The sequence below is a fragment of the Athene noctua genome, chromosome 1 (assembly GCF_965140245.1).
Source record: "Athene noctua chromosome 1, bAthNoc1.hap1.1, whole genome shotgun sequence".
Lineage (NCBI taxonomy): Eukaryota > Metazoa > Chordata > Aves > Strigiformes > Strigidae > Athene > Athene noctua.
In genome coordinates this window covers 17,020,505-17,164,683 of record NC_134037.1, presented here as the reverse complement: position 1 = coordinate 17,164,683, position 144,179 = coordinate 17,020,505, and the positions used below count along the sequence as shown (strand labels likewise).

The 144,179-nt window shown below is 38.5% G+C and overlaps 1 protein-coding gene across 1 annotated transcript; it reads left to right on the top strand.

Moving 5' to 3' along the window:
- The first annotated feature begins 50,957 nt into the window (after positions 1 to 50,957).
- GREB1 (growth regulating estrogen receptor binding 1) lies at positions 50,958 to 110,926 on the top strand. The gene is made up of 32 exons (XM_074922096.1): positions 50,958 to 51,114; positions 56,093 to 56,215; positions 56,961 to 57,137; positions 63,737 to 63,919; positions 64,235 to 64,378; positions 65,709 to 65,834; positions 67,732 to 67,854; positions 68,724 to 68,861; positions 69,045 to 69,230; positions 69,787 to 70,137; positions 70,847 to 70,975; positions 72,480 to 72,605; positions 73,059 to 73,256; positions 73,347 to 73,527; positions 75,344 to 75,536; positions 76,117 to 76,253; positions 77,579 to 77,918; positions 79,441 to 79,556; positions 80,251 to 80,450; positions 82,268 to 82,357; positions 84,397 to 85,013; positions 92,705 to 92,807; positions 94,516 to 94,674; positions 97,081 to 97,223; positions 97,992 to 98,153; positions 99,794 to 99,998; positions 101,163 to 101,337; positions 102,289 to 102,507; positions 104,799 to 104,934; positions 105,480 to 105,680; positions 107,306 to 107,444; positions 109,278 to 110,926. Exons 1-32 carry the CDS (start codon positions 50,958 to 50,960, stop codon positions 109,439 to 109,441), a joined length of 5,841 nt encoding a protein of 1,946 aa, XP_074778197.1. The 3' UTR covers positions 109,442 to 110,926.
- Positions 110,927 to 144,179: the final 33,253 nt, after the last annotated feature.

Sequence of the window (144,179 nt, the reverse complement as noted above, 5' to 3'; positions counted from 1 at the left end):
TCTAATGATCTTTTTCCAGGAATATTCAGACTGGCATGTTACCTAACTAAAACGCAGGCATGTGCTTTGAGTTTTGCTTACCTTTAGTCACATGCATGGGTATGCCTGTATTTTGGCCATGTAATAAGCATGTCATATGACTGAAAATGCTTTAAGGCATGTCAGTTTTCTTACTGTCACAGTGAAATAGTATGGTGATTATTGTTGCTGGGGTTTTTTGTTGTTTATTTATTTATTTATTTTTAGAAGTGATTGGATGAGTATCCATCCTGCACTAGAAATCATGTTTATGATGTACTATTCCAGATATGGACCAGACAATACTCTGTATCCTGGAAAGAGAGGGAAGAAAAGGCTATGGGCCATATTAATTGTTCTGGTAGGGTGTATCACACTGTAAACTGTATATTGAGTACCTGGGATACATATGATTAAAAGGAGTGATTTTGAAGAGGCAAGTTAAGAATTTCTTGCAACATCTAGACATAAAAACTGGACAGGATTTCTTTCCTCTGATATTGACTGGAATGTTTTAAATAGCTGTCAAGTGTCTTGCATGGTTTCTGTAAGGGTGTCAAAGATGGCTTAGTTCCTAGCATTTCAACATCAGCTGAGTTTTTCTGTAATTAGGAAAGTGGTGATTAAATGGTGCTTAACTTCATTGGTTACTAAAATCTGATGCTTAGTGTCATTTATAGTTTGTGAATATGTCCAGTGCTAACTTCAGAATACACCATGCAGATTTTAAAAATTTCCAATACATATTTAAATTACATGTAATTTGATGGTTTCCTCATTTGCATAGCTACTGAAATACCTCATTATTCACAGAAACCTATCCTGAAGCTACTCTATCTGTCAAGCATATATTGGATATTTAGTGATTTTCTTTTAAACGTTATTGCTTATATAATTTATATTACCTCAAGTAATGTTTGTAACATGAGTAGCAGAGAATTTTCTTGCTAGTTCATTAACAGTCTTGAGAAGACAGAAGGCCTGCTCAGATACAAATTAAAAAATAGGTGAATGGCACCTAAAATAATTACTTATGGTCACTAATGCAAAATAAATATTGACTTGTATTAGAAAGTGAATTCTTGAAAGCAGACTTGCCTTTTGTTTGAACATTTTAATCACATTGTTTATCTTAAACCTTTAGAAGAAGTTTTTATAGATTTTGCATAAAACAGGAGAAAACTGTGTTTTAGTGATTACAGCTGGATTGAAATCCTGTGCAAAAATTGATGCCTGAGCTGGAATGATCCAGTTCCGGGTTGGTGTTAGATGTATAAAGCAGTCACTTGCTCTGTTCACACAGAGAATAAGTCTTCTGGACTAGGTCAGAATTTCAGGTCTGCCATGACAACCTTTGGGCTGTTCCACAGAACAAGAAACGTGGGCTTCTGCCAAAAATGTGATTCTGCTGTTTAAGTTGGACAAGCAATCATTGACTTTTGCTTCTGGAGTTTATAGTGTAGCTGCTCTAATGAAGCCAAGAACCTGCTTTGGTGGTCTGTCATTGGATGTTGAGAGGAACAGTCAGCCTTGAGGGAAAACACCATTTATTTGCTAATGTAACTCCTTTGAGAACTTGGATACTTTTGGTGTAGCAGCACACCAATGCCATTTATGACATCTTTGCAGTGAGTGGTATATGATTTACAAATAGCCTATGAAGAAGCAACAGAGATTTTTAGAAGTGTCTGAGGTAGAAGACTTGTGCTAAATGCAGCAGATGAAAATGCACGGATATTTGAAGACTATGTTGAGACTACATCAGGGTATAATAAACAGAAACTCACTACATGATGGTGTCTTTAAATGTTATGTGATGTACTGTTTTAAAGCATTTAGTATTTTTATGAAAGTTGGTTTCCTCTACAGAATTACTGCATTGATATTTTATGTATGTGAAGATTTTTCATCTCACTTTGCTAAGAAAATCGCTAGAAATGTGTTTTATTAAAAGGACACAGAGGAGTACACAGAAAACTTTGCTTCCTAAGAATACGTGGTACCAAAGTATGTTTTTTATATTCTGTCCATGACAATGGACATTAGGAACATCCAGTTTCAGGAAGAGTTTAAGAAACAGAAGTGTAAAGTAGTGCCCTCTCTGGAGTATCCATTTGTAATAAACGGTTTGGAGAATTCCTGTCCTGCATATATCTTGCATCTGAGCTGCCCACTGATGAACCAAACTCCATGTGTTCACTGGATTAATTTTTGAACCCTTTGACAGTTTTGACTGCTGTTACATTCTGCAGCAGTGAGTTCTACAATTTAATTGTAAGTTGTTTGAAAAAACAAATTAATTTTGTTTCAGATATGCTCCCCCTAATCATGTTGTTGGGTGCTTTGTAATTGTGTATGAGAAATTGGAAGAACTTCTTTTCAGTTCACTTTTTTCCATATTATTCTCAACTTCGTAGGTCTTTATCAGCTCAGTTACCCATATTCCAGTTTGAAGACTCCTAGCCTATGTAAACTGTTTTGTGTGGCAGTTATCTAAAATCTGTTGTCACTCTTCTCTGTTTCTTTTCTGTTCTGCTATAGCCTTTTCAAATGTTGTTACATTTGAAAGGAAGAAAACTGTAATTTGAAAGGAAAAAAAAAAGAAAGAGAAAAAAGGAATTTTTTTCCCCCAACATGAGGATAGTAAAGCAGTGGAATAGACTGCCCAGAGAGGTTGTGTAGTCTCCATCCTTGGAGGTTTCCAAGACACAGCTGGATAAAGCCCTGAGCAACTTGGCCTCATCTCATGGCTGACTCTTTTTTGACTGAAAGATTGGGCTACACATCTCCTATGGCCTTTCAAACCTGAATTATTCTATGATCCCATGACCACATATGCAGGCAGTACACAAGAAATCCACAAGTGTAGACTTAATACAATGTCAAACTGATATTTTTTCTTTATTCTCTATTCTGCTAACACTGTGTGTGCCTTTTTGACAACTAGACACCACTGGGCTGATGTTTCCAGAAAACTGTCTACAGTGCTCAAAGACCTCTTTACTAAGTTGGTAAGAGTCCATCATTATGCATATACAGTTATCAGCTGCAGCAGGAGCAGAGAAAAAAGAGCATCACAACTTTGGAACTGTGGCTTTGGAAGCAACATTCCTCCATTCTCTCTGTGCTGAGTTACTTCCCTGAACTTGGAGAAAAGCAGGTAGAAAGGAGGAAGTATTTCTGGGATTCCCTGGTTCTGTGGCTGCTGCTGTTGGCTGAAGCACTGGCAAAAACATTTGAAAGTTGTTTGCTGTGAGGGGAAAGGATTACACTTTGTGCCACTAGCGTGTCCATTGCCCCTGGTATGCTCTTGCACGGGAGAGACTAAGCAGAGCTGCACCCAGATTTATTTCCCTTACTGGTGCTAGTGACTGCTGCCCTCTGTCTTAGCAGCCTCATACCATTCTTTCTTTGCCTGCTCTCTGGATAGGTAACTTCTGGACAACTGCTTTTGCTCTTCCACTGACCTCCGAATCTCTGTAGAGTATCTGTACTGTCAGCGTCTTGCTTCTGACTTCTTCCTGAGTGCCACTATGGCTTGCTAGAGCTACAAGGCAGATCTTTTATTGCACATCCATTGTTTTTCATTTACTAGTACTTAATTTAACCTGCCTTTTCAATTATCCACTACTATGAGATATGCCTGCCACATTTCACAGTCTATGTTTGGGTATCCTGAATAATTTTCCGTCATTTCACTGTTGGTGCTGTACAATGTATCAAGCTTTGTCACAGCAATGTTCACTTTCTCCAGATAGTTGGCAGATATATGAGAGACAGTCCATCAGTCAGTCATTGGTGTCCCGCTCATATATACCACTCTTCTGATACTGAGGCTGGTTTAAGCTATAGTTGACATGTCTCACCTTATAGCTAGTAGTTCAACAGCTTTGTATTTGGGCAAAAATCCTCTGGTCCTGGTGATATGTTATTTCCAAATAACCTGTCCATTCTAAAGCTTCCTTTGCTGACCATCAGGAAGAAGTTCTGACCTTTAGAAGTTGTGCTGACATGTGACATCTCTGGAGTGTTCTCAAAAAAGCATCTAGCTGGTTTTATAGAGATCTTTTAGCACCAAAATAGGTGAGAAATCTGATTCTCTTTTTTTTTTTTTAAGTTTACTTGTTAACATAAAAACTCATGCAAAGTATAAGCTCTGCCTTAGTCCTCATCAACTGCAACATGGACAGCATCAGTTTGAGCTAATTACTTGTACTTATCTGGAGATTGTTGCCATAATGATTGTAAGGATTGTTTCTGGTCTGAAAACTTTGTTGCACACACAAATTTCTGGGAGACTTCCTTCTACAATTTAGGAGTGGTACTCTTGTCCTTTTGGGCTGGTAAAGGCTATTGTAAAGTAGTGTGTATACTGAAGGTTGGTAGGAAATATTTCCATACATAGTGCAAGATGGCACTAGTTCTTAGAACACATATTGCAGCCCACAATTCAGGAAGGAAAGTCTTGATGTTGGCAGTCTGGCTAATTGTCAAAAGTTATCCGGACATTCAGGTCTTCACTTTGTCTTGATTTTTGAAAAAGCTCTGCACTGGTTTTGGGACATGAGATTAATTTGGTTATTTAAATTAGGTGAGACACACTGAGGTGTAAGAGTATGAAAATAGACAGCATGCCCTTTTGCTGCAGCACAATAATGTAGCTCATTTCTGAGTGTTGAATGTGTCAGATACGTTTGGTTAAGTTTAAACAATTTGCCAAGAGCTGCACTTGTTGTGCCTTCAAGAGGGAGAGGGGATAGGATACTGCTGTGATACAGGTCTTGCTGCAGACAAAAAGGTGGAAGAAGCTGCTTGATTGAATCACATGCTGAGCTCATAAGATCTGACAAGTTTGGATTATAATTTTTTTTTAAAGTGTCTATTTCTGGGCAAAATCATTGTGGTGGTTATGACAGAGTGACTAGACTAGTGCCTGAATTTCATTTCAGTCATTTAATTATACTTTTCAAATTGGATCAAATCTGTGTTGTTTGCACTAGTTACTGAGCTTGTCCTAGCACTGAATGAAGATAAAGACTGTGTTCTGATTCTTTCCAAATTGATCGAGAGTTTTACAAAGTTTGATCAATAGATTGTTTTGATATGGCAGATGTTGCTGTTGTGCTCAAAGAGTCTCCTTAGAAGATATCTTTCTTTCTTTTTTTTTTTTTTTTTTTTTTGTGAAATGTTCCAAGGAATGTGAGCAGCTGTTTTGCCGCCCTGTGAATCACCTTCTGCTGACCTGTATCATGCCTCCTAGTTGCCCTACGAGGCCACAAACAATGAAGAAACATGGGCTAAGATATCTAAAGTTTTAAGATAACTTGTAATTACTACACCTTCTCTGGCTTTGGCCTTGCAGTAGCTAACTTGCTGCTTATTTAGGCAGTCAGTAAAACATCTCATGAAGTAAGTGACTGATGTATCTTCATACATCACTGGAGAGAGTCAGGTGCCTCTCAAGGCCTCCAGAGGGAGATCCTGTCCACTTAACTTAAGTGTTTAACCTTAAACAGACAACATCTTTTGGAAGTCTTCAGCATCACTTACCTCTCCCCATAGTCTCTGTAACAAACATAAAACACTTTAGAAGGACTGGTTTATCACATATCTAAAATTAGGCCCTTAAGAACATGCTGGCTAGCTGTAATTATATGTGGTTTTTGGAAGCTGTGTACTGGTCACCTGAAGTTGCTTCTAGTCATCATAGCGGCTGAAAGTGAAAAAAGTCCACTTGAACACATTTATCATTATTGCTGAAAAGTCAGAGGACTTCTGCCTGTATTTTCCATGATCTTAAACGTGATTATTTCATAGCTCATAACTAAAAAATACCACTGGTTACTTTTTCACTTTCATTCACTATTGCATCAGCAGTTTGTACTGGTATTTAAGTCTGGCTTTGCAGGGGAAAAGTTTGGAAGCTTCTTTAAAAAAAGTTATTTAGGATAAGGATTGAGAAACAAAGAACATAATAAGTAAACTGGATTTGAGAGTTAACTAGCTATCCAGGGCACTTTTCTTTAATCTGCATGGATCTTTTAAACTAATCTCCAAGCGGCAGGCTTCGGCTACTGTGACTAGATTTCTTTCACACACTGATAAACCCCCAAAGTTTTCAGTTTCTCCGGAATATTTCCACTTGCCCTTCATATCCCTGGTCTTCCCTGTGCATCTTCTGGTTTATAACTCTTTTTCTCTTAGGGCTGCTGAAATTGTCTGCTCTTTAGACCCTAGAGCCAAATAAGGCATGTCTAGTTGGGAAGATACCATATTCCGTGGGAAGCAGGGGTGAGGATGCATGAGACTGGAGAGGGAAAGGCAGGGGGGGAAGGGTAAGGGGGCTGTATTCTTGACCTTAGGTAGCTGCTGCTGAGAGGTAGCGTGTATTGTGTTGAAGCTCAGGCAGAACTAGAGTTTGTGGATGGGAAGGAGGGGGCAAGGAGGAGGGAGGAGGAAGCTGGGACAGCGAGGGGGGAGGAGGAGAGAGCAGCATCTCTATCTTTCTTTGCAGACCACGCTGCTAAACAGCGAGGGGAGGCTCATGCTTCCCTAATATCCATCACTCCCTGCTTCCAACGTGGTCACAGACAGAGCAACAAAGAGGGTCTGAGAGGTAAGAAAGATCCTTGCAACTTGCAAAGCTGTAGCATCTGCCAAAGTAAGGAGAAGAAGCAGCAGCAACAATACAGAGAAAAGCTTATCAGCACCTGGGAATGCTCAGGGACGGCAGGGGCGTAATTGGACGCCCAGGTCCCCCGAAGGCTAAGAAGTGTTAGCAGCAGCAGCAGCAGCAGCACGAACGGAGTAAGAGGGGAGCAGATCGGGTCCGCGAGGATGAGGATACCAGCTAGCCATATTCAGCTGCGGGCACTTCGTGTCCCAACTGCCTGTGTAGAAAGAGGAGAGAATAGGGTAGAACTGTGAAAGCAAATGCTCTGATACCTGAAATACATGGCTAAATAAGGCTTAACAAAATATACGAATGGTTTATTTACCCAAAATGTAGTTTTGGAGTGAACAATTCATTAATTTGTGCATGTCAGAAGAAAAAAAAAATATAAATGAAAAGCGAAGCTAAAGTCTGCATATTGTTTTGACTTTTTTACATGAAAATTTGATTTTTCATTTTAGGACAATGTTTCAGTCCAGAAGTACATTTAATAACAACAAGGAGAAAAAAAGGCAAAACACCCAAATGGAATTTTTTTTTGAGTCAACAGAATGGGCTCTTTGACAATTATTGTAAGAAAATATTTGTGATACCAAGACAAGGTATGCTGTTTGATCTGAGAAATTTCATTTAAGAAAAAAACAATATAATTTTGTACTGGCCTGAAATGAAATCTATAATTATGTTTGATTCATTCACTCAGCCTAAAAAATCAGCAATTTGTTTAGGTGTATTTATAAAGGGAATTGTTTATTTTAGTTGCAGATACTGGAAGCTTAGATGAAGGAGACAGAAAATATAGCATCTGTACATTGGAGAAACTGATGCTTGCCTTTTCCTTTTGCTTTGTCTCATTTACTTTACTTTTTGAAGTATGAGCTACCTTGGTTTTGATCTAACACCTCATAGACCCATCTGAAAATTATCAACTAATAATGGCAGTAGTGTGAATGTTTGTTGTTAAATATGTTGAACCAACTAGAAAGAAAATTAACAGTGGCTTGTATGTCTTATGAATAAGAGTCTTTAGGATTTAATGTCTTTTTTTTCACTATGAAACATAGAATCAGTCTCCAAAGATGGACATTCTGGAGTATTTGTGCTAATTGAAAGTTTCTGTGTTTTCATCTCCACATGAGGTAACTAAAATAGCTGTACTGAGTTGATTCGGTGTGTGAATGAGGAAGTTAGAACCACCATTCTCTGCTTCTTTGGGGAACTTGGAGATGGTGGACCTGATTTTGATTTGCTTTATCATCAGGGTAAATTTACTGGTACAAGTGTATATGGATTCGGCATCAGGTTCTGTACTGGTCTACTTCATCATTGCCCCATTGTTTTTATAAAGAGAGAAGAACCACATCACACCAATGGGACTTCTATTTGACCACTCTTTACAATAATGTTAATTACTGTTTCAGGGTTTACAGTTCTGTTATTATTTTCAAACAATAAATAAGGGTTTGATCAGCTTATCTGGTGTGGTAGTTGTCAGCTTTAGCTTTGAAATTGACTTCAGTCAGTAGAGAATAAGTTTTTTTATTGAAAAAGAAGAACCAAAATAACTTACTTTCCTGTCACACTACCCTTCTTGCTTACACAACTAGTTTTATTATTTTAATCTCTCTTTTGGTTTACTAACTGCAGGAATGCCTGATATATTTTTGAAACCTCTTGTTCTGTCTTGTCCTTAACGTACAGCTGTTTAAGAAAACCTTTAAAGTGATCTTTAATTTTTTAGAAAAGCTAATCTTGTTACATACAAAATTGCGCTTTTTTTTTTTTTTTTTTTGACTACAGTTTTGATTTTCTGTGGCTTCTGCTAAAGAAATGGAATGTTCTTACTTTGGAAAGGTTTAACTGTGTTATGTGAATAAGAAAACAAACCTAACACAAATCTACTACTGCAGGTAAATTTCATTTGAAGCTAGAATTCTTTTTTACTTAGACAATAGTTAGCCATTGTTCTCTTAAAACAACCTTCTATGAACTGTATTGTTCTTGAAGTTTATAAGGGCTGGATGCAAAGCTCCCTGAAATCAGGAAGAGACATTCCATTGACTTCAAATGGCTTTGGATCAGGCCTGTCACGTGAGATTAGCTTCTGACAGAAGATCTTATAAGCACAGGCGCAGAACAGAATGATTTAGGGATGGAATTTCACTTATGCTGTGATCATCTTTGCTTTGTGAATATCTGGTAGCCACAATGTTTTTGAAACAATGCTTCATTTATTTTGCGTTGAAAATGTCTGTATTCCTTGGTATTGTGAAGATACAGTTTTGCAAAAATTTTCTTCTAACTTAGGTCTTAAATCTATTGTCTATTTGTGTCTATATTTAAAGACTTTGTTAAGGGAGTCCGTCTTTGAATGTGATAGTTCAGAATCTCTTAGATGAGATTTTATAACCTCAATAATACTATGCATAATATGCACAAAATTAAGGAAAGAGGTTTCTAATGTGAAATAGCAAGTTAAAAACAATCATTCAAATTTTCTTTTACTTGTTAAACTAAAAGGGCATATTCTATATAAGAAACTAAGGGTTTCCATAGCTTCTCTTTTAAAAAAACAACACCTGCCCCCCAAAACCCAGAAGAGATTGCTTTATAAAATGTGAAAAGTGGCAAAGTCAGTTTGACATTTGCAGTTTTTCTGCGTATGAAACTTATGCAACTTACACAATGTCAAAACAGTATTGTTTTGTATAACAAAATAAACCAGGAACATTTTACAGCACGTATTATGTAAGGCCAAATTTGGATTAGGAAGTTGTAAACTTTCAAAGGTGATTCTTGTTAATAAATGAAAGCCTGTCAGACTCCTAAACACTGTAGTGATGCTGGGCATAATTATCTTTTGGGAAAAGTTCTTATTGATTGTGGCTCTTCTAATGCATACAAAGTCTGCACAATGAATGATAAGCGATCTGTCACTCCTTTTTTTCAGTCTCATACAAAATAAAGCATTTACTTACTCTTAGCTGAGATCAGGCACAACCAGGGGTTTATTTCATGTGAATAAAAGCGACATGAAGGGCCATAAAAGGCTAGTGTATTTAAACAACAACCAAAATCTACATACAAATATCCCTACTTACACAAAAACATGATTGCGTTTGCGTATGACACACACATGCACAGGGAAAGCATTGCATCTTTAACTACAGCTGAAAATTCTTTCATTTTTTCCACTTAGACTCTGGTTAATGATTCAGTCAGTCTGTAAATCTGACTAACTCTTCAAAACTTCTCTTCCACAGATTGTGGCAGGAGATACTTTTAAATTTCCTTAGTAAATTGGTGTCACTTGTGCTCATTTTGTAGACATTTGTAGCTGTTCCTTTATAATGACACCTAAGGATTCCAAAGAACATTGGTTTGCTTTTCAGTTTGCCTTCATTTGCCATTATCCATGTTGCCTTTCATGCTTGAGTGTTTATGTGAAGAATAAAAGAAGTCTAAGAAGTAACAGCCAGTGGTGTATTTCTGAAGAAACAGTGAAAGAAAATTGCCATTTAGATGCCATGTATCTTGGATAAAAATGCTGTAAAATATAAATACTGATTGAGCATTACATGAAGAAAATATCCCTTTTCTCCAGCTACATAGTACAGCAGTACTTTATGTACTAAAAGCAACCTGTAATGATGTTGGAGGCATATTTTATGTAATTATGCAGTAGATAGAAATGAAAAATTATTTGTAGAAAGTATATTATCACAGTCATAAAAATAGGCAGTACTGACTGACAAAGAATTACCATCAAAGATGTACTTGAGAATTTATCCTGATACTTAGCTTATTTACTCTTTTAAGACTTTTTCTGTTGTTTTACGTGGTTGCCTGCAAAATGAATGACTGTTTTTAACCTAGCTGTCTTAGTTTTTAGAGCTCCTTAGTAGGAAAGTGTGGAGCTAGGTCTTCTATTTTTATGAGGGAACAAATATATAAATTTTGTCTTGTGGGGCAGAAAATTTTTATTTCCACAATGTTTCCTATCCTTTTTCCAAAGATAAACATTTATTTAAAATAAAAATAATAATCTGATCCTCTCCTGTGAAGTTCTAGTGTCATTATACAGTGCTTTGAAATAATAAGCTAGGTTCTAATGATTATGACTGCATTTCTGTTATGATTTTATCATACAAGTCCTCATCTACAGGGTATATATATTGACTGCAAGAGGACTTGAATGTGTATACAGGCAGGTTGAAAAGCACTGGTTTTGCTTCTATCAACTAGAAGTTTAGTGCATTAAAAAAGTAAAGCATAGTCTTTTCTGATTTGGAACAACATTTTCACATGCTTTCAAAATCTCTGTACTGTCCTACTTTCTGTATGAACTAGAGATTGAAGTAGCAAAGTAATACCGTGTACACAAAGTGATCAAACCATATGCATAGAGTAGTGAATAAAAATGTAGATATCACTGGTGTAATAATTCAGGATGTTAATTAGAATAACAGTAGTGAAAATATTTTTGAACACAAGAATGATTTGAAGTTGCTAAAAAGTTGTAAAGATTGTTTCGTTCTAATCTGACATCTGTTTTCATTATTTTTACCCCAGAGGTAATGAAATGGTTGATTTATTTTGTAAATGCATTTGTTTTTAAAGAAAACATTGTGACTTGACTGCAATGGAAAGAATGCTTTAGTTAAGTGAGGGATCCGTATCTCAGTGGCATTTTTGTATAGATGGAATTATAAATGGTTTGGACCCTAACTGTTTAAAACCCATTCATGAATATGCTGTGGAGATATGCATAGACATACAGATGTAAATTGGCTTCAGTCATTCCTGACACCCGTGAAAAAGTCACTTATCACTCCCATTTGAGGAGGAAGTGCATCTAGATGCTGGCCAGTTCAGACTTGCTAGAATATATCTGATTTAGTAGTTTTTTGGTTTATAATTGTATTCACTTTAAAATCTTCTGTCAACAGGTGTATATGTTGCTATACACTTTACTATTTCCCCCCTTGTTCTGCTATATTCCCACATTTTTTGTCGTTTGTCATCTTTTGTGTAAATAAGAGGATAGTGTTCACATCAGTGGTAATTATGTCTGTGCTCAGAAGGGCCTTGACTCAAGAGAGCCATAAAAGAAAGGGGATAAGCCAAGCCTTGTTTTCTCAGCATGAGATAAACATTTGACCCAATATCCAGCCCCCAGCTATGATACAATCATCTTACACACTTACACCGCAGCATTGTAATATATCTCCTTCTTTGAAATTCATGTGAAGCTGGAAAAGAGAGAGAGAAATCTTGGTGATGTACTGTAATACTCTGCCTCACCATGGGGTCCCCATTTGAAAGACCATTTCGAAGGAGTATTTCCTGGGTAGCAGCATTAGACTAATCCCATGTGTGTGATACATGGCCCGGCATGGTGGGTGCCATGAGATACCCACCAGGCCTACTCGTGTGAGAGGGTGGTTGAGCAAAAAGCAATGTACAGTGCACATTCTATATTTAGAAGAGTTTGCAAAGACCTGGAAAAGTCCTCTTAAATTCTGTGAAGCAAATCCAGGTGCAGAATCAGAAAGATGGTGTTTGGAAAGCTCTGGTCTTTCCACTGATACTGCAGTCGAATCTCTAGGGGCAAATAGGCTTCCACAATATGAAATGAGGGTGCAGCTCCACAAGGACAACTTGTAGTTTTAATATTATTGATGGATTATTGTGGAATTTACTGTCTCTTATATAATCCAAGTGTATTAGAATGTGTTTCCTCTTGCAATTTAGAGGATTGTTTAGAAAGTTAATTTTGTCTTAGTTGAAAATTCATTTTTGTCTAGCGATGCTTGTCTAGGTATTGCTCAGATGAAAAAAAAAATCTAAGTATCCAGCTTTCAGGGTGGTGAGGTCAATTTTCTTATGTCCTAGACATGAGTCATAAAATCACCAAGGAAGTTTAATATTGTGGAGTTAGATATTGGTAAATCTTCTGTTTTAATTCTTACCACTGGGGAGGATGCTGTGTACTGTTGCTCCCGGTAGAAGAGCATGCCAACACACACTTCCTGACGGCTTTGAACAGCTGAATTCTGAACAACTGGTTAGATCCTTCTGATTTTTATTGAGTTTTGGTACCAGGCCTCAGAATCAATAAATACTGGGTGTTGCTCTGCAGCCATGTGTGGCAAGTTCAGATTAACTGTGGTAGATTCACAGACATTTATCTGTGATGTCAGGAAAAATTGATAACAGACTCTTTGAACGTCCATTTCTTTTTATGTAATACTTGTGGAGAGCCATCGTGCCGTATTCTTTCTTGCTTATGGAGCTCTTTAGAGGAAATCTGCATACAGTAAGGAAGCTGTACTATAGAATCATAGAATATGTCAAGTTGGAAGGAACCCATAAGGATCACTGAGTCCAACTCCCTTCTCCTTGCAGGAATTACCTAAAATTAACCATATGACTAAGCATCGTACAGACATTCCTTGAACTCTGACAGGGTTGGTGCCGTGACCACTTCCCTGGGGACCCTGTTCCAGTGACCAACCACCCTCTCAGTGGGGAACCTTTTCCTCATGTCCAATCTGAACTTCCCCTGGTGCAGCTTCATTCCATCTCATGTCCTGTCGCTGGTCACCAGAGAGAGGAGATCGGTACCTCCCCCTCTGCTGCCCCCCTTGAGGAGGATGTAGACTGAGATGAGGTCACCCCTCAGCCTGCTCTTCTCCAAGCTGAACAAGCCAAATGACCTCAGCTGCTGCTCCTAAGTCTTGCCCTTGAGACCTTGCACTGTCTTGGTCACCCTCCTCTGGACATACTCTAATAGTTTGATGTCCTTACACTGAGGTGCCAAAACTGCACACAGCATTCAAGGTGTGGCTGCACAGTGCCGTGTAGAGTGGGACAGTCACGTCCCCTGACCAGCTAGCTGTGCTGTGCTTGATGCACCCCAGGACATGGTTGGCCCTTTTGGCTTTCAGGGCACACTGTTCATTCATTCAACTTGCCATTAACCCAAACTCCCATATCTCTTTCCATGGGGCTGCTCTCCAGCCTCTCGTCTCCCAGTTTGTACATATAACCAGGATTACCACATCCGGCACTTGCTCTTAAACTTCATACAGTTGTCGACTGCCCAGCTCTCTAGTCTATCCAGATCTCTATAAGGCTTCTTGACCCTCAAGGGAGTCCACAGCTCCTCCTAGTTTAGTATCATCAGCAAACTTACTTTGTGTACATTTAATGCCTTTGTCCAGATCATTTATAAAAACATTAAAGAGCACTAACCCTAAAATTGATCCCTGGGGAATACCAGGTGACTGGCTGCCAGCCTGATGTAACCCTATTTACTATATATACTTGGAGCCCTTATCTTGTCACCTTGCCTTTGAGAAGTTTACCTTCAAAAGGACAGATTTGTTTCTACATGAAATAGAAGTTGTCCTATAATGTTCCTGTATCTTGACTACCTTTGAAAAGTCAGCTGTAAATTTTATAGTATTGTAACTTAGAATTTAAACTTAAACCAGCCTTTTTTTCTACATGCCTAAACCAGCAATAAAATTAACAGAAACAAATTAGTGAAATTACGACAACTTCCATTTATAGAGTATCTTCCATTTGCCTGCGCTAACCCACTGATGTACCAAAGGTCACACGCCCCCAGTTTGAACAACAGACTATTTCTTTTACAGATTGTACATGCATAAACAAGAGTTTACAGCCTAAACAGACAACATATGTTATGGATATATGTGTAATTTACCATGGCCTAGCGGCGTGCTTGATCAGCTGCTCTTGTCGTCGTTGCCCATGACTAAAAGCTTTTGTCTGTGAGAATTTAATAAGGAAATAAGAGACCTTAGGTTACTTTGCACCAAGACTTCACCACAGTCTTCATTTTACAAACTGTTTTCAACCTCATGCTCTACATTTCTTTGATTCTTCTGCCATTTCCTTCCTCTTCTATCAAATGCATTCATAATTTTTTTTTTTAATTTTTATTTTTTATTTTTTTAAAAAAGCTCCATATACTATAAGTATGTTTTGAAACAATTCTTGGTACAATTCTTGGTGGGCTGGGAGAGTTGAAAGGCAAACTATTAATTTCATCTACTCATCTACAAGCAACATTTACACTGACAATCCTACATTTTCCAATTCAACAGTCACATACAGAAGTTTAATACAAAAAGTAAAAGGTCTATTCAGAAAAATGATAGGAAGAAGAACTAGAAAAACAAGCAGTGTTGCTGTTTTCTGAGAAGATGTACTTAGAACTGATCACAGAATAGAAGGGAAGTACAGTCAGGTCTCTCTTCCTTGGGATTATTAAACTGGCAGTAGGTTTGCTGATGCAAAAACTGGTCTTATTCATACCAGTTCAGATAGCTATGTTAATAAGGCTCTTTAGTTAATGGACCTGCTAGTCTTTAATGGACCTATCTTTGGCTCCACCAGTGATCATTCTTTCTGTTATGGTCCTGCCATGTATTTTTATAGCTTAATTCATGTATGTTTTATATGATCTAGAATATTGCTTCATCTCATTAATTTTGTGCTCCCATCCATCTGAGTAATCAATCCGTAACATCACTATCCATATGGATGTTTTTTGTATGGATGCCGTATCTATCTAATGGGCCGCCTTCCCATGTGGGGAGGGCAATGATTCCATGTACCGTATATACCAAATTAGATACATGTTTTTATCTACAGTTTGGCTGGTTAGTTAAAGTGCATAGAAAATTATAGGATTCTCCAGCTATAATGTAAGTCTTCTACTGATTTTAACACTGCAATATTTTGTAGAAGAGATGTGCTTATTACAAAGCTAGATAATGACTTTATAATCCCTGAAAATGCAAATGCTTCATTATATCTATGCATTTTTACCATTTCATTATTACTGTGCTTTGAAGGATTCCTACAGTCTCAAAAGGTCAGTTTACCTCTTTCAATTTCACATGAATTAAAATATTAACATCTGTAAAATCTAAGGCAGTGACTTAGATTTTAGTGTGTAGTCTTCTGTAGGTGTTAGTATATGTCTTTTCTTGTGTATATCTTGCTTTCTTTTATACAGTGAAGTTTTCTGACGTATTCTGATGCTTATTTTAGTTCTTTTCTTTCTGTTATGCAGCCAGCATTTCATATGCACAAGAGAAAGCCAAAGGCAGCTGAGGGATACAACTGGGAGTATCAGTGTGTATGTAAAAGAGTGCAGCAAGCAGGGCAGGTGACTTGGCTTCTTAGTTCATTCCCAGGTTCTGGTCCTCTGATGATGTTCACTGTGTGAATGGTGTTCTCTCTTGGGTTCTCTTTTACAGTAATTCAATAATTTCCCTCCAAAACATAACTTAAGCATTGTTTTGGGGCTAATTTTCTTCAAAGACTGCTCCCACTAGGGCAAAATGAATGACACAATTACTTATGACTTAATCCCACACAATTTTCTCATATTTTTTAAGTAGGCCTCTTACCCTGTGTGTAATATGATGCAACATCCCGATTCATGTACCACATGCTAAAAAATGTCACTCTGATAAAAGCTGCAATACAGCCTGGATAATAATTGAATTAAACTGACTAGAGGAAAGACCACACACGAATAATTATGTCAGGGTCATGGAGGCCCAACAGAGGCCTAAAGACACTTTGGCCAAGCATCAAATAATGTGAACATGATCCTGCATATGAACGCAAGTGTTTCTCCATCCCTTGATGTAAAGGCCAGGCATCTCTTCCTGGGCCAGATGCTTTTAGCGGTAGAGGTGTGAGGTCATGTTGACAAGCCGATCTGGATATGAAGCAGTGCTGTGTATGATGACCGCAAGAAAGCAAAACTTTATGGATGGCACTATCCCCAGTTCAAATTGGCTATACTGCTTCACAGTCATTTCACTGCTAAGTGGCATTGCTTTTACACGTAATTTAGTTTCTTTGGCAATGTGTTCACTTTCTAAAGAAAAAAGGCTATCCTGGATTCAAGCTAAATCTTGATAAGTGTTGGAATGATTCCCTTAAATTTTGCAAATGAGATCTTAATCTACAGGGAAAGCTTCCCTGAGATTTGTTTCTTCCACTGCGTGCTTCTGTGGATCCAGGATGAAATACATTTTTTGTTTTTAAGGTGCATCTTTTGAACTATCCAATTAGAAATTGGTTACACAGTTGTGTTCGTTAGGTTATGTGATGAGAGTATGGCAGCTCCTAATGAAGTTGACACAATGGAGAAAGAACAGTCTGACAAATAGCAGGACTGCAAATGAATAATCTATTCAATTTTTTTATCTTCTACCTACATCAGAATTAAGTGTAACTGCAGCCATAGAGTTTGCTTACACTCAGGGCCATCTATAAAGCATGTACATGAAAATCTAGTGTATTTTACTAAGATTTATTCACACATCCTCTTCAGACTGCAGCTGTGCTGGCTAAGAAGGGTACTGCTCCAGTGCCTCCTAATTGCAGTTTTGTCAGAGGTTATCACAGGTGACTCTGCCAGCTGAGCAGCTCCCGTGCATGGCTCCTGGTCTGTTTTGCTTGAAATTGTATGGGGATGGTGAAGATCTATTATTTTAACAGCTTTAACTGTTTTTACTGAAAAGGGTTGGGTATTTCTTACAGGAGCAAAGTTGTGGGTAAAACTGTTAGGGGGAATAATTTCCAGCATCAGATCATTAATAAGCATTTATAAAAGTGATTGTAATATTTTCAGTGGACACTGCCAGAAATGAGATTTGTCAATGGCCTTATGGGCATGAGTTTACCCCACTGATTTTTTAGTCTTTGCATGTTTCTATATAGATATGACCTTTGTATATATGTTGCCTCTTTGGGTGTAGTTTATGTTATCCATGGCCAGGATTCAGTTAAATGAAAATATTTACAGACTTGTGGTTCAACATAGAGCCTTTTTTCACCCTGGTTTAACTTAATCTGTTTCACATTCATGCTGGAGGTGCTCTGAGGGCTCTGTACTGATTCAGAGTCAAGTCCCCTGTTCTGTCTAAAGACATGCAATTTATTTTTAAAAAACCAAGAGTAATCACTGAGCAAAAATGCTGAGGGTCTGGTTTAGTTCAAAACCTACCAAACCCAGTAAGACTAATTCTAACAGCCCTTGTATGGCTATCATCAGCATTTTGTCTGAGAACTTTAGCATTCTAAAACTTAAACCCCCCCTCTTTTTTCCCTCTTTTCTACTTTTTGTTGTTATATGCCTCATTTTTTATGGTAGTAAATTAATAGAGAGAAGAGAGTTTCTAAAGATGGCAAGATTCTTGGTTATTCTAATCACACTGTCCCTTTTGTGAATTCAGTTTCACTCTCTTCTGATAGATGTCTACATTAAAGTAAATAAACACTGGCTGAGCTGAATAGATAATATGAGGTGATTTAGAATTGGCTTTAAAACAACCATTATAAATCCAATGTTTGCATTATAAATTATGGAGTTTTATTTTTAAAATGTTGGCATGTATGCTTGCTTTATTGTGTTATCATTGATATCTCATTGACTTATAAATTAGGAGGAATAGTGTCAGGGTAGAAAAAAATTGCATCAATGCTAGTTTAAAAAAAAAAAATTGTTGCAAAACAGTTTACCACTTGGGCATGTGTTTTTAAATTAAAGTTAGTTTAGAAGAGTGTATATTGTGAAATCCATCAGATTTTGGACCAGTCTTTGTCCTCATTTCCAGCAACAGAAGTTCACAGCAGGATGATATTTTAGCAGAGTGTTACAAAAGTGATTTTCAAAGCACAAGAGACTGAATATAGACACTGCTTTGGCTGAACTCCAAATTTGTCCATACTTAGTGTTCATCAGTAAATTTGTCTTGCTAGAATTATTACTTACATATGATTTCATTTACGTATCTAGAGTGGGTTTTCAAGAGGATTCCGATAATAATGGAGGGGAGTATGGTGTTTCTGTAGGCCTGGCTGACCTTGTGCCAAAAATGTTTGAATACTGTAGGGAATGTATTGTGTTTTTAATGATGTTAGAGGATGGCCAGTGTCTTGGCTAGATGTGTACTATTTCTGTATGACCATTTTGTTCAGTTTTAATCCCTCAGAAAGGGGGAAAATGAAACTGCTTTGTTAAAAGTACCCATGGTCATCTCTGATAGTTTGATGGATAAATGTTTTCTCTAAATATTCTGGAAGACAATAGGAAAATGATCCAATTATCAATCACACCATGTGTAAGGAGGAAAACACTTTGAAAAATATTAAAATTGCATTTCTTTTTAAAATATGAACATATAGAAATTGATATCAGTCCTTAAACTACAGCATACACACCATTTAAAATGTGCAAATTTATTGAGTGAGATTACATTAGCAAGCAACATTTGCATGTTAAAATAGGAATTCTGTATGACACTGACTAGGTAGAAATACCTAGTCCATGTGCACAACATGGTATAATCACAAAGCTTTAGACAGAGTGGTTTGTGAAAGAAAGTAGATGTTTGAGAATGGTTTCAAAACCAGAAAATTGAAAGTTTTTTCTAATTGACACTTTGCCTTCCTCTCTTTTAAAGTCTTCTTGGTGTTCCCAGTGGTACATTAGGACACAAGACAATTATGAAAAGCAAAAGAAATCTTTATTTTATTGGCTAAATTTGGAAAGAATTTTTGACATAGCTGACCATCCTTCAAATAAGGATGTCAGAGTGCAGAGGTCAGGGTATAGAAGCCTTGGGATATCAAAAGGTGGTGAGAAGAATGGCTGGGATTTCCAGCAGCCTAAGAGTGCTCTTTTGTCTCTAGTGGTCAGTTGTCGAGGATGGTGCCTGTGGACATCAAAGAAATGTCTAAACAGTGTTATCTAGGCCTGTCCTTTGCCCCCTGCCATGTAATGGGCCTCTTTTCAGGAAAACATTGGGAAAGCTGAGAAAGCGAGTTGTTCTATGCTAGTGCTATTAATTCAGCAAGAAAGTGGATCAATAACATTTGCACTAACCAGTAAAACAATCTGTTAGTTTCTAAAAATGCAGATTAGTCAAGCCTATAAATTATACATTGCACATCCAAGAATCAATTTTAATGTTTCTTCATAATGTATATGTAATGAGACCTTACTCTTTAAAGAATTCGTTTTCTGCCTGCTCTGAAGTATTATGAAGAACTGTTCCAAGAAAAAAAACAAAACCTCCACCTTTCTTTTAACACTTGCAGAGAAGTTAGGCGTTTTTTTGTTCATGGGTTATATGTAGTGAGGTATTTTTTAAGTAAAGAAATGAGCTGATATTTGATGCAATTCATGCTTAAAATGTTATCTTTGGGAGAGTTATGCCATCATTTTCAAGATGGATTGCTTTCCTCATCAACAAATAAAAGTTACAGTACCAAAACAAAGACTGTACCTAATATAATTCAGCTCCTGTATTGCCTATTCACCCTTTTGTACACTGGTGAAGGCATAACCATTGCTAGCTGTTTCTGTGTGCTAAATGCAATAAAAAAATCTATTCTGAAAATGTTATGAGAAAATAGGTTTGAGTAGTTTCTATAATTGCCATGTGCAAAAGCAAAAAACAGTTTGCTCCTTGTAATTTTGGGTTTCCTTTTAGAGATCAGATATTGGAAGTTTTAGTGGTGAACAACCAGGGTAATAGTCTGGGGCCCCAGGCATATGGGAGGTCATTAAGCCGAAAATAGGTAGCAACGGAGAGGAAGTCAGACTAGAAATGGGCCTGTGCTTGTGATTCCTGTGACCTTAACTGGGGTTTTTGTTGATTCAGAACCAATGACAGTGCCTCTGTCATTATGCAGTACTGTTGTCATTCTTGAACTAAGTAGACACGATGTAAAAATTCTTTGCAGGACTGAGGACTAAGTAGAATTTCTGACTATGAATCAGTCTTTAGGAATATTTAATAAAAACAGCTCTTAATGTTTGTTGCTGCACACATTTTGCTAAGAGCTTATTATTAATTAGAATATACTTGAAATATTTACTAATAAATTAGGCCACATCAATATACATAATTGCATTATTGTCATGAAGCTATATAAATTCAATATCACATACTTAAGCCAAATGGTAATGTAAGTATTAAAAGTAAAAACCTGTGGTTGAATCAATGACACTTTCTTAAAAAGAGGAAATTGGAGCTTGGATTTGTCAGTACGTAGTTATGTGACATCTTTAAATATAGCTAAAAATGTAAGTGCAATGTGTTTTCAAAAGTCTGAAATTAAAATGTTTAAGGAGAATGTGTTTCTCTACCATATTTCATTTTATTGTAATTTAGGACTGAAGAGAAAACTTGGATATAAACATACAAATTAACTTTAACTAGAAGAACATGTATAATAGTATCACTGCTGCTACACTAAACTTAATAACAAGTAACAGATGTTCTGGGATAATTGTTATTTATTTGGACGGATATTGCACTTGAAAACTGCTATTCTGGGCTGCTGATGACTCACTATTACTTACCTTCCTGTGTCCTCATCTAGCAAAGAAGTTGAAGAGCTACAGATTTGCTAGCATGCCTGAGTGACCTTAGAGAGGCTAGATGATTGTATTCATTTTCATTGCTACACTGAGTCCCAAAGTAAATGCTTTTCACTTTCAGACTACGGATCTTGAACACTGACAATGCAGCTTATGTATTCTATAGTTTATATATTTTATAATATATAATATAATGTTACTTTTAGAAAAACATGGAGAACAAAATATTGCACCTATTTTATTTTTATATATTATATTTTATATTTTCCTATATTTTATCCTTTTTCTTACTACACCTGCATTTTTTCTTCTCATAGTTACATCTTGATTCTGCAAACATGTGTCCCTAGCTTTACACAAGGGAACATTTCCAATGAGTGAAGAAGGACAAACTCCACACAAAAAGGGTGTTTGCAGAAGTGAGATCCTGATCCTGTAGTTAAATTCTGATCCTGTGGCTAGATAGATAGATTGAATAGAATTTAAATTTTTAACAGAAATAATACACATCTACAGGTACTGTAGTTCAGCAGTGGCTTAGATAACAGACTTAGCTAATGAATAGGTCACTGCTCTTTGCCAGTTGAAAGCATATTCTGTTGTGTCACAGATGCATTATTTATAGGTAAGAATAAGAAGACAGAAGTCAAGGAAACAAGAGAAAAATGTAATTTCTCTCATAAAGGTCTCCAGACCATCTTTGAGGTTTATAGAATTGACTATTTATCTCTATGGGACACTCGTAGCAGAACTTTGTGCTATATGAATTTATGAACAGTATTTCTTTCCCCACTGCTATTTAAAAATGTATTTTAAAAAATATATTTGCTATATAATACTCCTAATGACTGTGGCCATTATCACTTAGGCAGTTGCTGCTGCTGGCCACTCATTCCCACAACAGTTGCACAGCTGCATAGGTAGCATATGCATTCATGTGGCTATATGGTGAAGTAGTTTAAGGGACTGATCTGGCTGAAAATCAGTTTAGGAAAAAAAGCAATAAATCATTTTTTCAGCTAGGTCATGCTCTAATCCCACTTAACATTTCCATATATGAATACCTGTGTCCACACAAAATAGGAGGCATGAAGGCTTGGGTTAGCCCAGAAGGGAGGGGTACTCTCTGCACAAACTGAAAAAAATACTGAAAAAATTGTTTAGAATTTGTGCTATGGGAGAATGGATCCCCTCTTCTGGCATCTGCTTGTACACATTCGTAAATGTTCACGTTTGAAGTAGGCAGTTAAAATTTGACATTCTTAGAAGCACAGAAATTACCTTTTTCAAGTTCAGATGGGCTGGCCTGTCTCGGATGTTTATGTGTATCTGCTGTATATCACTTGTCTGTCAAAATGTTTTTTTAAAAATCAATTTTTAAGTACTGGCCTTCATTCTACATCATTCAGTCTAGAGAAGCCTAATTAGAATTACAAGAGCTGCTGGAAAAGTCATTATAACTTTTGTAAAGGGAAGTCAGACATTACAGATTTCCATCCCTAATTCTACAGTAGAATTAATGACCTAGTAATTAAATGATAGCTAATGTCTAGTATTGTAAAAAAATAAAAACTAATATATATGGCAACTAAATGTCCATGCATAGTGTTGTGATCTGAATTAACTGTTCTCTCTCAAGAGACAGGCTTTACAGTTGTTAGATCGAAGCTCAGTGGCAGTTAGGCAAGTAAAACATTTATAATTATTAAGAGGAGAAAAAAGGAAAAAAAGGAAAGCAGTATTTTGCCTCTGTATTAACCTGCTGTCTACCCATAGCTTGAATAATGTGTACACTTCTGGTCTTAGAGTAGAGGCAGAGGAGTCCTGGAATGCAGACAAGGATGTCTGGAGGTATGGAGGAGTTTCTGTGGGAAAGACTGGACAGGAATGAATTCTTCAGCTTTGGGAAGCATAAGAAGAGAGAACAGAAATTCTAGGAGGTCTAGAAGGTAATGAAAGATAAGAAATTGTACTGGAAACACTTACTAAGGCATTTGACACAGTCTCGCACAGCATTCTTCTCTCTAAATTGGAGAGATATGGATTTGATGGGTAGGCTGTTCAGTGGATGAGAAATTGGTTGGATGGTCCCATCCAGAGGGTAGTGGTCAATGGCTCAATGTCCAGATGGAGATCGGTGACAAGTGGTAGCCCTCAGGGGTTTGTACTAGAACCAGTACTGTTTAATATCTTAATCAGTGACATAGACAGTGGGATTGAGTGCACCCTCAGGAAGTCTGAAGACAACACCAAGCTGAGTGGTTTGGTTGACACACCCAAGGGACAGGATGTCATCCAGAGGGACCTGGACAAGCTGGAGAAGTGGGCCCATGTCAACCTCATGATGTTCAAAAATGCCAAGTGCAAGGTCCTGCGCCTGGGTTGGGGCAACCCCTGGTATCAACACAGGCTGAGGGATGAAGGGATTGAAAGCAGCCTTGCTGAGAAGGACTTGGGGGTACTGGTGGATGAAAAGCTGGACATAACCCAGCAATGGGCACTTGCAGCCCAGAAAGCCAACCACATCCTGGGCTGCATCAAAAGAAGCACGGCCAGCAAGTTGAGGGAGGAGATTCTGCCCCTCTACTCCTCTGTCATGAGACCCCACATAGAGTACTGCGTCCAGCTCTGGAGTCCTCAGCACAGGACAGACATGGGTCTGTTGGAGCGGATCCAGAGGAGGCCACAAAAATGGTCAGAGGGATGGGGTACATCTCCTATGAAGGAAGGCTGAGTGTGAAAGGGGTTGTTCAGCGTGGAGAAGAGAAGGCTCCAGGGAGACCTTGCTGTGTTGTTTCAATACTTAAAGGGGGCTTATAAGAGAGATGGGGACACTTTTTAGCAGGGCCTGTTGCAATAGGACAAGGGGTAATGGTTTTAAACTAAAAGGAGGCAGATTTAGGTTAGATATAAGGAAGGAATTTTTTACAATGAGGGTGGTGAAACACTGGCACAGGTTGCCCGGAGGGGTGGTAGGTGCCCCATCCCTGGACACATTAAAGGCCAGGTTGGACGGGGCTCTGAGCAACCTGATCTAGTGGAAGGTGTCCCTGCCCATGGCAGGGGGTTGGATTAGATGACCAGTAAAGGTCCCTTCCAACCCAAACTATTCTACAATTCACTATTTCTCCTGATAAAAGTAGAGGAGACACTGGAATTATCATGCAACAGATCTAAAATGAAGAAATGGGTTGCTTATATTATTTCTTCTCTTCTGTTTTTTATGTTTGACTACCCATGCTTATCCATAGTACTTTGTCCTATTCATATGCTTGTTTTCATCATGAGAAAATGGTTTAAATTTCACTTCTGAATTACGTCACATATAAAAAATGGGTGCGTATGATACGGTGCAGTTAGATTGAACACTTAAACTTGAATTTTACAATAATTTATGAGACAACAGTCTCCTATGGTGTTTAGCAAGTTTTTGATGTAATCATCTTTCAGAAGAGAGTTTTGATTGTGGGTAACTAGAAATGTATTGATGTCCGAGGTCTTAAATTCTATCACAAATTTATCAGAAAGCATGAGATGGGGAACCTGTTATGTACCATGGGAGAGTGCACAGGAATTTGAGTAAACTGAAAAGGAGTGAAAAGTAAATACTGCTGGGTAATACAGGTTTCATGCGCAGAGAATTTGCATCGTAAATTCAGATGATGTTGCAGTGAACTGTATCAGCTCCCCTGCAAAAACAGGGTTCTTACTTTTAATTGCTGTATATTAAAATGAGGCTTGTTATTATTTAGCTGGTTAGATGCTTGATATCGTTTTAAGTTAAAATTAAATTAAAATAACTCTTTTACTATGCCTAGGAAAAGCATAAAATCTGGCTTAATGTAGTTTAGTGAGAGACTGCTCAGGCCATTTTGTCATCATATATTTTTTATTCTTATTAATGTATGCTGAATCTCTTGTCTGTCTTGCCTCAAAAAATGAAGAGCTAGCATTGTACAGTCATTGATACTGCATAATGATGGGACAGAGTAACAGAGATGAAGTGAAAGCAGTTTAATATATGCAAACTAATTAGAATATACATGAAAAGTGTGAACCTGTTTGTAAGGAGAATGGGCTAGCCTGAAGAATTTTGCTGCTGAGTGGTCTGAGCAGCATGTCACCCTCTGTGGTGTTCTGTGTACCCAAAGGCATGGAACAAAGACAAGACTTAAATCACAGGTTGGACAATCCACCCACAGAAAATTGGGAGTTGATGTAGAAGCTTTAATAATATGAAAAAGGCAGATACTCAACTTGCTCATGTATTTACTTAGTCTGTGTAGTTTAAAGGTAAAGAAAATGATCTTCTGATGGTTGCATGGGTATATGTGCAGCTGCAATACAACCAGTATGGTGCCTTTGGGTCTGCAACACAGTCTCAAAATGCAATTTTCTTTTTCATAACAATGATAATTTTAAAGCCTAACGGTGTGTGTCAGTATTAGTTGTTTTATTGCTGTACATTTCAATTCTTGGAATGGAGAAGAATTCTCCAGATGGAAGTGGAGTGTGTATATCATTTTGGGGAAAGGCATTTAGAGAGAACAGTTCTGAAAAGACAGTGAATAGAAAAGAAATCAGAGAAGGTAGGATGAAGAAGGGAAAACTGTGACCAGGATGCACATGGACTTGAACGCAGAATCTGCGCTTCTAAATAAAATGGCTTGTGGTGAGCCTGAGAACTGGAACTTGTGATTAAAGTGGTTCCTGGTAGAGTTTTGGCAGTTAATAGTCTTCCAGACCGTGCCTGGGCTGGGAATGGCATGCACCAGCGAATATTCCCAGTGTGCATGGACCTCACATACTGTCCCAGCAGGCTTTTTCCCACTAAAACATTTTCGCAGCCCTTCAGTTTCGTATTGTGAAAGCATCACTATATGACTTTCCACACAGCACTGTCACTGATTAAAATTCTGTCTCAAACCACACATAATGGTTATGTCCACAAAGCCACAGGGCACTACATGTATCCAAGAAAGCTAGCATGGACATGGCACAGAATGACCTGTGGCCTGGTTCTATTTAGCAATACAGAAATAGCAAATGAGTGACATTCCCTGTTTGGATGTAGCTGATAAATGGATGGGGTTGCTGTGAAACTGCAGCCTCACATGAATGGGAGTGCCTGCCTTATTGAGTAGCACTAATGACAGAGGCTTCATCTGTATGGGTCTTCTGATAAATTCCTTTCCTCAGAGTCAACCACTAAGGACTGTTGAATGTGACATATAGAGAAAAAGTGACTAATATGAGTAACTAAAACTTATGTTATTGTGTAAAGGACATCTTTTGACTTTGTCTTTTGTGCAAAATTCTTGTGAGGTCATGCAAGGAGAGCAATGAATGTCAACTGGTGGAGTAAACTACTGTGTAAACAAGTGTCATGTTATGCATTGATAATTGAACCTCAGTCTGAGGACAGATAAAACTCTATGTGTGTGTGTATACATGTTGATACATGTGTATGTACAGGTAGTACCCACCCACCTGATTTATCCATTACTGGGATATAGTTGTTGCTTAAAAAAACCTTCTTAATAGCATACTAGGACACTGTTGTCTGAAAAAAATTAAGAAGGTGATAAGCAGAATTTATTCGAAGGAAGCAAAGCTTCAAAATTTCTTATAAAGTAAAAACCTATTCAATAAGAAAACACTGTATAGAGCTCTAGCCTGGTAAAGAAAAAGGACCTTAATAGGAAGATGCTATTCATGTAGTATATAGACTGTTAACTGAATGCAGAAGATGATGAGGAAAAGATGATAATATACTATTTCTAAGTCAACGATGTCAAGCACTGAAAAAAGTTACCTGTCAGTGTTAGAAGTTGTTTGTAATTGTGTGAACCAGTTGTTTCTGGGTTTTCTTCTTTATAGTTTTGAGCCAGGAGACAATGAAGAAAAACAATAGTTCTAGCTGAAAGTGACCTGGGCTCCTTGTGGGTTTGACTCATACTCTTCTTTAGCCAGAGATCATGTTAGACAGCTTGTAGACAAGCCTAATGATTATTCCTCAGTATTTACAGAGATGTTTTCCTGCATAGGATAAGTTCATATATGGTTCATCCCATATTCTGTCGTAGAGCTATGTTTGGGTACCTTGAATACAATGTTTTCTTCATTCTTCAAAAGTTAGGTTCTAATGCAGTGCTGTTTCCTGAAAGTCATGTAATAGTGTTTACAAAATAGGCAGTACTTTGGGATCCAAAGCATTTCCAAGAGAAACTTTCACTATGTTTTCAGTAAGTAGAACCATCTCTCTTTTACAGTGAGAAAAAAAAAATATATATAGGTTTAGAAAAAAAAAGCTGAGATCATAACATTAATGTATTAAGATGTGTTATAACAAATTAAGATAATTTTAAGCCTCCCAAAACTAGAGATATGTGACAAAGTAGTGGGACCAGGGTGCCCTGTGGTGGGCAGGTGAAGTGACCTGCTTGGAATCAAATAAAGTTGTCTTTTTCAAAGTTTAATTATAAGTCTAAGCTTGTTACCTGCTGATCTTGTGCTAACATTTCTGAATGCATCTTCCTCATGCTTTCAAATTAGACCATGAAGCTAAGATACGTATTTTTCTGAAAGAGCCTTTATCAAGTGCCTGGGAAAAAGACTGTCTTTTATAAGAAACGTTTAGTGCTATTGAACAAGTGATATGTGTGTGTAAAATATACTGGATGAGTAATTACAGAGAAAATGGGTGCTGGCAGATGTGAAAGAGCCACCTCTTTAAGCAAAGAATTTTGCTTTTATACAAATTACAGGATAAATGGATGCTGGCAGAAGTGGAAGAGTCAGCCCTTTAAGGAAAGAATTTTGCTGTTATATAAAAGCTTGCTCCTAACATGTCAATCGGTACATTATGTCCAGTTGTGGTGTTTCAGACATACCATTTTGTACGGTTCATGCTGTCTGTTCAGAGTGCTATTCCTTTCTTCCCTCTAGTCACATGAACTCTGTTCTTTTAAATCTTTCTTGATCATGAGAGACTGTTCTCTGCTGCAGGGACAATATACAATGGATAACACTCAAATATGAGAGCAATGCCCAGCTTTTTTGAAAAATATGAACCACTATCAACGAACTAAAATAATGACATCAAAAATAATATATATTAGTGTCCTAATTTTTATACTTGAAGATACAGTGAACTATTGTGTTGCTGATTAAGCATACCAATTAAACTCAGACACCAGAGTGAAAAGAGTAGGCGTATTTTACTGATGATAACCAATGTAACAGTGTAACACAGAAACATGCAGTAAGAAAAGACAGAATAATACACAAAGCAAACAAATAGAAAATAGAGGGTAATGCATCAAATCATCACTACATGAGAGAGAATAGTGATTAAGACAGATCCATCACCACTCGCACACGTTACCATCACCCAGCCCCGCAGTGGCTGGGCAGCCCCGGTTACAGCGAGGGTTTGCAGAGCCTGTCCCGGCAAGGGGGAAATCGTACACGGTGCGTCCCCCATAGGTGAGGCTGCCAAAGTCGCTGTGAGCGGGTCCAGCCTTATATACCAGAGATTGACAAGCCAGAATAGCTGGCACCTTTGTTTTGAGCAGAAAATTTCTGGTTTCATTCTCCTGTTGGATTCCACCCAAAGACTGGCCAGGGCTCAGTTGGGGGGAGACCGAGGGAGTTTCTAACAAGGCCAAATATGTGGGTTCTCAGCCTTGAACAAAGCTAAACAAGGGGAGTTGGATACATTCTCTCAGCATTTCATCCTCCCTACTGATTATATTCTGTCTAAACTGCATCTTTCACTAGTGAGTTTACATACTTTGCTAATGATTACAGACTAAGTTAGCAGCTTCGGCTTGGGGCCTGTTGTTCAGGCTTCAGTACTTCAACACTTTTTACATCAACATAGGTGTTTTTTTATAACCGAGCACAGTGCCTACTAGCACAATGGTTTTCAGTTATGAAATATACAGGATTCATCTATAGGTCAACTCTGGCTTGGGCCGGTTGTCCAAGCCTTAGCACTTCAACTATCTGTCCTTATGCGCCCTTGATGTGCCAGTCATAACTTTGTAAACTTCTAGCATATGCCTCTAAGTCACCTCTTTTCTGTTCTAAAGAATCCCAGCCAACTGGGTAGTCCTGAAGCTTTTTAATCCTTTTGGTCTTCCTTGTCTTTCTCTGAACCTTTTCAAGTTCTCCTGTGTCCTTTTTGAGCACAGTGGACCCAAAGCACACACAGTGCTCTGCAGTATAAGCAGATTATGGATATATCCAGTGGCATAATCATGTTTTGTGTTTTGCTCTTGGCTCCTTTCATCTTAATTCTTAAAATTTGATTTGGTTTTCTGCTTACTATTGAAAAGAAAAAAAAAATTCAAATGTTAGAAGTTACTGAGAAGGTCAATTAATACACTGCTGAGATTGCTTTTCTCAACCAAGTCACTGAAGCCCTAGGACATTTTTTACTATAGGAGTATAAAATAATTTCAGGTACAAAGAAATAATTCTTAATAGCCCTTTTCTTTGATCACTATAATTACAAATATAAACACCATAATCATTAGGATTATAAAACATATATGTACTACAGAGAGAGAGTTATAATGTGATCGTCATTATGTAATATATAATTGCCATTGTGCTGTCGTAAGTTTTTTACGGTAAAAAAAAATTACTACTTGTAATTTGTATTCCTTTTTGTACAGATCTATTGTTCTGGATTGCCTCTTCTACTAATACTTTTTGTGTATGTGTGATAAAACATGCAATAATGATTTCAAACCAGAGCAAGACAAAATGTCAAACAGGGCAAAAGTGTCATAATGACAGTGTTCTTCCACTCCAGCTTCTTTTCTGTAATATGAGGTGGTGAAAAATGGTAGATTTTAACACTGCTTTCAGCATAACGTCAGAAATCACACATTTGTCAAATTGAGTTCTAATTTTGTTGAAGAATTTAATATCATTCTGGCAGACTTAAGTCCAGAATTGCTTTTTGATAAGTTCTGTGGATAGAAGAGGTAACATTATACTTAATCATGTTATTTTGTAATAAATGCTTGCTTTTTAAAATTTTGACTTCTTTTTCCAAAAGCCAACACCATCATATGTAGTTGCTATGCTATTTTCGCACCAAATTTTGCATACGTGGAGAATGTTAAGTTAAAATAGATTTTCTAGGATCCCTGCCTTTGCAATTTGGCATTCAGTATTCTGTTAAAAGCTAAGTTTTGAGGTCTTGGAAACTGCACTAAAATGTATATGATAATAGGATAATTAAAGTATTTTCATGTTGTTCAAACTGTTCACAACTGATAACTTTTATGTACTCAGTTGAAAAGCACAGTGTTGTTAATGTATGAGAAAAGGATGTAAAAATAATTCCTTTGATTTTTGCCTGAGGTTAATTGATAGGCAAAATTTGTTTAAATGCCTGTGCTGTTTTGAAATGGGTATAAGAAAACTTACAGTAATGATGAATTGATTCTCAAGACAGAGTGTGGCAAAAAAGACCCAACATTTGCAAAATAGTGTCCATAGCTCCTCCATATAACTGCCTCTTATTTTTGTGTAATGAAAAAACAGAGGCAGCTGGATTCCCAGCCTGCTAATACTGTTTTATGCTATTTTCAAATACTAGACCTGTTTTGAATTTTAAAAAAAGTCAGAAAAAATCTTCATGTACAAGCAATTGCACTGTCAGCTACAAAACTTTCCTAGGTAATGAGGTAGGTACTGTAAAACTGGTGCATGCAATGTGAAATCTAAAATAAATATGGAATCCTTTATACTCGTCTTCTGGTTCTTCCATTTTCAGCAAACAGTTACGTAAAATTGACCATGTCTGTGTCATCTGCTCTTGTCATATCTCTAGGGAAAGGGAAGAAGATATTTCAGCAGGGCTGGAGGAGGCATGCTGAGCTGAGTACTGCTTAACCTTCATTTTTACTATTATTAGCACCAACAGCTGGGTCTCCACCTGCTAGAATTTACTCTGCAAAGAGTTTTGTGTAAGCTATTTTTACAACCTTTCTGAACTCACATGTAAAGATATTTGCTTTTGGACTCGATTCTGGTGGCTGCTATTCTACTGTGCATTTACATGCCTTACCAAATGGCAGTTAGCGTTAGGATTGTTTACAAGCAGCCCTACAGATTGTGGATGCAGAGGGAGGGAGTCAGCATTTGTATTGTCAATTAGTATCCTGTTTCTTATGCTGGAACTTGTTCCCTAGCCTTCCAGATGCAAATGAAAGCAAATTTAGCTGCTTGCCCACCCTTCCTTGGATGAAAACAAGGATTTGTTTCTTAGTTGCTTGATACTAACACTTTTAATAGAGTCTTTGAGTAATTTTCAGAGGACTAGTATTCAAAAGAGTCTGTTGTTATCTTGTTTGTCTACTTGGGTACCTAAAACCTACTGTGAGCTCATGACTGCAGCATTTCAGCATCTTTGGATTATTGGCCTATTCATTTTTATTCCACAGGTAACTTCCCATTAAACAAAATAAGGTGGGGCTGGGATAGCTGGGTCATGAGAAATTAATATGGAGACTGCAGTGCAGTCTAACACAGTATATAGTATCAACTAGAATAGTTCTGTATTGACACTCAGTTCAGCAGGACCTGTCTGTACAACCCATAGTAGAGGAATAGACCTGAAGATTGTGGTTACATGGTCTATACTTAACCTGATAGATTGTATGAGATCTAAGTTGACTTTGTTTGGAGTCACACTGAGAGTCTCTGTAGCTCCGGCATAGCTAACACCCAGAGCAGGTAACATTTGAATGGATATTTGAGAGTTGTTAAACTTTTGACATTGTGTTTTGTAGATTTGAGTAATTTTCAGTGTAAAAATTTGTAGGATTTGTCCTGTTTTCTGGTGGAGCCATATGACTGGTAACTGGGAGAGCTTAGCAAACCAGAGGAGTAAGATGCTAGCTGTATAACTAACCAAATACATTAGAGAGGATAACCTTTTCTTACATTTCTGTAATACCTATAGAAAGTATGAGGCTGAATTTTCACTGGAACATACAATATTTTAATGAAGGGATATAATCAGAAATTCTGGTTAACATCCAAGATAATTCATGAAACAGTTGAAAAGAATGTTGGGTTTGACCCAAAGCCTGTTGATCTCACTGGGTTTTGATGTCTATTCTTATTGCAGATCAATTAAGAAACTGTAGAGGAAGATGACAGGAGACAGGAAAGCTGTATGCTCTATTTTTCCTTATCTATAGCTTACAATAATTTAGAAGTTACAGGGAATTTCTAGCACCATTTACCTAAATAAGGAAAAAGTCTACTTTTTATTGGAAAACTTACTTCAAAGGCTCTTTCTACTTGGCCGTATTGTTAGTCTTTTCAAGCAGAATTACAGAAATGGAAAGATTAACTCTTCCACACCCTCCAGACTCCACACATCTACCAGCATTTAAGCTACACAGGTAAATATTTAATAAGATGCTAGAACAGATGATGATCCAGTACAGAGAGGTATCCCAGGAAAGCTGCACTCAGATCTAAGCTTTTTCACAGTTCTTGTATGACTTTGTTTGAAATATTTGAACTCAGACTCTTAAAAGTATATAGATAACATTACTTGCCATGGATTTCAGTTGTAATTAGGGATTCAGATGCTCACAGAAGCTATGCTAATATCACTTCAGATTGTAATTTCCCATCAGTAAAATGAAGGAAGAACATAACCTTAATTCCAGGTAGTTCTCTGAGTGTGATATTATTAACCACTGAAGTGTTCAGGAATTATGACACATAACCCATGATTTGAGGAAGGAGAAACAGAAGATTCTGTTGCTTCTCAAAATTAAGAAGGCACAGTTTTTATTTGAGATTGAAAACTACGCTGTTGTGAGCATTCTCAATTAATGCATCTAGTATGGAGCGCTAAGTTCTTTAGTATCAATCAAGTGACCAGATGATAGAATTCTTATGAAAAATGTATATAAAACCAAAACTAACTAAGGAGATTAAAACTCTAATGATTCCTAGTAATTAAAGAGGTCCAATAGTTGTGTTGTAGTACAACAGTTATGTGTGTAGTTGTGCTGTGACATATTTGTTTTGCTTACAGAGATATGTATTTCTCTCTGATTCATTGAGTATGAAAAAAAGCCATCTATTAGTACACATGGACATGACTCCTTCCCAAGAGGGTATAGGGGTTGGGAACATATCTGTGACTCATTGGGAAATAGGTACAAAACATGGCAATGACAGAGGAAATTGTATAAGTATCTTTAATAGTTTGCAGAGGAATAACACCATCACTGTCTTTGAAGATAGGTGGGTAATAGGTTAACGCAGGCGTATCAAATCACACACACTGAGCACAAAATTTGTTCAATTAATTTCAGTTCACATTCACAACAGAATGTAATGTGTCTGTTCCCCAGGTAAAAGATGGTGCCACATCTTGTCTCCTGACCCAATGTACTGTACAGTGGCCTGCATCGCATGGCTTGGCATATGAGGTCTTGCACAATGAGAGAGAAGAAAGTTGAGAGTTCTTAAGAGCTGTTTTTCTAAGCACTCAAGTGGATGTTACTCAGCCTGGAGGTTTGGAGGGTTTTTTGCCAGTATGGCAATTACTAGAGATGAAGGAACACTCTTAAGGAAGTGTTTTGAACAGTTAGAGCTGTTAATAGCTACAGAAGTATCAGTCAGGCTGTAGCTTTTAAGTTTTTTAAAAATGGTCTTTGAACATTCATTTAAGATTTTTACACAGGTACAGCATGACTGAACAAGTAGTGGGTGCTTTTGTACAGTGCATGAATAAAAATGAAATGTGGGTGAGATATAAAAGCAGCAACAGTTTCGGTTACCGAGCGATGGAGAAGCAGTTGAGACATTCTGAAATGTTCCCATTGTGTACTGAGAAAATGAAGGCTTTTTCTGGCATAGGTTGTACCAGTTGTAAAACAATGTGTCTGATTAATAATGCATTCTCTTGAAAAGGAATTGGAGGTTTGCTTCAGTATGATTCATCATTGTCTGTTGCAGTAATTAAATCTGTTGCTTGCCTTAAGGTCAGCATGACCCTGTTTATTTTAATTTTTCAGTCTTGATGGTCTGTGCAGTTGATGTTTAAGGAGGAATTAGCAAGAGATAGCAATTTATTGGTTTCTCTAGTTTTTGGCAAGTGTGTATTTTTTTTTTTTTCTTCTCGTTCATTATTGAAGCACTTGGTTGCTTTATAAAACTTAATTGACCTTTTATTTTACTCTTTAATACTATTTTTTTTTCTCAGAGATTTTAAAAACGAATACTATCATGGTGGAGATCCTTGTCAATTCAGTGATATGAAAAACAAAATTACTTTAATGAATTTAAATACAAAGTATTATTTTAAAAAGTTGTTTTGTGCCTTTAACACAGTTTTACATGACAGAGAATCCTATTCCAACTATTCTGTTACTTCATAAACAGCAGTTCGCTACACTCCTTCAGTTTCCTTCACATTTGTTAGTATTTCACAGTAGATGTCTGCACGTTATTTTGGAAATGTCCTTTTTAAAACTCCTGTTTCTTTAATACCTACAAAAACTGAAGAGTAGTCCCCTGACATGTTTTTTCTGGCAGCATGATTGGAATAGCTTGCAATCTTGAGTATAACTGTTCTTTGCACCTTAGAGAAGTGATATTATCCCTCATTTACAGTCAAATAGTAGAAGGACATTGAGATTACAGAAAAAAACAAAACATGAAAGAAAAAGAAAAAAAAAAATCAAGCAAAGGACAGAGAAGAATTTACACAGAATGTCCCAGACTGAATGTACACAATGTACATTGTGTTTGTGGGACCTGTGCAGCTGCCTCAGGTACCCTGAAGCATATAAAATATCACTAAATTTCTATGTGTAAACAACTGAATTGGGCCCCAAGACTCCTAATTGTAGAGGTCTGCATGTGGACATCTACAGCTGCGGCTCCTGGTAGTCGGTGAGGATATAGCCAATGTGGTCAGTGGAGCCAGGTGAGCCATTCAGCTCATGTTGAGCTAAATAAACGCTAGCGGCTGGTCAGCTGAATCTCTCTCTCAGCTCCATTGATTTTATTGATTATAATGGAAATTTCTGCCTAGTGAACCAGTATATATCTGCAGTCTGATTTAGGTGCCTCATTTCATGTGAGATTCCTGGGTTTACCTGAGATACCCATAAAGGACTGGCAGATATGACAGAGGACTTGCCTCAGACCTCTGCTTCTTTGGAGCAGCAGCTAGAATCCAGACAGGATACCCCTCTCAAAGTTAAAAGATGCCTGTGGTTAGGCAGCTGTATCACAGACTATATTTCTAGATGATCTTAAAGGTTTCTTTTTGTACATGTCCAAAGTACAAGATTGAGCATATTTCTCATGGAGGGTACCATCTGGGCTCCATGTAAAGCTCCAGAAAAGCTAAACATGGTAGGTATTTTTAGCCTATATATATATATATATATATCACTTTTTATGTAAGATTTTATACACGTCAATATTTCTGCATAAACATAAAAGGCATGTGTGACTGAAACGATTTTTAAAACATTTTGAGAGGAAAAGTAGTTGTCTTGCAATTAAACTAGTCATTCTGCTCAACAGGACCCAGTTTTCGTTCTTTCATACACAACCTGCATGCAAAATGCTTCAAATACTAAGTTGTTAGGTGTTCTGGAGGGACAGTCTCCATTTTTCCCTGCTAAAGCTGCTGGAGAAATCAACCATTTGATCACAAATAACGTTTGCTCACCTTCTTGGGAAAAAAAAACCCCAATCATATCTTAGTTTTCCTTTCTAGTTGCACAGGGGACCAACTCTTTCCATGTTCTTCCTTATAAAAGAATGTCCTGGCAAAATATTTTCATGATGCTGTTTATGATTTTTGTCCTTGTGTCTTAGTCTGTGCTTTGAACTTCTGAAAATCTTGTTAATCTGAGGTTATAACCTCAGGTTATGTCTCGCTTCTATTCCAGTGTTCTCAAACATTGGGTAACATGCCCTGTAGATTCCTGTAAAAAAAGAAGATTCTTTTCTGTAAGTGCCTAGGGTACAAGGCATATATTTTACATACCTTTTGTTGAAATAAATACTTGGTCAGCTTTTCCCTAGCAACTGTTCTGTCAATTCAGCAGTTATATTACTGACTCATTTCACACGGATTCAGGAGCTCATTTCAGCAGGCAGACCAACTCCTTTCTGATGTGTGTTACATCAGCAGCTGCATGCTGACCAACTCCCACTGGTTCTGAATACAGGATCTCTTATATGTAACCTCCATGCTCATCACCCGTTCCTGACATTCCTGCTCTGGATGCTAATCAAACACAATAAGGCCCTCTGTGCTTGCTTGCCCTTTCTCCTCCTCTGGAACTTGGCTGCATGTCTGTATCCAAAGCAGGCAGGCCACTTTTACTTTCTGCATTCCATTAATGCACATTGGGTTCACATCTTCTTCTTTAACACCTACCTTATACTAATATTCTCTAAGAGTCATGTGGGATTTCCAAACCTAAAGCGAAGTCAGAGATAGGCACTGCAGCATCCTAGACTTCATTCTAGAGAGCGCCCTATGTGGAAATATTGTTCATGAATGCACTACAGTTATGGGGCAAGTATGTTTGGCTGGCATCCGTCAAGTTATACCTCTTTGAAATGTGAATTTTCTGGCTTGTGTTATTGTTGACCTGGTAAATTATTAAAAGTGACTCTCCCAAAAATCATGTGCTTTCACTCACATTCATGTATTTCTTGCAGTGTTTATTTTCCTTTTGGATTTCTCTAAACTTTGGCTGTCAATAGTCTTTTAAGTATCATCTTGTCAGGTTAATATGTTTAAGGTACACAGTTGTACAGTGCTGACTGATAGGAAAGCAGACAGTGATTTCTGCATCCTCTAGCTGAATGATTTTGTACCCTACTTGAAAATGACATGACTGAGGTCTCTTATATTTGGTGTTAAGTACAGAACATTTATAAAACTTCTAGTTCACTTCCATAGTAACAGAAAAACATACCAGTCACTCTCCTAGAATATTACTTACTACTTTCTGTACAGTTTCTTTTCCACATTCTTTCATACAGTGCTTGAATCTAAAATTTAGGTATAGAATAGAATATTTCAATTGGAAGTGACCTACAGTGATCATCTAGTCCAACTGTCTGACAGGGCTGACCAAAAGTTAAAGCATGTTGTTAGGGGCATTGTCCAAATGCCTCTTAAACTCAGTATATATAGAGTAAGTATTTTTAAAAATTACCAAATAGACAATGAAAAATTTCCGTTAATATGAAATTTTTTTTGAGTGAAAACACTAAATCACCTAAGTCTCCAAGGGATTCCTTAGCAGGATTTAAAATACAATTTCCCCCCCACCCCTGTGTTACAGAAGAAGGATCAGAAGGTTAGTTTTAAGATTTTAAAATGTTATTTAAAACATTTGCATACTCTGGAGAAAAAGATCCTACTCTCATCACCATCCCTAGCCACATGTGTTTCTGGTCCTTTTGTTCTGAATATATTAATGGCCATATACTGTATGCATAGCTAAATGAGGGATCTGATCTAGCTGAACATAACCCTACAAAATTTACTTGTTTTCAACCATATCAGCTCAGATCCATGCCACTGAACAACAGGGGGGAATATATAATCAAGAGTGAAAGACATTCCTTTTCAGCTGTAACTTGAGTTTAGAGCAGCTTGAGCCAGTCATGAAACCGTACCCTGAGAGTGAAGGGTGAAAATGAAGTTTCACAAGCTGTACTGAAAAATAATCTCTTTCATTGTTCAGTGTATCCTGCATGCAAAGGTTATACAGAACCTAAATTCAGAGAGAGAGCCTAGATAAATGCTTGATTTTACTAATTTAAGTGATACTTAACTGAGTTTAAAATTAAGCATGTATCTGAATGTTTCATGACTTGGAGCCATAGAGAAAAGAAAATTTAATTTTCAAAATAATTGCTTTAATCTTCTGAAGTGATGTACTGCAGTTTGTGACCTAAGGGAATGTTTGATAAACATACGTTTACCAGAAACAAACACTGTCTGTACATGTACTCTAGATGTATCTTGAAAAGTTGCAGTGTTTAAACATAATACTATTGCTCTTTCTTTGTATATGCAGCAGTATATTGAACATAATCTCTCAAATACTGTTTTGAAAAAAAATTTCAGAGAAAGAGCGGTCAGACAGTGGAATAAGCTGCCCAGGGAGGTGGTGGAGTCCCCATGCCTGGATGTGTTTAAGGGTCGTTTAGATGAGATGTTGGGGGATATGGTGTAGGGGAGAACTTTGTAGAGTAGGTCTGATAGTTGGACTCAGTGATCCCAAGGGTCTTTTCCAACCTGAATGATTCTGTGATTTCCTATCCTTTTATTCAGAAGATACAGACATAGTACCAACACAAAGATAATACTGCAGCAAAATTTCTGTTCTCTTGTTAATCTTTTCGTCTGTTATCAAAATGAAGCACCGATAGTATACACTTTATGCATTCTTTAGTGATTTTGTTATCCACACAATCCAAAAGGACATCCCCATTTCTTTAAAAAACCCTACCTTCAATCCTTCCAAAAACCTGCAACAAATTTTTTGATGGTAATAAAGCTTCAGACTGACAGATGGATGTGTGCCTGGCCAGGAGCACTGTGACCCAGCACAGCACTTCTGTATTAGTAAGACATAAAGTCAGACCATTTATCATTTAGTAAAGCCAGCACACAAATTAGAGAACAGCTTGCCAGGGTATATTGTGGTCTCATTACTTTGTTTTTGCCATAGTTGCAGAATAGATAGCTTTGAAACCTTCCTGTGCTTTACTGTGACAGGAGAGCGTTCATGTCATGGCGACCCGACTGAGTTGTTCAGTTGAGTACAGTGCTGACTCAGGAGCCTTAAGTGTCCTAACTAATTCGCCAAGCAGCAGACTCTTCTAAATCAAAAGAAGGAAAACTCCATAAAGATATAATCACTTGCAGTTACCACAGGTGTAAGTTGTTCAGCAGTGCAATTGGAATATGAAACTTTGGGAGTAATTTACTGGATGTCACTGAGGAGCATGTGGCTTCATTATGGTACAGTATATTTTTTATTACATAGCTAGTATGTCCTGAAAAATGTGCTGAAAAATACTGTTACTGCTTAATGAAAACATTAACATATCATAACATACTCACACTGCCTTATATTGGTTACTGTTCAAATATTGTAGTTGAGAGACATTTTACAGCCCATATTCATGTTTTAATTATATGCATTTGTCTGCATTTTGCATACCTCCTGCTTGTCAGTAATTGTCTCTCTTTAAAGTGGGTGATTTCCTCTCAGGAAAACGTTGAAAGATTGAAATGAAGATGACTTGAATTTTAAACCCTTAAAATAGACAGCTCAGATCTCATACTGCTAGCTCAGTTTCTTAAACAGATGAAATTTGAGATTTGCAGTAGTTCTTTAACTAAAGATGATTGTTTAACGCTTTTGGATTGCATATTTATGTTTGTGAATGTTCTTGATTTAATGTGTTTTCAACATATGCTACATGTGCAACTGATCTCCTTCCCCCAAGGCAGGGAAGGAGACCGGCCTGGCTAAACAGGGACCTTTGGCTGGATCTCATGAACAAAAGGAGAATCTATTGCCTTTGGAAGAGGGGCCAGGTCTCTCATGAAGACGATAAGGTTGTAGTGCAGTTATGCAGGGAGAACATTAGGAGAGCCAAAGCGCAGCCAGACCTCAACCTGGCTACAGCTGTTAAGGATAACAAAAATGTTTCTATAAATTTGTTAACAGCAAAAGGCAGATTTGGGAAAATCTCCCTCCTTTACTGGATGCAGAGGGAAACATGGTAACTAAGGAAAAGGCTGAGGTGCTCAGCACCTACTTTGCCTCAGTGTTTAGCAGTGGAACTGGCTGTTCCCTGGACACTCAGCTCATGAGCTGGGAGATGGGGAGGGGAAGCAGACTGAGGTCAGCACAGTTGAAGAGGAGGTGGTCAGAGACTGCTGCACCACTTGGATGCACACGAGTCTGTGGGACCAGATGGGTTACACCCAAGGGTGCTGAAAGAGTTGGCAGATGTGCTCGCCAAGCCACTGTCCATGATTTACCTGAAATCATGGCTAACTGGGGAGGGCCCATTGGACTGGAGGGTGGCAAATGTGACACCCATCTACAAGAGATGGAGAAAGGAGGATCCGGGAAACTATAGACCTGTCAGTGTGACCTCGGTGCCAGGGAAGGTCATGGAGCAGTTCATCTCGGGTGCCATTAAAAGTCATATAATGGACAACCAGGGGATCAGGCCCAGTCAGCATGGGTTCATGAAAGGCAGGTCCTGCCTGACAAACCTGATCCCCTTCTACAACAGGGTGACCTGCTTATTGGATGAGGGAAAGGCTGTGGATGTTGTTTACCTTGACTTTAGTAAGGCCTTTGACACCATTTCCCACAGCATTCTCCTGGCAAAACTGGCTGCTCGTGGCTTGGATGGGCACACGCTTCGCTGGATAAAAAACTGGCTGGATGGCCGGGCCCAAAGAGTTGTGGTGAGTGGAGTTAAATCCAGTTGGTGGTCGGTCACAAGTTGTGACCCCAGGACTTGGTTTTGGGGCCACTCCTGTTTAACATCTTTATTGATGATCTAGACGAGGGGATCAAGTGCACCCTCAGTCAGTTTGCAGATGACACCCAGTTGGGTGGGAGTGTTGATCTGCTCGAGGGCAGGGAGGCTCTGCAGAGAGACCTGGACAGGCTGGAGCCATGGGCTGAGGCCAACTGGAGGAGTTTCAATGAGGCCAAATGCCGGGGGCTGCCCTTGGGCCACAACAACCCCCAGCAGCGCTACAGGCTTGGGGAGGAGTGGCTGGAGAGCTGCCAGTCAGAGAGGGACCTGGGGGGGGTGACTGACAGCCGGCTGAACAGGAGCCAGCAGTGTGCCCAGGTGGCCAAGAAGGCCAATGGCATCCTGGCTTGTGTCAGCACTAGCGTGGCCAGCAGGGACAGGGAAGGGATCTGACCCCTGTACTCGGCACTTGTGAGGCCGCCCCTCGATTCCTGTGTTCAGTTTTGGGCCCCTCACTCCAAAAAGGACATTGAATGGCTCGAGCGTGTCCAGAGAAGGGCAACGGAGCTGGTGCAGGGTCTGGAGCACAGGTCGTACGGGGAGGGGCTGAAGGAACTGGGGGGGTTTAGTCTGGAGAAGAGGAGGCGGAGGGGAGACCTCATCGCCCTCTACAGCTCCCTGAAAGGAGGGTGCAGAGAGTTGGGGATGAGTCTCTTTAACCGAGGGTAGGCTTGGGGCAAGGAAAAACAAAAGTCTGGTTTTGAGGGTGTCTCAAAAGCTAACCTGTACAATCAGTGTAGGATTACTCTTTGTATATTCATATTGGATTCTGAAAAGATTCTCAGAAACAGTCTTTAGCACCAGTAACTGAAGAAAGAGTAATACACCCCATGTGCTGATTTCTTAGAATTTTGTTTGGAAAATGTGCATTTCAAGATAAACTCTCTTCTTCTGGCTTGCCAGTCTGCTTTGTACCACTCTATTCTAAGATCTTGAGTGCTGCTGTACTCAAAGGTACAGAAACAATTCATGGAATCATGGAATACCAGGTTGGAAAGGACCTCAAGGATCATCTAGTGAAACATTTTTGGCAAAAGCATGGTCTAGACAAGATGGCCCAGCACCTTGTCCAGCTGAATCTTAAAAGTGTCCAATGTTGGGGAATCCACCACTTCCCTGGGGAGATTATTCCAATGGTTGATTGTCCTCATTGTGAAAAATTTGTGCCCAGTCAGGAACTCCCGAGGAGTAACTTGTACCCATTACCCCTCATCTTTTCCATGTGACTCCTTGTAAAAAGGGAGTCTCCATTTTCTCTGTAGCCACCCTTTAAATACTGAACAGTATTTAACAGTTCCTGAAAAGAGAGTTGTATCTCTTTCCTGGGTAACAGTGAGAAAGTCTTTGCGCTCACGGAGTTGGGAAAGGGAAAGACCTAGACCTGTACAATTTAGGGAAAATTTTTTTACTAATTTTCCAGTTGCCACTTTGATCATTGCTTCCTACTGTTGATTTGTGGTGCCTCCTTCCCTCCCTTTCTCCTCCCTCTACTTGGCTTCTTCCTGCTGCTTAACAAGCTCAATTGGTTTTATGTATGTAATTCTTTTTTAAGAGAGTTTGAAGGTGGTCTCTCAAAGAATTGCTTTCATCCAAAGCCAGGAACTGATCAAAGCAACACACAAAAGCCGAATGGGAGCCAAGGCAGAGCTGCCTGACCAGCCATAGGGTCAGGGTTCTGTGCTAGAGACATAGTAAAGCATATCAGCTGAACTATGCTGGAAGCTGCTGATAAGGGATTTTCTCTCCAGTAACACCTGCAAAGTCTATGAGATCCTGCAGGAAAATCGAAAAATCTGCATCAGAATAAGTTATTTCCTGCAGAAAGGAAGGTGAAAGCATTTACGGGATGAAGTACCATTGCCTATATGTATTTATTGCTATATCATATATTAGGCTCCATCTGCACTATTATTACAACACTGGACTATCACCCAGCTCTACATTTACTTTTATTAATTGGCTCCTTAGCCCATATGCCAGGATATTAAGAATTGACATATATGATTGTCTACAAAAAGAAGATTCATGCTAAATCAAAAAAGCAAGTAAATGAAAATCAGTGTTATCATATCTGAAAATAGATTTGTAGTGAAAATTGTAATTAAGAAACAAGTTAATAATAGCTGTTCAGTCACCCGTAAAAAGTCTAATTAAGATTTCTTCCAAATTCTTTTTGCAGATAGATTTTTATCTGGCATCAGTCCCAATAGTGACTATGATTTTTTAAGAATTTGAGTAGTAATCCAGTGTATGACTTTTCACAAAGGACTTTCTACTATGACCAATTTGAACTTTGGCATTTTTTCATCTATATTAAGATAAGCTAAAATAAAGTGCCATTTTTAATCAAATAACTACTTTAAATGTCTCAGAAAAATTCAACTCTGATTTGAGAGTAGGCAGAAAAGTTTCTCGGGTGAAGGAAGTTTAAGTTTTCTCTAGCTGTAAAGGAAGACTAAAGTACGTCTTAAAACCAAAACAGCCTTTCATCCTTAAGTAATTAAAGGAATCTGGTTGCAATTGGAGTTTTCTGTTTCCCCAGAAAACTACAATGTAGGCTGTCACAGCTTAGATTCCTTGTCACTAAATTGCCAACATGCCTTAGTCTGGATCTCCAAGCATAGCTGTATATTTTAATGGGTTTATGACAAGTTAGATTGCTTTGTATTTAGCAAGCTTTTTTTTTTTTTTTTTTTTAATCCAAAGTAAAGTTGAATTTATATGAGAAGTTTAAAAATATTTTCTGTAGACATATCAGTAAATTATTTTTCCTTTTTCTGTAAAAAATATTAATTTGATTTTTTTTTGCTACCGTTCCCTGTATGAATTGTAGCATTTTCATTGAAAACTGAACACTCTGTCCTCAAAAGTAATGCTTGTTGGTTTGCAGTTGAAAAATTTCAGCAAAAATAAGAAAATACTTGTTTTAGCTGAAGTTCTTTTTCCAGTGGCCAAAATGGATGTGAAATAATTTCATGTTAAAAATGATCCATTAAACAGTTTGATTTATTATCTGCCTGAAGGAAAAAAGGAAAGCAACAGCTTTTTAATAGTGTATTTCTTGAGGTTGTTTTACATTGATTTGTCCAAGTCTGTTTTCATCTCTTTTCATATGAACCTGTGTGATTTTTTCCAAGGGCACACAGGGCAGTTAACAAATGGGCTTGATTTTTCAGTATATGGGGAAAATTGCATGTATCTGATTTCATTGCAAAGGTGTCTGTATTAATCTCTGCAGCAATCTGCTGAGAATAAAGCCATCTCCCTGTTATGAAGGGTCTCCTCTTCTGAAGTGAGAGAACTGATTTCAGTGATTAATAGAAGCAATTTGGTTTGGAAACTAAAGTTGCCAAAGAGCTCAGTGATGTCTTCCCACTTCCCACTTTCCCCGGTGCACTTGAAAGCTTGGCACCCTTCGATCTTTGCTCTTGTTCCAACATCCTGTTGCTTGGAAACATGAGTCAGTGGAGGAAATCATCTCACTGTTAATGCAGGAGAAATCCTGTGTCTGTTGTCAGCCTGATTTCCAAAATCAAAAGATATCAGATAAAAATTGAAAGCAAACACAAAAGAAAAAGAAGTGGTAAAGAGATCTGAGTAGTCTTCTTGCAGTATATTGTCTTTATGGAAATAGAATTCTTGGCAGTATAAAGATGGTAGGATTATGTTCTCTGTGACCTGTCATCAACCTTAATCAGAGTCTCTGTGTTTAATCATGAACTACTTTCCAAAGTGGCATTGCTAGGAAACCATTAAGTTTAATCTGGTCTGGCCTGTAGATAACATTTCTAACACAATTCCACAAGAGATATATGAGTTCTAAGATCTGTTAACAGAAAAGAAGCTGGAATTTCTGGCAAAGGTAACTGTAGTTTAAGTTACAGGTTTTATGTTGCCTTTAAAATGTAATGGCCAAATGAGGTCTACTAAGCTGCCATAACTTTATTCATAAATGAAACACAGAATGACTAGAGACTTTTTAATGATCTGACAGCTTTATTGTTGTGGAATAAATTGCTCCACTAAAGAAGTGGATTGCAATCAGCAGATCCATAAGTGACTACTGATTTTGATCTTATTAGTACTATAGAGTTGAGTTCAGCAGAAGATCATAATTTCATTTCTCAGCAACTTTTGAAGCTTCAAAATGTATCTTTCTGGGTAAGACACACAGCAGAAAATTGAACACTTTTTGAAGATTTTGATGAAAATCATAGGAATAGTAAAACATTGGTCTGGAAGTGATCTCAAACGAGAAAATGTATTTAAATGTTTCCCACACTCCAGTATTATAACATAACCATCAGTTTTCTGAGACCTTTTTTCCTTTCTCTTACTGCCAAGTCATTCTGGCAGAATATTGTGAGGAAACAGATTTGACTTCCAGAAACTAGTATTTTTTTTCAGAAAATGGCAAGAGTCCACCTATTTACTATGCCTGTAGGTGGCTTTATACCGACAAATAAAAAACTTTGTAAATTACTGCTACGAGTGGTAGAAGTACTGGGCCATCTTGTCTAGACTGTGCTTTTGCCAAGAAAGGTTGGACCAGATGATGCTTGAGGTCTGTTCCAGCCTGGTATTCTATGATTCTATGATACAAGTGGTAATTTTATGGTACATGAACAACAGGATTGCTTTCTGAAAGAGTAACTTTGACTTTGCCCATATGAGCTACAGCTGTATTAGTAAATTAACTAATACAGTTGTTTTCTGTTGTAATGTCTTGGCATGACTCTGATGCTAGCACTCGCTCTCTGCAGCAATTCCCAGGCACACTTCAGAAGTTGTGGTGGGCCAGTGGCCATTCCCAAAAGGCATTTTGAATGGAGTAACCTTGTTTTGAGGCTAGTAGTAAAGACATAAGCTGTAATACTATGCTGAGTCTGGTAGGGAGTGAATATCAATAAAAGTCTCTTTTAGGTCTCTGAGTCAAGAATTTTATATAACCTGTGGGAATAGATTTACCACACAGTATCACTTTTACATAAGAAAAATGTTAATATAGATTAAAAGTAATTTATACTTCCAAACACAAAATTAAAGAAAAAACTGTCTATAATTACAGATAGCTTAATGGAAATAAAAGAGTAAAACATAATTACAGTATCTTATGGCTGAACTGAATCTATGAGGAGGATCTTACAATTTGTATCACTACTGTTGAAGAGAATCAATTTCGTGCTGTCTCCAAATTTGCTTTAGTTCTTAGAGTCACATTTACATACAAGTCACTGTCCTAGAATTTCTTTCTTCTTAATCAGATTGTTGTTTTTAATACAGGTTTTAAAGAATTGCTAGAGACTTTACTGAACTTCAGAAATATTGACAGATTTTGGATGTTATGGGATGGATCTAACTCATGTTCAAAGAGCAAAAGGATCACACTAACAACTCTTCTGGTACTGATCTGTGAACAAATTGTTAACCTGCAGAAAAGGATGTTTTTTTCTCCCAGACAAATTTTAATAGATAGCCTTTTGGATACCTAAATTCATAGTTATCCAAACAAAACCCCTCGTTTTATGCAAGTGACTAACTGCCTCTTGCCATAGTGATAACAAATTATTTTTGAATAATAGCGAGCTTGGAAACATCTCATCATTCTCCTCTTAGAAATGATACAATGGAAATGATGGTGTTAGGCCATTTCAAAAGTATGAAAGCTGGTTGTTTAAACTAGGAAGGTGTATCCATTTCTATACTGTTTTGCTGGAAGGATTAATAAAATAGTAACATCAAAATGCAAAAGATTCACAACTTAATATGAACCTTTTCCTCCTTTAATAATTTGTAAGTCATATCTAAGACTGAATTTGTTAGTAATTAAACGTGTCTTCCTAATTTTCCACTTAGATCCCTTGGCTATTTTTTCAAGCCTTCTTAACATAGTCCACATGTATTCTTTGTTTTACTCAGTTTCACACTGAAGGCAGACTTTTCTCATTAGTCTGTTTCAAAAGCTCTGGATTAATTTCCATGCTTTAAAGTCCATAGCTTTCCTTAGGATACCCAGTCTATCCTAGGTATAGGATAAATTTTGTCTAGAATTGCTGTGCTAGATCTTCAGTCTTCACAAAATCTTAATAATCCTCACTGATCTTTATGATAGACAACTGTACCTAGAAAGTCACTAGTGGGTTACCCTCTTTGTTCCATTGTGCAGAAGATCTCCCTCTGAGATCTGTTGATGGGACTGCATGTCCTCCTGCTGCTAGCAATCGCTCTGTGTTATTGTGACCAGTCACTGTCATGGCTCTCGTGGTAGGGACAGCCCTCGTGGCTGAGAGAGAATTCCTTTTCTAAATCACAGAAGCTGGAGTACTGGGTCATAGCAGGATAAGTGCAGGTTTCCTTCAAAACCTGACTAGTTCAACTGCAATTGAACTTGAAGTTGACTCTGTATGTGGTAGACATTAACCCTTAAGAAGATCATTTTTTCCTAGTCCCATAATCCCTGTTTACCCCAGGAATCCTGCCAGTTCCTTGTTTGGAATTTGAGGGCTGTTCTCTTTTTAGTGATTAACACACTTCTACTCTCATTTTCAGATGCTTGGGCTTGGTACCTCTCCTTGGCAGCATTATCAATGGGTTTGTAAGACATTGGCCAGACCTGCTTCATTTTTATATGCAGTTGTTTCTTAGACTCCCAAGTTCCTCAGTGTGGGGTTTTTTTTGGTTTTGGTTTTTTTTTTTTTTAAGCAGCTCTTCCAGATCCAGATTTTTCCCTTTTTTTCTCCCCTTTGTATTGGCAAGTATTTTTCTCTGCATGCTCTCCATGGAAACTGAAAGTGTGATAGGGGGGTGCCCTTTGATTTATCAGTAGTTGGGGTCGAGGGCTATCCTTCTGTGTCAGTGTGTTGGGTTTTTTAATAGATCTGGTCACCATCTTTGTTCATATCTTGGAACTTCACAAGCATTTGGAAGTTTAGCTTGTGCCACCCACTTGTATCCAAGAAAGACATAAATCTGGGCTGGGAATGCTGAGTTCATTGAAGCAAGAAAACAGGACTCAAAGCCTTTGCTTCCTGGTGCCATGGAGTCAGCAAATGACAATTCAGGTACCATAGTCCGAGCCACTTTAAAGAAAAGAAGGGATGTCAGCAATTGTAGAGATAGTGGGAAACAGCTTTTCCCTTGCTTGCTTCCTAGAAGTAACTTCTCCTGCAACTGACAGTCACTCTGAATGGCAAATTTGGGCTGATGCTGGCAAAAAAACTCCTGCAATGCCCATTTTCTGGTTCCAGCGGTGTGTGTGCGTTTGACGATGAAAAATGGCTATGAAATACTTATCACACCTTCCAAAGTATGTTCCTGTACTTATGATTGTGTTCGGCACTGTAATTGTAAGATCCCACAGGTACGTGAGAGCTTACCATGTGTACAAGTCCAGAAAGCATATTTTTGTTTCATTTTACAAATGCATTCACATAATTAAATTAGCACCCCAGTGGAATAACAAACATGCTTACATTGTAAAGGATTCCAGGACCCACCCCTTGCACAAATAACTTCATCTTCATTGATTCCTTATCTGTGACATCATATTGATAAGATGCTGGCTTCTGCCTTTGTCAGGGTTAAATACAGGGTTTCTGTTTTGTCCACTAGTGGGCTCTATAAATCCTGAGAAGGTATGTAAATCCCTGTAAATGGTATATCTATTTCTGTTCCTAATAAACAGTACAGAATAATAGCTGACTATGTCTATGGAACAGAGTTTACAAACAGAAATGTGTTTTTTCAGTCATCATTAGATCCAGATAATGATCAGTAGAGCAAGTAAGTCTTCATTGCATAAGGCAATCTGCCTGCCTATTTGCCTGATAGTGCTTCCAAGTTGTCTCGGAATGTTTTGTCTCACTCTGGATGAATTAAAAAACTTCCTATTTATCATGTGCTTTAATTAAATTTTTCAAGAAGTACATAAGTTTGCAAAACATCCAGTCTGCTTTGCCTGGTCATGTTGAGTACAGGTAGAATCCAGCCCTTTGTAAGACAAACCTCTGCCACTGCAGTCAAACTTCTGGATATTCTCTTTGTGCTGTGTCAGTGATTTTTTTTTTTTTTTTTAAGTGCAAAAAGTCTTTTGGATGTTACATGAATTTTTCATGTTTTGGCTCTGTAGTTAAATAAAGCAGTCTGTGTAAGAAAGTGTGTGGAATGGATGATAGTTGAATGCTGTTTCCCTACCTGAAGGTGTAACTTTGAATGTTAACATGTTGAGAGCATGTTCATGAATTTTTATTTCTCTTTAGTCCAGACTTTCAAGACTGTGATGAACAGTCATGTAGAACCATATTGTACCTGCCCCTGAAAATGTAGAGATAGGTCCCTGAGCCCACAGATGCCTCCAACCTAACAAGAGAAAATATGAGTTCGTAATATAGGAAGGAATTTAAAAGAGCAAAAAATGAAATAGATATCTGTCAGGTATCTTGATAATTATTTGTCCTTGTTATCAAGGTACGTGACAGTAATACAATGGTTGAAAGATAGATTAGAATTAGAACTGAACATCTTCTAGTGCTTTTGAGTAGAAACAGCATTTAATATAATTCAGTTCAGTGCTTGACCTTGGGTTTCCTGCATACACCTCTGATAAAGCTTTTTAAGGGCAATACTGATGTCAGGCTTTTCTCATTGTCTTCAGCTGTGTTTGGTGTAGGTGAAGCAGTACTTAAAAGAAGAGGAGCCAGAGGGTTCCTATCAGTGCAGAAAGGGAACTGTAATCTGCTTTTTGTGTTGGAAGAGAAGATGCATTCTCACTTCCATATTAACACAGAACATCACTAACAGGCTTTGCAGCTTCCCATTTACCCTTCATCATCAGTACTACTCACTGCAACTTTTCTGTTTGTTTTCGTGTATATATATGAATATTTTGTCATTAGTGCCTGCTTTTAATCTAGATCATGTTCTTAATTAATACCTGCATTGTTTTATGTTATTGTGCTTCTATTAATATCATTTACATAATATCAATATGCTATATTATATAGTATTAACTATACTATATGTGTAGTGTTAACATGGTACAAGTATACAAAAATATGATTATATAATATAAAATATGCTTTACAAAGTCATAAAAAGATATCCAGGTTGTCAACTTTGTATATTGTTCCTTTCAAAGCCCTTTTCCATCAAGAGCAGTATGTGGTTTCACAGTAGTTTTTTCTTTTGCTTGACTGATTCCTCCAGGATGCTTCTCAACAGGCTCATTTCCCAGGCAGTACCCAGTGCTGAGGAGGGGCTGTTCAGTGTTTAGGAATTACTGCCACAAACAGGAAGCGTTTCATGCTTTCTATTCACAGTTACTTGAGGAGGTAAAGGACATGGGGCCCAGGGCAAGAGCTACTTTGTAATAGGAAAAGAAAGCTGACTTGGCTTTTGGTTATACCAGTTCATTGTATTCACTGTGGAAAGCATGCGGCAGTTAAGTATGTGAGAGATTCAGCTGGAATAGACTGACTCCTCAATGACAGAATTAATAAATTATGTTGTTTCACTAACAGTAAAGTCCTAATAATTAAATGCAAAATCAAATAGATAATTGATAATATCTCCTTCTTTTTTTTTAAAACAAACCCCAAAAACCAGAAAAAGCATATTTACAGGGAAAAATATTGTTTAAGGTGAGAAGGAAAAGCTGTTATATTTCACAATATCTCAGTTACAGCAGTGGTCCATTATTTACAAGGCAGCACCTCTAAAAGATATGTTGAACTGCTTTAGCCATGAGTTTTCAGCCATGATGGGCCATGCAGAGATAAATACGCAAAACTGTGCAAATTCCTCAGCTCCTTTAGTGTTTATTCTGTTCAAATAATATAAACCAGAAAGGCTGTTTAACAGATGACTGTTGAAAATGCATCTTCTCAATTGCTATATAAATCAAGGAATTACTCGAATCAGATTTCTAGCCACATCTTCAAGAAGGTGTCAAAGCTTGCTGCCTTTCTGCTGAATTACAGAAAGCTGTTACATTTAGATAACTTCCTGTAATTTACCAGCAGGATCTGCTTAGTGACTGCTGCAGTCAATGTTCTTTTCCTTTGCCTTTCTTTGTGGACAATGAAGCTTCTCTCTTTCATGAGAAATGTTGTAGTCTGACATCAACATGCACTGATTGAGTTCTGAGTGCCAAAATTGAAATATCTTTTTTCTTTTCTTCTTGTCTTTTTTTTTTTTTTTGAGAAGATGGGAAATTCTTACGCTGGTCAGCTCAAGACAACACGGTTTGAAGAAGTGTTGCATAATTCTATTGAGGCCTCTCTCCGCTCAAACAACCTGGTTCCCAGACCAATCTTTTCTCAGTTGTATTTGGAAGCTGAACAGCAACTGTCATCACTGGAAGGTAGGAAAGAGTGGAATTCATATTTCTACTTAAAGACAATTTTGCTGTTCGCTCTCCCAAGGCTCAGCACACACGTTTCAAATCAGAATACAGAAAACTAAAAGTATTTAAAGTTTTGCTTTGGATTTTTAATGATCTACAAACATATATATATGTATTAGAATTGGATTAAAAATACAAGCTATGTTGTCTTTTATTTTGACAAAATTAAGCCACTTGCTTGCTCAGATTTATCAATATACATAAATTGAAGTACTAGGAAATGTTCCATTAAATGTGTAGAGAAATCTTTGGAGATTTGGAACATAAATATGTTATCCTATAATTTATCATACACTGCTGAAAGTTATACAGTAAGTGATGGTAAACACATGATATGTTTCTAAAAGATATATGCTAAGAACTGATTTTCATTGTGAATAAATATAGCAGAAATATTTTTAGCTTTTAAGAAGGTTTATAATTAGTTTGGGCATAATATTTTTAGTTATTCTGTGGTGACAAAGGTAAAAATTTATGATGCGTTCTCTCATAAATGCTGCACAAGTTGTTATTAAACAAATGGGATTTCTCACTGAATTTTTGTGTTCGTTTAGAGAAGCCTGCTTTCTGACTTTCATTTGCTCAGTCTTTTCTTTTTCTTGAAAGTAGTATAGTTTAAATGAACTGTATAGATCTGAGAAGCAAACTAATGATACAATTTGGTGTTCTGGTGTGCTGTTATGTGTAGTGGTCTCACGGTTTTTGTTGAGTTTACTGGTGTGTGAAGAACACTGGCATGTTGGTGCAAAGTTACGTTTAATAATTTCATTATTTAGCCATTCCTGTCATCAGGATGGTGTTTTGTCTTTTGACCAGGTTTGCTTTCCCTGTCATACTTTGCTAAAGGTGGCTTAGATATATATGTAACGAAAACTGCATAATGGTTAATGATCTACAGTAACAGAAAAAAAAAAATCAGCCCAAATAGTAGTAGATAAAAGTATTTTGCAGAGATTAAACTCTTTATTATTACCTCATGGTAACAGCTGAGACATTTCTTAAAAAGTAAATCTGCTCACAGCTCACATATCGTTAGTCATGTCTTTTTTTTTTTCTAATGTAGGACATAATAATGAATATACATTCATTGTTTAAATATATATGCTACTTATTCCCTACATAAAGTGTGATCTATCACACCCTTCTATGAGGATTTCATAAACTTTTCCATGGCAACCAACTGTGATGTCACAAAATGGATTATGACATCAGTTGGGAAAGATGCTACAGAGGCAGATGCATTGTTCAGGAACAAAAGCACAATTTCACGCTTCTGTAACTTCTTTCTTTCAAGGCTTTCAAAGAACTTTCCAAACCTTGAAGGGCTGATTCTGTTTTCTTTGCAGTTAATGGAAACAGAATTGAACTGTAATTAAAAGTCTCACAACAGCCTGGCAGAGAACATTCCTTTCATGAAAGTTTCAGACAAGGGAATCTCTGAAGGGACCTATAATAGAGTTTTTCCTAGGTTGTTCCTCAGGTGGGAGAGGTCTGCAACCTGGCATCATGTACTCCAGCCTCATCATAAATTAAAATTTCCACTTCTACCTACATGAATTCCTGTGCTCTGAGGGCCAGGAGCCATCTGAAGCAGAGAGCCATCCTTGGGGTCTTGTATAAGCCCCCGTTCTCCCCCCTCATTGTTGTTTTTTGCCATCTTTTAGCCTATGCATTATGTCTGTGCCAAAGAGGTCTGAAGCTGATTTCAAAAGTTAATGACAAGCATTAATTTTCTGTTAGCATCCAAGTCCTATACCACCAATATCACTGGGACTTCAGTGGGTCAAGGGTAGGAAATGGCATGGCAAAACAATGCAGAGCAGCAGTGTGGAGTTGGCTTCACTGCAGTGAGATTGTTGAGTATTGTTGTATTCAACACCTGATAGAAGCACCATGTTCTGACGTGAACTTCGCAGCTCACTTGTGTCTGTGGTTAACTGGTTCCTTCCTTGATCTGTATTTAAGGAGGCTGTCCATGGATACAATATATTTTGTGCCTATTCATTTAAGCCCTGACACTGTTTGCAGATAATACCAGCCCTATGAATAGTCCCACTGAGAAAAAATTGTATGTATATTAAAATATTTCCAGAACTTAATTTATATTTATACCTTAAGGAGAGAAGAATTTTCCATGTGAAATTAAAGTCTTAATCACAACTGTATAACATAAAGGTTTAATAAATCCTTTGTGAGAACTGAAAAGAACTACTTAAAGAAAATAGCGGTGTTTATGGTATCTATGAATAAATTTAAGTTTAATAAAATATGGACAAAATCTTCACAGTATGTCTGTTGGTTTAATGGAGTTATATCAAGTTGCACCAGACAACTGCCTAGTTCTGTAACATACCATATCAGAACTATGGTACTGAGTCCACTTTTGTCACCATCTTGTCTCTGGTTTTGAATGTTTGGCTGTGTGTTCTGTTGGGATTGTTTAACAAGAGAAGGTGTGGAACAGACACAGGCAAATGTAGAGTTCTTTGAAAAGGCCCTGCTTTAAAATGGGAGCAGAAATTGTAGGGTTTTTTTAAAAACAAGCAGCAGAAACCCTAATGATGTCCTTTACAGGTGACAGGAGGTCATTCTTGTCTATTATAGGTACATATTTGCTCTTGTACTCTTTTCATTTTTGACCTGAGAGTGCTATAGCTGTCCTATTTCTTAGTGTCCACTTCCATTTTTTGTCTGTATCTTTTTTTTTTTTTAATGTGAAATTACCTGTATGGCTGAACAAACCTAACGGTTTACCACTGCCCAAAGGGGAAAATCCCACTCAATGCTCCCCCCACTCCTGTCATATCTTCCCATTTCTCCCTTTTTATCTATTCTGGCATTTTTTGGATCTTCCACTGAGCTACTTTAATACATAAACCCAGTTAAAAAAAAGTCACTTTTGTTTGCTTTGTTTTTTGCTGAGTTAGCAAGCTGGGATGGCTCAGCACAGGCTCCAGTAAGTGTCAGAGGTGGCACAAAGAGAAAGGAAGGAACTTCATGGCTGGAAGTGTGGAGAAAGAGAGGAGACCCTGATTCACTCCTTTTGCATTGCATTTGGATGTTAGTCAAGGTTAAGTCAGAACACATAACTCACCCTCAGACTTAAACAGCAAAGACTGAGAGCTTCACTTTTCCCTTTGTTCACTTTCAGCATTTTTGTCTTTAGACTACATCCTTAAAACGGTCATGTGTAATGTTCTACCCTTATCTGTGTGCACCAGGACTGAAGCTTGATGTTTAGATACTTAAAAGTAAATATACCCTTCAAATCCTCTTCTAGATTGGGGTGTCTTAATAACCTTTAGAGACAAGTCACCAAACTCCAGATTTAGTTTCTTCAGCTTCCTCCCTAACTCTGTAGCATTTATTTAGCGGATTTTACAATAATTTGTCAATAAAATAAAAACATATCCAATGTGATTCTGAGTGCCTGGTCTAAAGTCAGCTGAAGCAAAGGGAGTATGTCAAGTGGACACTGAGCTTTGCAGGACGACTGCAGTGTGCTTCATTGTTTTTCAAGATTAAAAGCTGAATCAACAAAGGAACATAGGATCCTAACTGCTATTTTACTTGCCCAGGTCCAAACAGCTATTCAGCTTCTTGCTGATTCTCATGTACCTGCAACCCTTCATCATGCAATCTTGCCAGTGAAAGCTCTTTGTATTTGCTGCAGGTATATCCCTACAGAAGTCAAGAAGCTACAAGCTGAAGACTTAAGCCCCACTGGGTTCACTTAGTACTTTTCCCCTATCTCTGTCATATGTAAGGCTGGATCTGGTCTGAAATTCTCCTTAGTCCTGTCCATAGAAGTGTTTTCCCCATTTACCATGTAGTTGCACTCCTCTGCTTGCCAGCTTTGTCCCATTTACCATGAGTGTGTCTGAGCCATAAGAGGGAATGTAGTTATTGCTCAGTAAGTTTTGCTGGAGCTGTTGCATAATGCATGAAAAAATTATTGCCCTATGGGTGGAAAGAAGGAAAGAAGCAGTCTCTAGTTTAAAGGCTGAAATGTTCACCAATAAATGCAGGTCAATTCTCTTAACAAGTATGCCATTGGGTAAAAATGATGATTTAGGTAGACGGTGCACCAGAAAAGTAGTTTACAGCAGAGAATCTGGAGAAGAAACACCTAAAAACCTTTAAAAAATTAAGCCTACATCATGTATTCTTCCTTCCAGCATTCAGTCTTGCCTCCTGGACTAGCACAGTCCATGCATAGGCTTCTGTGAATCATCTTCCTAGATGTCTGCCTTGCCTTGACGTTGTACAGGGGGTGGCAGTACTTTGCTCAGCACTCTGGATTCTGGTAGAAGACAGACGGCCTGAGAATTAGGTGTTCTTATTGTGGCATCATCTGTGGTGAACCTAGTTTCAAACAGGAACCGTTTCTTCAGTCTCCTGTACAACATCAAGGACATGGTCAATACCTAATTAACAAAATCTGTACTTGGAGTGCAGCCAGGACATTTTAAAGTGTTAAGCAGTAATGGCTTTGGATTTATATTGGCTTCTAATAATACAAACAAAGGATACAGTTACACTGTTTTGATCAGCAAGAGTTCAAACACCAGGAGTTTAGCCCTCTAAAAATCATGAGGCTAGCTTAAAAATAATGAAATTTTAAAAACCCGTAAGTTTAGGCTTCTTTTTATTTGTCTTTTATTATTTTTTACTTTCTCAGGTGCAGGTGGGTCATGCTTTTGAACTTTTTTTTGCACAGAAGCTAAAAGGGTTTTTTTCTATTGTAAGCATGACTGGAGTTGGAGCTTTAAGGAAACAACAAATATCTTAAGAGTTGGCAGCAGTAAAGTCATTGTCAAGAGGAGAGAATCCAGTTTGCTGTAATACTTTCTATAACTGGGTCACCCTGTTCATTCATTGTTTTGTTGCCTATGTTTTATGTTGTCTGAGTCATTTATACTATGATAATTTGTAGCAGGCAGCAGAGCAGATAATGAGGAAGAAGAAGAAGAAGAGGAGGAAGAAGGATCAGAATCAAGTAGTCCTCCCGTTTCTTACCAGATGAAGCCTCCTCCAGAAGGATGTTGCACTACTGATGGTAAGAAATCCAATACACATGCTGTCAGAAGGTGTTTGCCCTGTGGAATAAGGTAGGATTGGGCCCATTTCCCCTGCAATTCATCAGAATGAGATAGTATACAAGATACAGAAATCCTAAAAATGTCAGTGTTCAATGCCTCCCAGATAAAGCGGAATTGTTCTTGGTGGCTCTTTTACACTTGACAGGGTCTTTGCCCAGTGTGTCAGATAAGCATCTATGTTGGAATGCCTGGCATGAGGGCAGAACTTCTGTTCATTTAGACAACGTGACCTTTAAAAGGTTGAGTTTGCAGGCATGGCATTTGCTAACATGAATGTGGTAATTTGCTCTTTTCTATTTAAATTTTACCTCATTCAATGTTGCTGTAAAAAATATTTGAAAACACGGGAAAAGCCAGTGAAATTCACCAGATATTGAGAACTCTTATCTCCATTTTTGAATATCTGACCTAAATTATGATGATGTTAGTAAATAATCCCATAAGTATGGAGGTTGTAAAACATCATCAAGAGAAACTTCACCGTACATTTTCAGATTTTTGTTTGTTTATTGTACTGGTAGCATCTGTTTATGGCTGACCGAAAGGCAGGGAAGAAAATGATCTCTTAGTTTGCCCTTGACCTCAGACGATACAACTTTGTTTTTCATTAAAAATATAGGAAGTCCTTTAATGAAGACAATTGTGAGTATTAAATGAAAAAAATCTTGTCAACTTAAAATACATTGAATTGATTTTTTCTAGGTTTCTGCCAGGCTGGTAAAGATTTGAGACTGGTTTCAATTTCCAATGAACATATTGAGGTACCATCAGGGTTTTTACTTGTTGGTGCAAAGTCACCAAATTTACCTGATCACCTTTTAGTGTGTGCTGTGGATAAAAGATTCCTGCCAGATGACAATGGGCGCAATGCCCTGTTGGGTAAGTGTATGTGATTGCAGTAAGTGAATTCTTCTGTGGGCTATAATTAATAGCTAGTCTTTTTTTACAGAGTGAGTTCAGCAGATCCTATTTCTGTTCCATGTCTACAGTAATACTCAATGGTGATGCACAACAAGATAACAACTCAGAGCTGGCTGTTTGCTTTGGAAAGATACAGAGTGAGACAGTTCATTAAAAATGCTTCATCACCTTCTATCCTTTAGTCCAAGGCTAAAATCGTTGTCTGACTGGTTTATGTCCTAGTTCCTGGAAGTGCACATCTGGTTACTGGTCTAGTTGAACTGCTGCCTGTCTCTAATTTAGCTTTCCAAATACTGACATGGAGAGACTGTAGGTCTGTTAAAGTGGAGCTTTCAGGCTACTATATGCATGTAAACAGTTTGATGATGGTTTGGACTACAAAACATGACATTTTGGATGTATCTCTTTGAGATAGGGGTAATATTCTCCACTGTCTGAACAATAGCATGGGTTCTGGATCCTCACCTACGACTTTTTGCTGTTATCACAATATAAAATATGAATTATTATAAGTTGAAATTTTTCTTCTATGTGTAATCAGGTAGTACTATGTGTTTGAATAATACTGTTTGTAGGATACTTCAGTTTCTTGCTTTTCAGCTATTTAAAAGTCTAACTTCTGACATAAAGCTAGGTCCTCCTATCTAGTTTTATTATAGCCTTTCTGATGGTCATTAGCCTCATCCAAATCAACCCAAATAGGGAAGATCTGCAATCATATGAATGAATAAACTGAATATTCAAGTTATTAAAATGATTAAGTTTAAATGATTAAATTAAAATAGATTTTATATTGGGAAAAGTGGTATATAATCGGAGGGAGAACTCTTTTTCCAATCAGGCACACTCAGGTTCTTATGTATTATTTTCTTAATTAGCCAAAAAATGCTGCATCATATATCTGTGTACCAGTCCGACCTATAAATAGCAAAAAGGAAACATTTGTTGTGTCTTTTAATGGTTTTCTTTTACAAAGACTGGGGGATATGATGTGACCTCAGTTGTTATCTCAGTTTGAGCATCTCTTCAAGGCATTTGGGATGACAGTGTAGTGTGAAGCTGGATAACGTAATTCTATGTACAGTAATTTCTTCCCTCATGTGATCTTGCAGAGTTGGATTGGTCACAGTACATTTGACCAGTGATTGTAAAAGAATTTAGAGGGTTGTAAATCACCCACGTGTTGTCATTTTAAAGATAAAGACAGGAATGTTGTACCACTCAAGTCATTCAGTGCTAGCACTATTAACAGCTTAAGCTCCTTAGGCTGTTAGCAGAGAGGAAGTAGTGTATTTGTTAATTGCATGCTAAACAAGAACAGAAAAAGGCAACAGGAACATAACTGGAAGGTTTTTATGCTACTTGCATCCTCAGCTTGCTTATTTAATACATTTTAGTTTCCTGAAACCATTTAAATGCTTATTTTCAGCTGTTATACAGTTAAACGCCAATGAATCACATTCTTTAGCAAAGAATTTTACTAATTCTGTAGGATGACTTTTATGTATTCTGTAAGAAGCTTAAATATGAAATAATTTACATACTTTAAGATCCAAAATCTTCATCTGGTAGCTGGAAATAAAATGTTGTTCCTGGTCCCTAATCTAGTGAAAAAATACATTATATTTTATTGACATGAGAATAGCATACTATTCATACAATAGATCATACTATAGATAGGAATTTTTCATACACTGATGCAAGTCAAATCAGGGTAAGTAAAATTAGAAGCAGACATGAATAGTCTCAGGGTTTCAGACACATAGTGAGATAAAAGACAGAACCTTCTTGCTTTAAATTCTCTTGTCTATTAGTGTAACACAGTGACCTCTGTCTTGTGATAGATTTAAGTTGAAAACATTTCATATGAAGAAGGGAAACTCTTTTTATTATCTTGCTTTTAAAGACAGGGTAGAATGCTTATTTTTGGTATTCTGAGTTTAGGCTGTTCTTCAAGCATGTTGGCCTTTTGAAAGGACATGGAAAGTGGTTCCTTCAAGCCTTTCTAAGTTTAGAGGGAAATAGAATTGGATTAATTTTGAATTGAAATGAGCTATCATCATGAGCCAGATTATATACCGTGCTTTTGGTAAGGTTTATTGGTGATACAGGCACATCACTTGTAACTCTTCAGCCCCATTGTTTTTGCTTAATTTCATGCTTTTTTTCTTAATATACTGTGGCACTGTAATTTTTTCCAAGACAGTTAACTTGAAGGGAGAAGACACTAATGAATTACGCAGTAGTTTCCTGATTTCTCATGATCTGCCTGCATATGTTTGTGACGATGCCTGTGGAGTTTACAAAAATTCCAGAAGAAAACAGGAAATGTCTTGGTAGTTTCCAGGCCAGCTTTTGACTTATGGTCTTGTTCCTATTAGGGGCTGTTGATATGCCTCTGGGGCATGTACCAATATATTGATTATGCTAATAAGTTGTCCCACCATGAAGGCATATATGTTGGACGTTGTTTTGTTTCTTTGTTTTTACAATTGACATATTATTCCATAGGAAAAAAAATATCCCATTTTCTGAAAAAGACTATTTTTTTGGCAAGCAGAAAGTTCTCAGTGTCTGAGCATGTACCTCATATGACTTTGTTAATCAAGGTAGATCACAGGTTTAACTACTGTGCAAAACCGATTCAGCTTTTTGCCTTTAGGAAGGTGTTTCTTGGCTTTTATGTGACCCAAAGGAATGCTTAGATGAAGGAAGCACTTCTGTAATAGTGCAATATTTACTGTTTCCTAATAAAGCAGCTAACATGTACCAGTCCCAAAAGTTTTTTCTCTTCTGCTTTTTTTTTTTGGTTGGTTATTTTTTTTTTTAATTTTATTTTTTTTTCTACCACCCCAATTCTTACTCTTAAGGAGATGTGTCATGGTAAATGAAGCAGCTATTCACTCATCATTTTCCTTCCCAAAAGACCAAACAGCTGCCCAATTTCCTAGCAGGGAATAAGAAATCTTTTTTTTTTTTTTTTTTTTTTTAAATGAGTGGGTCCCTGAGGTCAGAATGACAGAGGTAAAGATTAGTTTGCTTGCATTGTAAGCTGTGTATAAGATGAAAATACCGTAGTATAAAATATTGTGGCTGCTTCTGTTAAAATGTGCAATGTTCTACTGGGCTTTTGTAACAACAGTGAGTTTCTGTACAATGGAACTCTTCAGCTTGACCATACTGATTTTATTTATTTTATGAATTTAGGACTTTAGTCTTCTAATGGAGTGAGAATGAGTAGGTGGGAAAAATGTGGAGCATTGTCAGTGTATGTGTGCTTTTTCTTGTGAGTAGAACTGAAAAGAATAAATACTTTTGCTGAAAAGTTGAAAATATTATAATTCTTTGTTTAAGCAAGCTGCCAACTTTCCACAAAAATATTAACATCATTTAAAAGCCTGTTATTCATTTGAAAGAGAAACAGAAAGAAATTTTTCTGCCAATTTATGAAAGATTAGATTATGAAACATTAGATGGATAGCCTTCCGTCCTGAAGTCCTCTCTTTATCCCTAGCACAATCTCACAAAGGAACCATCTCCCCACTGAGAAGGTAGGTCAGGTTTCATACCCTTTTAGTCCAAGGTTCTTCTCCTGAGCACAGGGTGCCTACCGTGGAGGAGCTTTATAAATTATGGGCAATTGATGATTGTGAGGTGAGCAGATTCAAGCAAATGCATATGATAAAATACTAGATACAGTCAAAGACCTTCTGATTAAACAGTCTTGAGAGGGTAACAGCCTTAAGTCACTACTGAACTGAGTTGGATATGCACTGGTGACCTAAAGGTGAAAGGCTTTTAGCCCCTAAAGTCCAGGCATTGATTTCTAATTCTCTTGTGAAATCAATCCCATGACATAGATATATTGAGTCACCTTATGGCTGCCCCGACTCCTCTGACCTTTGTCCTATCTATAATGTATGGAAGAATATTTAATGCAGCTTGTTTATGAAACAAGCTGTCCCCTCTGTCAGCTGCTGCCTTGGGCCATGGCATATGAACAGGGCATTCAGAGGAAGGAGGACGATGAAATGTTTGGGTTCTCCGTGTTACTCAATCTGCTACATAAAGTGCTGTGAGCGAGGTTGGCAGAGCCCTGCAATGAGTAATGATTCAACAGCATTTCACTGGAATTATAAGATCATGCTGTGTTCTATCTGTGATGTCAGGGTTAAGCTGCATTAACAATGCAATGGCTGTCATCAGAGAGTGTCAGAATGAATGCAATGAAAAGTGGTGTTGGCAGGAGCTTACAAGAAAAGACTCTTAATGTGAATCAGAGAAGCTGGGGAATCTTGAGGGGAAAGATGATAGTTTGACTTAAAAGAAAAATTAAAAAATAAACTTCTAAAAGTTCTCCAAGGACTTTTCAAAACAAGCAGAGAATTTAGATCTGTTTAATCCTCAGATCTGTTTAATCTGTTTAGGCCTCACCTGTATGCTATATGTGGTGTAAACTAATTTTCCAGTAGATCTCACAGAGTTAAAAATATGTGATTAGGGCAAAAGGTTATTTCAGGCAGAAGTTATTGCTAAATCTGGTTTAGGCAGATGATGATTTACAAAAATTACTAATAATGACTGATCTAAAGTGCACGTGAAAAGTTGTTATGTCCACTGCTCAACTTCTGTTGAACAAATATTTCTACCTGTGGCTTTGATAAGTTGCTGGACACTCCCAGAAAAATGATAAAATCTAAAAAGTATACAAGTACTTCTATTTTACTTTTGGAAATGGTCCCTTCCTGCTTGTATTTTAAAGCACGTAAGGGCTTGTAAATGTCAACCAGGCAAAAATTGCAGTGTTGCTGTCATGCTCAGCATGCTGCCAAATGTATGGGAAGTTTTCATTTACTAGCAAAAGCATTTTTCATGATTTCTTAATCTACATAAGATGCATGCAAACTCTACAGCTTTTGCCACATCCATTCTAATTTTGTTTCCTTTTGTTGTTGCTTTTATTGCAGCTACTGAAGGTTCTGTGATGTTAGACAGATGCTTTTGTGCTGACTGGTATAACACAGAGGATTCTGCAGAGTCATGACTTGTCCTGATTTTATGAGTCATAATGACCTTTATCATCCTACCGACCAGGATCAGAGAGATAATAGACAGCTTTCAATAGTTGTTAGCCACTTGTTCCCATGGCTACCAGACCAATTTCCACACGAATTTAGGTTTTTTAATAAATTCTTCTGAGCCATTTGAGAACTAATGAAAGTGCTCGGGTTGTAAACCAAGCAGCAGGTGTTTACAAAGCATTATATTTCAGTGCTTCTATTTTACAGAAGGAAAAAGGTATTGACCATTAATTTGAAAAATTAATTTGTTTGAAATATGTGATTGAAATAATAATTTTCATAAATGGCTCTTAATTCACCATATTATCGATTCTTTACTCCAGTTATTTATTTTCAATGTTATTGTCCATATGTTATGTGAAATATATTTCCTTTATTTTTGCCATTTTCCAATTCACTGAACATACCCTTTCCATTTCAGTTCCTGTGATGACACATAAAAATGATCATTAGACATGATTAAAATAGAAGAAAACTTTATGCTTTAGGTCACATGTAGGGAACAGAGAGAAAATTTACATGTGGAAGATTATCTTATAATTGCACACTATAGGATTTCTTTGTAGATAATAAGTATTTTCAGACAGTTGCACTGGTCTGAAGCAAGATGAAAATTTCTTAGGAAATACTTCGGAAAATAGACCAAAAAAAAAGGTGTTTAAGAATCAAAAGGCAGATAGTCAGTTGTGCAAGGAATGCCTTTTATTTATGGTGATAATGACATCACCATTATGAGCCCCTCTTTGAGGCTCAAACTGTATCTCAGAATGAGAGGAAATGGCAGTATCTCTGGAAATGCCCCATCAAGCCTGAGTACAATAAGCTTCTTTACGTGCAAGGACTATGTCTATAAACTTGCAGACGCTTTGTTTCCCTAATCATAAATAGTTTAAACTGCTGTGAAGTGCTAACACAGTCCAGCCATAATTGGAGAACCCTACTTTACATTAATAGCCCAGGAAGGCTTTAGTATTTTTTCCTCTCTAAAAAAGCATCTGTAGTAGGTACTTGGTACTTAGATCTAGTTAAATATAATAGATTAAATATACTTGGTTTCTTGAGACTTAATTTCTTGGTTTATTTCAATGAAAGCTGAAACAGAAGTGAAGATGTACTTTCTCTGGTTTTGAATAGGGCTGGGATTAAGCATGTGATTCAGTATTCTTCAGTCAGAGACTGGTTTAATGTTTTACAAGTAGGTAATAAATAGGAATTGTGATCTTTTTCTGGTAGGATAAAATGAAAAATATGGCCTATTTTAATTGTTCTGTAAACATGAGGCTCTGTTCCTGCAATCTGATAACAAAAGGGAAATACAGTGGACTTGATGTAATTTATTTTGGAGGAAAATGTTGATAAAAAGTTCACTCTGAAAAATATATAAATACAGCTTTTCTTCAGGAAGGAGTTTGTTTGGATGTTATTAATAGTGACCCACCTATCTCACTGCATTATATGTATTGTTTATTTTATCAGGCTTCTCTGGCAATTGTGTTGGCTGTGGCAAGAAGGGTTTCTGCTACTTTACAGAATTCTCAAATCACATTAATCTTAAACTGACCACTCAGCCCAAGAAACAGAAACACTTAAAGTATTATCTGGTCAGGAATGCGCAGGGAGCTCTGACCAAAGGATCTGTAATCTGCTGGAAAGGGGCAGGTAAGATAATGAAGCTGTCTTCCTCAAACTCTGGTTTTCATCATCCAAGTTTAGCTGTCGTAGGGACTGGCGTCCGTGTAAAACCTAAGACACAGCAGTTGAAAGAAAGGCTCTTTAAAGCTGGGTGATTACTAGAGCAGCTGTAAAAAGCAATTCACTGACCTAACATGAGGATGGCATGTCTGAAGACATCAGTTCCTCCCTTCCACTTCTGTAGCCTCTAAGTAATTAATGTGTGAAATTATCTAATCAAATATGCAGAGGAAAAGCAAATGCCACTGTTGTCAGGGGATAAGAAGTTTCTTTTTTGTTAAGAGTTCAGAGGCCGGCAGTCTTCATCCAGCACCTGCTCAAGCACATTGTTCCAGCTGCCAGAAAGTTCGGGCCTCTCGGGAAGCACCGCCAGTGAGCCGCTGCCTGCAGCAAACCCAGGTGCTCCAGCTGGGACTCAACAAACAGGTACTGCTTAGAGGGAAAACATGCTGGGTTTCCATGTACTCGTACTCTTCTGTGCATGCGTATTTGTGTGTGTGAATGGAAAGACAAATAAGCACACTACCACATAAAAGAAGTTAAATATGTTTAGAGGTACATTACAAAAAAAGAAAGCAATCCTACTTTGCAGGCTTGTTGCTGTTCATTTTTTCCTCTCAGGTTTATGCATAAAAGGTTAGCAAATAATAAAATAGATGTTCTGCAGCTTGGTCATAGCTAAGGCAAACCAAAGTTTTTAAAAAGCCAGTATTTTTAAAGTTGCTGAGAATAGGTATTGTGTTCTTCCAGTTGTTGCTTGTCTGGTCACAGATGACAAATGTCTGTAACATGAACCAGTGTCATTTCAGCTTTTCTTCTGATCCAGTCTATTTTATGTTATGACCAAAATCCTCTTTACTACAGGCATCATGTAGTCATGTAGTCATCAGCTGAAAAGCTCTTGAATTTTTTCGTCTGTTGAGAAAAGTGTCTTTAATTTTAAAAACCAAACTAATGATCATTTACTTTTTCATTAGCTTGACATAAATGAAAGGTGATGGATGATAGAGAATGGAGTGATTTCTCTAAGCTTTTTCATAATGAAAACAGCTCTTTAGTGTCTTGTGACTATTACAGAGCTTCACACAGAACTGAGGCACATCTGTTTGTCGTTATATTCTCTCTGTGAGATAGAAGCTTGTTATATAGTTGTGATCTGGAATACTGGTACCCCTCCAGAACAAATCATCAATCTCTTCATAATAGCAGATTGGCATTTTTTTTGGTCAAAGGTTACATATAGAAAAAGGCTACATTAATTACAAGCATAATAGCCTTGAGAAAACCTGTCTCTTTAATGCAGCATAGTTAAAAAGAAGTTTGGAAAGAGGGTGTCAATTTGGAATGGAGGCTTAGGAGATTTTTAGTAAATTTTAAACAACCTCTCCCGTTCTTTTAGTTGGTTCCTGAGTAAACTTCATGTAAGAGCTAGAGTCCACTTGCAGAGAAGCTAAAGGATCTGATATAGGTATTTAATTGCAGAATCTGATTTTACCCAGGCACTTAACTATGAGTCAGACAGCAATAATCTGGTATGAGATCAGAACTTCTTTTCTGGTTTATTTTATTCATCTTTTTTGTTTTTATTTTAAATTTATTTTTATTTTTTTGTTTGTTTTATTCATCATTGTATTCTCTCTAAGCAGATCCCGATGGCTCTATTAAAGTAAATGATCAAGTGATCAGTTTATTTTATCAACCAGGGATCTTGACCTAGAAATGTTTAATGTAAATACTTTGTTTTTTTTCTTCCCAGCTGCAGCCATAGATCACACCCCTTCAGCAGCAGCATTCAGTTCAGCAGTTTATAACGGCAAGGAATCCCCTAAGCAACAGTTGGTGAAAAATAGCCTGCCTGCTCTGACAAGACCTTCGGTGTTAGGTATTTGTATGGACTTGCTATATTTTAATAACCCTAAATTCTATATTTCATGGGCATAATAGAAACATTGAACAAATGATATTATGATCGTAATTTCCTATATGAATAGAAATGACTATTGTCTTCCAAGACATTTCTGACCATAACGTTTTTTCTGTGTTAATTTTCAGAAAACAAATTGTTTAAATGTTTTCAGCCATAGCTTTCTTACAGTTAATATTATTAATTAGAAGTTTTTCGTTATAGTTACCGTTCATTCATTTAATAGAAGTACTGACTAGATTCTGAATCCCAGATCTTAAGGAATGTGTCAGTTTGCATCAATCTCACCAGCAGGTTTTGTGAAGGAAATTGAGAAAGATTTATAAGTAATCACTTGTAAGATAATTCTTATGTTGCTGTTCACCTTGGGATGGAGCACTAGACTTTGACAACTGACTCCAAATTGAAGAAACTGTCCTCACTTCATTATTATCAGATTTGTGTTGTTTTCTGTCACAAACTGTATTCTGTGTCACTGGCTTCTTTAAGCAAGAAAGTTAGTCTTCACTACAGCTAGAAACATGCTATGGCTCTATTTTAGAATAAGTCTTCCCAAGTTTCCCTCTGAGCATCACAGCCAAATTCTTTTTCTCTGCCCATTCAGGTTCTTTGATCTCTTTCTTCCATGCAGCAACATATTCTTGACAATTTATTTCAGATGGATTACTTTCACATATCAACATATTTGCAGGAAAGAGTATGTTCAAATGAAAAATTCTTTGTATTGCTTTAACTATCTTGTGACTTTTGTTACAGTATGTCAGGAAACGAAATGAAAGAATGAGTAGAACAAATGGTTAAATACTGCCCTCAGGTGGTAGAAGTTTAAAGGACAAAGTCATCTTTGAAAACCTTTACGTAAGGTTTCGCAAGTGAACAATCTTACTCTAGATCTGAAGACTTCAGGTTTATTTTTAATGTTAATATCTTTTGCAAAATTAGACCCCCTTTTTATATAAGATTCTTACTCTGTCTTGAATTTTATGTGGGAATAACCATTCTGCCAGGAGATGTAGCCTTGCCAGTGTCAAGCAGTGTTATGACCTCTGCGTAGTCATGTCCAGAAATAGAAATAGCTGAGCAAATAGAAATTGCTGAGCAATTCCTGGAGGACCACTGACTCTCGATAATTAGATATACGTAACGTTAGTGAAAGTGCATCGTTCTAGGAGTTTGCAGGAGTGCCCGAGAAGATTCAAGAAATTAATGAAAGAAAATCCAAGAAACTAATCATCAGGATCTCCTAGAATAATTCTAATAAAGTTATGTTTTTGCAGGCAAAGGGGTTGGAACTGCGCGTGGGTAGGAGGAAAGTAAAGAAGTAATTTGCTAGGAATTAATATGGAATAGCGTAAAACCAAAGATGGTGACCAGCAAGAAGTGACAAAAAACCTGTAAATGGGAAAATTGTTGAAAAGAACTCAGATCTTTATTAATGTTACCCTGAAACCCTTCAGAATTTTATTTTTCAATAAGTTACATGAAACACTGTCATGTGTTCAGAAATAAAAAGTGCAAAATTCCCCATGTTGTCTTCAAAATATTAACTTAGAAGCATTGTTAGTACATGTCTTGTTCTTACTATGTTATTATTAATACAGAGTAAACACTGGTATAAAATAAGTGAAGTCTACATAGATAATTAAGAGTTCTCTACACCAGAAAATTCCCAGAAATTTAAGCAGGGCATAGCAAAGTAAAATAAAAAACATAAAAAAGGATTATATTGATTGGGTTGACCCTGTCTACCACAGTACTTAACACACACATTCAGTCTATCAGAACATTGAATTACCATGCACAAAATGGAATACATTTTGCTCTAATACTTTTCTGAAATATTACTGTTATTCAGGCACTTTAACAAATTCGGGGCCTCCAAAAAAGCGCCATAAAGGTTGGTCACCGGAATCTCCATCATCTACAGAAAACTGGAACTTGCAGCTCAACCCACAGGTTCCAAACAGAATTAAAAATGGTAAGCTATACCCAACATAATGACAGTGTTTGTTTCATTATTCAGAAAATAATGGGGGAAGAGAGGCAATATTTTAAAGACACATGCAGATTCGCATTAGAGTTTTGAAAGGTGTTTGATACGTACATGCTCAGAATTATTTATGTTCATTTCCATTAATTTCTATTTGAGGCCCTGAGTTTAACTCTTATCATGATCCAGTCATCAAGTCATTACTAGGAAATCATAACAGGTGTCTGTATCCATCTTTAGGCACCAAAACACCTTTGGGATGTTAAAATTAGTGTCATAACTCAGGTCAAGGTACTATGTTTCAATTATTTGTCAGTGTTCTTGGCACTTGGATCTTACAGTCTAGATACAGAATACAGTGACATGCAGTGAAATAAACCTGCTTTCCCAAACATGTTTTCTTCTAATGCGCTATAGTTTAAATGAAAAATACTGCAAAGAAGTTATGACTGAGCAAATGTCGGATCTTAATTTTTTCTTTCTTGCTATTGCAAGAGAACCTATTTAGAAGCAGTGAAGCTAAACATATCATACAGAATACACAAATCATAACTATTTGTGCCCTGATATTACATAAGTCACTGCATGCTTGCATTCATAGCTGGAACTGTTTGTTTATAAACATTTCAAAATCTTTAGATGCATGTCTGATGTTCAAGGTCACACCAATGTAATTAGTCCTCCAAGAAAGTTAGCATAATAGTATGGGCTGTAGTAACAGCTCATGAAATGTGATGTAACCATAAAAAGCATTTAACACTGATACCAAATGTGGGTATGAGATGATGTTAAATAACCTTTATTTGAGGAAATCGCTATTAGACCTGACTCGAGTAATAATATGTGTAAAATCTTAGATGGAGGAAGCCTATCATCTTTACCACATTCTGCTTTGGTGGGGCCAGCCTCATCTCCCATGGTGGGCTCAGGAGAACCGGTCTCAGTTCCTGACAACTTGCTGAAAATCTGTAAAGCAAAGCCAGTTATTTTTAAAGGTAAAAATCTCAACCCTGTAACAAGACCTTATATCTTTTCCATAAGAGGTGTAAAGATACATCCTACTGCTAAACACTGCTAAAGCTTTCAATTTTAGAAGGTTTACTATTAAAACTGTTTAATGTATATATGGGAAATTAAAAATTTTAGTGTGATGTGCACAAACGTCATTTATTTTGTAGGTCATGGAAACTTCCCATATCTCTGTGGGAACATTAATGATGTGATAGTGAGTCCTTTGCTGTACACCTGTTACAGAAATTCACAGTCTTTATCTAGAGCATATGAACAATATGGTGCCTCCACAATACAGCCTATTTCAGAGGAAATGCAACTCTTACTGACTGTCTACTACCTTGTTCAACTAGGTAAGATTATTTTACATCCAGATAGACTGCAATGAATATATTACATCCCAGCAAATTAAAAAGGGAACATTAGGGCAGGAGAATATTAAATATCAGTCCTAGGACATGATATTAAACAATTTAATTTGTTGTAATGAAACAAAACTAAATAATTGTTTCTTGAAAACCAGGCAGATTGAAATATAATCATAAAAAGTTAATCTTCTATAACCTGAGACCTCAGCAACTAAAAATCAGAAAAGGAAAAGAGCTGCAATTCACTGCTCTTGCATACAGTCTGTGGTTTAGAAGTATTATTATGCTGAAACCAGCATCTCTCAACCTTTTAAATACTTCTAATTACTGATACTCAAGTTCGAATTAGGGCAGCTTTATCTGAGTATCATAAGGCACTTCAAAATGAAAAATTTGATTCACATCTGTTAAAGGCAATAGAATCATGCATGCATACATAAATTTGAAACATGATCATCTCTAAAAAAGTACATATTTTGAAAAAAATGTTTTAAACTCAACAGTTTTGTTTAATTGTTTCATAATACTTAATTTTTTTTAGCCTCAGACCAGGTCCCTTTGATTGAGGATTTGGAACAAATATTCATGCGTTCATGGCGGGAATCACACCTCTCTGAAATCCGTCAGTATCAACAGGCTGTTCCACAGACCTTTCCTCAGGTGGCCAGCCAGATCGCACCAGTGACTTCAGCCCAGCTGCCCTGGCTGGCGGGCCTCGCAGCTAGCTCCTGTAACGATAGTGTCCATATCATTGAGTGCAGCTACTCGCTGGCTGAAGGGCTTTCGGAAATGTTTAAGCTACTCATTGAAGGAAAATTAATAAAGACAAACTACGTGGTGATCATATGTGCCAGTAGAAATCGAGCCATTGATTCCTGCATTGTGATAACGGGTAAGATCTGAAGGGTGTATCTCCAGGCAAAACAGAGTAATTCAATGCTATGAGGAGTTTGGCTGGAGTTTCAGTAAGCTCCCTCAGAAAGCAGAGCTTTGCCCAACAAGTAATGGTTTTTGATGAACCCAAGTTGATGCTGCGTAGTTGGGTTTCTCCCCAGCAAATCATACTCTGCATTACCTGTTTTCTCACTAAGACATCCCAGCCGACACTACTACAAACAAATAATACTGAGTTACAGCATGCACAGTACATAAAGCTCTCCTGCTCTGTGTGAGTGGGATATTACTGCAAACAGAGGACTGAACATCTTTTTTAGCTTCTAAAAAAAAATGGTCTTTCAGTGTCATTCTTTTCAACAACCTCTTGAGGGCTATGCTGATAATTAAATAAATTATTTGACTATCCATTCAAAGATTCATTATGAGTGTAAGATAATTGACAATTCCTTTGACTATTTATATGGTCTTTTTATATATTGTATCAACAAATATTTCCTAAACTGGGAAAGAAACACAAAGAATGATGAAACATGAATCTATCTTACAGGTGTCTGGTGCATACATGCATAGGAGAGAGAAAAGACTCATCTCTGCCATTTTTGTGTGTGTGTTATACATTTAGCTGGGTAGTATTTTTATTATGACTTAGAACATTTTAACTTTAGTTTGAAGTGCTTCCAAAATTACTTTTTTTTGTCTTTTAGGAAAGTATCAGGCAAGAGTTCTGTCTGAGAGCATGCTCACTCCTTCAGACTACCAAAAAGAAGTTAACTATCAGCTGGTCACAGGGAAAGTGGAAACTCTGGGGTCCTTCTTTAGCACACTCTGCCCAGGTACCTAATAGGTTATAAAGAGGCACGTTTCCAAGTCCCTGAAACTTTAAGTCAGAGAAAATACCTGTGCTCATTACCTTTCCAGAAGGAAGACATTACTAGAAATATATAAAAAATGCAGGACAACGTTGTGAAAATACATTTGAATTGAAATTTCTCCTGAAAGTGTCAGTTTCTAAAATCTCTCAGTTTCATAAAAATATGCGAGCAAATAGCTGAGCATATTATTCTTAGCTATGCAAATCCATCCATGCACTATGCAAGTCCATATCCATATGAAACTATAAATTCTTTTGCCCTAAACACGGAATTCACTGAGACCATAATAGAGTTATTTTGTCAAAGGTAGGATTTGCCCTTTCAATTTACCATACTGTGAACTTGGTCATGATGCATGGGAAAGAGAGGAAAATTGCAGAGTGTCAGGGTTACTGGATCATTTTTAAACTGAGTATACTGAGGATTACTACAGGCAAGATTATCTGGGGATAGATCTAGCCACAGAGAAAGTTAAACTGTATCACACAACTAGAGCAAATGCAGCATATTTTTCAGTGTTAGTGGGATGTCACAGTCCCCTTCGCCATTCACTTGATGTTGGTAAATCTGTACTTAGATCACAAGAACCCTTTTGGATGCATCATGGTATTTTGAGTGGTCACTTAAGAGAAACTCGTTTTCCTTGAACCACCGTGTAGTTATGTTAGTGTTCCTACTCTTAGTATCTTCAAAGTATGGTTCTCAAAATCACTTTTACTATTGCTATTGTTTGAGCAGAAGTAAATGAACATCCTAAAAATAGTTGCCATCTATATCCACTGGATGGCACTTCATGGGGCAGATCCTGCCTTCTGAGCTCAGTGCAGACATGTTCAAACATCTTTTCAACTGCTGAGAAAATACTAAATACTCAGGACAGTCATATTGTATTCTCTGCATAGCTTTCATCTGTAAGCAGGTCCCTTGCTGAATAGGATATATTTACAGATATTTATTGTTCAATAAAGTACACCTTGCTTGCTTCAGCATTGTGTATAGCTAAAAAACCTCATATTTCTCTTTCAGCTTTATAGAGAATTATTTTTCTTTCTCTCAAAAATGTTAAAGATTTTAAAATATTTATCAGGTTTTCCAAAGCTTCTTGTAATCGTTATTAGTGAACAGTCCAGCGGCATGATCTGAACATAAACTAACCAGTTTCATGTCTTTGTTGTTGCTGATTTGCATCAGGGACTTGAGACTAGTTTTCTACCATCCTTCATAAATGCCCTAGTCAATGGTCTGCAGAGCTGGTGTATCATTCCCTGCTCTGATTTGCATTTTATTAGTAATATGCTGTAAAAACAGATGCAATAGAAAATAACAGGAGGGTTCCTGTATAAGTCAAGGGCAGGATAACTAAATAGCAATATAAAGCTCTTTTAAGATCTATAAAACAAAATCAGTATGAAATGCAGCTCTTACTAACATGGATGTTTATTCCATTATCCCTTCAATTTGATAGAGGGTGACATTGATCTTTTGCTGGAGAAATTTTATCAGGAAAACCAAGGGCACATATCTTCATCACTTTCTGCTTCAGTGAATAAACCAACAGCACTGAATGGAACTGGAACGACTGCATGTACAAGTAAGGAGGATTTTCTAAAGAGGTAACAGAGTAGGTACTTGAGACCATGTGTCTAGGTGTGCAGTTAGATCTATCTGGTCAGAGTCCTAGGCTCTTGAAGGTGAAGGTCCTGACACAGGCAGCAACTCATGTCTTGGAATAATCAGATTTACTGATGGAATCTCTGCTTCATTCCACTGGGTATTGTAGTCTCTGAAGTTCTAAGTCTTACTTCTGTGGTAGCAGAATGCTATTGCACAAGTTCACTTTCAGCTCTCAGACATTTAAGAGACTTACAGGACCAAAATGACCAAATGCAGAAATATTTCTTTGCATATTCCATATTCCAAACTGCAACTCCTGTTCATAAGCAAAGTACCTTAAAGAGTAGATCAGTCATTCTTTGCCAGACTAACATTTTATATGAGGTTAGACTTTGAGCATATATCTAAACAGAATTTTGCCTTTTTCCAGGTTATGAGATTGAACGACATCAGATTCGTCCATTCCAGCTAGCAGTGGCTCAGAAATTGCTGTCTCATATTTGCTCAATTGCTGACTCCAGCACTCAAAATCTTGATTTGGGTTCCTTTGAGAAAATTGATTTCTTGATTTGTGTTCCACCCTCCGAAGTGACTTATCAGCAGACTTTGTTTCATCTCTGGCACTCAGGTGCTTATTAGTTAGCTTTATTTTAGATTTACAGGACATTGTTAAATGCATTTGTATTTGGAAATACTGACATTTGTTTCATTTCTTTAGGTATTTTATTAGAACTTGGATTAGAAAAGGAACATCTTACAAAGCAGAGGGTGGAACAGTATGTTATGAAACTAGATGCAGAGGCCCAGATGAAATTCAAAGTCTTTTTACAAAACTCTATGCAGAATCCACATACACTGTTTGTCTTAATCCATGATCACGCACACTGGGATCTAATGAGGTAAGAAAACTGTAACTCCTTTTTAGAGTCATTATTATTGTTTTCATTAGTTCTCAAGATCAGCTTTCTGATTTATCCCTTCCCTCATCTTTGCATCTTTCTGCTAACTCTTATCTTCCCATGCATTGAATAAACATGTTTTCTTTTAGAGTCCTTCATGATTTATCTTGCTTATTATATTATGCCTCAGTGGAACATTTCAGCTTTTCTTGCTCACCATTCTTATCTTCTTTCAGCCACAACTATTTTTTTTTTTTGTCTGGTTGTCATATGTTCAAAGGAAAGCTTCCTGTGAAAGTACACAGAGCTCGTTATCCTCTGTCAGTGTCCTCTGGGCTGGAAAACATGCAAAAACCCTCCACAGTGAGTAGACAACTAGTGAGCCAACACTGCTGCTTATTTCTTTAACTGATTGGAAATTTTCCAGTACAATGTTTTTTTCTATCCAGAATCACTGACTGATAATAATGGAAAGTTTCTGTGGATACATAGTAATGTCAGGTAGACTCCTCAGAGAAGCAGGGAGCTTTCTGTTCAATGTTTACCAAGTTCCCCATCAGCTCACTTGCATAACTCATTACTTCCCTCACAGAGCCCCATTTCCTTGGCTTCTCGACAACCTGCTAAGAAGTTGGGCTGCTTTTGCTTTTTGGCTCCTGAGACACTAGGGAGCTTGGAGTACATACTGAATTCCAGAAACACCAACATATTCCAACTTTGGGAACACAGTAGTTTTTCTTATACTAAAAGCTATGGAATCTTGCTTGTGAATGAAATGGCAAGGTTTTGTCTTTCACACTGGTCAGGAATGGTGATTTTCACCAGAATTTTGTATCTGTGTGTGTGTGAGGGTTTCCTGTTCAACTCCTCTGTATCTGAGGGACTTGCATGGCCCATTACAGCTGTCACAGCCTTTAAGGCATTTATTCATATGACATCCTTCAGTGATAGGGAAATACCTGTATTGCTGCTTAACTCTGGTATTTTTTCCTCTTATCTAATAAAGATATGTAAATGACAAATACTTAAGTGACTGTTCTGCAAAGCAAGATTCATGCCACTTAAGTCAGTTAAATGAGATGCCTAAAACAGGAGTGCAATTGCCTGGGATTGCCCACATAGTCACAACAGAGACACTACATCTCTGAGGGCTGAGTTAGATCTTGGGTGGGCACAGCCACTTTCTGGAGTTACTTATCTCTCTCTGGGAGTTTGCAGACACTAGACTTGTAACTTAGTCACTGCAGGTAGATGCCAAAAATTAAATAACATGAATCTGGACTGAAGTTTTATACCAGAGCAAAGAATTGACTGTAGGTGTTCCATGATGCTGGCATTTGCCCTAACAATAACTATTTTTCCCTTTCATATCAGCTTTATCTCAGGTAGTTTCCTTCTGTTTTCCTGTTACCCTGACTTACTGTCTGTCATTTTCTATCTTGATTTTTGTAGGTAGGAATTACATTTTCTTAAGGACAGCACTAACAGTCTGGCCAAAGTTACTACAGGACTGTGTGCCTGTTGGTGACAGTCAAAACATCAGCTTTATTTCATCCTTTATCTCTCATATTCTGGTAGCTGTAAGGGACTGGTAATTTGCTGTCTAGGGAGACTTACAGTAATTTTCAGCTGCAGTGAAATAATTTGAATTTTTTTTTTTCTATCCTTCTATGCAACAAAAGCAGAGCAAAGAATAGAGTCCTAACTTCCTTGTACATGTTTCACTTCAATTTCATATCCAGGTTAAAGCTTTCCACTGACACAAATGTTTCTTTGTGCTGATCACTTTGGAGAGTTTTGGGTTTCTTTTTTGCAGTGCTATGCATAGCCTTTATCCTCAAACAGAACTGTCTACAGGAGTTGTTGATAGACTGTTGAACTGCAGGGAGGTGAAAGAGGCGCCAAATATTGTGACCCTCCATGTGACTTCCTTCCCCTATGCGCTGCAGACACAGCATACTCATATCAGCCCTTACAATGAGATCCACTGGCCTTCTTCATACAGCAATGTAAGATGGATGCTTTGAGGTGCTTTTGTGAGCTTTTCATAAGTTATTTTACAATTACATACTTGATGAAATTGTGGAGGCCCCATGATTTTTGTAAACAAGAATGAAGTCTGGATGGCATCTTTATCTTGTTCAGTCTGAGTTCTTTTCCCCTTGCTTGTCCTGTCATTTCTTGCCTTTTTTCTTTATTCCTTTTATATCTTCTATAAACTGTGGCAGTTCTGCTAAAAATCGTTGAGCTACATAAGTGGAAATCATCTGAAAATCTGCCTCTAGTGCATTACTGCGTAAATATATGAACATTTATGGATTTTCTTCATATGTGTGCATATTTATTCCATACATAGATGTTCTGCCTGTATATATGTATATGTGGGGAGAGAGAAAGAAACAAGGAAAAATTGGGTCAAACTTCTCTCAAAAAAAAAAATTATTTTTCTTTCCTTGTTTTAATGTCTGAGTAGATATATGCTTATTAGAGAATGTGATTGCAAATATATCAGATACCAATGGTTAATCAATTGTAAATCAATAATTGATAGACTTTACCTTTATATTTTTATTGCTTCATTTGCTTTAGGGTGTAGATTTATACCATGAAAACAAGAAATACTTTGGACTGTCAGAATTCATTGAGTCCACCCTCTCTGGACATAGTATTCCACTCCTTCGGTATGACAGCTCTTTTGAAGCAATGGTCATGGCTTTGGGAAAAAGGTATGGTATCCTCTTCTGTTTAACACAGGAAATTCAGGAGGTGTGTTCCAGAGACTTGAGTTATTACCTAGAAGCCTGGATCTTTTTTTTTTCCTTGCTGTCTCACAGATCAGCTGTGTATGCAAGGACATTTCACTCGTTCTTATTTTCTCCTTCCATCTTTTTTTTAATACATTTGGCCTGTAATCTAATTAGTCTAGGCTACTTCTTACTATGAACACACACACAGTTTAGCCCAGTGTAGAGTATGTTCTTGCTGTGACCAGTAGCTACTTGTATATTATAATAATCTAACATTGCATCATCATGTAATTTCAAATGTGTTATTACTTTTCTCCGATGTTATCACTTGCTGACCCTGATTTTGATGTGTAGAATTTGTGTATACTGTACTTGGACCACAAAGAGAAGTGGACATATCACTGTGGCTTTACACTTAAATCGATGATAAAAACTTCAGAGCATCATCAGCTCGAAAATACATAATCAGTTTTCCTTGATCTCTATGAAGCAAGTATAGAATCCTGAAAAAGAGTAGTGACACATTATGTGCACGTGTGCAGCGGTGGATGAACTCTTTGGGATCTGTAAGAAGAATGAGACAGGACAAGTAAAATCTTGTGAATTTCTATTGCTAACTGGTAGACTGAGCACATACACACTTAACTGCTGGGGTTTCCTTCAGGGTGCTTTGGAGCTCTGATCATGCATATCAACACTTTTCTAAACAAGCCATAGTTGCTCTTTTTATTGTGCATCTGGGCTTCATTTCTGTGAAAACCAGAACACAGGAACATGCTGCATATCCACATCTCTCCCTTCCATAGACCGGGGACTGAGACAGGGTGTACCTGGGCTTGGGAAGTTAGCGTGCTCATTGGATTCAGCTCTCTTGGAAACAAGAGTAAGTTGGTTCAGGGCTTCAGTAAGAATAAAAGAGAAACACCCCCCACCCCCCCTTAAGAATAACACATAATGAAGTGTACTATTCTCACAGTATTTTGATCGATGGTATTACTGAGTGCCTTAGAAAATATTCTGTGACAAATTTTGTAACACCAGTAAAGTCTTGGTAACTTAAAGTGATGTAACCTTACTGGATAACTTGCTTAGTAAATCTTTACTAAGAAATGTAGAGACATCTGTTCTGGGTGTGAAATGATACATTGCAAAGGCTATCCAGCTGCAATTTGGTGAGTTTCTGCTGTATATTAGATATGAAGGATTCTTTACAGGATAAAATCCTGAGTTTACTATATGTTGAAAAATTAGCTTTTTCACTTTAGCCTTTAATACTTCACTATTTAATTCACCATTTATTTCAGGTTCCCCAGATTACACAGTGCAGTGATAAGGACTTTTGTCCTCATACAACACTACTCTGCAGCTATGATGGCAGTGTGTGGTCTTTCTCAGATGAAGAATTACACCTCAGTTGAAACTCTGGAAATCACCCAAAACCTAATAAACTCTTCAAGACAATGTCCTAGTGGTCATGGCCTCATGGTAGTGTTGAGAATTCCATGTACTCCGCTGGCTGCAGTGGCATATGAACGTCTGTATAATGTAAGGGAAAGACTAGCTCTTGAAGATAACTTTGAAATAATCTTGGGAAATCCTAATTCTGGAATCACAATAGGGAAGCACTTTGTGGAGCAACTAAAGGTAACTTGCAGAATGACATATACTGGGAAGCTTCATTAGATGGGTAGGTGGGGAGACTTTACTGGTGAGAATTATGGTCATAAGCTGAAGTGTGGGTCTTACCAGTAAAAAAAAAAAAAAAGTACCATAAGGAGCATGACTTTTATCTTCTAGACATACTGTCTGTGACACCTCTACTGTCCTACCTCTGGTTAATACTCAGTGAAGTATTAACTAATATGGCTAGAACCTGACTTCTAGCAACAACCCTCCCAAACAGCTGAACTGCTTTTATCTACAGGGACCATGATCAATAAGGAAAAAAGCCAAATAAAGTGGCCACAGTTTTAGCAGAATTTTCTCACAAAATCATCAGAGTGCCAACAGATTTTCATCAGTGACCAGCTGAGTTATATTATTCTTGTCACCAGCAGGTGGCTTGAAGGCACCAAATCAGTGGTGCCTAGAGGACCCTTGGTATTCACAGCTCAGGACTTTATGCATTCTGGACCATGTTGGTTTATGGATTAAGTTATATCCTTTAGATCCAGAGTTGTGGTCATGCGTTTAAGAAAAGCCTGTGATACTCTCTTGCTTTTCATAAATTTACCATCATCTGATCACCAGAGCAAAAATGTATTCACATTCTAGGATGGTGTAATATATATGGTACACTCTGTACCATGTCTGATTAAATACATGTCAGATGCAGTCATTTGAGATCCAGGGCGTAATGCTTCTGTAAATTAGGCATAACTTATTCTGAAAAATCACTATTAGCTCTGAATCACATCCTGATTGTCTTCTCTGACATACGTAATAGTGGTACATGTACAAATGTCAGAGGCTGAGTTGTTGTACTGTTGGTCCTACTGTGTACTCCTTATCTGTAGATCAGTCTTGGAGCAAAAAGGACTGACTGGTGTGAGCAAAGCAATATAGCCTGATGTTAAACAGCCAAACAATAGATCTAGTTATCGAAATTCTCATGAAGTTATCAGGAAAACAGTTAGCTTTTGGGGAGAGCAGAAGACTTCAGTGGGTAGCAAATGAGGACACTGGTATATGTGTTGAACAATTCCATCTTTCCCCTATTCTTCTAACATGAAAAAGCTCACTCCTAGCTCGTTTTCTTCCTTAGACTCGGACATCCATACATTATCTGCCACAAGAAGCAATCCTCTGAACTCTTCTCTCCCCCAAAGCTCCTACTCAGCTTTACTGTCCATTGTACCATGTACACTCTACCCACCTATGCTCTGGCCCCAGTGCTATGGAACTGGGAAGCTGGGAGGCTTTTCCATACTGTGCCAACATACTGTCCCAACCTCCTCAGATTTACATCAGGAAGATTGCTACTTGTAATGCTGTAGGAACTGTGCAATCTACCTATGTTGAAATTGGCTCTGCTCTGTGCCTTCCCTTGGTGGAACATCCATCCACTGTACAAATCGATTCATATAATGGATGATCAAAGTATATATTTCTGTTTTTTTATTTGTGCCATATAGATATGTCCAACAGTGTTTTTCACGTTGTACAGGTCTGGCAGAAAATTGAAGATGTAGATTGGAGGCCACAGACTTACTTGGAACTGGAAGGTTTGCCTTGTATATTGATATTTAGTGGTATGGATCCACAAGGGGAGTCTTTGCCACGGTAAGAAGATCCAGTATTTTCTCAGTGGCAGTGTTCTATCCATTGCTTACCAAATGTCTGAAGATTAACTGTGTAATTACTTGTGGGAGAAGAAAACAGGTTTCAGTGTCAAGATTTTTTTACCCATTTTTTGGCAGTTTTTATATCATAAATAAAAACCCTATGTCATTAATCATAATTTCCTTTTTACAGTAACATATAAATACCTCAGAAAATATTATGATTTGTCCTAGTTTAGAGGAGACAATAAGGGTATGTAAAAAAAAAGTATAGCTGCTTTAGCTATCCTAGGGTAGCTGAGACATCCCCATGATGCTGGCGTATGCGCTACAGGATGTGTGGAGAGATCAGTGTCTTCTGGAATGACAGGATGCCCTGGGGCACTAAATGCTTTTGTATGTTCAATTGAATACCATTCTGTGTGTTAGGCTTAGAACCCAAATGCTTATTTTTTTTCTTATGCTGATGCTAATGTTCAGTGCACTAGATGAAGCTGCATAACTGGGTTAAAAAAAATAAAAGCGTATGCACCACAGTGGTGAATTTATTAAGCACGGAAGATATACCGTGTTCTATCATCTCAGCTGTAGTTTGAGCAGATTATGAAAAAATTCCCCTTTGGCTGTGTTTGTAAAAGAAATAAGGGAGTAGATTACAGTGAGGTTTCATACAAGCCCCTCTTGTTTCTCTCTAGATCACTGAGATACTGTGACCTACGTTTAATAAATTCATCTTCTTTGGTAAGGACAACCTTGGAGCAAGAACTTGGTTTGGCAGCATACTTTGTGAGCTCAGAAATTCACACAGAAAAAGCAGTTGTGAATGATGTGTTAGAAAGTGACCCAGAGAAACTAAGCAGCACTGATAATGAAGATGAAGAAATAGCGACGGAAGGTATTATTAGTAGTGATAATAAAAGAAGCTGTAAAATGATTGAGTTGTATTAGAAAAAGCAGGCTTGCATGGATACCTCCTTGGTGAGGGTTTCTAGAGTTAGCTTTACTGAGTGAACTCTGCTCCTCAGATTTGCTTCATCTCACCCAACCTGTGTTTTCTCACCCTCCCTGCCTGGGGACTGCTGCTGCTGCACCATTTTAATCTCTTGCAGATCTGCTGCTGCATCTGTTGTCTCTGTTTTTTTGGCTCTCTTCTCTCCCTTCCCTCTGTACGTCCTTTGCCTCATATGTTCTGGCAGCTGTGAAGTGGAGCTTGACTGGGTACATCTAGTGATGCTCACTGCTGGGAGTGCTCTGCTACTGTTTTGCCCTCGCTGCAGCAGGGAAGTGTGCGCTTTGCCACCTGGGAAACGGTGACCAGATCCCCTCTCTCACAGCAGGGGCAGCTCCACCTAAACTGTCCCTGACTGATGATACCCAACCTATGCTTACACACTGACAATGATGAAGATTCCTCCCAAGGAAACTGCATATAGTACAGCTGAGTAGTCTCTAGTTTGTAAGGCATTAAACAGTATGGCCAGAAATACATCTGAACATAGTAACTTCTGAGTACTCCTTGAAAATGTCCATTCATTCAAACTGACAGTGTAGTTAGTGTGGTGACTTTATCATTTTTAAGAGAGCAATTAGGAACATATAAATGTATAAACAAACAACAATAATTTACCCATGAACTGTTGGGGGTTTTTTTGAATGATAGTTGATAGGCATTATCAGTTATCATTAAGTTCTTTACATTTTTGTTCACTGTCTATTGTGCCTTGTAATTGTGGAAAACAAGGGATTTTTATCCTAATAGGTTATTTAAATCTCAAGTTCTTGCCTTCATTTCATTTTCTATACTATGAGGAGGAAGATAACTGGCTACTGTTCACCTATTAAGTTCAGGCTCATTGATAATAAGGATAGCAGAACAAGCAGAACAAAAATATTTAGTTTATTTGGATATGTACTTTAGATAGAAGAATGAAATACTTGAGGTCATACTCAGACTGTCTACAATAGAGGCTACTTTAGATGTGATGAGTACTTCTGTCCATTTAGTTGAAGCATGCCAAGATTGTATGTGATCTGAGTCAAATGGGCATCTAAGTTGTCAGGTATCTAAATTGTAAGGCCGCTTATGCTTGTATGCTCCTCCAGAGTCCCATTCAGAACACCTGAGATAGACTTACAGCCTTAATTTTTCTGCTGGCAGTGCTTAGGTTTCTGTTTACCATGGTAAGACTGTATAGAAACAAGCATTTTAACTTAGAAGCCTAAACTAGGAACCTCAAGTGAATATCCTTGGTGGCCATCCAAATGTGGATTTTCATCACCAAAAGCTGAGGTATAATCTGGCTGTAAAGTTGTAATGTATGAGGTAGGATGTAATTTCATAACATACTGACAAAATAGAGCTTGTTGGCTGTTGGTTTACCTGACACTGGTTTAGTGAGGAAAATAAGACATGGATAGAAAAAGAAAACATGGTTGAGACATGCCTAGAAATTACCAGCTCCTGGCTGCAGCCTTGATTTGGTGAAGCTACGGCAGCTCAGCATAGTTAGATTAGGACATAGGCTGGTCCAATATTGCATGGTAGGAACAGATACTCCATACTGAAAATAGAGTCAGAATGAGGACAAAACCCACACAAACTCTTGTGGGCTTTTCCCTACTTGTATCTTGACGATGTAACTTTGCTTTCTTACAGGCTTACTTTAATTATATTTTGGTTTTGTTTTCCCTTTACTACCATTCATGAAACAGGTTCTACTTCAGAAAAGAGAAGTCCTATGAAAAGAGAAAGATCTCGTTCCCATGACTCTGCATCTTCATCTCTCTCTTCAAAAGCTTCCAGTAAGGCCTTAAAATCATCTCTATTAAGTTACATTTAGGACATAAAAAGAGACCTTTTATTCAGTTTATTAGATAAATAATAAAAGGCATAAACCACTAAGATTTTGGTAAAGCCTATTGTAATGGGATCACTAAAGATAACTTTAAAACAAATAAGGACCAGACTTCTGAAATATAAGAAATAAGATCTTTTCTTGCTTGAAAAATAATCACAGGGTGGGGTGCCTAAACCAGGCACTTCTTTAATATGTGCTACTGGGGTATGAATGCTCAGTTAGTACTGTGATGGCTGAGTGTGTTCACTGAAGCCATGACAACTTATGAAAAAGAAAACAAGCTTCACATTTTTTAAAAACCTTTTGAAAATCTATAGGAGAAAAAGCATGCTCATCCTCATTGGTATATTTCTTTTTGGTTTTTCTCTGGAATGTTCACTCATTACTTTTGCACTGTTTGAAAGCTCTTTTAGAGGTGGATAATTTTTTAAATCTTTGGTTCCTTTTTAATCTGTGAAGGGATGTAGAAAGCATGAGGCAAATTACTACATCTCCTTGATAAATTTCTTTTCATTCTTTTATGCAGATAATATCAAGAGAAGAGTTGAATAAAAATGGGGAATATAAATTGTACTGTAACTTCCTAGAAGTTGCAATCTCATGCAGCATTTAAAAACATGATGGTTTTTTTCAGTGACAGTATATTCATTTTGATTTAATTGTAGTTTTCAACATTGTGATGTGCATATTTGGCCCATGATTTCTTTTCTACAGGCACATTGGTGGTTAAAAAAGGACAAAATTCTTGAAAACTTTTGGATAAGCTTCATCAACACTTTAATTTTCAAAATTTTTTCTTCTTTAAACTTGGGCTGTTCATCAGTTCCAGTGTCCATGTGGCGTGCCTGTGACTTTGTGGCCTCAATTTGTCTGTGGTTAAAGAAATATTTTTTCGTTTCTTCTTTTTCTGTGCTCTTGAATACAGGTATTTTGAAGGATGTCACAGTGGTTTTATTTATAGCCATTCATACTGCTGGTGATATTTTTGTATTAATTGCTAATGTCCTTTACTGGCTATTTTAGATTAATATGCAGCTAGAGTATATCTTACTATGTCTTGAGACCAAGAGAAATTACGCGCTTTTATTACTTCAAAATACGGGGGGTTGTTTGAGAACCAAGACCGTTGTTTTCACCATGAGAGGAAAGCTGTGTTTATCTATGTTTAGCTTCAGATAAATATTCCTAGTATCACGTGGAGACTGATTCCTCAACCAGTTCTGAGTCTACTCTGAAGACTGTGAAGTATTTGCATCTCCTCTTTGGAATTCACTAAGCATTAGAGATGCTCAAAACCACTTAAAATGAGGCCTCAAACTTTCAAGAACTCTTATTAATTAGAATATAGAAGGTAAAAATAGACCACTTTCAGAAAATCAGCAATTAGCTGTGGGGTATATCTACATGACATATTCAAGGCCAACATTTGTGAATTCAGTATGTGCTCTGAACTGACCCAAAGCTGTATGAATGCATTAATGCATTATGTAGCACCAGAGACTTGAGAGCCAGGTTTTATTAGATCAAAGTACATGCTGTAGCGATGCAGACACATGAGTGTCAGTTCAGAGCTGACTCAGAGGACTGTTTCTAGATGTCAGTCTGTATTAATTTCTGTAGTCTGATGGGGCTATAACCTTTGAATATTTATTTTATTACATTCTTTTAAACAGTGGTTTCAGTAATTTTTTTTTGTCTCATGATGAAAGTATCTGATGAACACTTCAAGCAAGGAATGAATGAGAGAAGTAGAGGACAGGACAATCACTGACATCTTTCCTATGCACTTCAGTGCTTTAAAAGGCACTTTTGGCATTAAGATGTATACCCCAAACTAGTCCCATTAGGACTTCTTGTATGAGAAAGGTGAAAGCAAGAACAGGACTGGGATCGCAATGTTTGTTGAATACTCTATCCATGTTTACCCATGGCATTGACTAGCAGAAATAGTTGCACTGTGTTGAAATACAAACTTTCTTTTAGTTACAGCATTCTGCAGTGAGTCATCTCCTCCTTTAATAGCATCAGGGGATACAGCAAAATCCCCCCACCAAGTCCTAAGCAACAGCACTGAAGAAAATACAAATAACTATGAAAGGCAGAAGCAGAAAGTAGACAAGGGGGCGCAAACAACAATCAGCAAACACTTGCCACTGGTAACTGAACAGCTGGATATTAAACAAAACATAAAAAGTGCCCAAATTTCCATCACCTCATCATCCTCCTCACCTTTCTCCTCCTCTTCTTCCTCCTCTGCACCTACTCATAACTCCTTCATCCTACAGACCTCTCAGTGCTCCATGACTAAAGCATCAAAACAGCCTCCTATAGTTTTCCTGCCCAAACTGGTTTATGACATTATTACTTCTACGGACAGCAGTGGACTTCCCAAATCTTCTTCACTCTTGCCTTATCATTCTGTTATGTGGGCAAGTTCTTTTCGTCCTCTTATGAGTAAGATGATGACTTGCACGGAGCAGTCTCTATACTACCGCCAATGGACGGTTCCCAAGCCAATCCATATGGACTACAACAATAGAAATGAGGGCAGAATGGACACCTTTCATCCAAGAAGGCTGCTGCTGAGTGGGCCACCACAGGTGTGTATATAAGAACAAGGTATTGTCACTGATTTATTTTGTTTAATTTTATCATAATTTCAGAAGAAATAATTAGTTATTATCATTCATACTTGAAGGTTTGTGTTTTTTTGGGGGGAGAGTAAGTTGCTTATGTTTTATTTCCTAACCATTTCTAATAAAATAATCTTCCTTTCTTTACTGTTAGCCTGAGTTTGAAGTTGATGAAGCTGTAGCAGTGTTCATTTTCTGTCAGTCTCTCTCCATTAAAATGTTTTAAAAGATAGTTTGCTCAAGAGATAGATTTGATGTATAATTTCAGTTTGTTAAAGTTGAAAATGCATTTACATTTTAAATAAAGATCAAAGATCTTCACAAAACCACTTTCTTATGATCAATCTGAAGACAATTGGGAATTTGTAACTATTTTCTCAGTTTCCTCCACACAGCAGACAGAAATAGAAGCTGTTGTAAATAATACATGCAAGAAGTCCGGTTCTACACTAGAAGAGCTATCTTTGCAAGCTGAGTAGATGAGCCAAGAGATCTAAATTACATTGAAAAGATATATGAAAATGAGTATAGTTCTAAGAAGTTCCTTTTTTTTTCTAAATTATCTAAGAATGTTAGCACTTACCTTTGAGCAAGATATCTCCTAGTTCAATGCACATGTTACATGCTAAAGGTAATATTGTGCCTCTTAGGGCAATGAAGCTGGTGAAGGGCCTGGAACACAGGGCTTAAAAGGAGCAGGTGAGGGAACTGGGGGTGTTCAGTCTGGAGAAGAGAAGGCTGAGGGGAGACCTCATCACCCTCTACAGCTCCCTGAAAGGAGGGTGCAGAGAGCTGGGGATGAGTCTCTTTAACCAAGTAGTAAGCGATAGCACAAGAAGTAATGGCCTCAAATTGTGCCAGGGAAGGTTTAGACTGGATATTAGGAAACATTTCTTTCCAGAACAGGTTGTTAGGCGTTGGAATGGGCTGCCCAGGGAGGCGGTGCAGTCCCCATCCCTGGAGGTGTTCAAGAGTCGGGTTGACATAGCGCGGAGGGATCTGGTGTAGTGTTAGGTTAATGGTTGGACTGGATGATCTTCAAGGTCTTTTCCAACCTAGACGATTCTGTGGTTCTGTGATTCTGGGATTCATGTCTGCTGAAATATGAAGCAACAGGATAGGAAGAGATACCATGCCTACTGAGAACATACATATGTCCTGTGAACTTCAGAATTCAAAAAGAATAAATCCAAACCAAAACAAAGACTCATATTGCCAGTTACTGTAATGCCAACCCAAAGAATTAATCCAAAGATAATTTAATTTAACTTGCCTCATGATCCACTCTTCTGTGCCCATGCATTGCAAAAGGAAACTACACATTGCTATTTGTTAAATGATTGTATTCCATTTTACACCCAAATTTATTGTGCAGTAGACTAGAAAGAACATAAATAGGCTTTTCATATTGGGACTTCCTGAAAATTTACAGTAACCTGTAATTCATAAAAGTACTCTGATGAGCAGTTTTTCACTGTTCATTCCTTTGATCTAAATTGTCCCTGTTTGCCAAAGATTGAGGTATTATGTGATCAAGATACTGGATTTCATACTCAGCTGCAGCATAAAACCAAATAAATTCTGGAAGAGCGAAGTTATTAATTTCCATCTCAAGGTAAAACACAGGTTCTGACAGTTTTTGTAAGAATTGTATATGCATACACATCAAATCAACAAAGATACTATTCCCAAAACCACCCTAAATATTCAGATTAGCTGATAAGTAAATATTTCTTTGCGGTTCATTTGGTTATGGGCCGCAAATGTAAATCCATGATTCTCAGATGAGTCCTTCAGAGAGTTCTGCAAACATGCTACAAACCTGTGAAGAAGTTTTGATGCTTCACACACTTGGTACATGCCATTTAATGAATTATAATTAAACAGGCAGCTTATTTATTCATCAGCTCTGTTTCAGGGCATGGTATTCACCACTGTTCACTATCAAACCTTTTTTTTTTTTTTTTTTTTTAAATATTGACCCCCTGTACAGCAGTGAATTTCAGCCTTGATATCACTTCTTTTACTTGAAACTTCATCTCTTCTCCAGCTGTCTCCACAATGCAGGTTATTTCCTAGTCTTGCATGGGGTCATACAATTAGATCAGTTCCTAAAGGACACTCTTCACATGTTTATTAATTTCTTTCATTTCTTCATTTCTCTCCTCAGTTCTTTCTGAAGAATATAAGTTTCATACATAACAAATTCACACGTATCAAATTAGGCGTATCATGTCTTCTTCCTAAGATCAAAATTTAGGGGTATACATACATTTCAGTATGTGGAAAAAGACAGCAGCTTTGCTTCCTTTACCATTTTAACTTCCCAAATTACTAAAATCTCCTGCAAATCAAACAAAGAGCTGTAAAAGTAAGTTGACTCTTTGTTGGTTTAAGGTATAACAATACAGCATATCTTCTAGGGATCTGTTACAGTAAAATATACAGAAATTAGAATTACTCTTCTCTTTTGGGGAAGAAATGATTTTCCTGAAATAGGTTTTACTCACATGTGTTTGATAATATCAACATTTTACATGGACTTAAGGCTTAATGCATGAATAAATATAAGCTGAAATAAAAACAATCATTAGACAGCACCTATCTGAGTGTTGATATCTCGGCCAAAGTATAAGACTGCCAGAGTACTATCTTTTCATAATTTAGGAGGTAGTTGTTTTCTTTATCAGGCAGCAATTACTTTACTAAAATTCAAATCAGGAAGCAATTTGTTGCTTAAAATAAAAAATATGAAATCAACAGAGGAAGAAAACTAGGTCCATTAGTGAATCAAAATTATAATTCTCATTGTCAGGGTAATTAGTAATAAATTACACTCACCCTTTTCTCACAGAGACATTTTACCCTTTGTACTGGTCAAAATGTTTTGCTGAAAGACTTGATGCATTTTTACAAGGACAGTTATATACATTAGAAGGAAATACATGCACTATTTTTACAAGAGGCTTTAGGAAATGCAGCAGAAACGGGATAGGCATAGAATAGCTCTATATATTTATCTCTAAGTTAGCTCACATCATCGAAGTTAAGCCATTGGTTAGTGAGTATGAGTAAATATGCACCACCATGAACATGTATTATATTTCTGTCTGGAAATCCAGTTCCTAGTACACCCAGGAAAATGACTATAAGGAAGCCTAAATTCACTAAAATATTTTTCTTAGAAACATTCATCTTGAGGTTCTCCAAACTGCAAATCAAGGTTTTGTACCTTTGTTTTTTAACTAGCTAATATGACTTAGAAGTAGCATTTTCCTTAAACACGGAAGCTGCTTGTGAGCATGGCTCAGTCCCGTGGCACCACAGCCAGGGAATGAAGTGAGCATGTCCTAAGACACTTTCTAAGGAAGAAAACTGCTGGCCGTATTATTTGGTTTTCCTCTCCTCCTATTAAAATCTTATTACAATGGGCTTATATACCATTCAGGTTATGTAAGAAAAATATTAGGGAAATATAGAATATATCTATTGTTAGCTGTGTTTTAGAAGAATGTAGCAAGTGGAAACAAGGAGAAGAGCCAGCACCATTTGACCAGCTGCCTGTGGACCATTGGCATGTTTTCTGTGAATCTCCATTGGTTCACAGACCGCAGTTTGAAAACCGTTGCCATGGTATGTGAAGAACTATCTCATCTGGAAATTAAAATAGAAAAGCTTTATGGAATTTTTTCCCCTTTTGCCGTATTTCTCTGAATGTGAAGACTGAAATCAGATGATATATTATAGCGACATGTAAGAATAATAAAGTTCTTCTAGTGGTCCTGGTGTCCAGTGTCTGGAACAAGTTAAAAACCTGCTGCAACAGCACTTTTGGATGCCACTTCCACGAATAAGCACGGAGGCACACATATAATTTCTCTGACTGAAATCTCTTTCAGGTTCTTAGACAGGGTGACTCTTTTCAGCTTATCCTTGATATCTATGGCAAACAAGTTCAGCAGGCAAAATCTTTGGAACACTTTCCACTCTTCATAGGTAGTGTATGTGTTTGACACAAAAACTAGATCTTCATACCTTCTGAATTTTCTGCAGGGAGAATTTGAATTCATCTGCCTTCCTCTTGCTCCACTACAGCTACACTCTTCATGAATGAAGAGCAGCAGGGTAAACATATTCTTATTTTTTTTATGGGTCAAATCATCCTTTGCAGGATGATTCCTGCAAAATTCCTTAGTTATCATAAATTTTCACAAGACTTGAGGGTTTTATTTCTTACTCTTCTGGAATTTTCCTCTTCCAAGTCTGCTTCATCAGACTTCTGTCTTCCAAATTCAGGTAGATAAAAACAAATTATAGAAATGCTTCCATTATTTGGGAATATTGGCCCCTAAGTGCCTCATCTGTTAAAGCATTGGGCACTGCCACATGTTTGAGGCAATTTATTTCTGGCAAGCAGAGCTGTCTGTAGTAGCAGCACCCTTCATGTACATTTTGTTTCAGGAATGTAAAAATGCAGCCCGGTTCCAGGTTCCATCATTCTTTTAACTTGTTTGCAGAATTTGCATGCAGAGCAAAGAAGGATATTGAGAAAAACACCTTGCTCAGAGTAATTCTTACCAGTCATCATAACTGTTAATATATTATATCACGCTTAAGCCCAGAGTCACCACTTAGGAGCAACACAGCATTGTACTAAGCTTCTCTAAAGACGTGTAAAGCTACGGCACAATCATGTATACAGTTCAAAATTTCTTTGCAGATCTTCTGTTTTGTTGTAGTTGTCAGATGGAGGATGGGCAAATACGGGGCTTTATGCTTCAAAGTTGTACATATCCTGCTTGCAAGATCTCCTTGTAGCTACCTACGATGCTCAAACTATCGAAAAGAGAGGTGGTGACAGATGGGGTAAGGACTCTTTAGAGAGATGTGGAAGCTCTGTTTGTTGACAGCTATTCAGTATTTTCAAACAAAGACACTCCGTGCAATTCCATTTTACCTAGAGATGGTACATATAGAAAACAATACAATTAATTGGTGCATTTACCTATCTGGGCATGCTACAAATTCAGTTGTTCAAGGTTCTTCCCTTCTGGAGTAAACGATTGTAAGTGAGAAGTCATCCTTTTCTCATTTTCCTTTTGAAAATCTTCTCAAAATGACCTGGAAAAGGTGTTCTCTGTTTCACCAATTCATTTCTTCAGCAGCAAATGCAGGCAAATGTGCGAGTGCATGGAGCCCAAATATGAAGGTTGCTATGTGCTCAGTCTGATCTCTCTTCTGGCAGAGAAACATTCTGAAAATATGGAGAGATTCCTGCAAGTTCACACCAGCATTTTACATACAGTGTTGTTAATATGTAACGGTTCATAAAGCTCACAGTACTGTCCTGGACACGTTTTGTGTGACAAATAATGAGATTGGATAAGATATGATGCATGGAATATCATCGTTACATATGTTTTATTTAGTGTTTAGGGACTAGCACTTGCAGTCCTGTGGTTTCTAACATTTTTGACTCATGACCTGTGTGTATACTTGAGTCAATTGACAACTGATACCTTTTGTCTAAGCAACATGTAGCAGTAGCCTAGTAACTTCCAGATACATTAGTGAAAATCATTGGTGAAGACTGGTCCCACAGGGAAAGAAAAATACATGATTTTGGTAGAATAATTTTTAAATGGTTACCAAAAAAAAAAAAAAAAAAAAGAGTAAGGTTTTTGTCCTGTTGCTCTGTTGACAATTGTAAGTATATACTTCAAACAGACTAGGAATTAGTTTTTCACATAGGTACCCAATATCAAGGGAAATAGTTGTGTACTTTCAACAAATGATCTCTCATTTTGTTTGAAAACAGGGAATTGTTAATCTGTCAGGCCACCCTGTGTTTAATGAAATGATGATCAGAGGCTCTTTAAAATACTATCTTCGTAAGGGCATATAAAGGTAATCTCAGACGAGAGAAAAGACTGAAAGTATTTTCTTCTAGCACAAAGTATCATCAGGTTTGCCTCAGATGTGAGAAGATAAGATGTTTTTGTTTAGCTCACCAATCAGTAGCCATTGCAGTCAAATTTAGAACCTTGTTCCAGGGTCAGTAGAAAGATTCTCATTAGTCTCAATGGATTTTATATGAAAACCCAGACTGGAAGTTAGAAACAGCTGGTCCATGGGATGACTATGGTCCATGCTATCATTTCCTCTATTCAAAGTCACATTTTTCTGTATTACTCCTGGATAACAGAGACCTATGTGCTATCACATGGTCTGCCATGCGTATCTGAAGGGCTTCTTTGACCCTCAACGGGGATAACAGTTCCCTTTGAGTTCCCTTGGCAAACAACTATTCAAAGTCCAGTCTGATTTCTTAAGAACAACAAATGCCGAACTTTGATCCAAAAAAAATCTTTATTTATTCTTGCTTAAGCTTCAAAGCCTCTTTTTCTCAAATATTGAGAAAAAATGAAAATTTCACTTAACAGATATGGAAAATAGTATATTCAGTATTATATTTAGTAATTCAACACCCTACATTTCTGCCATGTCCTAGCAGTAATGGCAGTGAATCTGGGTTTTCAATTAAGTAGTAATGTAAACTTAGTCCAAAATCTGATACGACTTTGTGAAATCAGATAGTTGCAGCAGAATGTGTCATAACTGATCTACATGTCAACCTCCCCTACAGGTGTGACATTAATCTTGTCAACTGGACATTAGTGTCATTCTGAGGCTGACGTATACACACACACACACACACACACACACACACACACAGACAGTGTGTTCATTCTCCTGTGAGAGAGACATGAGCTTGTTGGTCTCTTATTTCTCACTGAAACCCATTGTGTACTGCTTCCTGTTCAAGTGTAATGGTTTGTAACGCTGTCTGCTTTGATATGATGTTATTTACTTCATGTTATCATCAGTAAACTTTAGGTGGAAGACACACAACAATCCTTTGAGCAAATAATTGGCTGTGGCTTATACCTTTCAGCTGAAAAACTGTAAAAGGGCAGCAATACTATTTGGCGTAATGAAGAGAAAATATTCATAGTGTGTTGATGGGGTAAAAAAGGAGAAAGTTATAATCTTAAGATAATTTTAAAATGGAGACTTTAAAAAGGTAATTTTAAAACAATGGAAGGGAAATGATATATTTTCAGCACAGGAGGTGGAACAACACATTGTTACATATACCACGTCCTCCAGGAGAGGAAATGGCCCACACAATTTCTCTTATGGATGCATACCAGTTCTTCATTCTTCAGGATACTCAGTGAACTTCAATAGCAGTCAGTGTACTGGTCAATTATGCAAATATGAAAAGGTTGAGGTAATTTGTTCGTTATTGTGTAGTTTGAGGAGTTTCTTTGGAACATTTTATGAGCTTATATGGATTTTTAAAAGTTCATTGCCTATGTAGAAACTACAACATCAGGAAAGAAAATTCTCATCTGTGGGCCTGTAAATTAGAACTGTGATGTAAAATGTATTCTCCAAATTAGGTTCCTGCATAGAGAGAACAAAACTGTTGAGCCTTTAATCATTTAATTTATGCCAAGGACCTATACAGGGATATGCAAGCACTGAGTATTAATATTCCATTTCACTGCAGCTGCAATTTCCAGGTATGTGAAAAAGTAACATGTTGAAAAATAAAAGTTTACTTTTGTATTTTCTAATTTATATATTTACAGATAGGAAAAACAGGTGCTTATCTGCAGTTCCTCAGTATTTTGTCCCGAATGCTGATTAGACTGACAGAAGTGGATGTTTATGATGAGGAAGAAATCAACATTAGTAAGTACTTGATATAAAAGCATTTGCTTCTGGTGACTATAAATGGTTATGTTAAATTGAAACGTAGTTGTCTGTATATTCTATGCCATTTACCTTTGCAATTAATTTACATTACTGAAATATTTAAAGAAAATTTTTGTGTGATCTTCAACTGATACTTAAGAATATTTTATTATTTCACTCATCATCTAGAGTTTAGCCTTCCTCTCAGAAAGAAAACCACATACCTCTGTTTTTCTTGGGAAGTAATAAACAACATTTATGTATATTAAATGATATCCAGACATTGGGTTTGAGTTTAGAATTTGAATGAACTTTTGTGGTAAACTATATCGAAAGAATCAGTGAAATTATGACAGATTTATGCCATGAGGAGCAATGTCATATTTTCTGAGTACACGAGTCTACATGTTGGAGGAAAATTGTTCCTGCTCTCTAATAGCTAATTTTAGCCCAAACTTCCTTTATTTACAGTATATTACTCCCCTGTGTTTCCAGATGTATTTCTGTAATTAAGGGCTGGATTACATAGAAAAATATGGGTGATATTTTATGGGATATGTCTAATTCTGCACTAAAAGCATGCCCACAGTCAGCTGTAGACATACTCAGGTGGGTGCTACCTGCCTAGTGTCTCCATCAGACCTTTGCTGGAAGCTGTTCAGTCATTTTACTGTGGGACTGTGCCTCTGCTCTCGTCTCTGAGGGCAGTTTGGCGCAGTACCCAGAAGTCTTCCTCGACACATAGCTGTGCTTGAGAAAGAGGCATCTTGGTTTATGGCAAAACCTGTGGAAAAGGTAAACAGTCTGATGGGGGAGAGGTTTGTGCAAGCAGTCCTTTGTATTTCAGGCAGGTTTTTAGAGATAACTCAGTCAGGGCATGAAGATAATTTCAATATCTGACTAATTCCACATCAGTTTCATACTTCGGGTGCCAAAAGTCAGGATCCCACCTGTTGTAAATAATAATTTAGTTTATACTCATAGACATGGAGTTATGGCCCTTTACAGCAGCTTACAGATGACCTCCAAACTGAACTCCTCGCTACTGTCCATTTTACTTTTGTCAGATCTTCCATCCTCTTGACAAAAGTAGAAAACTATTTTGTAAGGACTTGTGTACATCTGGGTTTTTATGTCAGTCAACCTATTTCAGAAAAAGGCATGATTTCACTGCACATTATGCCAATACCATTTACTATTTTTCTCTTACCCTGAAGTGAATTATCTTTGATTACTCTGGTCTTACCACTAGAAGGGGCATTTGACTTTAACTCTACACTGTACTTAATACTGCAATTTCTGAAGCTTTAGAAGGGCTTCTTTTACTCAGTGAGAATAACATATCTTTCCCCAACTGAGTTCACAAATGTGGTGGTCAGTGGAAAGACTCCAAATGCCTGAATGCAGGAAGATTAGCCTTACTAGACTCTTGACTTTGTTTTCATCATAATACCACCAACTGCTCCAATAAGATTACAGCGGTCTTAAATTGAAAACAAAGGTTTAAAAGCCAGAGTTGCATTGAGGTATGAGGTACATTTGTTCAAAAGTGTACCTCTAGATGCATCATAATATTTCTTCCTTAGAATGGTGAAAGAAAGCAGGTTGCAGGAATAGTAGGCATAGCAAAAACATCTACAGTTTTTGTATGAAGAGCTTTAAAAATTGTAATTACATTAATTCTTATTTTTCAATAACATCATAGACATAAAAGAAGAATCTGATCAATACTACCATCAACCTGGAGATATGTGGCCAGATTTGGAGACATTTAAGAAGATGCCTTTTGACTACACTATCCATGACCCTAAATATGAAGATGCAAGCCTGATTTGTTCAAAACTTCAAACTATCAATAGTGAAGGTTAGTATTTGAAAAATCTAGATTGGTACACATAAATGTATTTATTTGTTTTTAATGTGAGAATCCCGTTAAACATTTAAACTGAGTGAAATTATCAGAATTGCACTTGACTAAGTAATAGTGAAAGAAGATTTGAAGTTTGTCAGATGAAGCACCAAAGTATGAGGCTTATAAATATTTCATGGAATATTATATAGGTAGTCTTTCATTTAAAAAGCTCTGATTCCACATTAAGTCTGTGCATTTAAATGTTTTTATGTAGTAGCATTATCCTGCTCTGTAGCAATGAAATGACTTATGTGAGTAAAGTTAATTAGGTACTTAAAAGTGTTTATAGGCTTATTTTTTAGGTTTTGGTTTAAGTTTAGAAAGCATGAGATGCATATGTCCAGATGTAGATTCATGGAGTAGTGAGGTGTGAATTAGTCCTTTGAATTAGCCAGCTGGTCATACACAAGCCCACAGGACTGGGTAGGATGTATCCAAGCATGCTGAGGGAGCTGGCCAACATCTTTGTGAGGCTACTGTCTGTCATTTTTAATAAGTAACAACAATTGGTGGAGGTTCCTGATAGTTGGAAAAAGGAAAATGCCATGCGCTTCCTCTACAGGACAGGAGTATCGAAGCAATTACAGCCTAGTGAGCCTACCCTCAGTCCTCAAAACAATTATGGAACAAACTCTTCTTTAAGACATGTCCAGACCCATGAAGGACAGGAAAGTGATTGGGAGCTGCTAGAATGGATCTATCATATGCAAATCATAATTGGTAAACATGATTGCATTTTATGATGAGATGACTGGCACTATGGACAAAGGAAGAGCAGTGGTTTCATCTTGACTTCAGCAAGGCTTTTGTCTCTGTCTTCTATGACATCCATATAGCCAAAACTGGAGAGAGATGGTTTCAATAGGTGGATTGTAATGTGGGTGGGAAATTGGCTGGACCACTGAACTCAAAATGTGATGAGTGGCACAAATCTGACTGACAGCTGGGTATTCATGACAATACAGATAGAGAGACTGATAGGCAAATGCCATTTAAGATTGCCATTAATAGCCTGGTCAAAGGGACAGAATGCAACATCAGTACATTCATGGATGATATCAAATTAGGGGAACAGTCCATATGCAGTAAGGTAGCACTGCCGTTCAAAACCACCTTGACAGGCTAGAGGAATGAAATCTCCAGGGAGGAACCTCATGTAATTCAACAAAGATAAATCCAAGATCTTGCACTTGTCCAAGCCTGGGGCCAGCTATATAGACAGCAGCTTTGAGGAAGGTGACCTGATGATCCTGTTAAGCAACAATTTGAACATGAATCACCAGTTCTCCATTGGGTTAATGGCTTACTAAAAATCTAGCAAGCAGGGAAGTGATTTTTCTCCTATGCATGGCACCTGTAAGACCACATCTGGAGTATTCTGTCAAGTTTTTGGCTTCCCAGTGCATGAAAAACATTGACATACAGAAGTGAGTCTAGTGGGTAGCCACTAAGATGGATAGAGGCCTGAAGAACGTGACATAGATAGAAAATTGAAGAGAATTGGGTTTGTTTGGTTTGGAGAAGTCTAGCGGGGGCATCTGATTCGTGTCTTCAACTTCCGAATGGGAATTTATAGACACAAACTACTAGAGATACACAACATAAGGACAAAAGACAACAGACACAAGTTGCAACATGGGAAATTACAATTAGATAGTGTGAAAAGTATTTCTAGAATAAAAGTGGTCAAACCATGGAGCAGGTTGCCCAGAAAGACTCTGAAAACTCCACTCAGTGATTTTCAAAACTTAATGGAACAAGGAACAACTTTGAACAACTTGATAAGATGCTGCAAATCTGAGTGAAAGGTTTGGTCAGATGACATAACAAAAGTCCTTTCCAGCAGAAATTTTATCTCATCTTCCTTCTCTCAAAAAGGAGACCCTTTTTTTTTTTTAATGTGGAGATTTGCTAAAGAGCAGCAGCAGCAATAAATTTACCAAGTTAATTTCACATATTCTACTGTGATGTCCTTCACAGGATGACAAATGTCTGTTATAAGACTGTTTTTTATTATTTACTGCTTTTATAAGCATTCAACCAACAACAGTGACAGCAACAATAATTTTAATAATCTGGCTTTGTTTACACTTTAGCTTTATGTGAAATCTGTACAGAATTACCATAATCATGAATTTGCAGATACTTTGTAGTCCCCTTTACTGTACATAACAGTTTATAAACCATACTATGCTCAGAATGAATTCATAATTTGTTTTGCATGTGTTTAATCCTGCCATTGTTCCTAGAAGCTAATTACAGTGACAGAAACAGTTTGTCATAAGGGAATACATTCTAGACTTGAATATATGTTACATTTAAGTTTTTGGTTTGTTTTTTTTTTTTTTTTTTAAATAGACAGATCCATGAGCAGGAGACAGGATGATATGTATACACGCCGGCAAACAACTAGGATGAGATTGTCCAAGTATGCAGCATATAACACCTACCATCACTGTGAACAGTGTCATCAGTATATGGGTTTCAATCCCAGGTACCAGGTAAAGATTTCCAGATATTAGTCTGCAGATCAGAAACCAAAGCAGACACAACCCAAACATAGTTTTGTGTGCATTCACTTGTATTTGAATTGGCTTAGAAGTTGTATGTATGTGTTAAAAGCAGCTGATTTACAGATTTTTTTATTTCTTGAGGTTTGCCTTCCTTAACCAGACTTCAGGTTTGAGAATGTCTGAGGATTGATCCTTGCCTCATTTATACTAGTGTATTCACTGCTGTAATCTTCATTGTACATGTATACTACCCATTAAAACTACTTTCCCAGTAAGCTTTTCCCACTGGGACTTGTTCACATTTTCACCTGAGTCACTGCAAAAGATGTGACTTCTGATACAGGCGTAGCCCAGCATAGATTAGTCTATACGTGGCATAGAGACTGATATTATTCAGAGTAAGTCTCTAATTTCCCGCCTATTAGAATCTGAGGAAGAAGATATTAGCAATGCAAATACTGGGTTTTATGTGTATTTCTGAAAGCCAGGAGTGTTCTGTAAGTATTGGTATTATCTGCAAGACGAAGCTGAAACAATGGTTTCAAAAGAGGGAGGAGTTTAATTTACAATTTTTTTAGTGCATGCTCTAGCCAAGGGGCATTGCTGAACACCTCATGAAACATGAGGTAAAATATAATGCAATACAGTAAGTGATTGTAGCCTTTTTGTTAATGTTATAAATGTGTATTAACTACACTGAGACCTTGTAGTTTGACTCTAACCACTGGAATTATCCTATTTTTTTCCCATCCTCAGCTTTATGAATCTACTCTGCATGCATTTGCCTTTTCCTATTCTATGCTGGGAGAAGAAATCCAGCTGCATTTTATCATTCCAAAGTCAAAGGAGCATCATTTTGTCTTTAGTCAACCAGGAAGACAATTGGAAAGCATGAGGCTACCACTAGTCACAGATAAGGTAGATGGATAATTATATTTATGGCCATATATGGGAGAGAGACACCACCAATTTAAATATTTGGTGAATTAGCATTCTTTACACTTCTGGTCCTGCTGTCAAGAGATAATGAAGATATCCTGATACTAAGTTTGTATTTTCTCCCAGAAAGGGAGACATGAAGCAAAACTGTCAAGTCACCAATAAGCTGTTTCTTTTGCTCATTATCAAGGATGATCCTTTGGTATAAACACTCTCTTATCTGGGGTAAAAGGTCTTTGGTTATGGGTTTAAGATGTTAAAGTGAGAGTGGTTTCAGCAATGAGCCTGAGAGACATGGGGTTTTTATCATACTAAGAGGAAGCAATTTTTTATTGTAGAGGAAGGCAGTGGATTATCCTGTTTTATTCTGCATAAATGCTCAGCTGCCTTCATATAAAAATAAGGCTTTCAAAGAATCTTTGAAATGGCTTCAAGACTGTCCAAAGAATCACATCACACTTGTAGAAAACACTTTGTAAGGTCATCCATCTGACAGACTGTGCAAACTCTGATGTTGACCTTTACAGTTATTCCTAATATCCATGTCTAAGATGAAGCTGTGCCTTGCTCAGGCCACACTGCTTGGAGTATTGAAGCAATTTGTGGAACAGCAGTAAGCTCCTATCTTTGAGAAAATAAGCTGCTTTTAATAAACAGTAATCAATCAATACCACCCTCCAGTTTGGGTTCTTATGTCCAGTTCAAGTTTGAAACAAGAGAACCCAGGAAGCAACATAGCAGCAGCTGTGCAATGTGAGGATGAAACCTCCTGCTCTTCCTTAACCCAGTAAACTTGTGCTCGGCTATGCAGTCAGAAGTGTGCACTGGGTCCTTGTGGATTCTTTTCCTGCTTTGGCCACTGACCTGCTTTGAGGCTTTGCCAAAACTATTTATTTTTCCTTTGCTTCTTTTTCTGTTCACTTGCTCCAAAATGGTGCCTGCAATCTTGCTGCAAGCTTGAAAAGTGCTGTGGGATATAGACCTAGATTATTAAACCGTTAGAAAATAATTTTCTTGATCCACTTTAAATTCCCTTTCATGAACTCCATTGGCATCAAATCCATCATTTCGTGCTTTGGCAGTTTTAAGTCTGGAGTGCTTAACTGTGAGGGCTTTCAAGAGTCTCTGTAAAGAGTCACACTTTCATTCTGGGTCCTTAATGACCTTGGTAGGAACCAGGCCAAAATCAGTTGCCCAAGCCCTGGATGTCTATAGAAACAGAGCTTTCAGAAGCTGTACTAAGCAAACTTGGAAGCACCTAATTCAAGATTGGGTGATAGCCAGTCAGAAGGGTTGTACTGCAGTTCTGGAGTAAGGTTTTCCTTACCATCTTATGTCATATGGACCTAAATCCTTTTCCAGATCTAGCCCCAAGGTCCTTGTGCACTTGCAGGTCAAGATGAGCTGTCCTAACCAGTCTACCACACTCTCACCACTCAACTAAGCAAAGTGATAGAGTTTTCTTTTTCCCAACTCTTATAAAAGTTGTTTATTTTCCTATTAAGCTGACTTAAAATGTAGCAGTTTGTCCAGTGTCAGTGAATCTGATTTATTCTCCTGAAGGATCTGGTTCTCTTTATTTAAGCATCACAGAAACTTGCATCTCTTTTTACTTACAGAGTGAAGATTACATAAAAAGCCCTACTTTTACTCCCACCACTGGTCGTCATGAACACGGACTTTTCAATTTATATCATGCAATGGATGGAGCCAGTCATTTGCATGTTTTAGTTGTCAAGGAATATGAAATGGCCATATATAAGAAGTATTGGCCCAACCACATCATGCTTGTTCTTCCAAGCATTTTCAACAGTGCAGGAGTAGGTGAGTATAACAAAAAGTTCTAACAAATGCAGACATACAACTTGGGCCCTTGAGGTGTTGTTACTTAACAGTGGCATGTAGGCACACACCTTGTAGCTAGCATATCTGATCTGGTGATCTGGATTCTCTTTGAAAACAATGTGTCACAGTTGAAGATGCAATTCATTTAATCCAGGTCACCTAAATCAAGCTAGATGAATTATACCCTAGAAATATTTACTCTACTGATTTTAAAGGGATCTAGAGGTTGTTAACTCAGATGGAATTACCTACTCTGTTTCCTTGTGGAAATAAGTTATGTACTATTTGCATAGGCAGTGATGCACTGATTAGGTACATCTCTTAGCACCTTGCTTTTATTGCTAGTACAACTTAAGAGACAGCAGTAGCGACAAACATTCAAAGTAGATTGTCAAGGGAAATTGTTCCCGTGTTATTCAGTTTGTCAGTCAACATCTCTAGATGTTTGCACTGAGATGCTAGTGGAACTAAATATCTGTCAAGTCAAAAGAATCAGTTGCTAAACCTTTAAGACACTAGTAAATCTTTACCACAGAAGTTAGACTTCAATTTGTGTGCTTTCCAGTGGGGTCCTATGTCACTTGCTGGGAAAGAGAAAAAGTAAATTCGCTCTGGGGAGTGTTACAATGTGTGCTGGTTTAGGTCCTGCCAGGACTGGAGACCACATTGCCATGGTCCCTCCCACACCCTCGAACCGAGGAGGGCACAAACCTCAGGGTTGAAATAAGGAAAGATTTAATACAACAGTGTAATAAATAACAATCTGAACAGCAACAATAGCAATAATAACAACAACAAACAGTAATAACAGTAAACAAGACAAAAGATATACAGAGAAATACCGCAATGGACACAGCCAGCCCGTGGCGCATGCTTCCTGCGACCAAAGCCACAAAGGAAAGCTTCCCGCACTGCCGGGCCAGACCTGACATCAGCATGGTATGAATAACCCGGCTGGAGATCCCTTCCCCCTGCTGGGGATAAACTTAACGCTATCCTAGCTGAACCAGGACACAGTGTTAAAACCTTCAGAGTAATTCATACCCTAGTCTGCAGAAATATTCACTTCAAAAGGCTTCCAAATTAAAAGCAAACAATTTCTGCCCCTATTTTTAATCTGATGGATTATGTCCTTGGTTTCAGGTGCTGCACACTTCCTGATAAAAGAATTGTCTTATCATAACTTGGAGCTTGAACGAAATCGGCAGGAGGAGCTGGGGATAAAACCCCAGGATATTTGGCCTTTCATTGTCATTTCAGATGACTCCTGTGTTATGTGGAATGCAGTAGAAGTTGATTGTTCAGGAGACAGGAAAAGGTAAATAGGGTAATACATGGTTTTGCAGCTGATCTCTTTTAACCTTTCACTGTATAACAATTTTGAAATTATGTTTGATGTACTACAACTTTTACCCTGTACAAGCAGAGAATAATATTTACCTAATGAGAGAAGTGTTTTCCCTAGATATCTGTCTTTGCATGGCACATAGTTTAGTGCCTGTTTTTCATTCCTGTCCCCTGGCAATGTAAGTGCCCTGCAGCTTTTGCTGTATAGCTTGAATGCAGTTCAGACTAAAGTTACTTGAACTGCAGATTTCAGACTCTGTAAACAATCCCTGATACCCTGGGCAAGCACAGGCATTCACATGTACATTTTTAACAGGCTTTTTCTAAGGAAGCTAAAAGACATTTCTGTGCAAACTGTGCAACTGATTTCCTGTGGCCCTTTTGTCAGTCCCAGTCTGTATGGCTCATTTATTAGCTCCCCAAAGCCCCAAACAAGTGTTTTTGTTTTCATTACTTTAGAACATTGTTTGTACTAGATATTTTTATCTATTCCCATAATGGTACTATGCGGGTTTTACAGCAAAAGTTCAGAGAGAACTAAACTCAGTGAAAACTGAGATTTACGGACCCTAGGGGTGGGCTAGGAGGATCTTATACTTTGCACTTAAGTTATGGAATAAAATCAGCAACCCTCACAGAGTAATTTGGAACATTATCCAGGTAACTTTAAAGTTTTACATATCTGAGTGAATATTTTGAAAGAACCAGACGGTTTCAGATCTGTCACACCAGTGCCCACCACATAAGCCCTGGTTAAATTTAAGTTTTGTTTAGAGTGAGAGACAACAAGTTGAAGTAAAGACAAGACTGAAGTTATCTACCTGATATTCATAACTACTTTTGACTGTTAAGTATTCTCTTCAGCTGAATGAGATTCTGAATATCCTCTCTATACTTTAACACATTTTTATAATTATTGTAGTGACTATACATGGACTGAAAGGAATGTTTCCTTGAAGCAAATTCTGCAACATATTGAAGCAACTCCTAATGTCACTCACTATGCCTTAATTGGGATGAGGAAATGGTCTAGTAAAACAAACAGGGCCGAGATCAAGGAGCCATTCTCCTGCTGCCATGTGCATGATTTCATTATGCTGAATGTTGATCTGACACAGAATGTACAGTACAATCAGAACAGGTAAGCGATAAGTGGCATCTTTCAAAAGAGACAACCAAATAAAGGAAGTTTTACAAAATCTCTTGTTTATTTTTTGGAGAGACTGTTAATGGGATGAAGATAGATTTTGTTTTCTTGCTTGGGAAGGATAGCTCAAATCCTTCCCAAATTGCCAGCAGCTGCAAAAAGACTTTCATTTCCATGCTTCCAAATAAAATACTCATATTTGAATTACAGGGTAGACACACTCAGCAGTGTGCCCTGCAGTATTGGATCCCCAGTTGCCTAGTCCAAGTGGACTTTTGGTAAACACTGTACTTCCCCTCCTGCCCGCTTAGCTGCACTCCCCTCCAAAGGTAACAGGGGTGTATGGGTGAATGGTGCATAACCAAGACTTGTTATGACATGGAATTGAGATATACCTGGGCTTTTTGCCCTGAGTAGCACATCACTGGAGCATACTGCGTGTGTGCTCGTCAGGACAATCAGAAGAAATAAATAAATAAACCTCGTTAATGTCGGTAGTTGTTTCTCACATTCAGGTGTCTCAGAAATCCCACTTTTTTTTTTTTTTTAAATTTATTATTATTTTCATTTCATTATTATCCATAGGATAAATCAGATTATAATACACAGTATCTGCACAATTACTAGGACTGTATCCACTAGGTATATAATCTCACAGAATTTCACTGATCTATGTCTAATAAACTGTGGTTTTGACCCCATTTCTGAGGGACAACTATTTATTACAACCAAATGAAGTAGATATCACTAGAGGTGGGATTCACTTGTCTAAAGCTGGTCTTTAGGCACCACAGAAGATGCAAGATGTCCATATGGGGCTGACAGGTATGACATGAAATCTATATGTGTTTTTTTGTAAGTTAGGTGGGATACCCCAGTTAGTCTAAAATGGTTCTACGCACCTAGACTTAGATAACTGAACAACATCTCAGAACTCTCCTATCCCAGGAAGATGTCTTTTGAACTCTGAGTTTACTTATAACTGCAGGGAAGCACTTTTGCTTTCATTATTCTGTAGATAAACAGATGACCTAAATTTCTACCATCACCAGCTTGACACTTTAAAGGAGCATTTTAAACTTGTTCTCGTGCATGTTCTAGAACAGAACTCTGCTCCCAGGCTATCTAACTGTATTACCTTATGAAGCATTATGAAGGGCTAATGAAGAGAACAACAGCAAAGCAAAATGATATGAGTACAGGCAGCAATGCTAAAATGTCAGGAATGCCAGATCACACCACCCGATTCCTGCCTGTGTCTTTAAACCATGTGTGGCTCACCATAATCCTCCGTGTGGGTGCTGCCGAGCCTGAAGTATTGTATGACATTCCGAGCCTGGGCTGGCAAGAAAAAAAGTATGTTTTAAAACACAGAAACATTGACAGTCATGGATACCAAATATCCAAGTAATTATTACTAAGATCAAATACAAGATTTTTAAACCCTATAATTAAATGCCATGTTTCTCACTGATGTCGACCGTTGCAGTCAGCTGTTGTTCAGCTCTCTTAAATCCCTGGATGTTAATCCAATGGTTCTGCACATCATCCTGTTTGCTGTGTAATATATACATTCAAAATGGAGAACTTTTTTCCAGAGGCCAGAGTATTTGAATTTAGTCAGCTTTAGAAGTTTACCTTTTATTCTGTTCCATCTTATTTTTAAAATGGGTCAAAGTTAGCTCAGGGGTGTTTGACCTCATTCTGCTTAATTTATTCCTGTCTCAGTAGTTCTGTTGTATTAAGAACTGTTCTGTTGTACAACTATTAAGTTCTGTTGTATTCTTGTCTTCAAATGGTTTTTGTGTCTAATTGTATTCTAAGGGAAAAATGAGTAGTCACAGACCTCTGTGCATCTGACAAATCAAATGTAGGGCCTCATCCATTTCTGTGGAGGTCAAAAAATATAATTTCTTTGACTTTATTTGGGATAGTAACGTATGTAGCTATGACTGCATTATTGTACTAAAAAGCAAAGAAAATATTTTAACTCCTAGGTCTTTTCCCTGGCAATTTATTACCTTTCTCCTTCCCCTTTCCTCAGTGTTTCTGGTCCTTTCTCTCCCTAAGTGGTTCCTTCCCTCATTCTGATCTTGTTGAATTTATTCTAGCCTAGTTTATTATTACAAAGCTGAAGTCTCTTTCTCTGGTTGATAGGCACTGGTGAAGGGTCAGTATGTTTGACACCTGTCCTTTCTACAGTGATCAAAGCCCCTGAGTGCTTGTATTTGTTAGTATGTGATAAGAAACACTCCTCTGAACTGCTATGATTTTATTCTTTCCAGATTTACATGTGATGATGTTGACTTCAACTTGCGTGTCCACAGTGCTGGCCTTCTCATCTGTCGGTTCAATCACTTCAGTGCCATGAAAAAGCAAATTGCAGTAGGAGGACAGCGATCCTTCCACATTAAGTCTAAGGTGGGAACTGAGACCTCTGTTTCATTGTTGTTAAAATTCTGTTTTCCTTTTTTGTACCCTGTAACCAAGAGAGCTGAGGTATTTTGGTGCATCACCAGTTGCCAGTAATGGGGTATGTCTGCCATGTGTTGGTTTTTTTAATATTTATTTCTGAAATCCACAATATTCTTAACATAAATGCACCTTTCCTTAATCATTTTCCTTTAAAACTATTAAAAAGACCTAAAGTATCTCTTACAATCCAAGTAAGCATTTACTATGAGTTTTTTATCTATTGCTATTGAATTGCTCATCTTCATATGACTTCATATGTAGGAGTATGGGTTCTTTGGGTTCAGAGAAACCTCAAAGACTCCATAAATACAAATATAATTCTGTGAAACTGAAACTTTTTTAGTAGCAGATATTTTTAGCCGAATGACTTTGCTTCTTACATAAATCTTTGATTTGTAGCATTGAGATATATTTTATACAAACCAAAATTCAGAAAAGTACAACTTGATTGATCAGGATTGATCTATATCAGAAATATTTTTTCCTCATAGGTATCTGACACTCCAGTTTCAATCTCCCCTGCTCAGTACATTTGTGCTCCTGACAGCAAGCATACCTTCTTGGCAGCACCTGCTCAGTTGCTCCTTGAAAAATACCTCCAGTATCACAGCCATCGCTTCTTCCCTCTCTCACTGAAGAATTATAGCCATCCAGTGCTATCTGTGGACTGTTACCTTAACTTAGGACCACAGGTACTGAACAAAGTTATCTTCAAGCAGCTCTAGAAATGTATAGGCTATGTTTTGGATGAGTTCGTTGGTGCATTCCTTAATAATAGTTAGAATCAGGTATTAGATCCATATAAGATTAAAATCGAATTCTTAGTCCTATAGACATATTATTAGAGGCTTCTAGTAAAATACCTGGAGAACAATACCAGAGTTGTCCTAAATACTAATATAGTCTGTGAATTATATTAGATTCTGAATTAACACAGAGCACACTTTTAATACCCAGCACAGAGCTGAATGTTTTCTCAGTCTGCTGTAATTTGGCCCTTCCTACAGCAAATTTCTTCCACAAGAGTGTTTTACAAATACTAGCTAGCCCTTAGAAAGCACTTCATATCACAAATGATTTATTTCACTTTTGACTGATAAGCTTGAGGCAGAGAAGCAAATACCAAGAAAACAGTGAGAATGGGAGAAGCTGACATTAGATCTCAGGAGCTGTAGGCTCTCTCTGATAAGTTTGGATCTAAAGCCAAGGTCATGCTTAAACTCAAATGTAGGTTGGATGGAAGTGTGATACTAAGGTGGTGTGGTTCAGGAGAGAGAAACCTTCTACCTTTTCACCTCACTTCAATACTAAATTGAATTCAGTCTTGCTGGATTTACCAAACTTCTTTATCAAAACAGGTGTGTAATGACCTTCCCATATATACTGCTCCTAGAACATTTTGAAGTATATTTTTAATTTCCTTTCTGGATGAGCTCATAGAGGTCTGTGTTCCCACCATGTTTGGAAAAACAAACTCTGTGGAAGGGCACTGTACTCTTACTGTCTTCACCCATAGCATCCTTTCAACTCTAAACCAATCAACACGTGAAATGAGTTCAATTCTGTTCTGGAACGGTTATCTGAGCTGGAATATAATACAATAGGATTGAAGGAATATGGATAAATATAGGCATCCTGGGCCAGAGTCTCGGTTGCTGTGGGTCAACCTTCCTCCATTGAATCATACTGATTTATGCCAGATGAGGGTCTGCCCCAACTAAGTAGTAGAATGGCACTTTGTAAACAAAGCTTTGTGTGGAAGATTCCTTAATTTAAATTTATAAATTCTGAAAGAATGCTATAAATATTCCCAGTGCCTTGTCGATTTGGGGACCAGTCATGAAAAAAACTTAGACAAGACAAAACCTTATGCATTTATGTATATGCACACCTCTACTGACTTGACTAATCCTATTGTAATGGAAATTAAATTAGTAATTTCTAAAGGGTTCTTTTCATGTCTGACTGCACAGTTACTATATTTACTCATGTGTAGATAAACTGTGTTGGGTAGGTCACAGCATTATAGTTGTGAGGAGCTATTGTTACTGCAGCTTTCAAACCCTATCACATCTAAACCTCATGATAATAATAGTAATATATAGTAATGACTAACACATAGTTATGAATAGTGCTTTTATGTAGATTTTTAATAAGTAGAGGGATGTTTCGGAAGGATCTACAAAGATCACAATATTTGGAGCTGGAAAGCAACTCTGAATTTCAATTGGGTGCAACTACTGAAAGCTTGGTATCAGGTCTTAGCTTTATATAGAAGGTTGAAAAATGTTAATTTTTTTCCCCCTCTCCCAATCAGATTGCAGTTTGCTATGTGAGTTCTCGGCCTCACTCTCTGAATATCAGTTCCTCTGGTTTGACATTCAGTGGTCTCCTGCTATACCTCTGTGACTCCTTTGTTATAGCCAGCTTTTTGAAGAAGTTTCATTTTCTTAAAGGTGAGCTGCAATAATTTTATTATAGAGAAATTACCTGGTCTCTGGGAATCTGGGGAAAAATGTATTTTATATGAACATATACGTGCATATATATGTATATGCATGTATTCATATTTGTCTTTATACGTCCCACCCATCTTTGATGCTTGATCATGCTGGCTCTGTACTATAGTAAACTGGTATATAACAGTGCCGTAAGTTCTGCAGATTTCTAAGTGGGGGAGGAATGTTGAATCCATATCATTATGCCTAGTGTTTATGCACAGCTCCTTACTTTATGTTTGAAAACTGAGCATTTAAGATTTGTGTAGGAAGCGTTTACCTACTTTATTCTTTCAGGTTTTCTAATTTTTGACAGAAAATGGGTGATGGGAAAGCCTCCATCAAAACCTATCTACTATCCTTGGAAACAGAAGCTGGCTCATTTAAAATTTATTGCCTAACAACCAGGTTCATCATGTTGTCCTTATGATGGTGGATAGCAGTGGAGAGAAATAACTTCCATTTGTGTTGCAGGCAGTCACATTGCAAACTGCTTTTGTCTTGTTCTGCTACTAACTTAGGCATTTAGCACTCTGGGGATTTGTTTCACTCACAACTATAACCGTCACGGGAGGAAGAACACCGAGGCAAATGCCTTCCTGAAACAGGCAGAGTTGTTATTAACTGCTGTGTTCTTTGTTGCAGTTCATACAGGTTCATGTAGGTATGTGTAGCAAAGTGCAAATTGGGGTATACAGTGCTTTTATCTGCAGCCACATGAGTGACACTGCCTGTGCTCATTTCGGAGCATGTCCACCTTTTAATCAGCCTTTAGTTTCTCTAACAAGGCTATCAGACTAACTGCAAATGAAAGCAGTGCTTTTGAACTGCATTTTTTTGAGTGACCAGGGGCTATCAATAAGTTTCATTCTGCATAAACCAAACAATTTTTATAGTGTGTAGGACTAAGTGTATTTTATTCGGGATTTCTCCGTCTCCCTTGGCACTCTACTTGATTTTTCTAACCTACCACATGAACATTAAACATCACATAACTGTGTCTAGTTTCTTTTATTATATTCTCAGCTTTTTCTTTTTTGTCTTGGGCATTTCCAGTTCATTTTATTCAGATTATTGAATGCTGGCGAGGTAATTGTTTCCTCTTAATTGAGCACTTTTCTCAGAAGCCAGGAAATTATGCATGCAAGTTAAAATGCTATCAGCAAGCCAGTCAAGACAGTTGATATTGTTTACTAAAGTATGATATTTCTTACTTTGGCATTCTGGATTCACCTGTGTCCATGGCCATACAGAACAGATTCTTCTTTGACAGCACATTAGTCTACCAATCCAAAAAGTTTGTGTTTTAAGGACATGTTTAGACAATTTCTGGTCCACAGAACTCAAAGAGCTTAGGCAGCCTTCGTGGTGATTGACTTGTGGTGTAAGTATTTTGCTAAGTGAGGTTTTCACTCAACAAGGTAATGATGGTAGGGCTAGAACAGTAATGGATGTAGGGCTGTATCTTGTTTTCTGCCAGGACTCATCACCACCTGCTTAGACCTGACAGTTTTACCCTTCCTTACCTTAAAGAGTAGAGAATATATTGTTAGTCTTGTTTACTAGATGAGTAAAAGACACCTCAAGTTACACAAGAAAATCCTGATAAATGGGGAGCTGAACATAGCTCTCCTTCAATCCTACACGAGTGTCTTAATTTTCTCACAACCCCATTTGTAACTCCTGTTGTGAAAGTGGTGTAGTTCTACATGTGAAGAGGTAGTGGCAGCCGGGTGATCTGAGAACAAGGAATGGATACTCACGTGCATTTCTTTTTAACTGTTTGCTTAGGTGCCACCCTGTGTGTGATTTGTCAAGATCGCAATTCTCTTCGCCAGACTGTTGTCCGCCTAGAGCTGGAAGACGAATGGCAGTTCCGACTGCGGGATGAATTCCAGACTGCCAATGCAAAAGAGGACAGACCACTTTTCTTCCTGACTGGACGACACATTTAACTAAAAAGAGACACATCCTGAATGATACAAGAGACTAATTGTCACCATCTCATTAAATGACTTCTGAGACTCTCTGCTTTCTGAAGAGAAACAGGACCGTTTGTCATTGTTTATTCGAATGAAATCTAATCAGACTATCTATGCTCATATTTCCAAACTTTGAAGTGACTTTTCTAATTTAATTTTCCGATGGAAGTCATTCCTAATTCTTGGGAGAGATGCAAAAACTTACTACTCCCCATGGCAGAAATAATTTTGGATCAGAAGGGAGGTCAATGGGTGCACTTCTTCTGTGACAAAAAAACCCACATCCAAGTTCATAAGCAAGAATTTTAGAAAACTTTTGGTACATTCCAGAAATAGGAAATGTAAATTTAGGAGCATATTTTATTTTACAAGTCTTATTTATCTAACAGTTGGCACAAGGCAACGGGAATTGTTACAGTTTTGTAGTATACTGCTACTGATTGATCCAGGTAGGCTTTTATATGAAGATTTGTAAAGTATATTTCTTGAATAGTGGGAACTCAGTTGGAACATTAATTTTTGGAACAGGTGCCATACAGGATAGTTTTACCATACAGGACTCTTGAGATAGAAGCATAATTATAAGTCTGGTTTTATTAGCATAAAGAAGAGTCAAGAAAGTAGATCTTAAAATGAGATCTGAATATTTAAACCTGAAACTGAGATTTCCTTGTGTAATTGATCAAATGGTGAGACTGACCTGCAAGTGACTTACTTATTCCATCTAGAATAGTGATGTTTTCTGATTTCTGATTAAATTTTTGCACTGACTGCAGATTTCAAGCTGGGCCCAGTGCACTCAGGACAGCAGATGAGACAGTTCTGAAACACTCCCAATACACTTTCTGGGGATATTTTCTTGCCAAGGTGCTTCAAAAGAGTGAGAAAATGGAGACTACATTTCTGAGGAATTCAGGTAGAAATCTAAAAATATGTTCTAGAATGGCACCAGGCGTCACAATATTTTGTACACTCTAAATGTGAAGTCAGTGAGTGACCACAGTCTTTGTCTAGGTTTTTGGAAACACTCCAAGTTGCAAACTTCCTGTTTGTCTTTATAGAATCAGTGTTAACTTCACTCAGTCCAGGTGCAGGAAGGATGAGTATAGACATTGTCAGAAGACCTCTAATACTTGGACAGTCCTTTCTTGCTGGATATACCAATGGGAAGATCATTGATTTTATACTGATGAAATGCCATTAGGTGGCTGAGTCCAGTACAGTACTGGCCTTGAAATGCAGGTATCAGTGTGACTATGCCAAAGAGCTAATTTAGCTTAATTTACAGGGAAAACATAAGTTCTGTAAGTTTGAGAGACTTAGATCTCTATTTATAAGGTAACTTCTAGAAATCAGTGTATTTCTATATTTCATTGTCCTTGTTTCAGAGTGTGAATTCACTTTAAGTTTTGGGAAGGAAGGCGAGCATTGTCCTATGTAAATAGAACTACCTGTTCAGTTTTCACCAGTTGATAAGTTAATTTAAACTTTTTTAAAGAAATGTGACAGTCATGTCTAATCCATCCTTTATAAATAAAGTTCATGCTGCATGGACATCTGTCTTTGTGATGTACAGGACCATGAAGTATGCTTTTGTAGGGGGGAAAAAAAAAGGAAAGGATTGGCAGAAAGGAGTTAATATAATTAAGGAATGCCTTGAACTGATCAAGAGAAAGTATAGTACTGCTTAATAGCCTAAAGCATAACGCAGCCTCAAAGGCATGAGTTTTTACAAGAACTCAGAACTAAAGAAGGCAGGTTGATACCTCCTTTCCTGTAACCAAATACTTAAACAACTTTTACCAAGTGTCTGTTAATGTTTCCTGTGTTTTAGATCTGAGATATGCTTTGCGAGTCTTTAGATGTCCATTTTCTTCAAGAAACTGAAAAAAGGCCTAAAGTATATACTAATAAATAAATAAAAAACCCCATGTCCTTTCTCAACATTCTCTTTTGCCATGAGGCCTTCAAAACTTTGACAAAATGCAGCTGCTGGTGGGCTGAAGCTGTCATACTCCTGAGTGTTGTTTCACCTTTAACATTTGCTCCATGAGTTAACTACCTAGTGTATCTTGTCTACTGGAGAGGGGTCTCAGGACCTGGCCTTACCAGATGTATGTTTATCATGTGACCAAGTGCAATGATTGTCCATCATGGAGTATATACATGAGCAATTGTGTATGGCAAAACTTACTTGCATGGCCCATTGTCTGATGGATCACATACTGTTATACGACCAGATATGTACCTGCATGTGACCAAAATGCAGTTGTTTCTGATCATACAAGCATCTATGCACCCAACATGGTAGAAATGTATGGCGTTTTGTTCACAGGATGCCAAAAAATGATGGATAAGTCAGGAAAAGCCACTCTCCAGAGTTCCATCCTAGAGTTTCTTCTTCCCTGCCTTAGTTTACAAGCTAAACTCCCTTAGAGTGCAAGCTTTCAGGGAGAGGGACAATGTAAGGTTTGTGTCCAACTGGGCCTCTGAGGTGATACAGCAGCACAGATAAATAACAAATAAAAGCAAATCTGTTTCCGTGGGACTGGCATCCTGTGCTGCAACTTCTTTGTGCTGCAGTTGTTTACCACAGGGGAATGTGTAGGGCTGGGAACCCAGGTCCCAGCTCCACCCTTCTCTTGTCTTGCCTTTCATGGGAGGGAATTACTGGCTTCTGGTCCCAGTGACCTTTGCAAGAAAACTTGGCCCATTCCCATTATGTACACAAACCTTTTAAACATTTCCTCTCTGATTTTGCACTTCGCAAGAAGATAGAGCTCTCCATCGCATGGATTGACTTGATAATGTAGTAGCAAACAAAATAAAAGGCATTGCCTGCATGCATTTACAGACTTTTTACAGCCTCTATCTTCTTCTCTAGTGCCTTTCATGCTTGCTGGTTTAGTTATCCACTATTATCACCTGCAGATAGCATTGTTAGCATGTTCTGTATTGTGTGTTAGAGAGTGAAGTACTTTATGATTCAGCTTCTGCAAAAGACAGTATCCAAACATAGAGAAGGTTACTGGGAAGGTGACATTAGTTTCCTTCTTATCATCCTCTCTCCACTACCAAAGCGCTCTTCACAAGCATTTAAGCACTAATGTCTGGTATCCAAATCTGGGCATTACAGATGATTTGAACACTAGACAATGTAAGGAATTTCATCCTTCCTTAGCAAGTGCCTCCGGTTGTGTGGTAGGGAATGTACAGATCTCGGCTCCCACTCTGCATCTAAAAGTAGCTGCTAAATATTGCTTGAGAGGGAGCTGCTTTTCAAAGGCTTGTATCTGTGACACTCTGTGGTGAAATCTGTCACTCGCTCAAAAAGAAAGATGTACAAGTAATAGAGAAACAACCCAAGGAAGGGTCAAGGGAGAGCTTCACTGTGTGGAAAATGGAGAGCAAGGGAAGTGGAGGCTGTGAACAGAGGCAGCAGCACAGAGGAAGCTGGGGGCCAAGTAGGGCTCCTGGCTGCGTTAGGAAGCGTTTGCTGGGCACAAGGACCCTGGGCAGGGGCTGCATGCAGTGCAAAAGAATCAGGATTTTCATGGCAGGGGAAATTCAGGTGGATGGCGTAAGCACCTGCCTCAGTGGGTCTCGGCCATCTGCCACGGGCTGCTGGGCCGGGCAGGCTGCGGGGCTTGGCGGGGGCTCTCAAGACATCACTTCTTCCTGGGCTCTGTGCCCCAGCCACTGCCATGGCACCTGTAGCAGAAATGACAATGCTGGAGCTGTTTTTCAGAGCGGCAAGGCATTGCAATTATCTGAAAGACCAACCACGTGCTGCTTGGCAGCGATCGGAGTCCTGCACGCTGGCAGTCACCCACCACCCACACCACGGCCTTTTGCCGCACCATGCACAATCCACCACTCTGCCTTGCCCTTCTCCCACCACAGTCCTCCACTCACACATCATCCCCCACCCCCCAGCAACCAGCCTTAATATTTCGTCAACTGTCGCTGAAATATCATGGCTATGTTGGTGAGAAATAAAATCTGTATTATTTCCTTTTTCATACTTCCTTAAAGAGACAGCTCTTCAACGAGAACTAGAACTAGTCCCAAACATCCCCTGCCTGTTGACTGTCTTCTACTCCTTATCCCTTCTACAGTTTTCACATGAAGAAATAGTGGTTCTATTCATTTGCATATGCTTTTATAACCTTTCTAGTCCTGTTTTGACAGTTCGCCAAATAACCATTGATCATTGTGGAGGACACAGCTCCAGGAGTTTTGATGCAATAGTCCAATTGCTGGCATGGCCCATTGCTGACATATTATTCAGTAAGGGAGTGATGGGGTGTCAGATATAACAGTGAGACTCCTGCTCAGTGAGAAAAAGATGGTTGGAATCAACTGCTATGATTTTAAGAAAGCAGCTTCATAAAGCTGCTTCATATGTAAAAGTGTTTTTGATAAATATCGAGAAAATGGAAATTTTTTATTCAGATTTACATAGTATTATAAATAGAAGTAAATTTCTTCACACTTGTTACATGACTGATGTGTTGATTATGCACTTAAACTCTGAACATACTAAGGAGTATTAATCCTGGCAGTGTCTGCTGAAGTGCTATAGAAAATGTTGAGTGGCACTGTTAACAGCAATTTTTAAATCTTCTTTATACTTAGAGACAATGGGATTGATAGGAAAGTGAGTTTTCACTTTTTACTACCAACAGGGACCACTAATGGTTTGGAGAACAGTTATTGGCTCACAGAGTATTGCAGTAACCACAGGATTAATTCTGCATCATACGATACCTATGTAGAATGTGCTTTTGCAAACACAGAGAACCTGGGTTTTGGTGATGGTGTGATTTCTTTCTATTTAAACTTAAAATATTATTGTAAATACTGTTAATTTATCAGCCATAAATCTCATAGATCTATCCCAGACAAGATGGCATCTGCACTGGGGCATGTCGGCAGTGTTGCATCCCAGTATGAAATCCCCTACTTGGTTCATCGTTGGGCTGAACATGCAGCATCTTGAATCTTACCTCTGTGGGAGATGCAAAACTAGAGAGTTACAACTCAGCAGCTGTGTAAGGTAGATTTTATTCTTGGTTTCTTAATATAGCCCTATTCCAGGTACCAAGGTGCTATAAACTGCTATGGATGTTTATGAGACAGAAGGTTTTTACAGAAAGAAAATAGAGAAGAGCTGTTCCATACACTTTGTCCACGGCCAACTGCAGTAATGTGAAAAGGCTGGAGAAATTTTAAACTATTTTAGGTGAGTGATGCTGTCCCAATACAGTAGAGTCGTGATTGTATTTAAAAATATCTTAAATTAATGTTTAAGTTAAACAATTATTCTATTAAAAATAACATGACATAATCTTATCAGTTCAGCACAATGAAGTTCACATGAAGGTTACCATGAGCTAGTATTACTATATTTAAATATTCTGTGATGATTACAAGTGGGTTTTTCCTTCTCATGACACAGCACTTACAAGCGCTGTTTATAAAAAGAAGTTGGCTCCTGTTTACCCTGTGTCATCATGCAGTGAAATCATTAGGCAATGTTTAAAACTGACAGCAGGATTTCTGTTTACACTGCATAATTATCCAGTGAAACTTGTTGCTACAGGATCTCACAGAGATTATGAGCTGAGCAGGAGTCTAAAAACCGTTGTGAAGCTTATGTGAACTGTGAGTCTGAGAATATTTTCTGTGAATTTTGTGTCAGCCCAGTGTTCCATGTGTGTCTTTGGTTGAAAACACCAACTGGGGAAGAAGCAGCAAAGTTGTGAAGTCCTGGGAGTGGGGAAATGGTAAGGGAGTGTGGGAAAAGCACCTGCTGGGGCCATGGGGGAGCATTGGGAAGGAGGCAAAGAGACGGTGGCTTTGCTGTGAGGGCATGGCAGCAGAGGAGGCGGGAAGGGGAGCAGGTGGTGGGAACAGCAAACGTGGAAAAAGGTCGGGAACCACTGTCCTAATTTATGAAAATTATAGAGAAAGCTCTTTTCACATCTGGTTATTATTCCATTTCTGGATATCTTGATCAGAAGTGTTTGGTGATGGTCACGCTTGGACATAGCATACCAGATTATCAGGTGCATTGGTGTAGGAACAGCAGTTGTTGGGTTCATGTATGTTGCACAGAAGAAAGGCTCGTACTTGTTAGTGTTTCTGGGTGAAAGCAGAAAGATCCTGAATTTGGGTGGTGCAGAATATGACAAAGGCTTCAGAAATACAGTGTGCTGGGAAAGATGCACAGCCACTTCTTGAAGAGTTTTATAAATAAACATTACATATTACAATGATTTAAACAGTATTTCTGATAGATTGTTATACTTACCCATCACAGCTTGAAAACAAATTTAACAGAAGAAATGGGTGGGATGGTGGAAAACTACTTCAACAAACAGTGGTTCCTATCTTTTGAGTTTAGTGAATACATCTTTCAGCAGAGGCAGGAATGCCATTGAAATTCATTAGGTGTGGCATTTCCCTGTTTAGCTGAAATGAGAAGAATTCTATTGAATTTCCTTCCCTGAAATTGTTCCAGAAAGAAAATATGATCTGTCAGATAGCTAATAAATGGGTTTCTGTGCTCACAGTCTTAACATTTGGTGTACAACAGAAGTGAGTAACTTGAGCATCTTGGTAACCTAAGTGCTGTGCTGCTTTCTCTTGGAAGTGTTAGCGTACAACTGGAGGGTGACTTGGCTATTGGGCCACTTCAGATTATGAGTTTCTAATGTAAAACACGAAAGAGTCTAAGTAAGCATCATTTTTTCTGAAAATTAGGTCTCTTACAGATGTCTTCCAAGTCAACATCCTGTGATCCTGTCACTGGTCAGGCTGGAACCAGTGGGGCAGAATGGCAGAGCTTCAGGGCCAGGAGCAGGTCCAAGCTGGCAGCACGAGGCTGCGTGACAGTGCAGGAGGGATGCTGAGGGCAGCCCAGCAGTCTCCCATAGGCCCAGTGAGTAACTGGAGTGAGCCAAGAGTGTGTTGCATGCACCTGATGCCTGTCCTGTGATGCAAACTGACAATTTTTTTGCCATGTCAGATATTTGCAGCAGTCTGGCAGCTCTGTTAGTTTTGGTTGATGCACGGGAATAGCACCTCGTTCTCAATACTCCCAAAGCTTAAAGGCAACTCCATGCAGCAGTGAGCTTCCTTCTCAGCTGGGATGTCACAGCTCTTCTTGAGGCTCCAGAATAAATTGTTTTAGGAAACTGTTTCAGACTTTTAAAAGCCCTCCCTGTTGTAGTTTGGGATAAGGAGGATGATGGAGGCAAGTACAGCTGATGCTGATGTTGCTGTTGAAAACAACAACACAGACCACAGCCTGTGTGACTGTGATACCCTAATTCTCAAGTGGACAATGTCTGGTGGGCTGCCAACTGTCAGAGAGGGCTAGCACTTCTTAATCTTCTCTATCTTTACATGCTGCCCAGCTTAGTGGACACTCACAGTGATGAGAGACCACGCGCTGGAACAGGCTATTTCTCTACTTAATGCTATATTTCCAAAGTTTTCTTTTTCCAACATTTTTTTTTTTTCCCTACTTACTGAATTTGCATATAGCTTAAGGTTAAATATCAAACATGGCTGGGCATATTTGTTCATTTGATGATCATTATCAGCTCATAGCTAATGCTAGGGCTCTCCTGCAGTGGTGTGCTATAAATAGCCCATTTTGTTATATAACTCAGTGGAAAGAGTTAGAAGCCTTTGCCCAAAAGTCAAACTTGTATGAGAAGGGTTCAGGAGTTTTGGTAACAACTTTATTTCACCTGCTACTGCAGCTGGATGCCTTATAAGCAGAGGAATAATAAATAATAAAATTCAAGCTAAATGTTGTAAATTTGAAAGCATATCATAGCTGCGAATTAGTGGTCAGTTCAGGAACAAAGCCTCCTTTAGACCCGATCTTGGAGACAAAGCTGCCATTCCTGTCAGCTGCCAGAAGTGATTTCAAGATGCTGGAATCAGCAGCTGCCTCTTGCAGAACCAGAAATCTCACAGTTAACAGAGCAAGTTTGTCTGAAGTTACATAGGATGAGTTCTATAATAATTGGGTTCTACACTCTGGTACCAAGCCAAACAGAAACAGAAGACCAAAAGGGACAAATGGAAAAGAAAGTGGCCCTCTTTCAAAAGTGATCGCACAGAAGAACAGAAAAGCTGTGCTGCCTTCACAAACATACAATTATGGTTGTGGAGTTGTGTGGCTGTGAAGAAAGGCAGAACTAGATTTTGACATTAAGAACCTTTCTTGAAAACAAAATTAAACCATTAAACCCCATATGAAATATTATTAAAGATGGTAATAAAATATTGGCAGTGAAAATTCCTTATATTCTGTTCACCGAATTTACAGCTCAGCAAACTCTCTGACCAGAAAATTTCCTATGAAAGTGAGGATACTGACTGTTTGGAATTGAATTTGTGTTTGTCAGGCTCTAATTTTTCACTGAACCTTATGACTTAATTAGGATACTTGAAGAGTCAGTTGCAAGGAAAGTGTGCTCTGGTTTACTGAGCTCAGGTTTCTTGCTCTGACTGTGCTTCCAAGAACTTCAGCAGGTAAAATTAGCAAGCAAACATGATCACTGGGAAATTATATTCTCTGGAGGTTTGTTGTCAACAGCTAAAACTTGAAGGAAGCATTTTTTGTATATGGCTGAAACCAAGAGTGGGTTTACTAGCATACACAAATAATGGGGGAAAATTATCGGCTCAGGACATCGTCTGAGGAGGAGGACCAGCCAGAGACCCTCACTGGCTCCCCTTGGTCATGGGTAAGAGCTTATTCTGTAAGGTTGCATAAATAACACTGAAAGCTCTAGGAAAAAAATAACAAGCTGTGCTGTGTGAACCTAGAGAGAACTGAGTATCATTAGCTTTTTTCTCTCATGTTGAAGTTTGTGTTTCATTAATGGTTAGATTATCTGTTCTAGTTCTACATATGGACATTTAAAATTAAATTTGAATGAGGAATACTTTCTTTTGCTGTTGTTCTGTATGTCAGATGCCACAAGAAAACCTGGTTGATTCTGTACTGTTTGCTTTGCTGTTTCACTGGCCACGTAAAGGAGCACTGTTCAAAGACACCTTTTAGGTATAATGGAGGGAAAAAGATGTAAACAATAGAGCAAGTGTTTGCTCTGGAGGTCTGCCTTAAGAAAAGGGTCAGTCAGACCCCTATTGCAAATACAGAAGTGTCGTGCCATAATTTTTTTAGTCAGATAGAAGCTGCCTTAATGAAAGACCATCTGCACTGATAGTCCACTAACAGCGGTTGCATGGTCCTGTGTTTCAAGATCTGGGCTTGATGCCTAATGCTGCTGGAGATGATGTGGATCAGTATGGTTTTCTGATGGAAAGGATGCATTCACTCTGAAAGGGCTTTGAGTGGACGTAGGAACATTCTGGGAATTCTGTAAATTTCAGCAAAAGGAGGGTGGTATAAAACCAAAGTTTTCAGTTACTTTAAAAAAGGCATTAAAGTGTTTAAATACCAATTATATGTCTTGAAATTAGCATTTATGGTTTCATTTCATAACCTTAAATCTTCATATCTTTTTATAGACATACACACGATTTTTCTGGAAATGTCAATGTTTGAAATGGTCTCTAGGTGTTTGTAGTTGGGCATGAATATGTGTGTGAGGATGCAACTGGTATTTCCTGCAGATACCCAAGTTATCAGAGTCAATTACTTTCTGAAGGTAAAAGGCATAGAATAAATTGGTTTAGTTGATGACAGGAATGTGGATTTAAAATAGTCTCGCCTTTGGAGGAACATGCTGGGAGGATGAAAAGGATTACCAGTTGTTCTCACTATCAGGACACAGGTTTCTTGATGAGCAACAGTATTTGTGTGTTGGTGAATGTCTATTTTTGATGGGTAGGAAGATAATTTATAGATGTTGGTTTCTTAATTAAATGTAAGTGGAAACTTTCTATTTCCACTGAAAATCCCCTACATATTGAGCAGAATGGAGGCTGGCTGGGGAGAGATAGGTACTGAATAGTTGGCAGATGGCTGAAGTGCTAAGGAATACCTAAATTACATTCAGTATAAACCAAACTCTGAGTATAAACAAAGAAGGCAGGGATTTTTTATTTTTTTTTTTAACTTCAAACATCAGTGTATTTCTGGCTATCAGTTTTATTAAAAATTAAGATGTCCTACACAACATCTTGTGTATGATATGTACTTTAGCTTAAGTTCCCTTCTGGTAATTTTCTTCACATATAAGTTTTTTTAATTGCCAAGGGAAACCATGGATCCCACTGCTCCATGAAACAATCTGTTATGCAGCAAATATGTAAGTGTCATTACAAGTTAAATAAACAGTGTTATTCACCATGTAAAGCATATTGGATTTCTGATAGAAATAGATGTGCTAAAGATCATTTGAAACTGTTGCTATTGGCCTTTAGGAATTGCTGTCTCTGGGCTTCTGCTAAGGACTTCAGAATAGAAGGACCATTTGCCTCCACAGATTTACTGTAGTGCTTCTGCATATTGGTGTGTCATAGAGTACAGAGAAAATTATGGTCCTGGGAGAGAATGACAGAATATATATAGTTGAGAATATAAAAAACTCCTAATAAAAAGCTCTTTGATAAAAAGATTTCCTAGGTATGCAAAGATAAACATACGAGCCCTAGGCTTTGAAATGTAGCATGTGATTAAAAATCTAAATGCTTCCAGAAGCAAAAATTTGTTTTTGCAAGCATCTAGACCTCAAAACACTTCTTCTGATTTACCATGATGCTGCAAGAAGATGACACAAATATGATTTCATACAGATGTCTTCTTTCCCTAAGGATGTGAATGAGATTGTACACTTCTGTCCTTTCCAGAGGAGGAATAAATCAAAAATAAAAAATAAATTATGCACCACTGAGAGAAGCTGATATAACACAGTGGTGATGGTGATATGAGAATTGAAACACAAGTGCCCTTAGACTTGAAACAGAACGATACTTAGGAAGACAGCTTTATGATAACTACACAAATTAAGCAGCAAGAAAAAAATTACCTTAAACCCCTGCATAATCAGTCCAGTTTCTCTTCCACTTTTGACCAGTTATTGGCAATGTGACAGCATGTGAAGTTTCAACAGAAAATTGTGGCTAACCTGTGCTATTGGAAATAGGAATATGCAGAAGGGAGGCCTCTGCCAGAGAAGTGTGACCCAAAGCTCTATTTAGGTTATGTTGTTCTTAAGTATCTGCCTTTCTAGAACTCCTGTGGAAATAAGATAATTATAAATCCTTGTTATAGTGCATTGCCACAATTTTGTATGGATAACACACAGGTGGATACCTCTAGCCCATTCTTGCATCAGTTTAGCCCATATCTAATTTGGGGAGAGGCTGCTCAGTGCTACGGTACTCTTTCATGCTGGGGAGAGCTTATTTCACAGTTCTGGATAGCTCTGGGAAGGGCAGACTAAAGCCCGCCCAGTCCATCCCTGCCCCAGAAAGCACTGTACTGACAATACGCCCAGGCTGCACTCTGCAGAGGTGGGGGAGATGATGGCTGGGGAGATGAGAAGTTCATGATGTACAGAAAGAGGGATAGAAGACAACACATCCACCCTGGGGGAATGGTCTGTGATGGAGGAGTCAAATGTGGCAGTACTGTGCCACCAGCATTTTAGCAAGGCTGAATCTTCTCCACTCCCCTCTTTCCACTGGTGACAAACTCTTGGTGACAGACTCTACCAACCTGGATACAGTGACAGTGTCTGCAAGTGTCTGACAAGCTGGGCTATGTGTTACTGGTGAGGAGCTCATCCCAACCTCACCATTGGTGTAGGGCTGGATCTGGGACTGGCAACCACATTTGAGTGTATTTGCCAAATGAGATGGGCTGGAGAAGCTGGAAGGGGCAGGGACCATTCCTGCATTAACCTGTGCCTCCCTGTTTTTATGAATGTGCTTGAAATCCCCATGCTCTGGGGCCAGCAGCTGTCTTGCCAGTGAAGGATGGTGGGGAGTGGCTCTAGGGGAGACACTTCCAGCTGTACTGCTGCTGCTTTCCAGGGAGAGACACCAGCTGGGGTGGGGGAGTCCCAGGGTGGCTGAGGAGCTTCTCTTCCAACCAAATATTGCCCAGAATGATGACTGCTGGGCCATGTGTGGAGAATTTTCTGCTCCTCCAGCCCAGGCAAAGAGCAATCGTATTCAGCAAGGCAACAGGACTATCTCAGATGCAAACATGGTGCCTGGCCTGACTTGTCCCTGGGCATCCCCCAGCCGGGCCATGGAGGGATTTTCCAAGTTACACTTTGCAGTGGGCACTGAAAGCCAGTAACATACTTAGCAAAAAAACCCCAAAACATATGGGAGAAAAGAGAATATTTAAAACATGTCCAAGCTCTCCATATGGTGGTGTTTCTTTCAGTTTGATCCCATAAAGATTTATTTTTGCCTGATAATTAATAAAATAGTGTGGGCTGTGTAGCTTAGCTAACAGATGCTCTCACTGCTGTTCACATTTAATTACAGAAATATCTAGGAGGGACACTGAAAGTACTCACCCACCCTCATTATTGCCAAGTTTTAGAGCAGGACTGGGCCTGTCAAAGCATAGCAGACACAGGGAGATCTATGCAAAATCCTGAATCAAATACAAACTTCCCATATGGCACTATGCAAAATTCAGGTTTTATTTTCCAGTGTTTCCAGTTTTTGTAGGTAGCTCTGCTCTGAGTTCTGGCTTGCGACCTTCAAGTTCAGAGGAACATCTACAAATTTCTCCTGAACTGCAAGGGCTGAGCATCTGTGAAAATCCCCTGAGCCACTTGTACCGGGTACCCAAAATTAATGGGCATACTTGAAAAATGTAACCTTAATTTTCCTCCTCTCCCCAACTGTTTTTTAGGTTAATTTAACTTGAAGCTTATATTGTATTTTGAGATCTACTGGGAGAAGCCTTTTAGAAATGCAAAGCCTTGCTGCAATTAAGTTGCCATCTGCTGCCAGTGCTACAGCTGCAGTTGATGCTGCCACGGGGGAGGGACTGGCTGGCTTCTCAAGGACAAGCTTCTATCAATCTCTGCCCAGTCTCAGTCCAAACCATGGGGTCATTGATAACAGACTGTCATTTCTCCGGGGCTGCAGGCAGTTCTGGGTTTACCACATTCCAGTGGGGATAACATTTAATTAGCATAAGTTTCTTTGGAAAGCTAAAAACATTTGTGTGTCTCACTGTGAGACTTACTGCAAGAAAACTGTTATCTCACATAAATGGGAAAGAGTGGGCTGGCACCAGAAGTTGCTCTCAGCCCACCGATGTTGCACTGGCTCAGGTCAGCTGGAGGTCAGATCCCATTTACATGGTAGCTCTGGTGTCTTGGAGTCTCTGCACTTTAGAGCAAGGATGCCCCCGCTACTCTGACAGCAGGACTGTTCCCAGCTGTCCCCACAGATGGGAATGATCTGGACACTGGGACTGCTCCATCCCATGGACCTTCCCCAGTGAAGGGTCTCTCACACAGGGCCTGATTCCCTCCAATTTTCTGATTTGTACCACTTCAGGCACAAGGATTGAACTACAGCCCTATGCACAGGGTCCATGGTGTGGGCTCTTGTTCTACTTTGGAGGGCCTTTTTGCACCCATCTGCTGAGCAGAGCACAGCCTTTTCAGAAGCAGGAGCTTCTTTCCCCCATGGTGGCCCTACTCCCTCATGCCCAGCAGGTCAGCAGCTGCAGCCCAGGGAGCAGGTGCTGCCTGGTTCCAGCCCCTTGCTCCCCTTTCAGAGGGCTGACACTTCAGCGACTGGAGGATGTCTTTTTCCAAGAGTAAATAAGTCTCAGAGGTATTCACTGCAGATCTGCTTTCCTTCAGCATCAAGCATGTGTGCTGCCTTCCCACCTACTGAAAAACAAACAGTAAATTGAACACAGACCCTTCCCTGTGGTTCACCCCGGAGCTCCCACAGCACCTCTCTGGGGAGCTGACTGGGGACTGAGTCCTTTTGCACTTTATTTAGAGCAGATTGCTGGAGGTCAGAAATCCTCTGTATCTGAAGATCATGTCTCCAAGAGCCTGTCCTGTCTTAATATAGATTTGAAAGTTCATCTTGGTCCATGGGGATAAAAGGCTGTGAGGGCAATAAGTGGTAGACAAATAGTACCAAGCCTGTCAGCTGCTTCACCCCCCAATTCCTGTCGCCTACACTGCCTTTGCACGATAACCCTTCTTTGCATGATGAGTAATGCTTTAATAACACTCATTTATCTTATGCTGCCATAAATACAAATGGAGCATTAACCTCTCTGTTTCCAACTCTCCTACTCCTTGTAGTGGTCTGAATCTCATCTGGAGCAGGAGTTTGCACCACATCAAGGCCTAACCCCTGGGCCTGATCAGCCCAGGGTGAGCTTCAACAGCCCTGACTGAGTGGCTAAGCAAAACCTATGCTGAGATCTGGGCTGCAAATGCAACACACTCTTAAAAGTGGAGCACAGAATAAAAGCCCAGTCCAAACAGACAGAAAGCACAAAAACACATCTCCAACAAACGGGGTTGCCTTAAAATCTGAGATTTTTCAAAGCAGTGATACATACTTGTTTCCTAACAAGTAATCCAAAAATGGATCAAGCTTTTACCAGACATGGCAAAGGTTAAAACATTTTTCCATTTAAAGTCCCTTGTCTCTGGGAGATAAGAAAAAGCTTCCTGAAAACAACAGAAGTCTGGTGCTTTCACTGCAGGATCCCAAAGAGCTTCTACTCCAAATCAACAAGCAGATAAGGGCTGGGCTGTCATCACCTGAGTGCTTCCCACTGCCATCACCCAGGGAGCCATGAGGCCACAGGTGCCATGACAGGGTGTGCCTGAAAAGGGACCATCATGCTGGCACCCCAAAATCTGTGTCCTCTGGTTTTAACGGGCACAAGCTGGAGAGATCATCAGAGAAGAGCATTCATGGCAAAATGGTTCAGGAAATGCAGAACTGTCCCCCTGTCACTGGGGGAGTGTTAAGCAAACGGGAATAAATGGTCTTGTGGATCATATTGATATTACAGAGCTAGAAATTAAGAAATTGAAAATGGAGCTGCATATGTTGAGGGCTAGAAATAGGTATGGAAGTGAGCATGGGAGAAGAAAGCAAAAAAAAAAAAAAAGCTGCGAGAAGAGAAGGGCATGTTTTATCACATAGCCTTGTGTATGCTCATCCTGCCGGGGCATGCTGCCTTATAGCTCAAGTCCCTGTGCTCCCAGTTTAAAGGCACCGTGTATTTGAACCAAGGCACATCCCACCTGGGATTGCAGTTCATGAAATGAGGAAGGAAAGTGATCCCAAGACCATCCTCAGAATTAATTTTCTCTCTTTTGGTACTAGTAGCCACTCTCACAGGAAAATCAGCTGCTATTTTAATGAGAAATTACCAATATAATGTCATATATATGAATGCAGAGAGAAAAAGAAGTTCCTGAAACTGTTTTTCCTTTAGTCTATGGTGTGTATTGATTCAAATGAAGCTGGTACCTTCTACTGCACCTTCACTGCCATCCTCAAGCTCTCTGTACGGCTGCGCTGCTGCCTGTTGTTGCTGTATTGGGATGGTTTCCTCGCAAAGCTGACAGCAAAGGAGAGTTTCTGGTCAGCTTTGCAGAGCCTCTTTGCATTGCGACCTGTAGGGAAACGGGCAGGAATTCCGTGTGCTTGCACGTGACTTTTGTTTAGGTTTCAGCAACTGAAATTGTGCAGCATTGCCATGGCGGTCAGGTGCAGGAGTCAAGAGCCTGTTTATCCCTGAGTAGAAATCTTAAATCTTCTTAAATCTTCAAGTGGCAAGCTGCGATTCTTATCCTTACAGTCTCTGAGGAAATTCATCATCAAAACCACAGACCACAAGACAAAAGAGCAGTCAGTTACCTGAACGCAGCAGGCACTATATTACAGACACTGTTACCAGGCAACGCAGACATGCCCATTCACAATAAATTCTTCATCCTTCCTTCAGAAAGGCCAAGAAGAAAATACTTGATGGAGGAAATTATGTGGTTTCTATATTCTCTTGCCTTCTCTTCCTTTTTTCCCTTTCTGTGTTCTGAATTCCACAAAAGCCTTGGTGCAGTCTTGGAGTAATGTTGGTTTTGTTGCATCACATCCGAAATGCACTGCTATAATGGATGAGCAAATTGTCCTTTGCCCAACAGAGATGGGGAACACAAGGGGCCAGGGGACTGCATGGTTGCTCCCAAGCAAGGGAGGCTGGGAAGCAGCCCCCTTTCACAAGGGCCTGAGCAAACAAGAAAAAAACCCACAATAAAAACCTGCAAAAAGAGGCTGAACATTGACGGTAAAACATTTCACTCAGACACACTGTCCCTTTGAAGTCAGTTGTATCAATCATCTAAGGATGACCCCTCAGAGGAGTAAGATTTTGCAGGATCAGTCTAGAAATTAATCCAGTACAAGGAGTATTGCTACTTTTCTTTGCTTGTTTACTTCTTCAGGGGCAAAAGCTGGAAACTTGGAGCCTTTGAGCTAAGTGGTGGATAGTTGATCCACGGATCTGGTGAATAGTTTTAACATTTTCTTCTTTTAAATACAGAGCCAGTAATGTGTCTGCTTAGCCACAAAGACAAAAAATATGTTCTTTTTCATTCTAACCCAATCCTATAGTGTTGTTTCAATTTATTGATTTATTATTATTGTCTTTCCGGCCAAAATAGCCACATTGCAAAGCTCTATGATATGGAAAAAAATTAATGAGAGTAGCTGTTTCGTGAAGATAATTTGCTAGAATTCCCTGAAGCCCTTCTGGGCTACAAAATATCCCAAAATGAAATAAATATTTTCCAATGAATTTTCATGAACAAGTTGCAAAGCTCAGTTGTGCTCTCTTCTGCTTTTGCAAAAAATTGTATTGCTGTCAAAAGGTCTGTAAAGTGGAGGATTTCTAAACCAAAAGTGACCTCCAGTGGTCACACACATTATTTATGGCTGATGCCTTGTATTTATCTTCCTTCCTTTTGTTAGAAATGAGGCAATTGATAGTTAATAGCCTGCAGCAAGTGTGGTTAATTAAATTCGATTTATCCTTTAAAAACAAAAAATGGTTTGTTAATCATGATGTATCCTTACATCCAGGTAATTTGCATATCTGCTAACCTGTATGAAAGCTTTTAATTTATTTCCTTTTACATCAGTGTTTTACATACAGGGGTGGTTTTTTTCTGCATTATGCTGGGTTATAATGCACCGTTCTCTTTGCTCACCCTCTGCACGTAGTACAGCTTTGGTGCTAAAATTCTCCATATAGCAATCTGTTACAGGATGGAGGTGACCTTTTAAAAAGCAACTAAAGTATCATCAAGCATCTCAAAGTAAACTTTTACTTACACAGCAATTAGAAGTTCTGCATAGCTTTGCTAATAAAATAATTAATTTTCCTTTAAAATCTGCAAAACATGATGGATTGTTCTATCTTTTCCTAAGCATTTTAGGATCCCATGGACTCATTATTTCTTGGATACTTGAAGGCAGAGAAATGGGGCAGAGGTGTAAACCAAGGCTTTGTGGGATCTCCGTCCCAGTAAATATTTCCAGGAAATCTTCTTGGAGATCCCTGTAAATATCTCCAAGAGTTCAGAGATCTCCTTTCATCATAAATGTCTGAGCACCTCCAGCCTGTCATCTTTTTCTTAGAGGTTTTTATGAGTCAAAAATGTCTGCAGGGGGGCTTTTCTGCAGAGGTACACTTAGGAAATTCAACAGAAATATACTATTTAATAAATAAATTGCAAGACATATTTGTATGAACACTCTCTTGAAAAACAATTTAAAATAAAACAGGTTAAATTTGAAGGAGAGTTTTCCTATAGGTATTTAAAAGTCCTTCATCTTATAGATTCAATGTATCCAATTTAACTAAGGTTAAGTTCAAAAATATCAGGCTGAGTCCTGATATTTTTGGAAGGTCAGTGGAATTGCAAACAGTCATTGCAATTGAGCTAATTTAAAGCAATACAGACATGACCTTTGGTAAAAAATGCTGGGTACTCATAAATCCCTTCCCCTGGAAGTTTTATGTTGTGTGTGCAATAGAGGCCAAAACTTGAATGTACGTCAAGTAAGACTTGAGTCTCAGCTTAGTCTGAGAAGTGAACTGTAGCTCTTGTGCAGTGCTGGCCTGAGACAGGATGACGAAGCTGTTTTCCCTTGTGCTGCTGGACGAGTTTCAATACCCCACTGCAACTTTCAGTTGCTCCATCTGTTAAAAGGGGATTATGCTAATACCATCTTTTGTAATATACTTCGAGACCCATGGAGGCTGTGCTGTATGAGAGGGACAATGCATTTAATAAACAGATTATAAACATAATAATACTTTCACCCCCTTCTATGTAAAAAATAACATTAAGTGAATGGGAATTTAAATAATGGAAGAAGGACGCTAGCTTTATTTTTCATTTCATCTGACACTTCTGTGCCCCTCCAGCAGCTGTATTAGACTTGTAAAGTAGGAGCCCATCAAAATGGTCACAGAACATTTCTACAGCAACACATTTGGTTATAAACTGTGCCATAAAGCCTACTTTCTGCTCAAAATACTCTCTCTTTCTTTTTTCCCCTCGGGTAGTAGGTTGTGGATAGTCATGCCCTAATGGTATAACTGAGAACAAGCAGTTTCCTGTAACTCTTCACGTCACTAGTTCACTGATTTTTACATCATTCTTCCTCTAGTAAGTGCTGCATAAATCTCAGTAAATCAGAAAATGGTACAGAAAAGAAAGCTCTGTTAGGACCTGTGAAACACAAAGATGGCAGAAGGGTAACGACATTTTATCTTGGCATAACTCAGCGACAGACAAAAAGGTGGTTTATTAATAGGGATTTGGCAGACATACTATACCGACACTTAATGACTGCAAGAAGACCAAAGCAGGTGTCTAATTTCCTGCAGGCAGTATGTGCCTAATGGGTGACAGGTTAGTGCAGCAGGAAAGGCAATGGTCAAGTTTCCCAAGGCAGTTTTCTCAGTGGTTCTGGGCAGTTGTGTACGAGAGGGAAGTTTCTGAGATGGATAAGGCACTATGAAAATGTTTTGGATTAAGTATTATCCCGGTGTATACTGCAGGACCCAGATATTTAGCTTTTGCATGGGCTCGGCACTTTTCCTGTAGCCTGTAATTAGGAAAGGACTATTAGCAGGACAGGCTGTGTTGGTTTGGAAGAAAGGCAGGGAAGAGAAGGGAAGTTAATGGCAAGAGTGAAATAGAGCTGGGGGCTGAGGGGTGACAGATCCAGAGGGATGGGGGCACTGGCTAGTGGGGAAAAGGTTCCCATTCCACAGAGCACCCATGTAAAATGTATGCAAAAGCTGGGCTGCATCCAGCCTGGCAATGCTTTCCCTTCGCTTTTGGCAGGAGCCGGAGGCAGCCTTCACCCTCCACTGAGGAGGTCTGCCAAAGGCCAGAGGCATCAGCCTTTAGCCCTTCCTCGCATGGCATCGGGCAAGGAGCCTCAATCCCAGCTGCTCCAGGGATTCCCGCAGGTGCCCTGGGGCTCACACCTCCTGATTTCCCAGGGACTCATTTCATCTCCACCCATGTCAGAGGGAGTGAAACAAGATGCTGTAGGGTTTTTTACAGCATTTGTGCTCAAGAGAGGGTTCATTTGAACCCACAGAAGGATTCACTTCTGCAATCTAAAGACAACAATCCTGCTGGAGTAAATCAATCCTTGTAATCGGCTCTACCTCTCCACGGCCTACAGAGGGAACCGTAAGCTTGCTTAGGCTTCGGCTAAGGTTAGGGAAGATGCTACTCACTGGGGATCTGCACCACAGTCACACACGGGAGAGGCAGTTCTTCACTTTAACTGGCTTGTGCCAGTTCACAGCTATTGAAAAATGGTGCTCTTATTTACTTGGTAACGCCAGTGGTTTATTTTCTGCTTTGTAAAAGGCCTTTATAAATCCCCAGACAAGCATCCCTGAAACCAGGACATCGGGATTGCCGGAGCAGACATACCGCCTGACTGCTCGCTGGCCTTGCGGCAGCTGGACAATACATTCCTCATCCTGCCATACACATCAGGCAAACTCTTCACCTCATCCTACACTGCCTACATTAATATGTCTTGTTCCTTATTATATTAATAAAGCTGGTTACAAGCAGCAGACAGTGAATGACTGACCAGACTTCTGGATGCTAATATTGGAAATCCTTCACTTTCTTAAGTTAGGGACAATTGCACAAGAGAGAGACCCTGGCACAACCTTTTCCTTTTGTTCCTCTACAGTGTGTGGCAAAGTGGGACACAATTAATGCTTCTAAATTCTGCTGAAGGCCAGCAAACAGCAGTTTTATAAAATGTGAGTCTTAGTGCATGCTATTTTCCTTTGTAAACCCTGAGATAATTTAATACTGACAAAATGAAGCTCTTTCAACTGCTGCACTCATTTTCAGGACGTATTTGCATTTGTTTTCACTTTTCCATTGCCCGTGAGAGCTTTGCTGAGGAAAAGTGGACTTTGTTTCGTGGAAGCAGCATGCTTTAGGCAAGGTACAAAAGCAGATCTATCCTGTGGGGGAAAAGGGTGAAAAATGTAAAGGAAAAAGAAGAGTGGGCAGTTATAGAAACTGTCTTCCCAAGACAGGCCAGAGGTCCATTTACAGAAAACAGGTTGCATTTGAGTGCTCTATGTTGTGCCATCTTAAGGCAGCTCAGATGGATCTTGCTCCAGCAATGCCACACTTTCTGTTGATTAGAAAGGGAGTCCAGAAGGAACCATCTTTGTTATGGATGTCTAATGTAAGAGGAGGAGCCCCGAGATCTGAGCCCACTTAAGAAAGGTGGTTTTGAGGTCAGGGGGAGTATTCTCTGTCCCTGAAGTCAGATAGGTACATCTGGGCTAAATGTAGGAGGGCTCTTACGTTAAACATCTTTGCATTGTATACCATGGGGACTCCAGATCTAATGCTGTCTCACTAACAAACCAACTGAGAGGCAGGACAGCTTTCTACTCAACGGATGCCACATAATGAAAACTGTGACCTGGATGAGAAAGGCTCTGGAAAGGTATAGTCCTATGTTGCCACCTCAAGCAAAACAATAACAGCTGGACCTATGTGCTTGTTCTCTGCAGGAATCCCTTCACATAGCAATAATTACATTATAGGCATTGCATTAATGAAAACAAGTAAATATGCTGGATCCTGTTACAGTGAACAGATTATCTCTTGTGACTATCTCAGTTTTTGCTGATTTCCTAATCTGTGAAGCCTATTTAAAAATGGATCCTGCTAGTCTGGGTTTAACAGAGTTAACAGAGTTAACAATTTTTCATCCATCTGAATGCAGGAGTACCTTTAAAGTCCAACATACTCAATAAGACAGGATTCACAAAACTCAGTTTTGAATGTTCCCTGGTTTAACTTCTGGGGAAAACCAGCCCCATGTAGGTAACAGAAACACCAGTCAGGATCCTCCACTGACAGAGGTGGATCTCTGATGACCCTGGCCACGTCGCTGGATGCTGGGAGAGGTTTGTGGTGCAGGTCTTGGCACCCAACTCTCCACATTCTTAAACTACAAATCCAGAAAACAAAGAGTCCCAAAACATTCCTGAGGGCAGCTGATTGTTGCTGTATCAGTCAGGCACTGCTTCACCACCAGCCTAGGAGCAATGGCATCTTCAGGACTGTCAAACAGACACTTGTAGTTAATATTAGGACCTGTTGCTGTATTCTTAGGTCAGCCTGCCCTGTGTGGAGCATCTGCTGGTGACATAAATTCTTTACAGCCAGGGATCTGTAAAGCTTCACCCATAGCATTGCATTCCCTGGAGAAAACCTATAGGACATTTAACAAAAGAATGATAGATGCCAGGACACTGAGTCTGGCTTAGGCAATATACTGAGTGAAGGCAAAATACTGAGGCAGGGAACCTCTAAAAGTGAGATATTATTGCATGGTGGAAGAATTCCAAAGACAATCCAATTATTTTAGTATTAATTAAAACCTAGTTAAGCCTAAAGGATTAATAACATCTTTTAAGATATTTCTAAAGACTTTTAAGGCTTTCTATATGAACAAATACTAAACTTGTGCCACAGGAATAATATGCTCCTGCCCCACTGCATTCTGCAATCTTTCTGCCCAAGAATTTGAGTCAAAAGCTTCCTTGTTCTGCACTGTTTATCTACTAGTCAGCAAAGTTGTAGCATATTTTGATTGGGTTTTATGATTGCCTCCTTCTTCCTAGAAATAGTCCTGAACAGAATGTGGTGTTAGTGAGAAAAACAAAACACGTGCAATGAAAGGCACACTTAGTTTTCCCCTCCTCCTTATTTTCTGACCTCCTGGATAAAATCCAGTCGGGAACTGCTTCCAAAGTCTATTTATGAACTTGTGTTTACTTTTACATACACGTAGTTTTTACTACATGTGATCCCTGTGTATTGACCCAAGGAACTCAGAACCTTTGTGAACATTGAGAAATTCAGTTTCATAACAGTACTCTAGGGTTGATATTGTTTTCTCTATTTTTTTATTTAAAAAAAACAGCAGCAGAGTAAGGTTAGCTGGGTTGAGCAGCAGAGCACAGAAAGCCTGTGACAGTGCCAGCTGCAATGGAAGTTTCCAAACTTCCTGACGCACCCCTCAGAGGTGGGATTATTCTTCCTCTCCTATTGCTGCTTCTTCAGAAATCTGATCTTGGGACCGAAGTTCTGTCCTTTCCATATTACAATCATACCCACACTAAACTTACTCTCTAAAAGGCTGTGGCTAGCAAATCCCTTTAAAAACCCCCTGAAGTCTACACATAAGGCAATGATACATTTTTTCTGCAGTTAATAATGTGCATGTGAGGCTTTACGATTTGACCACATGAAAGGTTTGAAAGAATCATTGCAAACCTATCTATATTTTTTCTTCTCAGATGGATAGAGAAAAGTGGAAAAAACCCCATACGTACTTTAATTCCCTTTAATGCAGGCTTGTTACCACTCTTTCAAACCTGTCATGAAGCCATATCTTGAAATCTGATGTGCACATTACTCTGTTTGTACACTTGCTGGCTCTGGACGATAACTTATACGTAAGTACTCAGATATCAGTACTGACTTGAAGCAAGTTCAGCCTGTGGCAAAATTTAATCTGCTCTGAATAAATTGCATTCTGATGGGAGGCTTACCCCAAACCAGTGGGCAGGGGGATGGGAAGCATCACCTGCAGTCTAAAACGGCTATGAGACCCACAGGGAAGACCTCCAAGTAAAAGTCTGCAAGCAAACAAGTGAGTAAACAGAGAAAGTAAACAGAGAATAAAAAGTCCATTTGATTTTTAAAGGTCAACCCCAGATACGACCATTGCCTCCCACTTGCTGCCACGACATTTATGCCACGCTACAGAGGCAGCTGCCTCAGACAAATGGACAAAGGGTACAATTCACAACACAAAAGGCTTGTAGAGCTTTTCAGTGTGCAGTACCCAGTTTTGTGCCTGTCATCTTCCCAACCACATCCCCATTCCTGAAACTCATGCCCAGATTTACACAGAAAACAAATGGGAACAGGAAAATGCTACTGTCCAAAAGCTCCCCCAAGCTTCTATAAGGTATTTGTATGTGACCTATAGCAAAATTTTCCAGTAAGTGAAAACACAGACAAACTGTGCCTGGTGTTATTTAAGGAGCCATGAGCAGCACCGCAGTTATAGCAGTTTTATGCCTGTGTACTTCTAGGTGATGCAGAGCCTGAGGATCCAATGTGTGTCACAAGTTTCTCAAGCCTGTAAACAGGACTGATCTGAGTTTAGCTCTGCTGCTGTACCTGTTTGACCAGAATGCGCCTGAACTAAGTCAAGAGCTTCTTAATAGCTCCTGCCTTTTTTCACTTGTGAGGGTCCTCTGTATACATGACTAAGCATGTATCTGGTGTCTCAGCATTAATATTAGGATCATCAGCTTGGTCTGTTCTCCATTTATCATGAAAAAACAAAAGTTTTGAGATTCTTCATGGGTGCAAATCCCATATTCTGCCAGATCTAGCTCTCAGCTCCTCTGCCTTGTATGTAACAGCAAGGGTCTGGATGAACCAAAGCTTCCCACAAGGCTAAGCCCACGTGCCAGGGCACGTACAATGCAGATACCACAGTTGTGCAGATTCACTACCCACCGGCTTCCAACCCTAACTGTGAGCAGGAGGCATTTTAACCCTCCTTTGGTGAAAGGCGTGTATGACCTGCCTCAGCAGTCCGATGGCGACCTGCAGCTGGCAGCCCCCATTGCCAGGCCGGATGGCAAAGCTGACCTGTGAAGGAGAGGGATGGGAGGCCCCTGGGTCTAGAAAGAACAGTGCCACAAGGGAGGGAGTGACGATCAGGTGATGTGGAAACAACACCTCATGAAATACCTTTTGGTAGCCTGGGGTAATTTCTAAGAGGAACATTCCCAGGTGCAGTGTTAACTGCAGTCATTAAAATATCCGCCAAAAGCAAGCAGCAGGTGTGGCGGTGGGGCCACCACGTCAGCCAATGGAGGCAGCAGCCAAACACGCTCCTCCAGCTGAATGGTTTGGTGGAGATGAGGAAACGGCCTTATCAGCCGTCAGTAGATGTGTCACAAGATTTTAGATGATAAACAGCTGATAATTCTCACCGTGAATGACTAACGTGGGGTTAAGAAATGGGAGGAGCTCAGCAGAAAGAATCCAGACCTGTCATAAGGCACCAGGCAGGATGGGTGTATTTCAAAAACCAGTGCTGGAGTCATGCACTAACCCAGTGCTGGGACATACTCAAGGATGTGCCTGGCTAAATAATTTAACTGCTGTGTAGTGTTTCACCTCCAGTTCTTATTTTTACCTTTACTCAAACTCACTTTTGAATGTGGCTAGCAAATCATGGTGCCTGGGATTTGCTGCAGATCACAGCAATTCAATAGTTGCTCTTTTCCCACTGATGCTTAGTAAGAAGGTTGGAGCTCCAGGACAGAAGTGCCTGGATATTCTCACTTTTTTAAATTTAGAGACTGGTTTATTACAAAGCATTCAGAATATGTCTGGATTTCTAAATCATTTAGGAACTTGAGGTAGTATAAAATGCAGCTATCTGTATTTTCAGCAGTGATGGGGAGGGAGAACATTGTGCTCGTGCTGCAAGAGCTGCCCTGGCCCCCATGCTGTCCCTGGGGCAAGGCAGGCTGTGAAGGTTCCAAGCTGCTGGGATCTTCCCACCCTGTACCTGTGCCTCTCTTTCCATGTGGTGCCTTGTGACCCTGGAGCTACCAAAATGCCTAAGCATAATGGCTCCTTTGACATGAAAGCAATGACACAGGCCAAGTTTGAGTGAGGTGATAAAGCAAAACTGCTTTCTTGTTGAGCCTTCTCCACTTCATAAAACAAAGCTTAAAATAAAATTTTCATGTTGCAAGAACTCAATCTGTGCTGTGTTGATCTCCATGTGCTGAGGCTCCCCATGTGGCCTCTTACAGACCAGCAGCTCTATTCTGGTAGCCTTCGTCTAGGAAGCCAACATAGACAGCAATTCTTTGGCTTGGTGTGTTAAGACATCAGGCCAGTTGACTAGGAACTCACTACTGCAGTTTCTGACAGAGCTCTCTGGAGTTACATTTCTTTGACATTATGTACTGATGTCCCAAGCTTTACCTGACTCTAGTTACACCTCCCCGGGAAAATTTAACATTGTCCATCAAACCTGACTATTCCAGACACTAGGAAATGGGTTTTCTTTCTTTAGGTCATTTAGAAAGGTAATTTGGCCATGGGTTGAATTTAGGATTGTCATTTTATCTTAAAAGAAGGCAGCCCTCCTTCCTCTTTGTTGCTTAGAAGATATTCTGTAGTGGAGATAGCATTCCCTCATTAAAAGTACTGGATCTCTGAAAGAACAAATCAGCTCCTCTGCACTAGGCACCCACATTACAGATGTAATAAACTGTCAGTCATCTCTGGGCATCAGAGGTAGGTCTTATAATTGTTTTGTAAAAATCAGATGCTCCTCAAGGGAAGAAATACGGTGTTTCTGTCTGGTATTAGCAGCACTGGAGAACAAATACAGTGTGTACTTAGCTACACTGAGGCATGATTACTATAGGAACCAGATTTAAATTACCTGAGTAACACACAAATGAGTAACTTTGTTTACAACATCTGTTGCATCAGTGTGATGAGTTAAACATAGTCAGGTGATGTCGTGAGACTGACTCGGAAGTTTGAGACAGAAAGGCTCTTAGGTCACTTAGCCAGTCCCTTGGCTACTCTGCCATGCTTCCCTACAATTCATTTCTGCACTATTTTCCTAGTCAGATTAAAAACATTTAATGTAACAGGTTTTTCACCACCAGTTTCTGAATTTTTTTCCACTGGAGATTTTATTGCTAGGAAAGAGCTCCTGAAAATGTCACCTCATCCTACCATGTCACTTTGTCACAGAATAATAGAATACAAGGCTGAAAGAGACTCAGAAATGATCTGGTCCATTTCTATGCCTACAGGCAAATTCAGCGTTAATTAAAACATTTCTGACAAATGCATGTTCAGCCTGCTCTGAAAGATCTCAGCCTCTTCCGGCAAGCCATAGCAGAGCTTGCCTGCTCCTGGTATTATAAAGTTTTCCTAATGCCTAAATGTTGCCTGTCGCATTTCAAGCTCACTGCATCTCCATATCTCTCACAATGAGCCATAGATTCCAGTTACCAACTTTTCATTTTTTCCTTGCAATATTTTTATGTGTTTTTCACTCTAGTGAAAGTATGAAGTATAGACTAATTTGTTCTGCAGATATCATGGCATAGCTCTGTTATCTCTGAATCTTCTCTTGTTTTACTCCATCTTCTAACAGCTATAAGAAATCTCTTCACCCTTAAATGCTTTGTATTTATCTGGGAAAAGTACAGCTTGGCTTAATGCTACCAGACCAGGCAAGATAGGGGCATAAAGCCTCTCTTTAGGGGTCAAAAGGCAAATTTTGCTTTGCACCACAAGTTACAGTTTTCTTATGAATATTAATGAAGTTACCCTGACATCTTAGGAGGATATTATTCCTGTTAGACATCAGGAGAACTGAGCAACAGGTATTGTGGTATGTTCACAGTCCTGTAAGGAAGAAAGCTCAGATGGCTCCAGAGGAGATCTGGATCTCTTGGCTACACTGGTGTGAGTGAACTAAACAGTGACGGTGCCCATTCTCCAGTTTGATGCTGCCTGGCGTGATCTAGTCACTTCCATGCTATTTAGCTTCTTCAACCCGCAAAACTGTGGCCCCATTCAGGTGCCTGTTGGAAATGCTCTCTGCTCATTCCCAAGAAGGGAGCTGCTAGCTGGCCAGGGCTGGAGCCGTGCCAAGTGCTGTTTTTCCAGTGTCAGGGCACAGACCAGAGTGTCCCAGTGCCTCTGCCTGTGCCTTGACTCTGTCTAGTTTTCTCATACAGGAATAGCCCTTGTGTCCTATTTCACTATCTTAAGTGCAAGGTCATCTTTTCCCTACGTTAGCTTTGTTCTTTGAGGTCAGCAGGGTGACTACAGAGACTGGCACAGCTGAAAAAAAGATCTGACATGTTGTGTCTGCTTTAAAATAATTTTTACTCATATCAGTTTGCATTTCCAAGCCTACTAAATAGGAAAGGCAGACAGCTGATTTATAACAGTCACTCTAAACAATGGACAAAATGTAATTCAATAAACACCAAATTTTTCCATGAATTGCAGGACTGAATGAAAGATCCTTAGGGTAGTTTTTCAAATGTGAGCTGGAGCAGAGATTAGACAACTCTAAAGATCAAATACTTAACTGCAACATTAACCGTACTTTTAAACTGCTGGCAGGAATCCTGGAGAGTCGCGTGGTTGTTACGACAGTACACAGAGAATGTTTTACAGGACGGTCTCTGATCATTGTTTTTCAGAGGAACTGAATGCACAGGCAGCAGCACTATTGTACAATTACCAACTCTGTTGCAACATACTGTTGATTTCTCTGCTAATGAAACATACTGTTTTCCTGTGGCAGTTTCTATTTTGTTTCTGAGATTTATTTAATCCCGGAACTTTGATTGGTTTTAATAAAGAAAGAAAAGGAAAGAGAGGGAGAGAAAGAGGGAATAAAAGTGAGGGAAATAGAGAGAAAGATGGAGAAAGAAATTGAAGCAAAAAGAGAGAAAGGAAGAGAGAAAGGAAGAGAAAAAGAAAGGAGGAAGGAAGGAAGGAAGGAAGGAAGGAAGGAAGGAAGGAAGGAAAGAAAGAAAGAAAGAAAGAAAGAAAGAAAGAAAGAAAGAAAGAAAGAAAGAAAGAAAGAAAGAAAGAGGGAAGGTCAGTCTAGCCCTTTCATTAATGTAGATATTTGAAAATACATCTCCTCATTTGAGTTGTTTTCTGGTGGGTGGGCTCCAGACTGGACTGCAAAGACTGGTGAAAGAGGAAGAAGGGCTTAATTAATGCAACCCCACCCTGATCCACTCTGCCAATGTGCTCCTGATGTTGGGAATAAGAAGGTGGCACTTCCTAGTGTACAGCCTGCCCTCACGGCCTCTCCTTCCAGCCCATCCTCAAAGCAACTCTTCTGGAGCCAGCGTGCACAGGTGGCAGATTGGTACCCTAGCTGGTTCTTGTTCTGCACAGCTGATTTCCTCTGGGAAATCTGGAGACTTCAACCGAACTCTGGGGCAGGCATTTTTCAAGGAATGAACCCAGTTGTCCCCCAAATACTGCACCAAAGGCTGGCACCTCTCCCTGGGAAGTGGAAATGGTCCTAGAATTAAAAAAGTGATAAAGACTAAAGACTGAGACTCACACCTCAGACTGTGTACAATGGGATGAGACAGCAATATATCATGTTCTGAAATATCTAGTGTTGTCACTGAGCAGTCAACTGCAATGATAGCTTCAAGCCACCGTCTCGGTCAACAAAGCAGCAAATGCAACGAAACACGCACATGCAACAAGAAAATGTAATTATATTAAATACAGTATTTGCATAGAACATGCATCTGTATTTCAATTAGTAATTTCAACTGCAAGAGTATTTCTGTTCAATTATTGGTTCAATAAGGCCAGTATTTTTGTTCTGCTTCTGAGAACAGAAAGGATAGACTTGATAAAACAATGGGCCATATGGAAAGAGATCTGTTTCTAATTCTGATGCTAGACTTCCTTTGTAATGCAGAATAAGTCATTTAATCAGGGTGTATCTCAGTTTCTTAATTTGAAAAATGGAATTAATAATACCTCCTGGCCCAGAAGGTTGTTGAGAGACTCAGTATATTGTGTTTGAATAGTATGGTGCAATCTCTAATGGAATGCTCAAGTGCAAGGTATTATTGTGAACAGAGAAGGGCTATATGCCAGACATCTACTGTCTTTTCCTGATGGTACCACCCCAAACTTACTTTTCATGTCACCCACATGAAATGTTATTCTAATTATACATATAACAGAGTGTGTGAGTGAGTGTAATGAACATTAATGGAACTCTTAAGAACCGCACCTATCAGAACTGGGTGAATTCTGTAATGTCTGCTTTTCTATTTCTGATTCCTCCTTATTTGTTATTGTTTCATTAGCTGTATTTAAATGAGAGAAATTTCAGAAATGGGGTCATTCATGTCTTTTCTACTTGGTCAGTAAGATTCCACAGTGTATTTCTGGGTGACATGTAACCTGAGAATGATAAAGAGTAGAATGAGTTTGGTTTTTTATGGTGAGCATTTGTGCTTGAAAAATTATGAGATTTGAATATGAGGAAATATGAACGTTTTCAGAACACACACTACCAGCAAATCTGGCCATATTTGAACGCTAATTTTGCTAAACATCAAAGGGAAATCTTTCAAATTATTTATTCATATCATCATACTTATCAATACTGTAGAATTAGTCCTTTCAGTATTAAATTTCACTATGGAATAAAAAATAGTATAAAATGCAGTACAGAATTTCTCTTCATGAATCCCATCGTCTCCAGCAACCCCGGAAGCTTACCCTTTTTACCAGGCATTAATTTATGTCAATGTGTCTTGCAACTGTGGCTTCTTTAAAAATGAAGTCATCATTCACTCCTACTTCTGTGTATTCAGAAAGAGGTGACCACAGCAATTGTGTGCCACCTCAGCCTTGGGGCTCTGACTCTGAAAGCGCAGCCACTCTGTTGAGGTTTCTGTGCTGCCTGTCAGCAGTGCACTGCTCAGGGAATAAAGTCCTGGCTCTGCTAGGCAGCCCCTGAACTCCAGGTTGCTTCAAAGGCACTGAAAGGTGCTCTTCTTGTCCTACAGAATTGCTTTCCCTGTCCTACTGGGTATTAGAGGTCTCACTGTACCATGAACAGATCTAAGGATGCTGCCATAGGAAAAGGTTTTTACCCTAGGCAGCAGAGTGGGATCACAGCTCTGCCTCTGTCCTCTGCACTGGGCATCCCCATCCTGCAAAAGAATAAACAGAGCTTATTGTGGTCCATGATTCTTCAGAGCTCACAGGGATTCCCTGCTTCCAAGCTCTCCCCATCTGACAATACAGATCCTACTAGCAGAGGATTAAATCCTCCTGCAAAAACCCTGGAAACAGATGGTAGAAAGAGAGTATTGAGAACATCCCTCAGTACAGATAAAAAATGAGGATCACACAAGGGTAATGTGGCTTACAAAGGAATCACAGGAGAGGTATTCATTAGGGCAGCTGAGTTTCAAAGACCATAATTGAGGCCTGGATACATTAACCTCTGTGCATAGTTAATTAACTCTATTATTCCTCATTATTCTTCGTTTCTTTCAGATTCCATTGATGAAAGATCCCGGTTGGATTCGAAACGTCTGGACTCGCAATCTAAATGTAGGACTTTAATTGTTCATTTTCTGTTTTAACTCCAGTGCCTTAGGGCAGACCTAACTTGAAGCCTGGTGGGTCTTTGGGAAAACAGGACAAGGCAGTGGTTAACTCCTGTCCACCTTCTGGTACCCAGCACAGCATGTCCAAGTGTCACCCTTTGGACACTGTGTTACTATATGTCCACTGTGATATTATTATTGCTATCAAAGGCTGGGTGGCTCTGTGAATCTGGTGGCCCTCACCTGTGGTCAGTCCTAGCAGGATAAGGATGGAAACAGCACAAAAATTTGGAAATTTGACATTTGACCTGGCAAATAAGCACAGAATCAGCAAACCTGTGGCAAATGTGAGAGATGCAAGACAGGTCTCAAGCCAGGGAAAACATGCCCAGACACCCCTGCTGCTGCTCTCCTGAAAAGCAGAGAGTTCCTCTGTGAGGTGGTGGTCTTGGGACACAGCCATGAATTACACAAAGAACCACTCAGGAGAAGTAAGGAGAAGGAAAATGGCACTTCCCAACCCAGTTATAGAACTGCCACTGCTGAACAACTGGTGAAGAAGGGAAAAGAGGCAGCTCCAGGAAACAACCTGGTCATTTCCTCAGTGACTCTGGACTGTATTCCTCAGAGTGATCTGCTCTGAGGTGATGGTGGAGCAGAATATTTAGAGGCTGATGTGTTTGGAATCACAGGTAGGACCACAGTATTTCTACTCAGCACCAAGCAGAGCCATGCAGACACATCCTCTTGGCTGAACTATTGGAGTCACCGTACAGCTCTGTGTAGGTCTCACAAGAGACGTATTAGCCTGGGTGGAGTATAATGTTAGCACAGCTATACTGCTGTCTCACATAGATCCCACTCGGGTGTTTCCGTACAACCTACACAGTGCAGTGTAGCATATATTCCCTGGTTTACAGAGGAACCTTCCTGATCCAGGGGTCTATGGTGCCTTGCATGGAGCTTCTCAGTGTGCTAGCTGGTTGGTAGACCCTGGCAGCTTTTCAGTTTGGGTCTGGCAGATGCAGGTCAAGATTTCCATGAAGGTATGTCAACTTTCACAAATTAAGGATCTAACTTTTTTTTATGATGAGTTTAATATCAGCAATGTCATGTAAACTGTACAGGTGGGTAAGTCAAAGAGGCAGTCTGAAATGCGGGAGACGTTAATTGCTGTTGTCAGGGATTGGTTTGGACACCAGTGCAGTAGCTGAGCTATGCAGACAGAAAGGTACCTGGAAATTCAAAATGCCAGTAAAATAAACAGTGAAGGAACTCCAATTAGCAAAGAACAGCATAAAATCTGAGAACACATACAAAGTGATACTACAGCTGTGATCTTTCCTTTCCAAACTTTGGGAACATTTAGATCTGCATTCAGGTGAGATTCTGAACTTTAGAGGAACATCTCCTGGGTAATCAAAATATGGCACATGAACATGTACTGTAACTTCAAAAGAACTGAGGAGAATGAATCCTTGCAGTGAGAGATATACTTTAAGAATAATTAGTTTGTTTTATTTGGGCAAAATTTTAAATTAATTTTTATTTATCATTATTACACTGTTTGTCCTAGATTTCTCATAATGTAATAGAGAAATACATGAAGAAGAGGAGGAGGAAGAATTTTGTAATGTGTATGTGCTATATCTAAAATGTGCTACCCAGAAGGGAGATCATGGGAAATTAGCAAACCACTAACAACAAAAAAATCCCAAAGATGTTGCAGATGAAAGATGTGTTCACACTAAGCTGTGCCTACGTCTGTACAGACATGTTAGCAGTATGAAACAGAAAGTGAGAAACCTATATCAAATGGAATCTGCCACACGAAGCAGAATTACAGAGGATAAATTACATCTGACCTGAACAAGGTAGATGAGCAATACGCATGATCCCAACCCCATGCAAGCAACATGCAAAACATGCAGGGTGGCTGAGCTGGGCTGTCACCTAGGGCTGCAGGGGAGGGGCATCTGATATCACCGGGATGACTGCACAGGGAGGCTTTTCTCTTTGTGCCCAGATTGCAGTGTGGGGGTGGGCATGGGGAAAAACAGGGTGTTTGAGGAGTTCAGATCAGAAGCAGACATGTACCTTGACATGACTCTGAGCTACCTGTGGGTATGACTTTGTTTTTTATTCTGTTAAATAGAATTATTTTCTGTATTTTCTGACCAGGCCTTTGTCTCTTCTCGTGTTACAGCAGTGCTTGATACAAAGCACTGTCTGCTTGCCTGTTCTTAGCCTTGTTTTTTTTAAAAAAAATTTCACCTGTTTGAAACAACGAGCAAGACCCTTTGCTTGTGTAATATAGAGTTCACTGGCTTCAATGGGATTATTTTGCTTTGTGTGGCCTGACACTTTTCAGACTCTAAACTCACTGGGATGGGAATTCTCTTTGCGCATGATACGCTGAACACAATGTTGCTGATGTGCAAATAATAGTAAAACAAGCTTATGTTGCTTTTGTGGGCAGAAACTGCTAGGTTTGTTCATGGTATGTAGATTTGTCTGCAGTAGATAAACTGTACAGTAAGCTGTAATGAGAGTAGCAGAAATGAGGCAAAGTCTCTGATGTATTCTCAGATTTGCATAATGGAATATGTAAAACATACAGACTGCCCTGACAAAGGCTTTCTACCCCATGAACATGCTGGACCTAATGAAACAGATACCACTGATTTCACTGAAGTAAATTATATGTTTTAGGAAAAAATGCTTTGTTTAGGAAACACCTCTGAAAATTTATGAAACAGGGATAAATGATTTTCACAACAGTTAATTCTTGAATGCAGCCATTTTCTTAAAATAACTCTGAAACATGATTTTTTAAAAAAGTTTTTGTATGTATGTGCAAATGCTCATAAGCTTTTTTCAAATCATGGACAGAGTTGACCCTCATTGGCTTTTATGTAAGGGCAGGATCTAGAGAATGATACGTAGAGCAGGTAGAGATTCATTTACAGTATTTTAATACTGGACTAACTAAAATTGTTTCAACTTTCTCAGATCAACATTGAATTAGATTGCCTTACAATGGATCATTGTCTCTTAAGAGCCATTCAAATACATCATCCTTTCTGGCCAGATTACATAGCCATAATAACCCCCCTTTAAAAGAGGTGTTTCGGTTGCAAAAACTTTTGTGCATTTTAAACTTCAAGATTCTTTTGTATTTCAGAATCTTTGTTAAAATATTAATATTTGAATACTGAAACTTTCTGTTAGGGTAAAATTCTAGTTTTGCTCAGCTTTCAACACAACTGCAAAAACCAGAAAAAAGAAATTATTCCTTGCAATCCACAGACTGTAGTTCTTCCATTAAATACTTCATTTTCCAAATCCAGATTGGCTGATATACTCTTTGTCACAGCAAACCTAAGTTTAGATTTCCAAACAATTATTTTGAGACTAATGGAGGTGAAGTGCTGTTTAATTGCAGTTCTAAAATAACATTTGTTACTATGTTCAGGGATTGTAGTGTTATAGCACTTCTGGAGAGACTGCACTCATTTTGACACCAAGAATATTTTGAGGGAAAGATTTACTGTTAAGTTACCAGGGATACCTCTCCAGCTCATAAAAATTTGAAGATGAAACTGAAATAAAGTACTATTCATGATTTTCCAAAGCCAATTACATCTATTAACTATATTAGTACTCCAGATAAAAATGAAGCCAGTTCCTCAGATTATGTCACATAGATATGCATGTCCTTACAGAAGATGTAAAGAAAGATGGCAGGTACAAAACTGAAATAAATGACAATGTTCCTGCTTTAACATACCTCACTTAGAGGTACCAGTGAGAGTTTTATACAAGTCCTCAGCCTAAACCAGGAGAGTGAGCTGCTTAGATAAGAGAAGACTGCAGTCAACAGCCTTATTTACTGATTAATTGTTTGGGATTGAT

Coding starts and splice junctions, on each gene's coding strand:
- GREB1 (XM_074922096.1), top strand. CDS start 50,958: ATGGGAAATTCTTACGCTGGTCAGCTCAAGACAACACGGTTTGAAGAA. Junction 63,920..64,234: donor AATCTGCTGGAAAGGGGCAG/GTAAGATAATGA, acceptor TTTTTTGTTAAG/AGTTCAGAGGCCGGCAGTCT. Junction 73,528..75,343: donor GCACACTGGGATCTAATGAG/GTAAGAAAACTG, acceptor TCTTTTTTGCAG/TGCTATGCATAGCCTTTATC.